Source organism: Apus apus, chromosome 1, assembly GCF_020740795.1.
Source record: "Apus apus isolate bApuApu2 chromosome 1, bApuApu2.pri.cur, whole genome shotgun sequence".
Lineage (NCBI taxonomy): Eukaryota > Metazoa > Chordata > Aves > Apodiformes > Apodidae > Apus > Apus apus.
This window is the reverse complement of record NC_067282.1, coordinates 183,205,251-183,349,429: the sequence shown is the minus strand read 5'-3', so window position 1 is coordinate 183,349,429 and position 144,179 is coordinate 183,205,251. Positions and strand designations below refer to the sequence as shown.

Below are 144,179 nucleotides of genomic sequence, written 5' to 3'. Positions count from 1 at the left end.
TCAGGCGATCCTCCTAGGGCTTGCACTTTAGACCCTTCGCCTGCTTCATTGATCTTCTCTCACTCTCTCCAGTACCTCAATGTCTTTCTAGTAATAGGTCATCCAAAACTGAACACAGTACTCAAAGTGTGACCTCACCAGTGCCAAGCACAGGGGGAAAATCACTTCCCTACTCCTTCTGGTTGCACTATTTCTGATACCAGCCAGGATGCTGTTGGTCTTCTTGGACACCTGGGCAAACTGCTGGCTCATAATCAGCCGGCTGTCAATCAACACCCCCAGGTGCTTTTCCTCTGGGCAGCACTCCAGTCACTCTTACCCAAGCCTGTAGCATTGCCTGGGGTTGTTGTGATGTCGAACCTCATACAATTGGCCTTGTCCCATCAAGCCAGCCTGTCCAGGTCCCTCTGCAGAGCCTTCCTACCCTCAGGCAGATCAGCACTCCCTCCCAATTTAGTGTAGCTTGCAAATTTCCTGAGGATGCACTCAGTCCCCTCATCCAAATCATTGATGAAGATATTAAAGAGAACTGGCCCCAATACTGAGCCCTGGGGAACACCACCTGTGACCAGCTGCTAGTTGGATTTACTTCCATTCACTACAACTTTTTGGGCCTGGCTACCCAGACAGCTTTTTACCCAGAGAAATGTACACCGGTCTAAGCCATATGTAGCCAGTTTCTCCAGGAGAATGCTCTGGGTAATGGTGCAATTGCACTGGTTTTGTTTCCTTCTTTCTTGTCCTCCCCTTCTCCTTTCTCCTAGATGATATATTAGGTGTATTTCTGCAGGTTCCATTTAATGTTTTGTTACATGCCAACCTCCAAAGCCACCTTCATTTTCTACACAGATTTTGAGAAGAGCAGCATTGAGCCCAAAGCACAATGCCCTGTCTCTACAACCCTGCACAAGGTGTGCTAAGATGCCAAAAGCTTTTAGAATTCGTTATAATAGGATAGTCTCCTGCTGCTTTACCAATATTTGGCAGGGAACAACCAAGATTGCCTGAGACGGTGGTCATGACAACCAACATATTTGCCCCAGCCCAATTTCTAAGGCTTTGGAACTAAATGCTGTTGAGCTAATATAAAATGCGAAGACTGATGTGGCCATTTGTTCTGGTTGTCAACAAATCTTTTCTTCAAATACATCACTATAGCTGACTCATGCTACTGCTTCAGTTAATTCTATAACGTGTCTTCAGAATACCTAAGAGAGTTGTAAAAAGCAACACATGTAAGAGCCCAGCAAAGGCTTCAGAGAGAATTGCAAGTGTCATGCATATAGGATGTTTATTGTAGCACAGAATAAATTAAGGCTTTGCCTCTTCACAAGTTCTGAAAGTAAGAGATATATAAAAGTGCCATGTCTCATTAGTAAGTCACAAAGCAGAGCATCCTTATCAAAACTTATTTACTGGATGTTTACTGGATGTGTCCACATTAGTGCTTTTTAGATATCTGTTTTTAAAGTGTGCTGAATTAAGCAATGGTTTCCAGTATTTGGCACATACAGATTCAGATCTAGATAATTTCTGATCCATCCAGATTTGGAAGTGAAGTGTTGATGGTATTTCCTTTGATATATTTCAGAATTATGGTGTTTGAATCCACTCTTATTGGGCGTTTACCTTTTTCTTTTTTTTTAAAAACTAATTTTAGTCCTTTGGTGGGAGAAGCATCATAAAAAGTGAATAATCACTGGGTCAGAAGGAATGCTGACCTGACTTAAGAAAATCTTTCTTATCTGCTCTGATGAAAAGTTAATCCACCATAAGTTTCACAAGCTTTTCCCCATGATTTCAGCTGGTATTGTATTATCTGCTATGTAAGGGAAGCCTTCATTCCTGAAAATATGTAAGTTCATAGTAACAAAGAGGAGCTGGGACTAAAATAAACCACTGAGTAATTTTTAATGCCATGTAAAAGTGTCTTACTTGTGTGCTCATCTTTATTGTATATCAAGAACTTCCAAGAGATTTGGGAGATAAAAATGTCAGCATGCACTGATGTAGATGAAGTCAGAATACAGTGAATGAAATATGGTCTCTTTATATCCCAATACACATCCTAGAATGAAAAGAGAGCTAATTAGTTATTGTTTCTTCCAGAAATCTCACCAATTAACACAAATATTAGATATTAAGGGGCCAATAGTTGACTCCAAGAGTCATGACAGAGAACAAACTTGGCTGTTACTCCCATAGATTTCTCTTCCCAATAATCCTTTCTACAAAAGCAATGCATAACAAACATTAAAGAGCATTTTCAAAAAAGAGGGCTTGATGACTCTTTAAGGAAAAGTTCCTAGAGGACAGTTCCATAAAAATTAATTTAATATAATTAATATGATATAAGATAAATTGTTGAGTTTTTTTACTTTCACGAACATATTTGGATTTAATTCAGAATTCTTGCAGATTTCTCTCAGCAGTTAAAATACCTGTTAAGGAACAGTTACTGATTCTGGAAGTATATTCAGCTGCTGCATGCCTTTCAAAATGCATACTTTTCCACACGCTTGGCAATGACAGCTCTCTATAGTGTTGTTTCAATGCATTCATTTGAAGAACTCAAGTGTTTTGGACAGATGAAATGGGCCTCAAACAGCTTTGACAGGATCATATGACCTCTCTGTCATATCTGGCTGGGATATCCTCTAGATCTAGGATGGATATCACAATCTTCATTATATTCAGGTAACAGACAAATGCATAAGCCTTCTGCAATGGCCACTACACATTTGAAGGTCAAGGCTCACCTTCATCTGAACAATGGGAAGAAGCTGACTTATGGTCACATTTGTATTTGCCAAACCCAAGATTAGCTGGAAGATGGGTTCTATATCCGGTGGAAGCAAGCCGGCCCCAAGACACCACCAAAGGCTATCCTGAATATATAATTTGGTGTCAGAAAATCCTGATAAACAAACAGGGCAACTATGTGCTGAAATAAGGTGGCTTCGACCCAAAACCGGGTTCGGACCATGACACAAGCGTAACACAATTTACCTCTTTTAGCATTCTATTGCTCTGTGTTATTAACTGTTGTGTCATTTGAACTTCCATTCAAAAATTACTGAAGTACATTCTGATCCTCAGGGACTCCACCTTTTAACTTCATGAAATTAGTCTCACTTAAGTGGTCTAAAAAACAAGCATGAGTGTAAGTATCTGCAGGACTGGGATCTCTAAATGTCACCTCCTCTCAGTAGGAAATGTCACCGTACATAACACAGTGTAATACAACAGCCTCTTAGGCAGAATCAGGTCTCTGGAAACTACCATAGGGAAATATATTCATCCAGGAGACAATGAAGCAGATAGTTTCACTGAAGTATAACTGGGTAATATGTTCTAAATTCCACTTATTTTCCAACAGTAAAATGTTTAGCAAACTCTTCATCACAGAGTGAGACAACATAGTGCCTTCCGTAACAACCCCGGCATTTTCAGCAGAAGACACCCAACTTAGGAAAATTCGTTTAATTTATTATAAATTATTCAGAGTAGGATAATGAGAAATAAAACCAAAACTAAAAACATCTTCCCCTCACCCATCTCTTCTTCCTGAGCTCAGCTTCACTCCTGAGTCTTTTACTTCCTTCCACCCTGAGCAGTGCAGGAAGACAGGGAATAGGGGTTGTGGTCAGTTCATAATACTTTGTCTCTGCCGCTTCTTCCTCCTTACACTCTTCTTGTGCTCCAGCGTGAAGTCCTTCACATGGAATATAGTCCTTCACGCCTTTTTTCAGTGTGGATCGCTCCCACTGCTCTGGTTCTTGAAGAACTTCACCAGTATGGGTCCCTTTTTTTTTGGGTGCAGTCCTTCAGGACTTGTGCAACCCACAGGGTCACAAAACCTGTCATCAAACCTGCTCCAGCATGGGCTCCTCTCTCCATGGGACCACAGGTGCTGTCAGCAGCCTGCTCCAGCCTGGGCTTCCCATGGGGTCACAGCCTCCTTCAGGCACCCACCTGCTCCACCGTGGACCTCCACAGGCTACAGGTGGATATCAGCTTTGACATTAATCTCTATGGGGTGCAGGGGGAATAGCTTGCCTCACCATGGTCTTCACCACAGTCTGCAGGGGATTCTTTGTTCCAGTGCTTGGAGCACCTCGTCCCCCTCCTTTTTCACTGAGCCTGGTATATGCAGAGGAGTTACTCTCACATATTCTCACTCCCACCCAGTTGCTGCTGTGCAGCATTTTTATCTTTTCTTAACTATGTTATCCCAGAGGCACTACCACCATCTCTGATGGGCTCAGCTTTGGCCAGCAATGGGACCATCTTGGAGCTGGCTGGAAATGGTTCTGTCTGACAAGGGGGCAGCTCTGGTGCCTTCTCACCCTGCAGCCTCCTTGCTACCAAGACGTTTCCACACAGACCCAATGAAACTGCACATGATGTATGGTATGACAGATTTGGTCCATTTATGTCAAATCTGTTCTCTTCTACCAAAATGCTCAAGGCCCAGCAGCCTACCTTTGTGAAATTTATTGTAATGGTTTTGTTCAGAAAGGGACTGACAGCTACATGAATTATTTTTCTTGTAAGAGAAGCCAACCTGACTGTATAAACCTTGTTTGAGGACAACTGAAAAGTTTTACCTGAATGTTTTCTCTTACACTGTGTAGTATATATACTGCCACTGAGTGACTAAATGTGTGCAAGTATGCACAGTCTTCAGATGCTCAGTGCTGTAAGGATGTAAGTAAAATATATATTATTTCTGTACTGCAGCTAACAGAACTAGTAAATAAACAAATTGGACATGGAGGCATTTACGTGACATGTTATTCTTTGAAGCAGGGCCCCGACACATTAAATGATATCAAGTCCATGTTATGCTCAGCATATATGTTATAATCCCAGTATGAGAAGTGAAATGCTAAAAGAAAAATGAGTGGGTGTGGATGAACTTGTTTCAAGTTGCAATTGTTGAAGTCTACCAGTCACATAGCAATAGGAGATGCTTCAAGACTTGGGTATAACCTTCAAATTTCCTTGAAAATTTAAGTGGCCAAAAGCTCTTAATTCTCTTTGATAATTTTTCCTCAGATTTTGTAATTAAAAAAAAGAAAAGAAAAGAAAAGAAAAGAAAATAAAAGAAAAGAAAAGAAAAGAAAAGAAAAGAAAAATAAAAGGACCCATTTTTGAATAATTATTTCTTATTTCCCACTCCTTTCACTATCTTTAAACTTCAGTGATATGGTAAAATGTGGTAAGGTATGAAATTTTGATTGCTAGGATCTGAAGCAGCTCATGATATCTTTATTAGTCTTTATTAGGTTAGCAATTGCTGAATTAAGATGATATTTCATATACATTGGCAACAAGTATTTTTTAAAATTTTTTGTGATTTGTAATTTTTCATGGATTTTCTTGAGAGTCTTTCATTCCTACAATTAAGTTGAAAAGTAAACCATTTTCAAAATTTTCATAGGTCAAAGATGGTACATTAAGTCTTTTCAGGAAATGCAGCATAGCTGCTATTGTAAACTCACATTTTTCATGTAATGAGAGAAATCTGTGCCTGTTTAGTTAGTCCATTTTGTCTCTGAAATAGAGAATTCCCCACACTGAGAAATACCAGTTCTTTTGGAGGTGGTCCATAATGATCATACCATGCCCTACATGTAAAAATTCTTCCAGTCTAACATTTAGAAATATATTATAGGTGACATTCATTTCAGGGCATGCTGTGGCACATGTGAAGGTTATTGAAACAGATGCAGATGGAGATTATAGTGCCCCAAATTGCCTTCCATTAGTATTTCTCTTTTTCTGAAAGCTATTGTGTCTTCAGAGACTGCAAGACAAAGAAAGAGAAACAGAGGGGATGCAGAGTTTATAGCAGAGGACAAAAGATGACATAATGGTTAGACACAAGAGGCTTTATAGAAGTCTGAACAATTTATATAGACTCATGCAGAGATCAAACCAAATGTCTTTGCATATCAGAATTCTTCTAGAGAGATTTCTCAGAGATTTTTGTACTATAGCTCTACAGAAAATAAAAGACTTTGTAAAGGGTTCACCTGTAGGTTTGTATTTAGTGAAGATCACTCAAAAATTCTACACACTACAGTCATTCATGCAGATACACGTGACACTTGCACCAGGCACATCAAGCAGCAAACTCTGTATTTGTATATTCAAATCAAAGAAAGAACTCCTGTAATTAATTTTTACTGACATTCAGGGCAATAACTTGTTAGTTTTGCCATTTGATCATCTGTCTGTTGGCCTTGGTATCAGGTTAAAATAACAAACCAAAACAGTATAATCAACAACAAAGCAAGAAGCTGGCTTGCCTGAATGTCAAACCCCTATGCAGTGAACTACAATGCTTCTGTTAATCAGCTTTAATGACATCATACTTGGGAGTCGGAGATGATCATGGGTTGGGTTTTTTTTCTTTCCTTCTCTGTTCTGGAGCCATAGATTGTTTTGTCAATAATAATACTGAAATCTGACACTTCTACCCTTAGAAAGCATATTTTTAAGGTAACTCAAACCCAGAACATAATCAGCAACTAATTGAAATGTTGGCCTCACTCTCTATCACAGTCTCTTTGGGTGCCCTGTATCTGATATCCTGTTGAAGCACAAGCTGCACCATGAGGAGCAGAAAAAGAAACCTCATCAATCTCAGCAAATCTAATTCAATTGTATAATGTCCTCTCCTAAATGTTTCAGTGGTAAGGTGATTACCAAAGAGAAGTTACAGTCCTTGTCACTCTCAGATTTTGCCAGGTACTGCTTCTCTGTTAAATGTATGCTTGATTGTAGTGGGTAACTCCTGTTCTGGACAATAAAGACTTATTTGGATTTCAGAATCATGATTTACAGGACTACCTAGACCCACCAGGCCTCCAGCTTTCATGGAAATAATTAATTTGGTTTGCCTGCCTCTAAGCTTCTTACTACTCTAACTTGCATTGTCTCCCCTGCCTGAAAGTGCTCTCATTCATACTTTATACTCAATTACTCTGAACCCTTGGAGATACTGTACGGTCTTCTGCTTACAGCTGTGCATTTTATACTAATTAGCCACCTCAGGCTGACACAATTAGGCTTAATTACTTGAAACATTTATTTATAAACTTCCATCTCCACGGAGACTTTATTTTGGTTTGTTAAACTACAGTAGTAGTAGCTGCATGTGCCAAATCCATCTGCAACACCACAGCAGACAAAGTAGAGTCCAAACTTTTTCATTTCAGTAAGGTTTATCTCTTGGTAGATGAACCAAGGAAGGTGAGGAGAAATTGCTGCATTCTCAAGTGACTGCCCAGTTCACCTTTTAAATGTTGGTCCCCAATGTTTGCATCATTTTTTGCCAAAGATTAGCTGCAGAAAATCTACTTACAGCTTGCTATCCATGTTCTTTATGAGCCTGTCTGGAACAGCATTCTCAACTGCTTTTAGAGGAAAATCAAGCCAACAATTCACAATGGCTTTGGTTTTGCTCTGATGTGGTGTACAGTACTTCCCCTGTAAGTCAGTCTAAGACTGAAACAACTTGAGAAAACACAATGGGAAGATGCATGCTTTACTAACTCATTAGGAAATCCTTAAAATGGAAGTGATCAAAAGCTGAATTTCAACTCAGCAAAAGCCTTATTCTATATAGCCCAAATAGGGAGAAAAAAAAATATGCTGAGAAAAAGTGAACACATGGCTGGTCAGTCTCTGCTGTCCATCCTTTGGAGGCAGATTTTGAATGCAGTCCTTTTTATCGTCCCTGTACAGACATCATCACATGTCAGCAGCACAAAGGCATTTCTTTCTCAAAGAGCCTATGATTGCAGCTTTTGCTTATAGACTGCTCTAAGACATCTGATTTTCTGTTGTTTTTTAAATCACCTCTGCAATGGCTGTCTGTACACCTCCAACCAAGAAACCCACCACTTTTGCAGTTCAATAACTGCACGTGTGACCAGCACTTTCTAGTGCCTCCTGAGCCCATTTTGACTCCTTTTCACATAAAGCTATTCCCTTGCTTAATTTCTTGATTGAACACCTGAGCTGAAACCCTGTTTAAAATTTCTTTGCCTATTTATCTGTTTAGTCTGCTTTTTGTAATGTCACCTGTACATAAGGGAAAATATGAATGGAGAAAAAATATATAATTTAGGTCTGCAAAACACAGAAATCTGTCATTTTTCAACACTATTCTTTCCATCACAGGTATGAGATCCCTTTTAGCCTTCCCAGTATAGACTCACTGCTTCTTTCTAACAAAGACCTCTCCTTTAGTTTTGATAAGCCTATTTTGCTCTGCAGCTACTTTGAAAAGGTTTCAAAGATTTGCAGAACTTTAGAACACGAGCTGTAGCCTTTACAGAACTTTGTCCTGCTGAGCTACAGAGGTTTGCTCGACAGTCACCTATGCTGGATGTTTTGAATACTTGTTTCTAATCCTGCCTTTTAAACCCAGCTGTCTTTCACAGGTATCACCAGGGAAATTCTCTCCTCATAGGATCTTCTTGGGTTTTCACTTCAATTAAGCTAATTGTCAGCAATTTAAATTCCATCCTTAATTGAAAGTGCAAAGGTTTTGTAATAAAAAAACCTGAATTTTAAAACAGACCTTCTAGTGGCAAATTTCTGAATATCAAGCACCCAAAGCAAAGATTGAAGTCTAGCACTGACAAAACATTCTTTTAAGTCAAATGTTTTATAGGTATTTATATCAACCCTACCTCTCATTTTTTTTCTACATGAGTTTATTTCAAAGGTCACATCTCCCCCTCTCAGAGGCCTATTAATAGTCCATACTTCACCCACCTGTGAGCTCATGTCTCCAGGCTCTTGCCTCTTGCTGTGTTCACCTCTATCACTCTCATTGCCACAGTTCCCTGACTTTAATGAGCTCCTGACAGTCTTGGAAGCTGCTTGGCATAAGGAGAACCACTAAATCTTTTCACATGTCACTCAGGAACTGGCTTGTTGGGGTTTGGTTTTTTTTGTTTGTGTGTTTGTTTATTTTGCAGAGGACTCTGTAAAGCCTCTCAATCTTGCACTGTCTTTGTGACCACCTTATCCTCTCTTAAATTCAGAAATACAGGGGCCTTGGATGCTTTCTGCTACCAGATCTGAATGTCATGATCTCAAGGGTTGTACAGTGCAAAGCACAGTGCATGTTCAGTAGCCTACATGGTTTAATGAGGTAGCCGGAAAGATGCTGTCGATGCCTGGTGACACGAAAAGATCAATAACAGGTCAGGAGAAATCAAGAGAAGTAGGTTAAAATGCAGAAGCCCTGTGGCTCTTGGAAGAATCATGATGGTAAATGTTTACCGCTGACCTGGAAGATCAGGTGAAAAAAAGAGGTGGAAGTGATACAGAGAAGGCAAAATTATTTAGGCTAATTTAGTGTAATGAGGCAAATCTAAATGGGAAAATGAAGAATATCAGAAGGATTCAACACAACTACAAAAATGGAAAACAATAGCAAAAGAATTTCAGTGAAGACAAATGCAAATAACATGCACAGGAGAAAAATTAACTAATACACAGAGATGGGTTTGGCCTTAAAACACTCAGGGAAGGTGCTTTCAGTTAACTCATTTGTAAGCTGCAGTAAGTATATGTATACATATGCAAGGCTGTATTAAGAATTCGTTGTAATATTCTAAAAACTGTTAACAAATATGAATATCATGCTGCAGTGTTTTATTTTTTGTCTAAAGGCTGCACCCATAATCTAGAAAACACCAAAAAAATAAAAGCAAGGAAAGAATCATAGTACAGAATAGGTACAAAGACTTAACTGCAAGAGGAGAATGGCCAGATGCTTGTGGGCAGATAAGGTTACCAACCTCACTACATAATAATAAGATTAATTGGAAGACACAGACTAATGACTGGACAGAGGGATGTTAGACTTCAGTAGTGCTGAAATAAGGAGTCAATGAGTTATAGCCTGGCCTGCCTGTACCTTCATGCCTGTTTGTTTTCTACAGTACAGTGAAGGGGACAAAAAGGAGAAAAAGAAAATTCCAAAACCTTTTTTTCCAATGTCTGTCGGGGGGCTTTTGAACAATGTGTTCTTGTAAACAAGTTAGCCCTTCTGTTTGCTCTTTGCTTGAAAATATTCCAATTTCTAGGAGCATTTGTTCTTAGCATAAAGTTTAGGTACTCTGATTGCCTATTTACTATTTTATGCTGAATAGCTTTCTTCTCTAATTAAATTTTGCAAGCATGAAGAATATGCCTATTCTACACTTGAATTCCAACTCACATGCACTAGATATATTTTTTTTAAAGGATTAGAAAGACAAACACATGAAAGACAGGAAATGGCAATCATTGTATCAACTATTCAATGTTTACATAATTAAAAAATCACTTTTTGGTAACTGGGAAACATTTAGATTCAGTGTTGAAAAGCTCCTGAGCATACTAATTGTCTCTTCACAGCAGTATGCAGTAAATTCCCAAGGGGTGATAAACTAAGTGACTAAAAATGAAAAAAAAATCAAGTACTATTTAATTAAGTAGCTACTATCTATTCTGTGCATTGAATAAGGATGAAAAAAACAGTGAAGGATAGAGCAAGACTGTCATAGTTGGAGCTGGTCAAGAGTCAGACCTGAAAAAAAATTTAAAAAACTGTTCCTTTTAAAAATATTTGAATTTTCAAAATTCCAATTAATGAGAAACTTTACAAGGCAAGGAAAGCACTTTTTCAAATAATAAAAATAAAAACAAAAACAATAATAATATTTATTATTAAATTACATTCTAATATAAATAACATACATAATATTATTAATTGCTATAATACCATGTGTGATATATAATATTATCAATAGTTATTGCTAGTAATAATTATAATATTTTATATACCATTTATTATTATTGTTATTATTATTTTAAAAGCAACTGTTATTGTATTTTTTATTATTATAATTATTATTATCATCATCATCCCTGGAAACCTCAGTACTGGGAGCTGGAGCTATTAAACTCTTCTTCACATAGCAGAGATACTCCTACACTCTCCCACTTAAACTAAAGCTTTTGTGAGTGGGGGCTCAGGGTGCACTAAAGAAGAGACACAGGACCCCTGAGCCAAGAAATGAGGAAATGACAGAGATGAGAAGACCTGGACACATAGGCACTGAGACAAGGTGCACAGATGTCCAGTTCCAGATTTTTCAGATATTTGATCCCAGGCTTCAATGAGCCCTTCTGTGAAGAGGGCAGGAAACCCTTCTGAGCACATTTTTACTTAACACCATTCAGTCTGCTGGGCTCTACAAACTATTTCAGTTTTGAGGGATCAGCAGTTTCTGACTCTACCTCATTAATTATAACCTGGAAAATTACCAACCCTCTGTAATAATTTTTGCATGTGTACTTAGGGATCAACACACAGACACCCCCAAAGGCTTTTCGTAAATTCTGAGCACTTAATCTTGATGCTTTTTACAGTGACTTCAATTTTTTTTGTGTTTTTACATGTATCTGTGTGCTTCCAGCCTGCTAAAAATAAACGAACAAAAAGACCCGACAACCACACAAAAATAAACCTCAACACCAGCCAAACCAACACAAACAAATAAACAGAACAAAACCAAAGCAAAGCAAAACAAATCAGAACAACAGTCACTAACAAGAAAACACATAAAAAAACCCACAACAACACAACATACACAAGCCACAGGAGAATTTGTGAGGCTACAAGGCCCTTTCCCGGCTCTGGAACACCACATTGTTTAGTGACCACAAGCTCTTCTGGGCCTCTTCCCAGCAGAGACCTTTTTGGCTATCCTTTCAACCTGTTCCTGCAAAGCCATCTTCCCTCTATTTCCCTCCCACCCATCGTTCCAGTGATGGTCTCTTCCCCATCCAGTCCCAGTCTGCACTCTCTGAGTGGTTCAGTTCAGCTCCTCTTCTCCCTCTAGCACTACCTTCTCCTCTGCATATGCCCACACTCTGGTCACTCCTCTCCCCATTGTTACTGTCCCCCCAGTTCCCAGCTGCTTACCCTGGCAGGTAACTGGCTTCTCTGCAATGGTAAAAGCAGTAACAGTGCTAGTTACTTAGTGAGCTAGTGTCCCGACTGAAATGCACACTTGAGAGCAAGGACTCCATATTTCTCCAGTAGTAATTTACCTGTTCTTACATTAAAGCCTTCTTAAAATTCACCACTTAAAAATATAGTAGATCACTAAAATAGCTAAAGGTTTTATCCTCAAGATAATGAGTAAATCATACAAGAAACTGCTCCGAACTTTTCAGAAAAACAATACATGAAAGAGTGTTAGATAGCTGGAATGTGGAAATGAACATTTTACTGCTATGGAATTTTTAATTAGCACTCACTCTGGGTCCCAGAGTTCAGTATTTATTCACAAAAGGTTGTTTCCAGCAGTGAAGCTTTACCTACTCCTTACTGGGGTATTATTTGTACAACAGAGACCCAGAATACACTGAATGCCAGCCACTGCTTCCTGTGGAACAACAGTTTTCTTTGGAGTTCTTCCAGTCACTTCACAAACCCAGCTATTCTTCACTTACACTACGTGCTGAGATTGCAGCTCAGGGCTGAATCATTAGTGTACCAGCAATTTTATCAACTTGAAGTTTTGTGAGCCTGAATAAACATCCAGATGAATGTCTGGATAAAGCTAATGGTAGGATCCCCTTCATAAAGTGTTCATTTTCCAAAAACCTCAAGGAGATTGCTATTTGTACCCTCACTATCTCGGTCTGCATGGAGAGATGGCTGAAACTACAATAAAATCTCCTTTAGCTAAGGAGTGATTATTTTACTTTCTCATTATTTTAAATGGTGCTTTCATCTACCACTTTGCAAACCCAAGACTGCATACCAAGCTTTTCTGAACAAGAGCATCTTGCTGCCTGGGGTAGAGGGGTTTACTTTTTTTTAATTGAATTGAGCAATTTAAGGCAGAACCTGATTTTTTTTTTTTTTAAGGGTTTGGCTAAAAATAGGAGGTTTTCCTTTTTAACCATAAAGGCCAATTTATTTGTGTTGTTCAAAATACAATTGAAAAATCCTTTCTTAATTGAATTTCAACCGTTTCTTAATTTATAATTAGTTACTCTTGCATTGGTTTCTTGTCATGTCTATGCAGGATCAAAATGTCTTCTTGCACACCAAAGTTTCATTCACTCTGACATATTACACTTTAGTACAAGCCATTAAAATCAGATAATGATTTCAACTGAGTGACAGAATTTAAGAATCTGTGAGGCACAACAGCTCCTGCAACTGTTCAATTCAATATGATAATTTCCAGTACCTCTCAGTGCAAGGTCAATTACATGGCCATTACATATCTCTAGCACATTATGGAATTTTAACTGGAGCACAGCATTGGTGCCCAGTCACGGGCTTGGCTAGGCTGGAGCTGGAGTAGAGCCAAGGCTGGGACATGACACATTGAAGAACTGGAGTAGCCAAAGAACCTTCTGGTGCAAGGTCTGGATCACAGGTGAACTTGGAAGCCAAAGAGGGAAGAAGTTGAGTCACACTGAAGAATAAGGTGGGAGCATGCTCCAAAGCCACATTGAGTACTGTGAAATTAAGGAATTTAGAGAGGTTTTGACATCCAGGGAAGAACTGTATCCTGGAAGAACACCAGGTATAGGAATGAAAAATTAGGCTTGTGCAGACAGTAAGAATTATCAGAAGACATTACTAAAACTCAGAGACTAGTCTCTGGAAGGCTATCCAGGCAGACAGCCTTTTGTCCTTGTGTTACCAGAGGCCATATAATATTTGAAGAATTTGTGTGAAAACAAACTATTGTTTTGTGCTCCTTTATTTACACACAACATGGTTGGTTACATTAACTGATCACAGTGGGGTAGTAGTTGACCTACTGGCTTAGCTAAATCTGATAAAGATATGAGACATAAGCTGTTGCATTCTAGCACAAAACCCAAGCCACATAAATGAATAACTAATTTTTTATTATCTTATTTCATCCACTTACACACAGTTTTAGTATGGAGAATTTTTCAGCATCAGAGAACAATAAATAACCTAAGTAACCATTACACCAGTGAGGAGTTAGACATGATCTATAACCCACAGATACTGACAGACACCTTCACACCAGACTTCTTTTATATAAATAGCTTCAGGTAGTATCTTTCCCTGTGCTTGTAATACTAATTTAAGTACTGAATGCTTAATTGTAGATGAGATAAATCTGAGCTGCAGACTGTTCACAGGATTAGTAACAAATGAGGACAGGTTCAGGGAGATGCCATCTCTGATATTGGCTGATGCTGTCTGGTGGTTGCTTGAGAGGATTTCTACTCCCTGAGTCCAGAGCAGAGCCCTGGTTCAATTTTTACAGTGCAGTTAGCAGTGTTTCTGTCAGCAGGTTGTCCTCTAATACACAAATCAATTTTTATTTAATGAAAATTCCTTTTTTTGCTACCTTGTAATGAAGGTAATAATCTTCTTCAATGGCTTGGCAAACACTGATATTTGTAATTATTTGTAGAATTGCAAATTTTTTGGTAAGATTTAGAACCATGTCTTTTTTTAATGTCCAGCTATCCTGTAGTCTCTTGAACTGTTCTGAAACTCATAATCTCAAAAGCTATAAGAACAATTGGATTTCTCTGTCTGGATAATGTTTGTAGGAGATTATGCAGATTCTTCTTATGTTTGTTTTATTTTCATCCCAAGACATTTTAAGGTCTTTATCACAGAGATGCTTACTACCATTTTTTTATATTAGTCTCAGATGTTTTTATGATTAGTGTTTTGCTCTAAAACTGATTAATGGAAAATGTAGATCTTCCAAAATAATAAGCCACTAAAAATGATAAATTGTCTGTTTTTCAGAATATCAAAGAGAAATTATACTACATTGATTTGCAGGAGTAATCCTCTGCTGTGCTTGGTGCTCAAACTTTTGTTAAATTCAATGGGAATTGCTAAAACTTAACATCCAGCTGAAGCTACAGAGTAGCTATACATCTTGTATAAAATAAATTAAACAATAGATAATTAGGGAAATTTCAGAGTAAGAAATAGTATAACACAGTTGTGAGAACAACAGCTTGAGTCTCCTTGAGTTTGTCCGATCTTGAGCCCCTAATAATGTTGTTTAAATAGTTGCCATGTTTTATTATTATTTCATTTTTATAATTATGTTTTTATAATTTTATATTTATTTTATTCTATAGTGCAGGTAGGTGATGCTACCCAATTAAATGTGCTGCCCAATGAAATGACTGGTACCTAATCTGGTATCAGTCTGATGCTGTCGCCAGAATCATTTTGGAAGCCAGTCGGGGCCTGCTTCCATTTCAATGCAGAACAAACATAGCTCAACACTGGACCAAACTCATGTTTTGTTTTATCTTTCCGTACAGCACAAATTCTCCCCTAGATGATGAAAGTAACATGGAGTATTAATGAGAATCATCAATATCTCAGTGCAGTACCTCAAAGGCCTCATCCTAGTGAGGAAAATTCTCAGACTGAAACATTCTAATAAAAACCTTTTTAATCCTTCAAAAATAGCAAGTACAAACCTGGAAAAAAGCACTTTTTGGTGGAAATGCTGAAACTGAGAGCAAGTATTTGTGAACATCTGTTAATAACTTTTCTTCAGCTATGTCATTACATTTTGTCTAGAAATTGCTCAGTTCCTTTGGATCCCTTCCAGTCCCTTTTAACCTACAGGGTTAGCAGTACAAAGCAGGCCATATAGAACAACAGTTGATGAAACATTTGCTGATATTGGTTGGCTGAACGCCAGAAAGAGGCAGACAGAAAGACTTTTTGAAATCAAGTCTTCAGATTTGCTTGGCATATATTGTGGGTTTCCAAGATTGTTTGTACAGTGGGACAAGGTCCAGGAGATGTATGTAAATAACAATTTGCAAAGATACTCTAATACAAGTGCTCACCTAGTAGCACTTAAGTCTAAAGACTTGAGACCACAGTAGGGCAGAGGAAGTTGGCAAAAGCATGGATGAATGCAGCCACAAATGGAAGAGAAGAGCTGAAATGCCAAGTAGCTACTGCTTGGGAGAGGCAGGAGGAACTATTACTCTGTTCCCACAAGAAATCCTAGTATTGAGTTTGGAAAAACAAACAAAATTTCTCTGAGTAGGGCAACTGCGGGCAAAGGATGAAATGTCCAATACCAGCACCCAAAGCCAGTTAAAGCTAAGGGCTCGTTACAGTGAATGAGATGAGGAAATAAATTAGTAATACTGAACATTTCAGTTGGTTATTCACATGACCATATAAGAGTCTGACATGGTACAGAGTCCAGTTACTGCTTCTATCCTTGAGTACATGATCAGTGGTCAAATTTGTCTTGGTCAAGACATATTTTTGTTCCCTCTATGTCATCAGTGCAAATGCAGTCCTTATTCAAATTAAAGCATCCATGATTGATATAGGAGAGAAATATTGCTGTTTGGTATGGATAGGTTTTGAACTTGATAACATTTTGAAAAAGTGTGCTCCAAGTGACATGAAGTTAACTCTTGTCTATACCAAAAGAAAAGGGAGGAGCTACAGCTAGAGTACTGCTAATTGAATCACAAAGGAAAAATTGCTCAGGTAGGATCAGCACTGCTGGTTACCTCCTGTGTATGAGGACAAAGCTCCAGACAACAGAATACAACAAACATCACTGCCGAAGGCTATCAGAAAGCTAGATGAATCTGTGTTTCCTTGTTTGTGCTCATCACATCAGCTGAATTTAAACTCCAAAGGAAGATCCTAAGGACAAATTAGACATACCTCTGCCAGCAATTACATAGACTTAGCTGTCCTCCTTGTATTTGAAATCTCTTCCAGACCTATTTTCGAAAGACTGATTTTTTTGGATGGTGCTAAAATTCTGAGGAAGACACACACCTAAACCCACTGAATCTCTCAATGAAGAGAAAAATGCATTGGCAGCCACAGGGATAAAGATAATGTGATGCCTCCTGCTCCAGAACAGCCATTCACAACAAGAGTCTCTCTCACAGGCAGGACCAGAGAGTGACACCCAGCCTGTGGAACTGCATGCAGAATGAACAGAGGTCCTTGTGAGGCGGACACAGTCACATTGAATGTAAAATGAGAGGATCGAGTCTTGGAGGGATGTCACAATATAATGTGTCCTGGCAGAAGATGGAATTAACAGCTCTGAAAATCTCCTGTCAGTGAGAACAATGAATTACAAAATAACAATCCTATTGCACCAAGAACCTCAAGATTCTGCAGACCAGCCAATAACCTGCACAGTCATTTTCATTTTGAAAAACAACAAAAACATGTACTTAGTTGTCATGGATATTCATGTTAGGTGGGAAGAGAGAGTACAAATGACAAACTCTTCCGATGCTCAAGGCTTGTCTGTGCACTATAAATCACAAAACACTTTTTTTTCAGTGGAAAACTATATATGGACCTCATATTATAAAATCCTAATGTTCCTACTCAGCCTTTTAATGAGACAGCTCATGAGAGAGCCTTGAATTCAGATAATCCACTTGTTTTAAATGTTTACCTTTTACAGTGCTTCAATAGTTTTCTGTTCATTTAGGAACCATTTCCTGGGAGAATTTTAATGAAGTAACTACTCATTACTTGCAGCTATGTTATCAAATATACGGTGGTAGAAATACTCTGTTAACCATAGCTGACTTTAAAAACATAATTTTGAAATTATATTTGACTGGCTGTGATCAGAACAAACACAAGAATTGAATGGAAAAAAAAAAAAAGCGCAATAGTGCAGAACTGCTGGATGCCAGAGGTAGAATGCCTTGCAAAAGGAATTTGGGTGAGAAATTACACAGAGTCAGATAGGAAACTGGTGAAATGTGCTGTCAGGAAGGCGGTGGAATGAGAAACATACCTGGAAGGAAATGTAAGATAATACATATGAAATTTCAGAAAAAACCTAAAAGCATAAAAATGAATACATTAAAAAACAGTGAAAAGAAAGATTCTTGGGAAATACAAGTAAAATTGTTTTCTCTGTTGGAAAGTTCCTTTTATTTCCTCTGTACTAGGACTTAAGGATGTTGCTGCAGGTAATAGAAACACAGCTGACCCTTTCCTAACCCTCTCAAGTTAATTTTTAACACTACAAGGTGTATTAAGCCAAACTGATAGTCTCAACAATGTTCTTTATATAATCATTAGCCATTCAAACTAACAGGGTAAGTGATGCCACATTACTACTCACATAACCCAGTTAGCAAACTCCACGATACTCAGAGGGAAGCCACAAGCAATAACTTTTGATTAACTGATCTGGTTTACACATGGGATCTGTCTTCTAAGTACAAATACCACCCACACTTATAGAAATGTTAGCAGGCTACAGACAATTCACACATATACACAAATGAGCAGGGTATATATGCTAAACAAAATCGTGTTACCCAGCTGTAGAAGTGATGAAGATGAGACCTGCAAGTCTGGACTTCTTTATTCAAGGCTGGAAGGAAGGAGAAATGTTAAGGAGGCAGGAAGGCTTCCTGTTTTGCAGGTTAACAGTCATCAATATCAATTGTCAGTGCATGAATCTATTTTTACTGATCTAATATATTTTTAATTACACCTGCAACAATTTCATGGTCCATTAGTTGCATGTCTTCCAAGCTGCCAAAACCTGACTGTGGGTCAAAAGCTAGCATTAGGAATGTGAGCAAATCATGACAGGAAGAATTTTTAAATTACAGAAGTCTTATCTCAGTAGCCTGAACATAACTTTCTGTGACTTTGAGATGTTTCCACTTTTCCTGTCCATGTCAAAGGACAAAAGACAAAGTTCCTTCTTTGCATTCTACAGACTCCCTCAGAGAAAGTCTGAATACTGGCCTCTTCATTTGAAAAAGGCTAATACAAGAGGCAGGGAAACCTCCTTGTTTTCTCTCTTGGTAGGCTGCCATCCAAGAAGATAAACAATAACAGGTTCAAACCAGATTGTCCCAGGGAGTATTGCATTTCATCCCCATATTCTTATACAGTCTCCCTAAACTGTGAAGCACAGAAGAAATTATTTCCCCTTGCATTTTCAAATTCTGAGCCACCAGAACTGCAGAAACAGGCAGTTAGTTAAGTATGGTGCTCCACATCCTTGGAACCACTCTTATTCCAGCTGTAAATTGAGGACAGACTTATACATTGATTCATTAAGCTCTTTTCCTTGCAGAATTTGAGCTGCATTGGTTCTATGGAAGAAACTCACAGTTTACACCAGCTGTTCAGCAGGGTCCTTTCAAAATTCTCCACTATAAGCTACATATATTCATGTGTGTGTGTATGTATATATTTATACACACACACACAGCATTTTCCTGCCACCCCCTCACCCACACCCCAGGAATCTGTAGTGCCTGTAAAGCAGCTTTGCAGCCTCCTGCCACTGCCACTTTGCTACAGCAGCTGACTGAACTGGCAGCATTATAGATAGAGCACAAACACGAAAGCTTGTCAGTACCAGTATTTAGTGCAAAGCCTCAGTATCAAGGGTATGAGTATATGAGCTCCTAGAGCCTCTGCAGCTGTCAACCTTCTAACACGAAAAAGCAGATTTCAGTTTTAAGGCACTAGCACCCAGCTAGGAAAAGATATTCCACTGCATAATAAAATCTGTATTTGCTACATTTAGAAAAGTCAATGACTGTTATGCATGGAGTAGAATTATTTCTAAGTCACAGCCAACATATATGCTAACTCAGATTTTGATTTTGAACATAAGCACCCAACTGGAAGATAATATTATTTATAGGCAAAATAAAATGGCTTCTATGTTTAGGATAGTTGATGGCATTGAGAACAAGTGAGCTCTTCCTTGGAGAGAAAGCATTTTTCTGTGCTTCTGAATATATGCTTTGATCACATACAAACTCATCAATGTTTTTTCTTTTTTTGGGTTCATTCTGAGTATGTTTTCATTTTCCTTTATCTTCATTGTCTTAGAGAGTGAATCCCATGCCCATAAAGCCCTGGCTCTTTCTGTTCCTTGAACATGCTCTTAGCAATCGTAGTATTAAGTTAATAAGGTTTAGCTTTGATAGTTTTTCTGACAAATCAAGTTCTGTGCTCAGTTTCCTCCCATTTAATGTTTTCTCAAAAGCTTCAGCAATATAAATTATTACCTCTGCAATAAGTCCCTCAAGCATTTAGGAATAAGCTATTCTAGCTCTTTTCCACGTAGGCCTATATTCAGGAAAGAATAGCAAGAGCAATATAATATAGTCTCTTTCCCTTGCAATGAGCATTTGCATGGATAATACTTATGAATTCTAATGTGAGTTACACACTGTGCAGAATGACGTCACTATTCAAAATCATATCTGACAGAGAGTCTGTTAAGAAGACTGATCTCTGTTTAATAAATGCAGAGAGAAATGCGGTGCAAAAAGAAAGCGCTTTAGTCTATTTTGTAGCAAAATTAAATACATTTCTGTTTTTGGTTCAGGACGTAAAATATCTAAATAATGCAGAACTATTATTATTATAAGCATTAGATAAATTCACTTCTGTTTTAAATAATGATTCCACAGAAGCTGGAAAACTGTCTTTTCCTTGAATAATATTGCATGGTTTATTGAGTTCCTATGGTTCTTCACTTGGGGACAATTTGAGGTTAAATTGGTGGTATAGTTCTTCATTTGGAAGATTTTCCTTAAAGCATAATTTCTAGTATCAGCTGTCTCTCTTTTGTTTATGCAAGCACTTTCTTAGGAGGGATGAGGCAAATAAGAATGGAATAAAAAACACCCAACAAAAAATCAAAATTAGTTCTTGCCATTAGAAGGAAGTAAACATTCCAGAAGAGACTGAAAGAGACAAGAAGCAAAGAGAAAACAATAGAAAGCTAAGCTCTTTGAAAAATCTAAAAGCTGGTCTGAGTATAAAGTTAACAAAATTCACAGCTGACAATAACACAGTTATAAAATATACCTAAACATATCTTGAAGGGTACTTGAATTCTTCTATTTCAGGGACAGCCCTATTTATAACAAAGAAGAAAAGCTAAGGAGGTGGTTTTCCAGAGTACATCCCTCTGTCACTGACTGCTGATGCGATTTGTTAAATTCCTTTGTGGCACAGAGCAGTGAGAGCCAGTACACAAGACTAGCTGGGCCACCAGCTGTCTTAGCACAATGAAAATGCCTACTTGCTATGGAGCTGAACTGAAGCAACATGGAGGGAATTAAAAGGAAGAATATAAAATACTATTTTGCAGGGAAAGGATGGAAATATTTCAAGGGCTATAGCTGCATTTTTCCTTCCAAAATCAGAAGGAAAATATTTGTAGGAAATCTAAGGCTTCCAAATCCCACTGAGCTCAACAGGACCTTTGACATGGGAGTTGATGTCTGTCTCAAAATGTCAGGATTACTGACATTTCCCAGAGAACTCCCAATTCAAAAGAAGCTATGACTTCACCCAAAGGCAAGACAGTTTTCTTGCCTTCACCAGTACATGAAAACAGCTGTATTTACAGTTCAACACCCTACCTTGGCTCCCTGCTGGCAATAGCAGATGCCAAGAGAAGAATACAGGAACACAATAAAAATACAGTAATTCTTCTTCAGAGTATTTTCCCCTTGTCCAGTGATTTGTGACTTAGGAAATTCCCAAGTAAAAATTTTAACTTTGTAATTGTTCCTGCTGTGAGTTTTCCCTTCATGAATTTGTCTAATTGCTTTATCCGCAACATCATGTGGGAAGTTGTTTCACAGTTACACAGCATGGAGCTTTATTGTCTTTTGTTTGGCTGGGGCCTGGTATCTTTGACTTTTGCACAATAAATAAGAGCCAAGAGAGTACTTTCTCATCCTCCTATAGGAGTGGGAAACCACGAGACCATACTAAGCACATGCAGGTCTCATTGCTCAAACAATCCAAAAAGGCCACCTCCCGGGCCTACTGGCTTGCCATGGCTTGGGAGGTGAAGTAGCTGAAGTAAAAAGACATATCAGCACTTCAGAAGTTCTTACACAAATACACATTCATTTTAAGGAATATATGAAGTGAATAACACAATGACACAATATACCAAGAAATAGACACAGTCAGAAGGAGTCTATGTGGACTGTTTCAAACTAATTAAAATAGAGGACAATGGAACTGATGCAGACTATTTTACAGCTATGTGTTTGGAAGCTTTTCTTTTCTCCACAGCAAACTCTTTTTCAAGAAAATTGAAGGTTCCTCCCCTCCATCAGCCATCTGTCCATGTTTGGGATCTATAGAGCAGTGAGTAACTCCTTCTGTATTTTATAATTGTCTTTTATAGCTCCCTGTTGCTCAGTGTTGTTACATGATCACTATAAAATTGCTTTTACTCCTGGGTTACATCAATCTTGTTCCAACTTTGGGTGCCCAAAGAAACTCACTGCTTTTTTCATTCTGAACTTTAACCACTATTAACAAGAAAAATAAACATAGTAGGCCATTCAGAAAGAAGTTTGCAGTTTAACAGTGATCTAGGAAGAGGCTCAAATATTTTGCAAATCGTTGCCAGTAACCATTTAGGTATTTTTTGAGCAATCTGCTGACCCCATTGTCTTTTGTATTTCAGGAGCTAGAAAAGCTGTCAGAGAAGCATTGTATAAATGCAGTTCTTACAATTTACATTTACTTAAGTAATAGAATAGTTCGGAGTTCAGTTTTAATTCTGTGTTTTTGTCATAACATAGAAAAGAAACAAGAGAGATAATTCTGAAATATAATGAAGTCTAAAAGGGAATTTGAGATGTATTGAAAATAAAAGATAATTAAACATGCTGTTATTAGGTTTATGAATTAGCCTCCTGATCTAAAGACATTAAACATCATTAATAATGTCTGGGATCAAAGACAGGAGGATGGAGAGGACTCATTCAACAGCCTGGCAAAGCACAAACTCACCTGAAAAAAACAAATAGAACCAGATTTGATAGCATGCAAAGGAAGAAAAATAAGGTGGTTTTATTGAAGATATCTTCTAAAACCTATGATTTATTTAGCTTAACAACTTCTTTGAAACCATAATACAAATGTCAGGACTATGGACATTTCTCAGAAACATTTATCCCAAAAGCCAGTGATAAATACTCATGTCACTCTAGCTTGTTGTCCTGCACTCAAATGCCATCTAAGTGCCTTTCTGTAATGTGTTTACTAGGGGAAGGCAATTTGACAAATGTAGCTCTCTCCCCCTTTCCTACTCTTGAGAATGGTCATCTTTAGGCAGTTTTCTTCTAGGTCTAGGAGCTCTTACACATTACTATTTGCAGCCAGCAGCCTTGGGAATGAACTCAATACAAATAGGGTAAGAAGGAGAAGTCTTTTGCATCCTGTCAAGGAAGTGGTGTGCATTTTTCACAGGAATGATCTAGTAGGATGAATTGGAATTCATGGGACATCAGATAGCCTTCAGGACAAATCTAGCATTTGTTGGCCAGCCACAACACAAATACATAGATGGGTTTTTGCACCCTTCCAAATTAATCTGAACTTTTAAATAGGGGAAGTAATGTTCTTGTAGGACAGCAACAACATGGCAGAGTTTGAAATTAAAGTCTGGTGGTTTGCAACTGAATAATTAAACTGACTGGTCTTCATAACAGAATTTCAGTGCTGAAACTCAGCAAAGCAAAAACTGCTCTTGGAAAGGCGGCAATATGCATATCTTGAAAACCTCCACTACTATTTTCTGTGGTTGATGGGAAAAGCAGAAGTGAATCAACTTCTAAATCTCAAATTATGTCCAAGGTAAGCAACAAATTTGGGTTATCTGTGGCTGTTTTAAAGTTAACAATAACCTGATATTGCATACAAATCAGTGACCTCTACCAAGAACAGAGGGTATATTTCCCTCATTAGGTAGTGGTAAACATGGTAAACAAAATGTGTACATAGATATAAGGGCTTATTTAAATATAACAAGCCAGTGTTAATGATAATATTCTCATCTGCAGTTTGAGAGCCAGCTATGGACTTTAAAAAATATTCCTAATATTCAGAATTATGGCTTGTCTACACTACTGAAGGCATTCACACAGCAAAAGTCGAATGAAGAATGCAGTAAAGGAGAACTGACATGCCAAATCTGTGCATAACAGCAGAGAATAAGCACTCCCAAGATAACCCTCTGCATTGAAGCCAGTTTACTATGAATTCTTATGCTCATTTTGCTGCATAAGAATTCATTTGTTGTACCACCATGTGTACACTTTTCAGTGCCAGAGCTTCTTCACAGCACTGCCTCATCTTTAATGATAACAGCAATTTTCCCATCATATTCCTAGTAGGAGGGCAGCAGTTATTAAAAATAGAAAGGGATTTTTATTATTTAATTTTAAGAATTATCAATGTGAAACTGAAATCTGAAAAGTATACTTCACACATATTTTACACCCAATGTTCCTGTAGTCTTTGAACTTCAATGCCCACCCTTAATCATTCTAGAAAAAGACTTTCAAACCCCAAATCCTCTGAAATAAACTTTGAGAAAAAGCAGTGGATCATTTACTTATTTTTACTGCACTTCCACAGTGATCTAACGTAAATAAAATATATGTTTCTTAAAGATTAAAGCAGTTTATTGACTGATGATTCTAATGTGCAATTTATTCATTTTTTTTATATTTCTAATTCATCCCAGTAGTGGAAGCAATCATTTCCACATTTCATTAGTCTACAAACCGAAATATGCATTTTTAAAGACACATTATGAGTTTGTTTCCTTCTCCAAAATTATTCTGAAGGGTTTTGAGGATGACAGTCATTATCTTGATGAAGTAATTACTCATAAATAGTCTGTTATTTATAAATAATGTAATCATTGGTTTATAATTATTATTACTTTTACAGGAGAAAGGAGATCCTAGGTGTGGTGAAATGAGAAATTCTGCAGTGTATTACTCCAAAACTGTGCATGTGCATGAAGGTTTGAAGAGAGATAAAGATACAAGATAGGATACTAATTGGAGAACCTGTAGTCCTAAGACAATGCAGGGAAGACTACTTGGGTGTGCTATAAAGTGTCAATGCCTGTAGTGGCATAAAGAAGGCCCTAAAGGAATTTGGGATAATACATATCTATGCCAACCTGTTAAAAGTTAGAGGCAGAAACTGGCTCAGGTATTAAATACTAAAATACAGTGAGTTCAGGCCACAGGTGGGGAAGGCTGGTGACACTAAACCTGTAGGAAGCTGGGGCCAAATTAAAGCATTAACTTTTCAAAATTTTCCAGAGTATAGTTTTATTGCTGCCATTTACTTTTGATGACAGGCTGGAAAGCACAAACAGCAGGGCCTCATTAGTATGTACACATTGTAATTAAAAAAATAAAGATGAAAAACACAGAGAATGTCTCATCTTCAGAGTAGGGATTTAACAGCAGAGTCTGCAGATCGAGATTCTACACAATCTACCACTGCTTCCTAAGACAAAAATGGTCTTGTTCAATTGCCAAGATAAACAACTAGGCATGCAACATTCTTGACTTTTACTGTGAGGCCATATACCTGCTAATACAGCAAATTTAATTTCTCATTTACTGTTCACAGTATTATAGCTGAGCTAGGAGGATTGTATACCAAGCACTGCTAACACCTTCAGAAAGCTCATGCATCCTGTTAGCATACCAAATAAAAGACAACCTAAAGAGGTGACGTACTGTCACCCTCTTAATTAAATATGTATTTCTATTTCCTAGTGTCAGTTTACAGTGCTTCTGCAATATCATTTTGCATGCAGAGCTAACAGAAGGAATACTCTGGGATTATGAATTTAGTAATAACTCTAACAACTGACTTCTTCTGAAAACTCCTTCTCAGTTGAATCATCACACTGAAGCCAAGGAGACTGCTCTTACAATTATATCATTTCACAATTCGTTGTAACAGTGTCATAATCTACCAAGCAAATATTGGCCATGTAGATTCTTTGTTTCTGCTTTACCATTTTTTGAGGTGTTGATTTATTCAGAAAAGTAGTCATTGTGACTCAGTACAGGTTTCCAGAAACTGGTAACTTCTCTGAAACAGGCACCTCATAGATTTCATTGACATGAGACATGTAGCCATGTATGCTAGTGTGCAAATTGTCTTTGGAGACTTCAAAGGAATGTGTGAAACTTTAAATTATAAAAATGCGAGCTCAAAATATACTCGTTTTGGTGTCAGGTCTGAAATCACAGCAGTCAATTCAATTTGGGGATGGTAACTTTTTTTTTTTTCTTTAAATACAGTTTTAAATGAGAAGATCTTAGGGAAAAAATGAACATAGATAGAGGCAGAGAGATCGCTCTTGAACTAAATGTGGCTTGTCAGGATTATAATAATGTATACACTGCTTTGGAGAAGAGTGTTAGGGGAATATCTTCACAGCTCACAAGAGAAAAAGAGAAGAGTTCAAGGTCAGTCTGAATTTCCAAAAATTGTGAAAAGACAAAGCAAATCTGCTGGTAGATCACGGTACATCAAGAGGAGGAAGAAGTACCTTTATGCACTCCTCTCTTTTGAAGGCAATTCCATCTCCGAGTTCTGCACAGAAGAAGCTTCTGGCTTTGTCTGTCTGCCTGTGATGTGGCAAAAGTCACATTTCAAAGTGCAAGAAAAAATGCCCTCAAATTCTTTGATTTCAAATAAACTTTAGGTATTTACGGGTTTTGCATGACTTCATGTTTTTTCTTTTTCTTTCCTGTATCAGATTTGTGTGGTCAGGTTTTGGTATCATGGGGGCTACGGGGTGCCTCTGTGAGAAGCAGCTAGAAGCTTTCTGGTGTCTGTTAGAGCCAATGCCAGGCAGCTCTAAGTCAGACCCACCACTGGTCACAGTCAAGCCCTTTGGCAACAGTGTTAGGGACTCTGGGATAACATGTTTAAGAATGGGGGAAAAAACTGCTGCTCAACAGCTATAGCAGCCAGAGAGAGGAGTGAGAATATGTGAGAGCAGCAATTCTGCAGACACCAAGGGCAGTGAAGAAGGGGTGGGAGGAGGTGCTCCAGGTGGTGGAGCAGTGACTCCCCTGCAGCATGTGATGAAGACCATGATGGGCCAGGCTGTCCCCCTCCAGCCCGTGGAGGTTCACAGTGGAGCAGAGGATGCCTGAAGGGGGCTAGAAGGCTGTGACTCCATGGGAAGCCTGTGCTGGAGCATGCTTCTAGGAGGACCTGTGGCCCTAAAGAGAAAGGAGCCTATGCTGGAACAGGTTTGCTGGCAAGACTTGTGACCCCGTCGGGGACCCACACTGGAGCAGTCTGATCCTGAAAGACTGCATCCCATAGGAAGGGAAAGGACCCATGCTGGTGCAGATCATCAAGAACTGAAGCCTGTGGAAGGGCTCATGTTGAAGAAGTTTAGAGGACTGTCTCCCATGGGAGGGATGCCACACTGAAGCAGGGGAAGAGTGTGAGGAATCCTCCCCCTGAAGAGGAAGGAACAGCAGAGGTAAGGTGATGAACTGACCACAGCCCCCATTCCGCATCCCCCTGTGCTGCTGTGGGGGAGGAGGTAAAGAAATCAGGAATGAAGATAAGCTTGGGAAGAAGGGAGGGGTGGAAGGAAGGATTTTTAAGATTTGTTTGTATTTCTCATTACCCTACTCTGATTTGATTGGTAATAAACTAATTTCCCCAAGTAAAGTCTGTTTCACCCATGACAGTAATTGCTGAGTGATCTCTCCTTGTTCTTATCTCAACCCAAGAGCCTTTCATTACATTTTCTCTCCCCTGTCCAGTTGAGGAGGTGAGTGATAGAGCAGCTTTGGTGGGCATGTGGCATCCAGCCAGGGTCAACCTTCCATGTTTCTGTAGTTCCACAGCAACTCAATAATTGCCATCACTTTTTATTTTATTTTTTTTCCCCTGGGCAGATAGTTAGACTGTGTAATCTTAGAAGTCTTTTCCAACTGTGATGATTCTGTGATTCTGTGATCTCTTATTTTACAAGTTAAGCAAAGACTAACTCAGGGCATACAGCTAGGCAAAGTGCCTTTGAAAGTCAGGCCCAGAGCAATGAAAAATGTTGCAAACAGCAGAGAGAACTGCTTTAATGGAGCCTGAGTTTAGTAGGCAGTACTTCAGGGGGATGTTCCAGAGCTGTATGTTGTAAATGGGATATGTGCTTTGCAGCCTTCCTTTCAAGCTGGACTGATGGACTGTTAATCCCCAAGTAAACAGGAGAAGGATAACTTCAGCAAAGCAGTTTAAAAAGCCTTTCATTATAGCCAAGACCTTTCAACTCCCTTTTCAAAAGCAACTTTCTCTGGGCTTGCATATACTATATATCCCCAAAAGGTTAGAAGATCAATGAGAGGCTTCTCTGAATGTCTGGATGTTCAAATACCACCAACTTGTCCTTCAGACCACTCTATCTATATTTGAATACAAAGCATAGCTAAAGGTTAGTTGCTGCATTCTATCAGCAAGTTACCTTTAAATTCTTGCTAAGAAAGGACTTTTTGTATAAAGCAATTGCATATTCTGTGTTTCTCCCATCAGTGGGCCACAGTGTGTTTCAGCATATTCTTTGGTCTAGGAACCTGGAGCAAGCAACTGCTTTTCTATAGTTTACCTATGACATTTCATCAGTTGAAAATGCCTCTATCAGAGCTTTTTTTTCCTTGAGAGTAATACCACATGGTGTGCCCCATGCACAGAAATCAACATTTAAAAGCCAGTTCTTCATTATTTTGCCTTATTTCATGTCCTCATTGAGCGAGAAGGGCAAAGGGCAGGGAGCCTGACGGCATGAGATTATGGGCAGACCCCAGACAGCAGCAGTGAGGAAGATGTTCAGAGAATGTTGCTGAAGAATGAATATTTATTATTTCTTATCCTGTAACCTATTTCAAAGTATAAAACCCACAGCACAATAACTCTCAGAGGTTGGCAAGACCCACAAAGCAATAAAAATCATTTATTCTGTGAAGGGCAAGGCTTGTGTGAAGGTAATTGAAGGGAGATTTTCACCATGTCTTTGATACTAACCCCGTCTTAACTCTAAATCTGAAGGCTAAACTCTGTCTGCAGCTAGCTCTCTAGGAAAGAACCAACAGATCTGGGTGGATGTAGATAAGAATAGAATCTATCCCATAATGGGAAGTTTTGAAAGTAGATTAATTTCCTGGGGAAAAAAACATACAGAAAATCACCTTTATGTTTTCATCAATGTCTTCTTGAATTTTAATTAAAAATAGTTTCGTTTAGAACAAAAATCTCCTAAAACATTAAAATACCTTTAATTTGAAATGTTTAAATTTTTTAAGTCACAAGTACTTAAATTATAAGGATATTTTGTGCAAAACGGTTCCATTTCATCCCCAGCATCACTTGTCATTGAAATGCAGCAGATCAAAATTGGTCATGCTTTTTTCCAAGCATCTCTGGTCTCAGTCTTCAAGAACACCACCAGGAATGAAATTCAAGTTCTATTCAGAAATTGTTCAGCATTGTTCACCTCTGCAGAATTAGAAGAATCTTAGTATGAGCATAGCTGGGCAGCCAAGCACCTGCTTCAGGCTGAGAAGGCAAAATCCAAATATTTTTTCCACCTGACTCCCCTCCGTGGCTTATTCTACTCCAATTTTTGAAGGATCTGCAAGCAGTCTTGGGCTCAGCAGAGAACAGAGAGTAGCTACCACCATCTTCACAGTCAAGCCAGGAGAAGAGACACATCATTTGACATAATGACTTCACAGTGCAAGAAGGAACAGGGAAAGCAGATTCTAGTGTCTTCTTCATTCCGGTGTCACCCCTGGAGCAGGTGAAGTGACCTGGGCATTAGGCAGAAATTATTCCCAGCAGTCCTTGGCAAGGGGAGGTGTCAAGAATTTCATACCCTCGTTGGTAGCCAGCTCCTTCATGAACTCACCCATTTACTTATTGCATACACAGAGGGGTTTTGGATCCCCCTCTGAAACAATGATCTAAGTTCAGGATCAAAATACCTATGGATTTTTATTTATTTATTTATTTATTTTTACTCCCTGCTTCAGTGCTTTACAATTTTCCTCTTTCCTAGTATAAAAATTATGGGATTGCTCTTTGGCAGCCCAGTGGTAGCACTGCAGCAAGGGTCAATAAATCAGTCAGGCTTTGTTCACAAACCTCACCTTTGCAGCTTTCTGTCTTCAATTTGTTAATCCACTTCAAACCCTAGACAGACTTCAACATGACTCTTGCCCTTGGGGTTGGCTACTTTGTGCTTCTGAGTGCAGCAAAACGAAAGGAATTGAGTGGAATTCTTGAAATTTAACAGAGGAGACCTGGGGGACATGGCTCCTCTAAGCACCTGTATATATTCAAGATTACACCACATACTTAAATCTTGGCAGCCTGGAGTTTTGCCCCTTCCCTTGTGCCTGTAGGATATCTTTAACTGGGCCTTCATCAAGGAGAGAGAGGGAGGAATGCAGTGACTAGCAAATTTAAAACTGGTAGCTGCTTGTTTTCTCCCTTTTTTCAGATGAATCAGCTTTTACCTCTGCAGTCTTTGTGTGTGTGAGTGTGTGATTGAAGACTGAGCTTCCAAAACAGGCGAAATGCAGAAATTCACAGAGAACAGAGCAACATGACAACAGGGCTTATAAAATCATCATAGCCGATCCAAACTGAATTTGACCTTTTGAATCTGGCAGACGGGGCATAATAACATAACCTATCCTCTCAGTCTGCCTGGACACTCACAAGATGTAAAGCCAATTTAAACAAACAAACAAACATCCTTTTACATAAATAAAAACAGGTTCCAGATTAATATTCTTTCTCTTCTTCCTTCTCTTGCCATATTGCATGACATTGCATGCTGTCTTGGCTTTGCTCCTCACCACCCAGGAACCAAGAGATTAAAATCATTGGCTTTGGTCTCCCCATGAATCTGTATGAGTTATCAGGCAGCTCCAGCTCCTCCTTCTGCATTATTTTTCACTGTAGTTTTGGTTTGCTAGAGCAACAGTAAATCTTTAGTTAATTTATTTCCACATCCCCTCATTGCTTGCCAGGGTCAGGCAGAGGGAACCTCCAGCCCCACCACGCAGAAACTGCTCTCAGAATGATAAATGCTCAAGGCATGAGCATCCCCCCAGACTCTCAGGTGTTATATTGCAGTGGTGACTACATCAGCCAGGATACCAATAAGACAGTGCACACTTCTGGTTTGTTCAGACAGGTGAAAAAAATAAAGATGGTTCTAACAAAAATCCTGCTTTATTGATCTGTGTACATTCCTCAATACTAATTAACTGTGAAAAGCCTCTAATTCCTATAATAAAGTCTGATGGTTTTTTGCAATAACAGGAAGGTACATCCCTCCCTGAATTTCAAGCACTAGCAATGCCAGAACAAAAAGGAATGATAGAATCACAGAATGTTTTGTGTTGGAAGGGAGCCTAAAGATCACATAGTGCCAACCCCATCGCATGGGCAGGGACACGTCCCACTAGATCAGGTTGCTCGAAGTCCCATCCAGCCTGGCTTTGAACACTTCCTGGGAGGGGGAATTCACAAGTTTCCTGGGCAACCTATTCCAGTGTTTCACCACCTTCACAGTGAAGAATTTCTTCCTAATGTCTAACCTAAATCTCCCCTCTTGCAGTTTAAAGCCATTATTCCTCATCCTATCACTACAAGCCCTTGTAAAAAGTCCCTCCCCAGCTTTCCCGTAGACCCCCTTCAAATACTGGAAGGCTGCTATGAAGTCTCCCTGGAGCCTTCTCTTCTCCAGGCTGAACAACCCCAACTTTTGCAGCTTGTCTTCCTAGGAGAGGTGCTCCAGCCTTCTGATAAGCTCTGTGGCCCTCCTCTGAGCTTTTCATGCATGTATAAAAAAGATCTCAATGTATTATTGCAAATGATATTTCAAACAGCAATCTGCTTTTTTCCAAAGTTAACTGAAAATTAGAATGGCTTGCTCAGATCTGCCCCAGCTCTTAAAGTGCTGAGGCCATCCCACCCAAACCAGGGCATCTCAGCTTTGTTTCATTTCTGTGCTGTCCTGAGGCATTCATAAAAATGAAATTTACTCAAAGGTATACCTCTGTAAATCAAATTTCTATGATACTTTCGTTCAATATCCTAGTCTAAAAGAAACAATCTGTGCCAGCCAGACTCACCTAAAAAATGCAGAAAGCAGTAAGAGAGAAGTAATTTTCTAGTAATGATGGCTATTTATGAAACAACAGTTACTGAGGACCTGCTGGCATCGTGTTGTTGAGGCCATATAACTTTATTGCACAAATCCCTGGTAATGCCTGCATGCCCATTTGTCGTACAGCTCTCTGTACTGTGTCAATGCAAAACAACTATGCTACTCAACAGAGTTTGTAAAGCTTCTTAGGGAATGAAAATGCTTAACCACGTCACTAAGTAAAAAGAATAGGCATTAAGTTACTCAAGCATGATTGCTGGTCATATAAGACCTTTGCAAGCTCATCATTAAAGCTAATTCCCAGCAGCAGGAGGAAAATTCTTGCACATAGGTGCCCTCATTTGTTTCCTGCAGTGGGTATGACCTTCTTTGGTGGTTGCAAAAGCTTGCTCTTCAACATGTACCTAAACAGAGACCAAATACCCCTAGTAGGATATAGCTGTGCTCCAAGGTAGCAGAACTATGGCAAGAAACAAACTACCCTAGGTGTGAAATATTTCAGTGTAAATAAAAATAGATCATGTAAGAAATAAACTTATCCTATCCTTTATATTGTAATGCCTGAATCCTGAATCTCCTTTTCCCTTTGACGCAGGAAAACTTTTCTAAACAGAACCAATCAAGAAAGAAAACCATCCCTATCTCTGGAAACATTCTTCTTCCGAGCATCTACCATGCAGAGAAAGAAAATTATAGGTTCAAGGAGAAGAGCAACCTCTTGTAGCAGCCAATAGCAGTTCCAGAAACACATCCTAAATTTGCAATGCTATATAGCAAGGCCTGAAAACAAATTTCTGCCTGCAATCTCCTTCATTGGCAAAAAAAGGACAAAAGAAAGCCTTATCTACTCCTGTCAGTTGTTCTTACTTGATTTTTTTCTTGTTGCAGAGAGTATATGTCTTGCAAAACATATTTTTTAGCAGGAAGTTATGGTCATACACCTCAGGATTTTCTGCTTTATGAACTTGCATTAAGATGCCCTAAGATGGTATGAAGATAAAAGCAACCCAGTGTGTCCTTTATAAATTGCTCAGTCATAGGGTTTTTATGAAACTGATGCTCACCAGCACCTTCATGCATCACAGATGTTACAGTATGTAAACTACCTGTGAGTTCATAATTTTGGGTGGTAGAGAACCTCCCTTCAAAGCAGCACAATCACAGTTTGGCAAGTAAAACCTTCGCAGTGCACTGTATTTGCACATGTTTATAGGTTATTAAATTGGACCTAATAGCTAAGCACAGGGCTGGAGCAAAAGTAGAGGTATCACACTTTCACCCAACTCTTTTCTAAAAAGTCATTTGGAAGACCAGATTAAGATAATCCACATCTTTTCCTGGGTGCCAGAGGAAGCTTCTGGGTATTTCAGCTGGATAAGGTCCACTCAGAATACGTGGGCACTAATGAGGCCCTAAGGTCTTACTTTAGCAGACAGTATGTGCTTGGGTTTTAGCAGGTGTGAGCAGGGGTCAACATTTTGGCACTGCTGTGAACTTAGATCAACTTAAAACTCTGGAATAGCTTCACCATAAGGAAAATCAATAGTAAAACTCGATTTCAAAGAAGACCAATTTGGTGTTAAATAAATGTCTTCAGATGACTCAGAAAATTGTTTTTTTGTTTTGATTCATCTTTAATTAGATGAGACAAATACTGCATCACATGCTGTCAGGGCTCAATACTAGGAAATCAGCAATATAAAGTTCAATATTATTTACATTTGTTTTCTCCCCCTCTCACTTCTAAATGCATTCTGGTCTTCCCACTCATTAAATACAGAATCGTTCTTGGTTTATTAAATGCAAAGAAAATTTCTGCATCTATTCTTTACACAAACACCTACTAAAATCTTAAGATTTGCCCAACTCAGAACTACAGGGTGCCCCTCCATACTCTTATTTATTGTCACCACATCGAGTCTCAAGTTGGCTTATTACTCCTGGTAACATGAGAGAAAACAGGTATCTGTCCATCAATATCTCTGAAGTGCAGGATGCATCCTCTGCCACTATACCAGCCTCTTTCAGACATGAAATAGAATCACAGAATCATAGAATCATAGAATATGCTGAGTTGGAAGGGACCCATCAGGATCATCAAGTCCAACTCCTGTCCCTGTGTAGGGCACCCCAAGAATCACATCATGTGCCTGAGAGCATCATCCAAATGTTTCTTGAACTCAGGCAGGCTTGGTGCTGTGACCACTTCCCTGGGGAGCTTGTTCCAGTGCTCAACCACCCTCTGGGTGAAAAACCTTTTCCTGATGTCTAACCTAAGCCTCCCGTGATTCAGCTTCCTGCCATTTCCCTGAATCCTGTCATTGGTCACAGGAGTGAAGAGATCAGTATCTGCCCCATCTCTTCCCATCCTGAGGAATCCATAGACTGCAAGGAGGTCACCCCTCAGCCTCCTCTTCTCCAAGCTGAATAATACAAGTGACCTGAGCTGCTCCTCATAAGTCATCCCTTCCAGACCCTTCACCATTCTCGTGGCCCTCCTTTGGACACTCTCCAATAGCTTGACGTCCTTTTTTCATTGTAGTGCCCAAAGCTGCCCAGCACTCAAGGTGAGGCCGCAACAGTGCAGAGCAGAGCAGGACAATCACCTCCCTTGACTGGCTGGTAACGCTCTGCTTGATGCACCCCAGGACACAGCTGGCCCTCCTGGCTGCCAGGACACACTGCTAGCTCATATTCAGTTTGTCATCAACCAGGACCCCAGGTCCCTCTCCACCATGCTGCTCTCCAGCCACTTGTTCCCTAGCCTGTACTTACCACAGGGGTTGTCCCATCCCAGATGCAGAGTCAAAGCTCCATACAGTGTCCCAAACCAAATAATTGATTCCACTCAGGCAAAAGTTCCTTAAGTGGGAATAAAATTATTTCACATTTTATCTCCTAAGGCGTATTTTTAACAAGGACATAAAACAAAGATGGTAAAACAAGTTGCCTGCAGTCTGGCAGAGAATCTCTCGGTATGTTTTGGATGGGAAATCTGTAATGTTATTAGAGAGAGAATTATTACCCAGAATTGTTCCACAGAGGATGTTAGTAGAAACAGCTTGGAGAGACAAAAAAAAATTCTGACTGAGATAGTTTTCAGATTTCTTCATTGTAGATTCACTGAAACAAAACAAAACAAAACAAAACAAAACAAAACAAAGCCCCAGAAAAAGTGTTTAGACTTGATTTTATTAAGAAATAAGACAGTTCAGAAGCTTGTTGTAGAAAATCATCTTGGACTGAGAAGTGATGGATTATTTTTGTTCAGGTAAAATAAAACAATAAAAACATAGGTCTATGGCTAAGAGTTTTAAATAAACAAATGTCAAAAAGTTGAAGAAACTTTATTGAAGGCACATAGAAAACTTTGGAAGTGGATTTTCTTCATATCAAATTACCTAACGTGATTTGGAGTCTGTATTCACCAATGACTGAAAACCTTGTACAAAAAGCTATCTGATCCACTGGAACATTTAGAGGAAAAGAATTCTGAGAAAACAGAAAAAAGCACAAACATCCATATGTGGGACATTAAGTCAGGCAGTTTGCTGTGGTAATGATCAAAAAAATCAAGTTGAATTCAAATTTATGTAAGAGAGGAGTGAGAAAACTTGTCCAGCCATATAAATAAATTATGATAGAACAGGGCCACAAGAATTCTAAAGAGGTAAAGAGTAAGATAAGGTTGGCGTGGTCCAAAGTTAAGTATACTCTGGCTAACTTCCAAGACTGACTGACAATGTAGAAAACTAATGCAAAAGGAAACCAGATAATGAGGATGCATATTTAAAACTAGGAATTGTCACAACTGCATAGAGAAAAAGCTTACAGAACATAGGTCAGACCATGAGATAATTTCCTCAGAACTGCTACTGAATTTGTAAATCACACAGCAAGTATTTCAGCAAGTCTTTCTGCATAACTGAAGATAGCAAATGAGGTAACTATATTTAGGAAAGTGATGTGAGCAATTTCTGGCCTCTCAGTCTAAACTCCAATGTAGCAAGCTGGAAAACTAACTTGGAAGGAAGGGATAAGTGAAAACTTATAGGTAGCTGGGATGAAATACTAAGACTTCTTGACATGTTGACCTGGAAGTGTTCTTGGATGATCTTTGGCCAAACTAAATGAAGTATATCTCATTTGTCTGGATTTCAGTAAATATTTTTATGTTCTTCTGTAAATATGTGAACACTAATTAAGCTGGCAAAGATGGAGATTGAGAAATGAACCGTAAACAGTGCATTATTTATTTAACTATTTGTTCTTCATTTATATTACAGCCTGTTAAAAGGGTGAGTAGGTAAGGTGCAACTGATGGAAAAAGCAGGGGCTTATCCTTTCTTTGGAAGCAAATAGACACGCATGAAGGTCAGCAGCTTTTGATAGATTGCCACGAGTGGCAGGTCAAGGGAGGCATAGGGCTGGGAGCTGGAGCTCAAGCAAAGAAACTCAAATGTTTCTGCAAGGATGGGAGAGGACAGGCAGGTGTCAGAGGGTATAGAAAAGGCTTCCCGTCAGCCAGGGGTGGCTGAGCAATTTGCTGCAACACAGAAGTAATTTTGCTCACTGAGGGTAAACACAGAAGAGAGCTTTCTGCAGGAGCCAGGTGGGCAGGAGGAAAACATCAATCAGCCCTTTTTTTACTACTTTATCCTGCCTAGCTACATTGTTTTTCTTCTGTTTTGGAATTATTAATATTCTAATTAAAGGTGATGTTTTGAGTTCAAAATTTTGTGACCTTGTTGATGGAGTTTGCAAGAGGAAGATCTTGACTACCTTATTTCAAAGCTGTAGCTGACTCAGGGTCCTGTCACGCCAGGGACAAGAATGGCATAAACAGTAAATGAAAATGGATAAGGCTAGAGGGAGGGTTATTTGGGGAGAAAAAGGTAGCCAGTGCAGTCTGACCAAGTCTTTAAGTCATCAGGTCTAATACCAAGTGCAATTATAAAATCCTGTAGTTTGCCCCTTATTTCATTCCCACGTTCCTGATCAGCAGAACTTGCGTTTCCATGTTCAGGGCACATTCTTCAGCTGGGTTTTAACTCCCATAGACAGTTGGTAGTATACTTAAAAAATAAACTGCTATCAAAAATCAGTGCAGATAAGGCATCCATGAGAGGATGAGGAAGAGAATTAAGGACATGAAACAGATGGTTGCCATGTTGTTTAATCAATTACTAGAATATCCCGAGATATTATGAAGCTGGAACTATAAAATAAACTATCCCAAATGGCCAAGAGTGCTATTTAATGCCTAACTAAGAGATTAGTGACTATCTAGGGCACACCTACACTTCATCACACTTTAAAACATGCCTTGTAAATTCCACTTACAGCATCATGGCTTAACAATATTTGATGAAAAATGATGTGTTATCATCTTCAGACTGTCAAACCTGAATTTGCAGCATCAAATGGTACAACGAGCTTCATCTAAATTATGAATTGCACAACAAACCATGATTGATTCCTTAATTTCCATTTTAATGGCACTACAAATGGCAATATTTACACTCTTTTTGGCACTGCATCTCATTTTGGCACCATAGAGTCTGATAAATAGTATTTTTTGTCCATTACCAAGACCATAGATTGTTTACAATTTACTTAATTTTGACAGTTTAGATTTACACAGGCTGGATAAAGAATAAACTTAGCTAAAATCTAATGTTTGTTTTCATCAATAGCTCCATCTCCAGAGTTGTATTTGGATCACAAAACTAAGTAACTAGAGGAGAAAAAGTAGATTAAATCTTTTGGTACAAATACTGCTCTTTGCTGCAGCAGAAACAGCGCCAAATTCTTAATGAGGAAATTAGCATGCAAAGTAGAAGAGCCCAACCATCTTTTACTGTTTTTGCATACTTCTGGATGTGTATTTTTACTGCATTGTGGAGAATGGGGATTCAAAATGGTTACGGGGACACAGAACAAAAGGACAATATTTCTGAATTTTTTATTCATTTTATTGACTTTTATCTAAGTTTTCAAGACAGCTCTTTCACAAAGTCAGTGAGCAAATTACATAATACCTAAGCCAAATGGTAAATAACTGAACAAAACACATTTCTTTTGAGTTTACTAATAAATATCCTTAGTTTTGAGATGCAAACTATACATCAACATGTCTTTTCATTAATCTGACGCTGCTGTGATCTATATAAAAATTGTATTAATGTTTAACACTGAATGATCACCATGTATTTAGCAGATTCAAATAATTCCTTCTGTTATATTGCAAGCAGATGATCAGTGAATAAATGTTTACTCAGAGTTATCAGGTTGGTTATCAGAACCAAGTTAAGACAAGGTTAGAGGAATGCAGGTTGCAGCCCTGGACACATGGATTCAGCTGACACCCACTGAAGACAATTCAAAGACTACTGTTTTAGAAATGCTATAAGCTCAGGTCCCTGGTCCTTGTAGAGTCTACTGAAAAGCATTATTATATGCATCCACTGTTCTGTCGCTCCTCCCTGATCATCTGTTGATAGCTATTTTCAGAGACAAAACACACTGCACGAGATGGACCTTTGCTTGGATTTATCATAGCCACTCTTCTGATATATTCATATATTAAAAGCCAAATGAAGCAACAGAGATTGTTGCTGGTGAAAAAGGGAGGATTCAATAGCAAGGACTCCTCCAAGGATGTTCCTTGTCAGATGAAGAATCACAGAATTATAGAATCATAGAATCACTAAGGTTGGAAGACACCTTCAAGATCATTGAGTCCAACTATAATCCAGCTACCACAACTACTAAACTATATCCTGAAGTGCCACATCCAAACGCTTCTTGAATACCTCCAGGGATGGTGACTCCACCACTTCCCTAGGCAGCCTGTTCCAATGCCTCACCACTCTTTCAGTAAAGAAATTTTTCCTAATATATAAACTAACCACCCACTCCGGAACAACTTAAACCCATTTCCTCTCATCCTGTCACTAGTTACCTGGGAGAAGAGACCAACACTGGCCTCTCTACAACCTCCCTTCAGGTAGTTGTAGAGAGCAATAAGATCTCCCCTGAGCCTTCTCTTCTTCAGACTAAACAACCCCAGTTCTCTCAGCCTCTCCTCATACATCATGCCCTTCAAACCCTTCACTAGTCTCACTGCTCTTCTCTGGACATGCTCCAGGACCTCAGTGTCTTTATCATACTGTGGTGCCCAGAACTGAACAGAGTACTCAAGCTGTGGCTTCACCAGTGCCAAGTATAGGGACACAAACACTTCCCTACTCCTGCTGGACAAACTGGTTTTGATACAAGCCAGGATACTGTTGGCCTTCTTGGCCACCTGGGCACACCGCTGGCTCATGTTCAGCCAGCCATCCACCAGTATTCCCAGATCCTTTTCCACTTGGCTGCTTTTCAGCCACTCTTCCCCAAGCCCATAGCATTGCTTGGGGTTACTGTGACCAAAGTGCAGGACCCGGCACCTGGTCTTGTTAAACCTCACCCTGTTGACCTCAGCCCATTGATCTAAGCTGTCCAGATCTCCCTACAGTGTCTTCCTGTCCTCAAGCAGATCAACACTCCTGCTCAATTTAGTGACATCTGCAAACTTCCTGAAGGTGTATACTCCCTCCCCTCCTCCAGATCATTTGTAAATATATTAAACAGAGCTGGTGCCAGTACTGAACCCTGAGGAACACCACTTGTGACCAGCCACCAGCTGGCTTTAACTCCATTCACCACAAGACTCTGCGGTGGACTGTCCAGCCAGTTTTTTACCCAGCAAAGAGTACACTTGTCTAAGCCATGAGCTACCAGTAGCACATAAGATTTCTTATATTGCTGCATGATCAAAACTTCAGAACACCTGGGAGGGAGATAATAACATGATAAATAAAAATAAAAACGTGCCTTGTACCTGGAACCAGTGTACTATACACAAGGCATTCAAAATGGGCAACAGTGATAATTCCTAGCAGGCTTGTATGTTGAAAGTGTTGAAAGCACTGCACAGAAATCCATTAATCTTCATAACACCTATCAGACAAGAGGGCAAATGCAGTTATTGCCAATTCACAAAGAACATAAGAAAAAACGAGTCCCAGCTTGCTGAAAGCTGTGCTCTGAACAACAGATAGAGGGGGTATATTCTAAGGACCAGAAGTTCTAGGTGCTCTCTGTGTCCCATAGCAAGCCCATAAAATAGATAATTAGAAATCAGGCTGTAATAGTACTGATGGTGAGGGGTTCTGCATATGTTATAACTGGACTTTCTCATATTACTTAGCTTCCATAGCATTCCCTGTGGAGCCTTTCAAAAGGGACCTTGCCTAGCAGAGCATTTGGAAACACCTGTAAACTGATCTGAAATCCTTTAGAAAACACACTGCATGAATCCTGCCATCAGCTAGTCCATCAAACTTGCAAAATAAACCTGTGCTTTATCAGTAAGGTTGATCAGCCCTGAGCAAGTTGCCATACAATATTCACCTGTGCAGTCAAATCATGGTATACTACTAAAGCTGAGATGACTGGGTTAGAGGGCTGCCAAACAGCACAGCCTGCCAGCTCCTGGGCAGCTGAACTCAGCTGCATGTTTTCAGTGATTTGGCTCAATGAATATTGCTTTCACTCTCCTTGCTACTAACAGGTTGTGACTTGTAGAGTTTTCTGTGGAAGAAGACGTGCTGTGCTATGCCCTGTTATCACTACCAAGGCATGGCTCTAGAGATTTACCCTAATGAATTTTATGGATGGTAAACTTATTAAAAAACAGAACAACCCAAACAAGACAGTTTATCTTCTGTAAAGGTAATCAGAGGGAAGAAATCCCACTTTTTGTGAAACTAGTGAAAATTACCAGCTCTCTCAAACTCATCAATGTAGGAAAGAAGCAAGCATGCAGATTTACACAAAGTTTTCAGAGGCCAGCTCAGTTCTCTGTAAAGAGCATTTTGGCTTCCTGGCTTGGCTGCCCTGCTTATAGTCAGGGAGACAGGGATAGCACACATTATGGTTTAGGATATCCTGACACGGTGTTGGACATCTATAGAGAGGGCCCTTAGCACCCTGACAGACTGGAAAAGGTCAGTATTCCCACCCACTGCCTGTCACAATCAGCTGGAAGCCTTTCCCGTCCTGCTTCTTTCTCCCTGTTGGCGCTGCTGCTGGTTCCTTTGATTTCCCATGTGCTCGCTCCAGAATCCAACTGCATCGGATGCTGTGAGGAGGCGTGGACCTCTCCCCTGGAGCAGCCCTGCCTTTCCCATGTCCCTGCCAGCACTGAGATATATAAATACTTACCTGTTCTTCCTCCACATTTTACCCTTTTACATTGTGTTATAGTAAATCTGTTTCTAGTTTCAATTTCCAAAGTTTCTTTCTTCCTTATTGCCCTTCTGTCTTTCCTTGGGAGGGTGGAGGGGGATAATAGCAATCCTGTCCTCTGGTTTTTGGGATTCACCTTTAATATTTAAACCAGGACAACAAGGGAGAATAAAACAATAACAATGAAAATATTCAAACTGCATATTAATTTAATAATCCTATAAAAGTTGTCATCTTTTATGTGTCTGTGGACAGATATGATTTGGTTTAGATTCTCAGCTTTATGGCTGTTTTTAAAGCCTCACTTCCATCTAGTGCAGGTTTCCCAAACACTTGTTTTTTGTTTAAATTCATTGCTACAGATGAGGTGCTGTTCTGTGTGTATTGACATAAGTGCATATAAATTTTGAAGTATCAGTATGGAGCAGTTGGCTTTATTGCTTCAGCTTTGCTCAATGTTATCTAGCTATTCTGAAGTGCTGGACCTTGGCAGGTTCACCACAATTGTTTATCACTGAAGAACACAACAGTACTTTAGAATTCTCTGCTTTCAGTGTATTCACATTTATGGCATTTATAAAATACTATAATTCAACTAAAAATGGGACTTTATGGCCCAGGACAGAATTTACCTCGTATCAAACACAAGAACTTTTACAATTCTCAGAGTGTGGGGGGTTTTTTTGTGATTCTTTTTCTTTATTTTTTTTTTTTAATGATCCAAACAATAACATCACTATTGTTAGGGTATAGAGTTAGAAACTTGTGCGCTGGGCAACATACTTTTGAGGTGATACGTTTGGAACTGTCACGTTTCTGCTTCAAAACATTATGTTAATCTACCTTTTCCTATCTTTAAAAACTAGCAGTGTGTAGTAGCATCATGGATTGGCTGGTTTTTTGTAATATATGACAGCATGTCATATGCAGAGAGAGCTATATAGACAGACCTTGATACTTGGGCAAGCTCTCAAGTATGATATGAAATCTTCAGTGACTGGTCACACTGCAGCCAATAGTTCTTACCTATGACAAATACTGTTGTCTAGTTTTGCTGTACTAAGAAATCTTCTATGATAAATCAGTATATTATATAAAGGGTATAAATATATAGGGCAGTCCAAGTCCCAAGTATTTGCTCATTTAAAACTCAGAACTGTTCTGCACTGAGTTGTGGGGGGTGCAAGAGGGCAGACCCCTGGGCAGGGAAGGCATCAATATGAGTGGCACAGCCCAGACAGCCAGGAGGGCAGCATCAGGGAGCCAGCCCAGGCTGGTTAGGGCTGTGTTCATAAGTTACTTGGGCAGGCAGCATTTGTGTAGAACAGAGGCATGACCAAGTGTTGATGGACCTGGGGCCAAGTCATGTCTGGACACTTTCCCCTTTCGATCATGAAGGATCGCATCAAAAGGAGGTCTTCCTTTGGCTGCAGAACAACTGTTTTCCTTACTTTTGTTGCATGCAAACTTTGAGCTTCTATTGCACTGGTCTGAACTGCTGAATGACTTACATACAGTCCCTTATAACCATTTGTTTTCATTTGAGATGGCAACCTGAACAATTCATTATAGCTTTGCATGAAATAGTTTATCTAAAGTAGATTTCTTTCAGGAACAATTCTGGGGAATGGAGCCCTTCACATATTTTCTTCTTTCTTGCAGCTCCATCTGAGGACAGCTGTCCTGGCACCTCAGGGCACTTTGTGCTGCAGCCTGCCTGTCCCCTGTGCTGATGGGACAGACAGATGGTTGACACCTGCAGGCCATCAGCATGGGGCATGGTGAGAAGAGGGTACCACCATTCCTTTCTGATGTCCTGTGGATCAACTAGCTGCACAGAGTAACAGAAAATAGATGCAATCCAATTATAAAAATGAGACAGCAACTTCCAGTATCTCTTACCTACCAGTTCTGAGACTGAAAAGTGTGAAGGAAGGATACATATATTTGTGGATTTAATCAGTCAGGGTCTACATGTTAAAAAGTGGTTAAAATCAGCATAAACATATTTTCCTTTTCAATTTCTTATCTTGAAGCCTGTTGCTTAAACAATGAAAACTGTCATCTTCTATAACTTGAGGAAATGCATTACAAAAATTAACCTGTCTGTGGAAGAAACTCTGCCATAAATGTGCTTTTTTTTCCTTCAACTGTTCGTGACTACAGCTCATAAAAAGATTAAAAATAACATTTTCTCATTATAACCTCAGAGAAAGCATATGAAACAGGTACCACTGTACTTCAGACAGACACAACACACACCTTGCTCATTCCATCATTGTCATTCAGTTAGTGTGATATGGAAAGTCAGTGGAAATGAGCTTTTCCCCCTTCTGGAGTAATTTCTGTCTTCCTAGCTTCATCAAAGAGCTCATGAAATAACCTGATAACTCATTTCTTATTGCACCTCAGAACATGGGGAGAGATCCCACTGGGCCAACCAAACTCCAATTTAAAATTGAAAAGCTCTCGTTTACCCATAATTTACATTGTAAAGTATATGACAAAGCTAGAGTCCCAGAGGGCAATGCTGTCTCTCCTGTCAGTTTGGATCCATTCTCACAGATCTTGTGAGTCTCCAGGATTTTACAGTTACGCTGCATACCCTAAGGCAAATTAAAAAATAATAAAAGAAGAAAAAATAAAAAGAAACAGAGGAATTTCAGTGTCTGTGACTTAAGAACAACCTTGTCTCTTGTACAGGATTTTTTTTATTTTCAGTGATGCTATGCAGACATGTCAGACTTGGGATGAGCCTTCTGCCCAGCACCAGAAAAGTCCTGTCACAAGAAAATTAGTAATGCTATGGGGGCTGCATGTGCACCAGAACAAAGAATTAAAATAGTCTCTAGTGTCTACTTCTGTACTTTGGCAGATTAACAACAATAGAACTAATTCATTAGAATAACAAGTGTATGAAGTTTTAGATCATATTCCTCCTTCCCCACATAGTTTTATGATGAATGAGACCAAAGTGACAATCATGGAGACAGAAAGGAAAAACTGTCACGGCATGGTTAACAGCAGCATAGCTTGTCTCCTGCTGCTTCATCCATATGGTTTGGAGATGAAATGCAAGAACCACTTTTCCCATATAGTTGAGTATGTTGTCTCTTTTTCCTCTGTGTTTAGTTGGCTAGCAAGCCCTGCGGATCAGGTCTTGGTGAGAAAGTTTTGTTTCATGGGAATCTGTCCTCTTGGGAGGCAGTTTTTAGGCTGCCAACAAGATTTTAAATAGCATTCTGGCACAAGAATTTAAAAGACACTGAGGTGAGAAGCTCATGGGGTTTTTTAACAGGGAAGAATATGTCTCAAGAGTTCTGCACAGGACAGTAATTGGTCCTACACCTTTCCATATTTTCATTGCTGGTCTGGAGTCATATGAAAAGAGTCACTGATACAGTGTATTGATGCTGCACAACACTGGATGGGGGGTGGTCCTTAATGATGAAGAAAGCAAGAGTCACTCCATCACATGAAGTGATGTGAATAAGATGTACCAAGGAAACTAAACATTTTTTAACAGAGAAAAAAAATTGAGATCCTGTGTGCAACTTACTGTTTCATGCTCGCTGTTAATTTTTATATGACTAACTCTGGCCTTGAAATTTTTTCTTTCAACTAGAAATTCTTCATGAACTCTGTCCAATTTCTCCAAATATTTGTTAGCAAACAAATATATTTGAGAGAATGGTGTTATTACTATTCTTTTTCATCCACTAGTTTAGGCACATTTTCACAGCATGAGAGATCAGGGATCAAGCCTCTCTGCCTGAAGGGATCTGCACTCCCATCTGCCACACACCAATAAAGCACTATTGGTCTGTGTGAGCTGCTGTGCTCAGTGTAAACTATTTAAAATTCATTGAACCATCATGTGAAGGAGTGAATTATTTCACTACCTAGCTTGATCTGCTGGGCATTCTCGTAGGATGTAGGACATTTTCATTCCACTCCCTGCTCCAGTGAGTCTTTTAATATTAATATGAAACGTCATATGACCAACAAGACAGAGGAAGGACACCTCATTGTAGGATGATGGTATTTATACCAGCATGGTATGTTTTCAGGGAAGCTTCTTGATATATATTGGTTTAAAACTGCTCAAGTGAAGCACAGACATGAATATGAGCCTTTGGCCTTCCTGAGGATTTTGCTAACCACTAGAAATTGGATAAAAGAAGATCAATGACTAAACTATCATTAATTCTAGCTCTTCGTTTCATTGCTTGTTCTAAAGTGTCTGAAAATCAAATATTCTCTTCATGTTCAATGTAACGCTTCAGTAAACACATGGCTATTTTTCACTTCTTTTCTGGTTTGGCAAAGACAAAACAAAACAAAATATAAAATTTCTTTGACCTAAATGAATTTCCATTCATTATTTTATTCAGGCAGTGATGAGAAAACAACTACTCATAGATCTTTAATTGCATGCATTTTAGGTACAAAGGATCCTTGGCACTGCATTCAATTGTCACCTAAAAACTTTATCAAACCTTAAATGTGAACTTGCTGAAGTCTGAATAATTGCATTGGTGGTGACTGAAAGCTTATTATGTGATTTTAATTACTGAGAGGGCAATCAATCTCTGTCCACTGCAGCTATTACTGTGCAAAGTTCTATTTAGTGCCCATTTCCCTCATTTTCTTTTTTGGGTAAAAGAAATTGACTGGATGAAGTTTTTCCTCTACTGGTTAAAATATATATATATTTCATATTAGGGCTTGATTCTAGTTTCCTTACATAAACAGGAAGAGCATCTAAGAGCAGTGCATTTCCCAGTATCTGTATAGGTAATAACATTTGGCATTAGTTCTGTATTTGCTTGTTGAAAGCTTTGCCTTGTGCAAGCAGGTTTGTTGGCTGGGTGGCTTGTTGCATAGTTGAGTTTTGGAATTAAATAATCTAATATGAAAAAGAAGTTGTCCAGTGTGGCCTGTTTAGAACGGGGAGATAAAATGTTTTCCAGTTTTAGATTCTGGAGAGTTTATTCCCCTTACCATTTCATCACTTGCAGCTGAGTCTATCAGGAGGAAAAGGATGGGAAGGCTGGAAGTTCTCGAAAACCTCTCTGGCAAAGTGATATGTGCTGTCCCATTCTAGGGATTTGCAGCTGTATCCTGCAAAGCAAAAAAAGTATTTGATTTTTCTTTCAGTCTGACTTCAAGTAATTCTGCTATAATTTATGCTTAAATGATATCTCAATACAACTCAACTCATTTCCTACGTTATACCCTTGTTGCCACTTTTTCTGCCATACCCCTATCCTGCAACAACTTTCACAAGTCCCTCACTGAATTCAGTGTGACCACTCTTGATTAATTTCCAAAGTCTTGTAATCTTCAACTAAACCAGGATCAAAACACCATACTCTTTGCAGTATTATCTCACTGTCTTGGATTAACATAACCAAATCTTTTGTCTAAGCTGATTTCTAGTAAGCATTTGACATACTCATTTTTCTTAAGATCATGTGGCATTTGGACCTACCAACCAAGTCATTTAATCTGAGCTAGTTTCACTCTTCCCACTGAAGTTAATGAAGGACATTGGCAGTTAAACAAAGTCTATTAACTTGAACACTTTATTTTGGCTATAATTTTAAAGAGGATGTAGACTATTTGCTTAGACCTTTAAATAACTAACATTAATTGTGCTGAATTTCATATGGCATTTAAATGAATTAAGCCTATCTCTAATCAGTATTAGGGTTTGGAAGTCATTGCTGTTTTTCAGGCTTCATGATCTGACCACTTTTATATTTCTGTATGTTCATGAAAATATTTCACTAATATCTGGCATGGCTACATTTAAATTCATTATATGCTGCACATAAAATTATATGGGGAATAACAATTTAAACAATCTTTATTCTTTATATCCAGCGGATTACTTCTGCAGTAATGAAGGAATAAATTATAGAATGAACTTGAGGATGTTTGATTTTTCTATACTGGGAAATCTCTGTTGCCAATTTTATGTCATTCACCTATCTCGGTTCTTTACAAAATAAAGAAATAAAATCTGTTGAAAAATAAAAATAGATCAAAGGTCACTTTGGCTTAGGAGTCTCAGTGACATATAATCATCTTAGCTTCATCTCACTATAGGGAATACTTGACAAGCAGGACACTGCAAACACCTATTCAAAGTTTTGTGGGGTTTTGAAGTATTATAGAAGTCAGTCCTGTCATGAACCACAACCTCTAAGATTCATTCCTCGTCAGTACTATTTTCCCTTTTCAAAGAGTGAGTATCTAAAAATCCTTCCACAGCAAAAGTTGCAGTTACTGAGGTTCCCTTCTTCTGAGCAGTAGAACAGAAAAAAAAATTATGAAGAACTGAGATAAATGTGCAGAAGACTATTCTGCAGAAGCTGATCTTTCTATATCAATGGACAATATATTTGAGGATATTACATATACTGTGCTGGCACGTATTTTTTCATTTGTACTTTTACCAGCTGTAACTTCACAGTCCCAGTTTCATCTCACTGACTGCATTCTCAACTCTTCAAGTGAGCTTATTTGAGCAAGAGAGGACAGAGAAAAGACAGCTCAGAAAGAAATCAGCTTGTGAGGAAGTGAAGAAACATAATCTGAAAATGTGATTCAAACTGTCATCATGATTAATATTTTTGGCCTGCCTCTCATCTTCTACTTATCAAGACTGCTTTTGCCTGTGGTCTTGGACCCAGCAATATCACTTACTCTTGATTCTACTTTACCTCCACATCTTTTACCCTTTTGCTTCATCCTTCAGAACTTCTGCCATGCTCTTTTTCAGTCTTGCACTCTCCACCTTTCCATATTCATCATCCATGGGCCATCTTGGTGAGTTTGTTCTTCAGCACCATTCACCTGAGATAAGTTTGGCTTTGGTTAGCTACCTGCTATCATCAAAAACTCCCTGCTCAGCCTAGTGATCATTTCCCTGCTTATGCACAAAAACCATACCGCCCTCCTCAGACCCCATTTCTGCAGAAAGCAAATACTGAAGGTTTCACCCTAGTCTGGGTAAATGTTCTCACATTGATCAAAATATACTCAAAAGTAAACACAAACCTGAACAGAGGTCTGGCAGCTTTGAATTTAATTTCCCTGATTTTTATCTAATTACTCTAATTCTACTTCTGTAAATGAGAAAGATGATGGAGAAAAAAAGGTTTTGATCAAGTATAAGTGATTTGCAGAACTGGGCTATAGATAAAACCTAAATCAGGTTTCAGAAAAAACAAAAGCAAAATTCAGGCCTACTAAGAACAGTACAAGAAGACAGAAAAGCTTGACTGAAGGAATTTTTCCTAACACAATTTTTTTATTTTGGTTGGTTGTAACATTTATATTAGAATGATATATCAGAACTTGGACATCAAGGAATCCTAGCCAATTATTGCATTCTCAGTAGAAAAATGCCATCTTAAGGATTTATTTTTTAATTTATTATTTTTCATTATCTGAAGTTATTTCAACATTTAGAGCATGAAACTCACCAATTTGCCAGTCTGTACTCCCTTTTTAAATCCATCAACTGTTGTACCCTAATGTAATTTCTGATCAAGCATGCTACAGCACAGCTAAAAATGTGAATGATAACAATTTCATCTACTTGCATCCATAGTTATCAGGTTAGGAATTAATGAAAATATTTCAACGTATAGCTAGATAGAAACATTCATCAGAATTCACAATATTTATAAGGGACTAGGAAAAAAATGGAAAAACATCCGTAAAGGATAGAAATTATCACAAACATAATTTTCTCTCAGCACTGTGTGCTTTGTACAATCACTTATTTCTTTGTCTCTAAGGGATATTCTTCTTGACAAATCTGAATTCTAGTAAGTGCTACGGTTATGTTCAACCGCTAAATTAGCTGTGGTACAAATTCATCACAACTGCACACACCTGGCAGACTGTTACATAGTTCATATACTTTATTTGTTTGCTAAAGTAGCTAAAACTCGAGTTTTTACTTGAAGGGATTATCTACAGATGTTCCTTCTCATACAAAAAGTGCATCTGCTTCCCAAGAGCTATGTCATTACTTAAACAGGGCTCTATCAAAAGCTGTGCACTGAAATCTCAGCACTAGACAGTCAAGTTATTCTGGGTGGAAAAAATGCTACCAGCTGTGCTGAATAAGGCTGCAATTGAATAATACTACCTAGTAGAAGAAAACTAGAACCGCATTTTTCCTTTTTTCTTTTTTTTTTTCTTTTTTTTTGTTATTGTTGTTGGTTTTGTTTTGCTAAAAGTCCAGCCAATAGGCTTCTTAGATCTCTCTGTATTAAAGATCTTTCCTTGACACTAGAACAACAAACAACTGGACCAGTTACAAAATATACTATTTTCCTTGTGTTCCAAGAAGATATTCTGTGAAATTATGACACAGTTCATGTGATGCACCAGTTTCTCTCCGTACTTCTGTGGCTGAGTTGGTACACCAAACTTAGCATCAGCTGCATACTCTGACAGGGTGGGAGTCAGCAGATGACCCTGTTGCCAGCAGTGCCATTTCTATCTTAGATTTTACAGTCAGAATGAGAAAATTAGTGGTAGGATCCCATTTGAATTGTTCATATCTTGACTTTAAATATGGCTTCATGTAGGCCTGGATGAGAAGAAGCACAGGAACTGTTTTCTAGTCCTCTTCAAATAACAGTCCAAATTCTTGCCCAGTTATTGGAGAAAAAAATTGAGATGCAGAAGTAATTTGTAGACTTCCTTGTAGACATGGCGTTTGGAGACATGGTTTAGTGGTGGACTTGGCAGTGTTAGGTTTAGGGTTGGACTCGCTGATCTTTAAAGTTTATTCCAACTTAAATTATTCTATGATTCTGTGAAAAGGTTCCCCCTATTCCAGTGAGTTATGTGGCTGAAGAGGACAAGTCCTTTTGCTAAGATTTGCAAACTGCTACTCTCACTGAGAGTATCTTCATCCACCCAACATCCTACTTGAAGGTCTCTCTTTCAAAGCTAGCTGGAAAAGAGCAAATTAGAGGCCTTGAGAGACACATTACTTGAAGTCTCCCCGGGAAAGAGTCTCTTTAGGCAGTCTGAGAATTGTGCCCACAGGTCTCCCATTCCACATGAGTACCTTGACCTTCAAGGCATAGGATATGCAGTGTGGGAGCAATCTCTCCCTGCATCCTTGAAGAGGCTTCACTAGGTGGGGAGGATCATGCATCATGATGGTTACAGGAACATTCATAATTGCTTTTAGAAAAAATGAAAAAAAATTTGAACAGTAGGAATAAGCTTGTGTAAAGGGAGGAATATCCCTTCCCTTCCCTTTCCAACTGAGTATTAAACTAGCATTGATTTACCTGTTAGCTGACCTCCCTTTTGCCCTGACATTGCCATGTTTTTGGGCATACATAAAAATATGAGGAAAAGATGTTAGGTGTAGGAGAAATAAATTTCACCCAGTAAAGCCTGCTTGGAAGAAAACAGCTCTGAGAGAATCTGCAGAAAGTTGAAGAGCACCTGTGGTAACTCAGGACTAGGGCGGAGGAGAGAAGGTGTTAATGCTTTGTTTCACAGTAGTGCTGGTACCTCCAGCCAAAATAGATCTGAAGGAGCTCTCTTCTTCTCTTAGCAGGTTTCCCATCTTTTCACTTTGACTATGCAGCTGCATGCATTTTGGTTCTAAATAGACACCTGTGTTTTGACTCCTTTGCATTTTCCATTCTAGGCTTCTTGACTAGTTATTTGAGACCAATATGTTTATGGTTGTTGTAAATCTTGGCAGCAAAATTTGCTTTACTACCTAAAATCTTACAGAACATAAGAGAGAGGGAAATTATAGCACTTCACACTTTCTGCATAAACTACAATTCATTAACAGTTAAAGTAATAACCTTGTAGAAATGTGCAAGTGTTTAGTGCCCACAATACAGAAGTGAAAACTCTTTCCATTACACAGGTATTCAGTTTTCTCTCTCATTTAGGTAGCTGAAATGACCACCCACTCAGCTTTCCTGTTCAGATAAATAATAATCCTGATATCTGCCACAGCTGTTCACCACTGCAGAGTTCAGGGAGACGTGCAAGGAAATGAAAACTCCAGAAAAACTATCTTCGTATGCCAAAATAATAATCATATTTTTTTTAAAAAAGAGGCCAAATGGCCTTCAAGAAAGCTAAAAAGTATTTCTTATATAAGAAGCTTTTGAACTGTTTCTATTCAGCACGAAAGGACAGTATTGTAACTTCCAGCTGCCCTGGAATTACAGACCTTGACTCTGCTGTCATGTAAGATGAGGTTGCAACAGGTAGTGTTACTGCAGTAGGGTTAAAAACTTTGATTCAGTCCCTAGTGCCTGAATGACTTCTGATGTATTATCTCTAGGCCTAAAATGGGCCAGTGCTGCACGTTTCTCCCTCTGCCTCTCCTCTGCTTTCTCATCAAAGTGCAGTTACTTGGCGGGGGAGGAAATTATGCAGATATGCTGAAAAGCTGACAAGAAGTAAACTTGAGGGTTAGGAAAATGAATCACAGTGGTGTTGTGCCAACATACCCTTTGGCTTACTAACAGAACTCCACATGATATGTAAGTAGTAAAGTGAAGCTGTTGAATTAAAATTGGACAAAATATGTTAATATTCCAGCCTGAAGACAGCAAAGGCAAATGTGAATGCGTACCATCTGCAGGTTAAATGACACAGAAAATCAAGTTACAAGGATATCTCAAGAGCTTCAAAGTTTGAATGCTCATCCAAACTTTCCCAAACTCTTCAGTCCCATGCACATTCATTTCTTGGATGTTGTGGAAAATTGCCCCTTAGGTGAAGTGTTTTTAATGAGAAAACTGCTTTTCATTCCACATTCATATGGTGGAAATACTGGTCATTCCTATCCTGACAAACCAAATCAAGCAGAGTGCCATCACCCTCTGTTGCTTCTTTAACATGATGTTGAAAGTTCCTCATAAAGGTTTCTTCTACCACTGAGATTATAGCTTTACTACTGTACCCCAAATTCAAAAAAAGAAGAATTTCTTATTTCCATTCAATTAGAATTGAAGTAATCTCTTTCTCTTCTCTGTTTAACAGCAAAATCCATATAGACAAGTAGTCTCGAAGGAGAGTAGACCTTTAATGCAACAGGATGAAAAAAATATTCCAGAGACATCAGAAACACTGGTCAGGCACTCCAGTGGAGTCCAGTACAAGCATATTTGGAGGAACATAGTCTGTGAGAATTTGAAGAAGCCATATGTGACATAAAATTGAGCTGAGGTGTATGTGAACTCCTCAGATAGTCTGAGCAAGGCCAGAACCACCTTTAATTCTTCAGCTTTATCTGACAATTGAGCACCATGACTACGTGTATCGATGTACATATATAAAGTTCAGTGAAGTCATGAGCTGCTCTCCTCTAGCTGAAGTGGGCATTGGATCAGGATTCACGTGGGTCAGCATAAAATGGCCAAGGAATCCTTTACTTATATGCAGACTCCTACCTCATGATCTGCCAACAGAAGTGAAGAATAGCACTTACGAGGTAAAGCTCTCCCTGCAAAGGAAATTAAAGACTTCTATTTATAGTTGATGGGGAGGCTACATATCATCAATTATAAATGCCATGGAGCAAACATCCTTACAACACACTTAGTTGGCAATATTTCCCTTCTGTTTCAAAGGTTTCTTGAGTGTCCCTATACTAAAGTGAAGCTGGAAAATCACTGAAGTTCTTAATGTTGCCAGAAAGGAAGCTCTGGACTTGACTCTAGGGCTGTCACCAGTAGCTGTGCATAAAACACAACATCTTGCCATAAGCTGACAGCTATAGGAATGGCATCTGCTAAGCTCTAAGTGTTTTTCTACTCTTTCTTGTTTTCAAATCATTCCTTATTCTCAAGACAGTTATAAGCTTTTGCTTCTGAGAGTGTATGTTGCTCTCTGTCTACTCTAAAATTGGTCAGAACAGCTGCCCTAAAAGAACTGGTAATCTAAACCAAAAAATAGAAAGGCAAAGTGCCTGGCCAGAAGTCACCCAGAAGGCTGGTCACAGGATTGCTTAGATCCTACACCACTGCCCAATATATTATACTGTTCGTCATTAGTGCTGTCAAATCCTCATCTGTTTAAAAGGAAAAGCTATTCATCTAACAGGATTCTGTGATTCTGTGATAAATTACCAAAGTGCAGGCTGCATGGTCCTTAGTGTCTTTATATACACTTCCCTCTAGTGTTAAAAGGGAGCAACTCAATGTGCTCCCTGGAGCAATTAGCTTGCCTTTGATTTTTACACTTCGCGTGAATGCCAAATTTCTCTCTGCAATGGAATAACACCAAAATAAACAGTGTCTCAGGTATCACAGAAAAAAAAAAGGGTAAGATTCTACCATTTACTCTCTTTCCAGAGATCCTGCAAGTCATGAGGAGAAACACAAAGTCAAGGTAAAAGATTCAGAGCCATAACATATTCATTAAATTTTGTCAGGCATTTGTGCATTACAGCTTTGTGTTAATATTCGACCTGACTTTCAATCATCATCTCAGACAGCACTGCTGAGATACTGGGAGTATTCCTAAAGTAGAATATGTTCGCATTTGAAGAACAAGTAAGGATGCACTGACAACTAACAGCCTCCAGCATAATAGCATTGGCAAGCCAAATTTAGAGGACATATTTTGCTAGTCTCTTATTCTAGCTGTGGTCAAAGAGGTCACTGAGTTTGTTAAGCCATATGCTGGCTTAACATTTGAAATACTGTAGGAAAGCCGTGCAAACCTATAAACATGAAGTGAAAAATTCTTGCTAACCACTTTTAAAGAAATCTGAACACTGCAAATAAAGCACTTGAGCTAAAAGTGCATCTATATGAAAACAGTCAGATTTTCTGGTGGGCTGGCAAAATTCCTTTAACAAGACCAAATGTTTCTCAATATAAATATATATAGTATATATATAATAATATTATATTATATTATATAAAAATCTATCTTTGTGCCAGTGTGTGCATTATTTGATTGGTTACTGTCTACTTGGGAAACACATTTCAATTAACTAACACGACAAAGGTATCATCTTAGTTCCTCTAAACACTATATGCAATTTGTTCTATCTTTTCATGTGTTACTAAAACAAACCCAACAAAACAAAACAAAACAAAACAAAACCCAATACAACCAAGCAACTCTAGTTAAACTATTTTAAAAGTGTCCATAGATGCATTTTAAGCATAATGAAAGCTCTTGCAATTCACGGTAAGGTCAGTCAATATTCTAATATTCTCCAGCTTCTTTTGTATTAAATTTCTTCAGCTCCTATTTGTGTTCTTTATTGTCTTGCATCCCTGCAGACAAACATGCTAAAGTAAATTAATGTGAACTATTACTATTCTGCTAGTACTGCTAGTACTATAAGTTAGTGCTAGCTCCATCCACCTCATATAGCTGTAAAAATCCAAGGACGACCAAAGGCACAAGAGATTTAGATTCGCTATTCACAGGACTCTGTTATGATATGTGCAGGAGCCTGAGCACAACAGTTGAGTAACAGAATCACAGAAGAAGTCTCCAGGGATTTATTTAATTTATAAGGCTATAGACCTGCAGTCCTCTCTGCATGGATGCACTTGTTGCAGCTTTAAGTCTTTCTGAAGTCGCATACATACCATTTGGTACACAGTTCAAACTGGGCAATAAAACTTAGAGGATCAGGCCCTAAGTTCAGGTGATTTACCTCATGTGAAAAGGCAAAATGGATAAAAACTAAATCTGGATCTCCTGAACTTTTCTTGGACTGGTAGTTTGTTGGGGAAAAAAAAATATCAAAGAAATTGGAGCAATGGATTAGCATTGAATTCATAAATAGTTTTTGATCATAAAAAACAAACAAAAAAAAACCCAAAAAAAACAAGAGAAGGGAGTTGAAACATTTCAATAATTCCTGAGTTAAACATGTTGACATGAGCATGTGTCGTGGTTGTATTTCTTTAAGAAAACACATAAAAATGAAACCTTCTTGTATTTCTGCCACTTTCCTGGGGTTCTGTTTTGATCACAAAGCCAAATAGCAATCCAGGGATGTAACCACACAACTCCTTCTGTTTCTGAGTTCCTTACCCTTATGTGGCCCTCTAGACTTTCTCAGTAATTGGTACCTCCAAACAGATAAGTCTGCAGTTTTTGTTAAAATAAAAAATTAACTTGAATTCTGCAATTGCCAAAAGCTGTTTAGATAAAGAAGACAGAGGTAGAAAGAAATATAAGATATATTTATACTTTTATATACATATTTACACAAGAAAGTTGAAAGGGACTAGTTGACTAAGGGATATAGTGGTATCAGCTAGAGGGAAATGGAGATGTTTCCTTCTTAGCCACTTTTATGAATGCTGCCTAAAAATGTGCTATAGTTTCATAGTTTTCTTTATTTTTGAAAACTGTGTGGCATTTTACTCTTTGAGCAATTATCTTCAGTCAGGCATAACTTCAAAGAAAGCACTCAGCAATACAACCCAAACCAGAATTTTGTGACCTACTGCACATACACATTAACAGCCTGACAAGAAAACTCCCATTAATAATTCTCCTTCAGAGCTACAGTATCTAATTTTAAGAAGTTTAGTAGTTAAGTAGGAAAGGGGTTGGATTCATCTGTCCGAACTGAATTACTCCAGCAGTTGCATGTCCAAGCCTTGCTAATCACCCTTGGCTCTGGGTAGTAAATAGAGTGAAAGACTTTTCTGTAGATGAGTCACATGTCCTGTCTTCCTTATGAGGGTTAGATAGAATTACTTTCTAGATGATAATTTTTCTCTACACTGAATTTAAAAGGACTCATGGATAACTAACTCAAATATACAGTCTAATGGTTAGATGACTGAAAAAAGGGTAGATGTGGCACTTTGGGAGATGGTTTAGTGGTCATGGGGACATAGGGTTGATTATCTTGAAGGTCTTTCCAACCTTAAAAATAAAAAAAAATAAAAATGAATAAAATAATAAAAACAAAGACCAATTCAGGGAAGATGAATCCTACCATTAGCTCAGCAGCAATAGTGGCTGTTCTAGCCAGATGAGAGACTACTCAGAAAGGTAGTATCTGAGTAGATACTACTCAGAAAAAGTAGAATCCTTGTGATTCTCCAGTGAGTTTGTGCTACTGTGATCAGTCTAGCTGGGGAGCTAAGTCAGAACATACCTCATCAATCCAAAGTAAATTAATATATAGTTAACACATTCAACAGACAAGGTGTTTTTTGATGGATAGGATTAACTTCTGGACAAAACCTTGATTATTTTTACAGGTGGGTTTTGGGGCATTGAGTTTATAACAATCTAAAAAAACAGTTTGAATAGAAACAAAGACAGTAAAGATGGGAGTCAGAAAGTTTATAATACAGTTTCTTTTCTGATCATCCAAATTGAGGGCCAGAGAGTATTACCCAGTTAATACATTTATTATTCCTATTCATTGCAGATCTTCTTTTCCAGTTAATCATAAAAGTTTTGGCCTTCACTGTGACTGCCCGAGTTCTATGAGATGTACTCTGAATTTATAATTTGTGAACTACTGCACATATTTGGGATAATCAAAACTGCAAAAGATGTTCAATGCATCTCATAAAAGCTGATTTTTAACCTTTTTTTTTTTTTAATTCCATTCAGGAGAGGTTCAGGGAAGCTAGATGTCAGTCTTTTTTAATCGAACTTGCTCATGTCCACAGCTGTGTTTTGCTTAAGACACTAGTATGCTAAAAGTAAGGGATGCTTCTGGGCAACAGAGTATAAAAGTAGGTCAATATACAAAGACATCATCTCAGTGACAGTTTTATGACTTAAAGCAATAGAGCATCCCAGGCTATTTGTTTTTTGAATTATAATACTGAAATTTCAAGTAAAGATATGAAATTAATAGAAGATCCTTCAGCATTTGGAAGCTGTAAATTCTCTTCATTTAAATATATATATGGAAATTGCAATTCTAGGTAAATTCACTCCTAGAAGTACAAAGTTAGTGGAATCACTAAATTGTCTTACTCCTTCTTTGCTCTTACGGGAAGTTCTTGCACCTCTGCATTGTATTGAATGGTTCAAAATGACAAAGTTTAACTATCACTGCAAAAATACCTCCAGGGATGGTGACTCAACCACTTCTGTGGTCCAATGGAGAAACAAATGGTTAAATTACTTGCTTATTAAAAAATGTTGAGTTTTATTTGATCTTTTATTATATATTTGTTAAAAATTTTCAATGTCATCTCTTCTCATCACCTATAGCTTATTTGGAAGCATTGCTAAGGGAATCAGTTTTGAATTTCTTGACTGAAATTATTCATTTTAATTAAACATTATGCTAAACAATCCTGTTGGTATTGTTTTTTGCTTTCTCTCTGAGACCAAACTTTTTTTCATGTTGAATGATGAATAATGAATGACAGGCACAAGTCCAATATTTTAATCACTAGCAGAAAAATAACACTGAAATGTTCAAGGAATTCACAGACTTTTGCATACAACAGACTCCAGTCACAGTGATACTTATGTACAATGGACCACATGATTCCACAAAAAGCCACAAACTTAGGGCAGCACCAGGTATTACAGGAAATCTGCAGTCTCAGTTACTTCTAAAGGGAAATATATTTCCTTACCTTTCTAAAGAGTGTTATTCTGCTTGATCACACATGTTTTGGGTCTTTTCAGATCAGTGAATGAATTAGAACTATGAATTAAAATATCAGGAATAGATTTCAATCCTTCTTCCTTCAAAACTCTCACTAATAAGAGGTTTTCTTGCTCAGTAGGAGAAAACTAAGATCTCAAAAAAGAGCTGTTGTCATTTCCATGGTTATTTTCTATGTTGCATCTGGGTCTGTTTTCATTCATTATCTGTAGTACAGTAAGTTCTCAAAGCTTGAAATAGAGTGTAATCCCACTGTGCTAGGCATAGCACAGACACAGAAGACAATTGTTTCACTGCAGGGCTTGCAATATAAAGAGGAATGTAATTACAAAAAAAAACCCTCACCAAAGTATGATGCAGTTGGGCTGGGTAAAATGAAGTAACAAAGACTCTTAGGAGTTCAGGGAACATAAAGTCACAGAGACATCAGGTTTTTTGTAATTTTGTGATCTATCGAACTTTAGAATAAAATGCCAATAGTCAGATATTCCTCCATTAAAAACCTTAAAATCTGGATGCCTAAAAATTTACTTTTTTTTGGGAAAAAAAATAATTAATAAACCATACTACAATACATAATGTGGTTCTTTTTTAAAAAATAAAGATACATCAGCTATGGCCTCATCTGAAGCATTCTGTCCAGTGTGGGCTGCACCACTCCTGGGCACAAGAGAGCCACTTACCACTTAGAGATAGTCACTGATGAACAGTCAGAGTGAAAAAATATCTAGAAAACTTTTTTTGGCAAAAGCTGGTTGATTTAAATTAGCACTGATGATCATTTCTACTCTCAAGACATGAGAAATTCCTTTGCAAACTACACACCAGCTAACAGCATTGCCTATCACAATGACCTCCCCAGACTGAGAAAGTGCAACAATGTGAATACACAGAAAAGGAGGCAAGGAAGGCAGGAAGGTAGCAATCTGTTTCTTTCAAGAAGAGAAGAAATAGACAAAATATTATGTTGTGAAATCCTAGTGGCTCCACTTGCCTACTTGAGGAATGAATGAACAGGCACTGAAGACAGCAAGCCAGAACAAACACTCATGATCAGAGGGCTGGAGCACCTTTCTTATGAAGACAGACTGGGAGATCTGGGGTTGCTTAGACTGGAGAACAGAAGACTCCAAAGGGACCTCATAGTGGCCTTCTGGTACCTGAAGGGGGCCTATAGGAAAGCTGGGGAGGGACTTTAAGGGCTTGCAGTGATAGGACAAGGGGTAATGGATCAAAACTGAAAGAGGGGAGATTTAGGTTAGATATTAGGAGGAGGTACTTCAGTGTGGTGGTAGTTGGACACTGGAACAGGTTGCCTAGGGAAATTGTGGAAGCTCCATCCCTGGAAGTGGTCAAAGACAGATGGGACTGGGAGGGAGCAACCTGGTCCAGTGGGAGGTTTCCCTGCCCACACAGGGAGGTTGGAATCAGCTGATCTTAAAGGTCCCTTCAAATTCAAACCATTCTATCATTCTATGATTCATAAAAAAAAATAAATGCACTGAACTGTGATACAACAAGAGCTGAAACTAGAAAAAGATTAAAATGCAAAGGCTAAAAGAAAAGTGGTTTTCTTGCCTGCTGTCCATTGATGAGAACATACTCTGGTGAACTGAAAGTTTGTGAACTCCAAACGTTTTTTCCCTGTGGAATTGTGTATATCTAATGCTGAACTGAACAGCAATAACTGATAAATAATATAAATGTAGCAAATACAGTAACTAGGTTGTTAGCAAAGGTAAATTTCTTTTGAAAATAGAAGAAAATATGAGCAGAATCTGAACAGCTTAGCATTTGAGCAGTACCATATGAGGCTGGAAGACTTCTTGCCTGAAGCTTTTGCTGAGCATGCTCTCGGGTGAAGAATTACAGAAAACAATGCTAGAAGGTACCCTGGGCAGTCATTTTATTTTCCCTCTGACATGCCCAAGAGCAGGGACCATATTATCGCATTCCTCAGAGAGATTGGTTTAATTTGTTCTTTAAAGCCCTCAATAAACAACTATTTCATAGCCTCTTTATACAGTCTATTGAGTTCTTAACTCTCCTGCCTGTTAGATTTTGTGCTGTATCTATCCTAAATTTTCTTTGCTCCAGTTTAAGATTCCCAGACCTTGCCCTATCACCAGCATGTATGAAAATAGTTTATTTGCTCCCCCTTTGCAAAAAAACTTTAAATATTTTCAGACATTAATTATTCCTCCAGAATTAATCCCTTCTCCATATGAAACAAATCTACCTCCTCCATTCTTTGCCAGCGGGTTTTTTATTTTATTTTCCTGATTATTTCCTCTGAAATTTTACCTACCTTTTCCATGTTTGTCTTGATTGCCATACCCCACATCAACACAATGCTGCAACTGAGGTGTTATTTACTGCTGACTAGAATAAGAAAAATATTAAATGGGCTCTTAATTACTTCTCATTTAAATAGCCTGCTAACATTTATTTATTTATTTATTTGTTTATTTATTTTCCTGAAGGGCTGTGATTCTTTCCCTATCTTGATTTTGTGCCATTGATTATTCCTACACATACCTAATATTTTCTGCTTTTCCCTGTTGAATAGCCTCCTACCTTTTAAGAATATTTTTCAGATTTGTTGAGATAATTTTGAATTCTGGACCTCTCCTCCAGAGTGCCTCTGGTCCCTCCCAGCCTGAAATCATCTGCAGATTTAATAAGCAAACTCTCAGTTCCTCCATCCAAGACTTTAATGAAATTATTGAATGGACTCAGAACAGAGCTCCATGGAACTCTACTCAATATGAAAACTTTCCAGTCTGACAGTTAACTATTGACAGCTGCTCTCTGATGACCTAAATAATTTCATTTTAGACAAATTATCAGACTCTGAACACTGTAGGAAGAATTATTAGGCAGATGCTGTGAGGACGATGCTAGTCTAAAATTGTAGAGATATGGGAAGAAAGTTTTAACATGGAACACAAGTTATTATTTATAATCTTCTGTTATTCTCGTTTTACACCTCTAACGTGTCCTATTTGAGTTACAGTTAATAAATAGCACTCTGAAATACAATATGTGAAATGCCGTTGAACAACCTTAATTTTTATGCATTTGTACACAGTGTATATGATAGCCAGACTCTTTGGATTGATGAGTCTTTTGTGGGTGCAGCTCTGCTGAGAAAGGAGCCGCTGGCTCTCCTGTTACTTTTCATTCTACCACATCTATCTCCCATGCCACAGGGCGCAACTCTCACATGTCATTTAGAAGGTGACACTAAGATTATGCACTAGGAATTGCACTTTTTGAGAGAGTGGTCTCTATGTAGACACAGTCCTTACCTGACCCTCTAACTCATAACGGAATGTCTCTGCCTTGTTCTAGTTTGACAAACTGGAGAACACATAGTGGAAGAACACACAAAAAAAGAAGAACACAAAATCAATGGACACAATGAATCCTGACTGAAAGTCATTCAGTAACAGCAGAGGGTACTCAGCCCCAGAAGGCAGTGCTTCCCGAAAGTCCCAAAAATGGGTGCTGCCAGGTACCCTTGTCCCCCAAGTCCAACAGCCTACACAGAGTGGCAGAACTTTGAACTTCAAAACTTTTACCAAGATGCACAGAAAAGGCCCACAGAAAAATGCAACTCAGACAACTGATTTTTTCTGAGCATGTATTACTTCTCTATGAGTGTTTTGTTCCCCCTAGGAGATAATATGGATGAACAAGGTTGATCGGGATTCAGGCTAATCAAATCACAAGTCCAACTCAGTTGCTCCTCTTTTTCTTCATATGGCTTTCTTCACTACATCTGACAACGAGATATTTTTTTTTTACCCTTCTGACACTACTCTACTAAGATAAGACAGTGCTGCTGTTCCCACTAACAGGTGGGAACTGAGATAACTCTCTGGAAATGGGGCTAGCTGTTGCAGTGCTGAAAGCCACAGGCCTCTTGCAATATTCCTAGATCCTTGACAGGAATTTGGTGCTCAGAAGTGTCTGAGAAGTGTGTGGGGAAAGTCAAGCATCTTCAAATAGAGTTGACAAGACCCATTATACTGAATAAGGGAGTCACCTAAGATAGTCATTAGGAAATGCTAAAGAGAAAGGTTTATCTGAACTCCATTTCTGGAGTTCTGATGCCTAACTCCAGGCTCAGGGCAAGGACTCAAAGTCCCTCCAAACTAAAGTATTTATGTTAGTACAGCATTTAAGATCTGGAACTCTCTTTGAAGGGACAATCCCATCCTGCAGATGAAAAAGGGATGACATGGATTTGATGCCCTCCTTGATCAACAGACCCCAGTGGTTTGGAATGAGCACCTGCCAAAGCAGGACTAGGAGCCTGGGAAAATTTCATAACTGAAATCTGCATTTCTGAGGGTTCACCTAAATGTTTTCTGGCTCACATTCTTAGACTATTGAGGCTTAAAGAGCCTTATATTAGTGCCAGTGGCACGGATGTAACTTGGTCTTTCTATGTGACTAGTCCAAAGCCAGACAACACAATCTAAAAAGGACTGAAGTGAGTGTTGTAAGACCAGCAACAGTGCCCCATCCTGCCTGAGAGTAGTTAATGCCAAAATGCTCTTGGGTCCATTTTAAGAGCCATCACACATGCAGCATCTCTCAGGTCATCAGTGTAGATGCCAGGGACTGCCTGCAGCCAAGCAGGTCCCGCTCCACACAGCATCAAGCTTTCCTCCAGAGATGGAGGCAACTGGAAGAAATCCACAGGCCTTGCTTAGTACAATTGCTCTACGTTAATAGGGTTGGTTTGCTTCCAGATGTGTTCCACCATTAGCCTTATTGACTAACTAGCAAAATGTACATACATGCAACATAAGGGTGAGTAACATCAGTACAGCTCATTCAGCACGATATAATGTGAACATAGCATCCACAACACATGCTTTAATGTTGGCTGCAGATAGGCATGCCTTTGGAAGCTTGTATTGCTGATTTATCTTCAGGTAATTCCCCTCCTTAATTACCAATAAAAAGTACAGTAAGGCATATGAAATTACTTCTTACGTCCAAAAAGATTCCTGGTGGCTACATGAAGGTTAAAACTCCTGTTGGCTAATTGCCTCAATTTAATACTGTTAGCAGATGCATTTATAGTTTTAAAACCCTTTTTATGATGTCTAAGTAATTGCATCAATTTGGCAACCATCCACTTAATTTTAAACAGCTTTAACAGAATGCCTACAGTTGAAAACAATTCTTGTCAATGCTACATAAATTGGCTCGTTTTCACTGCTTTTTTTTTGGTGAAAAGGGGCAATTTGAACAATTACTCTGCATTGAAAACAGTTTTTGTCACTATTCAATAGAGTCACTTGAAGTGTTACTTATATATGCTATAAAATTTTATTTACTGTCAAAAGATTTTTCTGGCAATTGAATTTTCATTATAACTCTTAGATTTTGTTTAGAGTGAAATGGTTAATTTATTGCCTTTAATTATGCATTCCTAATTAACTGCAAAATAATTAGAAACAGACTTTCTTAAATAAAATTAATCTCCACCCAACCCCACTCAGGTAAAAATCACTACCATTATTCACTCTCAGAAATAAAAGGATATTTTTGAAAGGTGCGAGAGTTTCTGGTTGAGTTTTCAACATCTTCCATCTCAAAGACCAACTTCCCCCAGCACTTTGTAGTCATTTCATTAGATAGCCCTCATATTTACTGGTTTTGACAGGTTTTAGTTATTGACAGAACTGCCAAGGTAGCTGTAAATGCAGCAATTAATCCCAGACAAGATGCAAAATACCCATTGCTCATCAGCAACTAGTTAGTCCACAAGACACCCCTATCAGTACTAACATCAGTTGCATCACTGCTATCTTACATCTTCACAACTGAAAACAAGTGGTTGTCAGAAGTGCCAGTTTGCCAGCTTTAGTAAAGTCTTATTTGACCAGAAGAAGTGACACAGGCTGTTGTCCCTGCATTTCTTTCACCCTGCATAATGCATCAGTGGAGAGCTCACCAAAGATGAATGGTTTGTCTTCTGACCATTTGCAAGGTCCTCTGACAGAAGGAATCAGCTTATGTCTGTCACTGTGGGGCCATGCATGTGGCCTTGTCCATGTTAGGAATGGACATCTATCTGATGAGTAGTTATTTTGTCTGACCTTGGGGCCAGAGTTGCATTGGTAATTCACAAAGTGAAAGGTCTTAATAAAGAGAGGAACTGCAGTAGCTGTCTGACATTTTTAAATACCAACTAATCTCCACAGTAATACAAAACTATCATACTTGTTTCAGTGAAGAAGTTGGGATTTCATGTGGATCTCAGCCTTCTTGTACCCACTACAATGTGGATGTATTGCTTGCTCTGAAACATAATGGGATGAAAGCTTGATTGTGCCTTGAAGTAGTGAGTGGAGTTAGTGACCTCTCTAGATGTCCTTCAATCTGATTTTCTCTGCTAATTCTTCAGATTATTCTACCTCCATCCTCTGTCTCTTGCAGCTTTTCCTCAGTCCTAGGAATACTTTACCTCCTTTACCCTGATTGTGCTGTGAACCCATCCACTGCACTTGTGCTCTGTCTTCTCTGCTTCTGGTTCACAGTTTCTTCGTTTGTTTCTAGCAGATCTGCACACCATTTCATTGATTTTCTGATCACACACATTCTTTTCTCTCATATTATAGGTGCAGCTTGTGGAGGGTATTGTCAAGGTCCTTTGAACTCATCTCCTTGAGGCTGCTGTCTCAGGGTTTCACTGCAAATTAAGTACAGATCCCTGTTTGTTTTCTTCAATGCTGTGGTATGAATGATTCTCTTGTGCTAATGGCAGAACTGTCAAGGGCAGAAGAATCTGTTGTGTTTACTCAACAGCAGTGGTAGCAAATTGCTATTATTCCAGACAGTTTTACACTTCTTTAATGTCATTATCTGTTTTGCTACCAGAATTCCAAATGTTTTCCATCTTGGTTCCAGGGACTTCTTTGACCTTCTTTGACTTTTTTTTTCTGTGTTTTTGCAACTGTGGCAGCAGAAGCACCAGATGCCATCTCTTCCTTTCAGTTCAAAGGACTACAGCTTTTTCCTCTGTGCCTGCCTAGGCACTGTGTAGGCATTCTGAGACAGATATGCTTAGTTTTCACAAAATAATGATTTACTCTACACATTTGAGAATATTCCAGTGAGTCAGGCTGATATAAGGTGGGTTGTCTGTTTTTTAAAAAAATCTTTGTTCACTACCAGATCAGAAGTCAGCCTTAAGCTGTATGATACACTAAAAAATTGTCCTCTTCCGAGCCACGCACTGAAGCCACCCTACACCAAGCAGCGAAGCTACTTGTCATGGTAAGCCACTTCATTAATTAGTCCTTAAAACATTTTTCAGTTCTAGGCTTCTTCCTAATTTGCTGAAAATCTGGTGCACATTTGGGAAATCTTCCTATACATCACAGATTTGTTGTCTGTTACAGGGTACCACATAGCCCATCTGCATTTCTGGAGTACACAGACTCACAGTACACACTCTTCAAAACATACTGGTCTCAGCCGGAGGGTGATTAACCTCACATCTGGTGTTAGACAGAAGGCCCTCAGCAGAGGTCTCTGAGGGATGATAATCCAGTTTTTAGCTTCCCAAATGTGAAAGGTGGTTTTATTTAATATGAGAATGAAAGAAAACCTTTAAAATATTTTGCTAAAAATGACATTATATTGAACCATCTCTTGAGATGGAATATGCCAGGCATAGTCACATAGCCAAAATATTGCTTCAAACTAATTCTTCTTTTACTGCCCTGATCACTTTCAACCAGGGAGGCTAGCAAATTAAAAGACTTATGCCATCTCTTCCCCAAATGCCCAAATCACCAGGCACAAAGTCTCTGAGGAAAATTTTAAATGCACTTCCACACTTCCATGCAGCATTTTAGCTTAAGTGAAACGTACTTTGGAGACATTTTATCTAGCAAAAATGTTCTGAACTGCTCTGCTCACCTGGTACCCCCATAACTAGAGCCCATTCAAGTAGGAAAGTTTGCCTTCCTCTCAGATAAGCAGTATTTTCTCCCTAGTCACCCTGGTACTAGCCCTCAGCTGCTCTGTGTCATGCACTCTGTTCCTAACCAAGCACTTAGAAAAGCAAGCAAGCAATGCTTATCTATTCAAATCTAATAACCTGTGTTAATGTCTGGCCCTATCTGGATGCAGGCAGAACAAGACACTCAAACAGCTTTGGTAGCATGGGAGGATAATCTGCAGCCGTCTGCAGATATTGTGCAGATATCCCTTTCCATCCTCCTGGCCTTCTGCACCATCAATACTATCAGTGTGAGGATACCTCTGCCTGGCATGAGAAGGATTAGTAGGTCCAGGCATCACAGGTCCTTCCCAGTGCAGGGCTCATAAACGCTCTCTAAAAAATAGTATGTGCTCCTCTAAGCAGAGTCTGAACCACGATATCCCTGAACCACTAAGAGTGTGTGGGTATCCTTGACATTAGCCACTTCAGAGTGCTTAGTTTTGAAGCCTAACACTATTAAAGTATCGCTTTGTCTTGTCTGATTAGATCTAATTTGGATTACACCCTTGAGGGGCTTTTTTGTGAGACACAGTGGTTATTTAAATGTCTTTAAATCTTTATTGAAGTGGTAGTTTAGTTTTTGCAGCAGGTGCATCAATTTCAATCTTGGCAATTAAGCATGGAGCCCTTGTCAGATTCATGAGGCTGCATTTCAAAATCAGCAGATAGATGAAAGACTTTGATTATTGAATGTTTTCTCTGTAGGCATTTCCATTTGTAGCATCTATATTTGAAAGCCACTTAAGTCAAACAGGTAATCTGAGAATACCCTGGAAAATTCAGATAGGGATTGAAAAGCCCAAAAGCAAAAGCCAAAGAAGTTACAGGAATAGAAGTCCTCTCTACGTCCTTGTCATAGCCTCCTTAAATGGTGAATGCTCTTACATCTGCATGAATGGATTTTAATTAAATGTATTCATAAATAGAATACTGAGATGACACATCTTGTTGCAAATACAATCTGTCAGCAAACGGCATCTGGAAGAGATGATGCTCTGTCAGCTAAAGGAGACAGAGGAAGCCTGAGCCCATCCCTCTGTGAAGATGAGAGGAGTGCTACCTCTGCTAACTGAAGATGATCCACATGATCCCTTATTTCTTCAAGTAACATAGAAGGATGGAATCTCTGATCTTAGAGATAGGCTGACTGGATTTCAGCAACAGGTATCTGGTACCCCTTGTTTGAAAACTACTCCAAGAGCCTGTCCATCTACCAGCACCCATATGCTGAGGTAGGAAGCCCATCCTCCCTTCATCATTTCCTGGAAATGTCTTCATGGCAAATAAAACATGCAGATATATGCCAACAAAACAATAATATGGACATCTGTTGTGGGCCTACTTGTGTTTTAACATCATGGACACCTGTTAAAGAATAATTGAAAAATAAATTTGAACAAACAAAGCATGGCACACAAAAAAGATGGGCTGTGTGCCAGTACCACCACTGACTGCCACATTGTGCACACAAAGCCACCTGCTATGTATGATGGGGGTGTTTTAAGCCATGCCAGAAGCATGTCTATTTACAATTATTTATTTATTTATTTATTTACATTTGTTCATGCCATAACGCTTGGACTGACTACTTTAAATCATCTCCAAAATGCAATACCAACCACTGCAGGTCGTTCACTCTTATGCACAAATATTCCATGGAGACTTTCCCTCAGTTTACATATCTGAGACAGTTAACATGTTAGCAGGCTGTAGGTGTTCACCTTGCTACCTAGTGTTGTCTATAGTGCACATTATCACAGCAGCACTTGCAGACTGAGGAGGCCTCTGAGCTCTACTGTCCTGTAAGAACAGCACTCACCAGGCCTCCATGGGAGAAGGGAAGGAAGGCATAAAGCTGGGCCCAGCAGGGATCTGGCAGGTTTTTTTGTAAGATACAAGGCAATTAACACAAGGGTTTTGAAGATTACTTTGGTAATAAAACAACCGCAGCTTTTGGTAGGTATATTTAATTAGCATGAAGTGACACAGGCTGTAGGTACACATTTTCCAGTAGAGAGCTATTTCCTAGGCACACCAACTGGTTCCTGTTACACTAAATCTAAGGGGAAGCTGTCTAGACTCAGCATTGCATTCCTCCATTCATTAAGACAAAGCAAGGTCCATCTTGAAGTCTGACTACCTTTCAGCAGTTTCTTTCTTACTAAGACGGTGAGTGTACTTAAAATCAGTGCTTTCACCTCTTCTTAAAAATAGTTATTCTCTCCTAAATCCTTTTGGACTTAAATGCCTACCTGCTTTGGAATGACTTCCTAACAAAACAAAATAACAAATATGTTTTGTAAACTTGAATATACCATACATTCAGATCTTGAAAAGATTGCCAAATGTTTTTGAAAGCATACACAGACTCATAAAAGCCAAAGCCAAATACTTAGGGAAGGGATGGGAGATCATACTCTGTCATCAGTGTCGGGAGAGAGATAAAATACAGTCCCAGAGACTCTGATACATTTTAATGAAAAGCATTTCTTAATAGTTAGTGTTTGACCCTCAGCCTTTATTAGTCTTCTGTTATCCATCTGGAGTGCCAATTACCTTGAGTTTTGAATAATTCCAGTTGATTTGACTCTGTCTCAGAGGATATTCAGAACAAAAAGCAAAACCAGGAACCCTGAGCATTATTACATGAGTGTGGTTATGTGTGGTTATGTTGTGTCCATCCTTGCAGTGTGGCACAGCACAACTGAGTGCTAGAGTAAAATGCAAGAGTATGTGCTGTAACTTTGATATACATTACTGCTTGGGCTCTGCATTGCAGGGCTATTGACCACATGAAACTTGAATTCAGCTACAAATTCAGTATTTATGAAAACTGAGCCACAAAATGTATATTCTTATTCCTGGATATTTAGGCATATCCTTGGGGAACTGGCATACTTTTATCCTTTGTTCACCTGGCAAACTGCCAATTAGGCTTCTGGGTCCTGTTAACAATTGCTAAGTGACATATGTGATGCTTCTTACTGAAAAGATTGCAGCAAATACAGCCTGGAAAGAGCAGTTCCATTTCACAAATTTTACATTTCACCAGTAGCCATAGATTTGCAATCATATTCCTGTTAATGTTTCTTTAAAGGCACAGGAAAGGTGTAGCTGCCAAAACTGCTTTGGGCACTAACAGAAAGATACAGCCCAGACGATCTGGGGCTGTGAAGGGGTTCAGGCTCTCAACTGTAGACATCAGCATCACCAGCAGTCTCTTAATATATACAACACGACACAACTTCCATGCGGATTGTTGTCATTGCCATTTCACAGGTGGAAAACATAGGTACAGTAAACCTTACCTGGATTGCACCCCACCCCAAGTTTGTGTCCAAACTAAGTTATTCTTAAAAATCAGGCAACTGCCCTTTTAAATGTTATGCAAGCTGTGAAGAAAACATGAACAACTGCTTTGAATGCATAACAGACAGAACAAGACAGCTCTGGACACCTCCAGAGAGCAATTGAGAGAGCCTAAATTAGGATTTTCCATCTCTCAACTTCTCAGTGTACTTAAAGACTCGAAGTGCCACTTGTCCCCGCACGGCTGAGCAGGCAGCCAGCTAGAGCCGATCAATAGCAATCACTAAGCACAGGCCCTCAGCACTTCTCTTGCCACGTGAGATGTAGCAGTGCTTCTGCCTGTCTTCCTGCACAGCAGACTCCTGTCCAAGGGCCCTTGCCAAGAAAAGGCAAGCCCTGAACCCAGGCCAACCACAGGCTGGAAGAATTTTTGCCTGAGATCCCTGGTAGGGAGGGGAAATCACAGAATCACAGAATCATAGAATCACTAGAGTTGGAAGAGACCTCTAGAGATCATCTAGTCCAGCTCTCCCACTCAAGTAGGATCACCTAGAGCACATCATACAGGAATGCATCCAGGCGGGTTTTGAATATCTCCAGAGATGGAGACTCCACAGCCTCCCTGGGCAGCCTATTCCAGTGCTCTGTCACCTTCACTGTAAAGAAGTTTTTCCTCATATTTAAGTGGAACTTCCTGTGTTACACCAGATGAGGCATCCTTGGTGGGGACACTCCTCCACACCCCTCCTCAGTCCAGATCACAGTCAAGCTGGCAGCTTGAGAGATTCTATTTTTTCCTAGAGGATTACACATTTGTTAGAAGATGGCAAAGCCATGTGATGTCTTGCATTCTTTGGGTGATTTCTGTTTTTATCTTAGAGATGTCAGACAAATTGACACTCCTCTGGGTGGGTGTGACTGACTTGCAAGAATATGCTTGAAGTAACCTCACACATCCAATTGCTTCTGCCACATCACTTTCCTCGACATACTTCAACCAACATTGGTTGTATATTTGCAGTATCTGGATCTGTGTGTCTAAAAAAGATATTTTTTTTCCCTGTTGTAGTGCATATAGAACAAGGGGTCATGACTTCAAACTGGAAGAGGGTACATTTAATACACAGATATTAAGAAGAAATTCTTCACAGTGAGAATGATGACACACTGGAAAAGGTTGCCCAGGGAAGGTGTGGATGCCCCCTCCCTGAAAATGTTCAAGGCCAGACTGGATTGGAACTAGATTATCTTTAAGGTCACTTCCAACCCAAACCATTCTATGATTCCATGATAAAGATCTGATGATGATGCTGCAGAAACGTTGACTTGTCAAGCAACAGTAGATGAGGTAAAGGTCCTCTCTTGCATTACTTTTTTACATTAGAAATTTTACTGTATTAGCAGCTATTATAAAACTAGTGGGTAGTCACTGTTTTCCCTCTTCTAAATGTTGAGGTTCTCCTGCTGAAGGGATTACCATGATAAATGGACACATAAAGGAAACCAGCACTTTGTTCCTTTTTTCCATACTACTGTAGCATTTTCTTCCCCTTAGCGTACAGTGGAGAGCAAATAACCTCTTTCAGAGACTATATTGGGTTTGTTTTCCTTTTTACACACTGTATTACCACAGACAGACTCCAGTTTTAGTGGAGGATACTCTCTGTTTAAGCTGTAGCTGCAATGCCTCTCTGGAAGTATTTCCATCAAGCAACAGAGTGTTTGACTTGGCTTTTTAGAAGCTCCACTGAAGATGGAGAAGAAAAGAAAACCACTTTGATAGAGCAGTTACTTACTCGTGATCACTGTCATTAAACAGAGAAAAAAACCCAGCTGTGATTCTTGCAGAGAAGCACAGATGGATAACCAGCCATTGCTTAAAAAATGAAGATGCAAAGTAAAACCAGGGTAAATCATTAACATGAGAGGAAGAGGAATCTGGCTGCATTGCACAGCAATGTCAGCATGTTTTAACTTTGGTGTTACTATATATATTTAGAAGTCTACAGAACGGCAAAAAACTTACAAGAAAGCCTGCCTGATTTCTTTATTGACATAAACTTATATTGATATCTTAACAACTACTTGATTAATATAACAAGACTGGAGAACTTCACTCATCCTTGTAGTTCTTTGATGATACTAGCATACATAACTAGTGGCAAAACTGTGATCTTCAGTGCATATCTTTTTGAAATGAGATTTGTCCCCGCTTGTACAATTAACTCAGTGTCACAGACTTTTCAGAGAAGGCAAAAAAGTTAATTCCTCACTCACAGGACTTCAAAATACCATATTCTGTCTGTACTTCACTGCTAGTTCATCTGTGCCAAAAATAACAATAGTATATACTGTATTTTCTAGATTAGAGCTTGAAGTATTTGAAACCTAGGAAGACTGAAGTCCTATCTGCTAACCTGAATTATTCTAGAAAATATTTTGCCATAATATTAGATTATATTAATTAATTCTAAAAAGCAGTTTAGGTTTCACTTCAATGCACACAGCCTAATGTACAGAACTAATGAAAAAAGGGGACATGATGATACTTCAATGCAAGTCAAAATGTCAGCAGTGTTTCTGGCACTGCTAGACTAGTTGATTTTATCTCATAGGCTGATCACTGGATATACCCACCAGGAGAAATTTTTTTTTTCAGTTAATTAGCTGTAGAAAACAGGAAACATATTTTTAATATATATGAAAGACTAACTGAAGATGTTTTCCAGATGGAAGCTTCTCAAATTCTCTGATGTCTCTTAGTTATTGGCAACTTGTCCATTTTCCATTTTTGAACAATTTCTCGTCTTCCCACCTACAGCAAAGAATTGATCTCATTTTGACACAGATTATTAAAGATATTGTGGATGAAGTCCTAGCCTTATTGAAGTCAGCAGGCATTTTGCCAGTAATTTAAACAGAGTCAGGTTATTACCTGGCTGTCTATAGTGCCTGGAGCTTTATAGGAAAACTGAAGTTGCTCATTTCTTCCATCAGAGATGAACTTGCTCCCCTACTCAACAGTCCAGGTTTTTGAATCATGAAGTAGCTTTTGAGATAAAGCTCCCCATGACAGGAGAGGAATGTACAGGTTTTTAAGGACCCTCCCTCAACACATCATTAGTTTGTGGAACTTAACCTTACAAGACTTTGGTGAACTTAAGGAAACTATTGAACAGTTACAAAGTTTATATGAATGCCCATATTAATTTTAGTTAAATAAGAAAAGTTTGGAAGAATCTAAGCTTTCAGGCTGTGGATTACAAAGAGTACTGGCAAGAGTTATTTTATAGCAGTATAATTCTGACTTTTGTTGCACCTTTTTGAGAACACAAGCAACTGGGAGGATTGTTAAGTAACTGGAAAAATTATTAGAATTTATATCTGCAACAATTACTCGCCTGTATCCCTATTGTTCTTCCTTTCTGTTTTGAGGTTGAAAACTCTTACGTCGTTTCTTGAAACGATACATTGGAAACATACAGGTTTGAAATATGTATTGTTCTCCTGAAACATGATAATGACATGGTTGCCATTATTATTCCTAATAATATATTTTTTACTTCTATTCTGATAAAAAACATAAGGAGGTGCATAAGATCGTGGCCTGTAGAAGAGATTGCCAAGTACAGGTAGTTGGAAAATGTTTTTCTAAAGCAACAAAAGAAATATTCCTAGAACAGTATATATACAGATAACAGAGTGCTAATATACAGATAACAGAGTGCTAATGTTATCCCTCAGTCTAAGGCTGAATGCTTGCTTGGAATGGTCACCAGGACGCATTAATCAGGACTGGAAGGGCTGTGCATCCCAGCTAGAATCTTACATGTAACTCCATGGCCATGCTGGCTGTGGTGCATCTCAGAAGCGGCTGTTGCACACGAACAGATAAATCACTCCATTCGCTCCATCTGTGCAGGCAGGCAGTTGTTGCTGTGCCATATGTTCAAAGACTCTGACTGGATTTTACTATGCGTGTCATATAACCATCCTGTGCTCATAGAGGGTACCTGTCTGGGGTGATGCAGACCCTTCCAGAAGTATTATGACCATGGCCTCCAAAATCCTCAGTGCAGTCCTGATAGCTATTCAGAGAATTTACAGCTCTCCTTGGGTATTAAAAAAAATCACAACCAAAACAAATAGATGAGATGCTCGGTAGGAAGCTGATATTTAAAAAAAGCAATGGAATTTAACAGAAAAATCAGTCTTTGTCCAAATAAGGGATGTCAATTTTATCTTGATAGAACAGGTGGTGGGAAGGTTTCTAGCTTAAATACATCAGTGACGACAGTCTGTGTAATGGCAATAAAGATGATACCAAATAGTTCCAATTTGTGTTTGTCCAAAATGTGCCAGAGATATTCTAAATAAATTATTTACTGCTTTGTCTGAAATGGCATGAGCAGAGACAGTATTGATCCATCCCAAACCTGTGGGCTCTTTCATCCCATTATGCCTGAAGTGCCAGCAGGATCTGCCTGGCACCTGCTCTACGAAGTCTGCCTCACAACCAGTTACATCCTGCATCGTGTGTGTCACTGCCACACTGCAAAAAAAGTCAGCTCTGCTGAAAGCTATTCTCTTTCCCTTTCTTTGAGTATTGTATGGCCCTAGTGTTGCAAGAAGGGACAACTTGCATTTGATAAAAGTATTTGCTAAAAGCCACCTCTCTAGAGTAATTTATAAAAAAAAAAAAAATTATCTAGTATTTTCAAGCAATTGTGAAGAACTAACAAAGTCCCTGTTTTCACTGCTTTTATCCAATTCAGTTAAGAGAGGAATAGACTTTCACAGACTCATAGAACCATAGAATCACAGAAACTTTATGGTTGGAAAAGACCTCTGAGATCACAGAGTCCAACCATCCACCCAGGAGAAAAAAACAGCAAACTACCAAACAAACAACACAACAGCACCCACCATGCCCACTAGAGCATGTCCCGAAGTGCCACATCTACACATTTTTTAATGCCTTTAGGGTTGGTGACTCCACCACTTCACTGTGCAGCCTGTTCCAGTGCCTGACTACTCTTTCAGTAAAGAAATTCTTCCTAACATCTAGGCTAAACATCCTGTGGTGAACCTCACACGGTTGGCCTCAGCCCATTAATCCAGCCTGCCCAGATCTCTCTGCTGAGCCTCCTTCCTGGAGAAGATCAACACTCCTGCCCAACATAGTATCATCTCCAAACTCACTGAAGTAGCACTCAACCCTCTCATCTAGATCATTGACAGATACTGAACAAGAGTGGCCCCTGTACTGAGCCCTGGGCAACACCACTGGTGACCGATTGCCAACTGGATTTAACTCCGTTCACTACAGCTCTCTGGGCTCAGCCATTCATCCAGTTTTTGACCCAGTAGAGTACAAAGAATTCATCTTTTTCTCTATTTCTCCCAAACTTTAAACATAGGACTACAGAGTGCTGGTTCCTGCTCTTTTCACTGAAGATGCAGAATTTCAGCAAACTTACTGGTCTGTCCAGTAACGGATACAGCCCATACATTAACAAACTCCCAAGCAGAATCCAGGAAAGCCTACAGGAAAAAAAAAAAAAAAGAAGAAGAAAAAAAAAGTAGCCCCAAGCCTTACCAGAGATTTATGTTGTTTTAAATGGATTTATCTTGCTGCAATACCTGAGATTCACCTCGGGGTTTTTCACAAACACAACAGCAATGGCAAATCTCACTATTAGTCTCAGGGGAGAATGATGAAGGTACATCAGCTGGCGGCAAACAGAACAAGTGAACGATTCTGGATAACTAATTTATCTTTCTGCCACTCAGTCCTCCTAGCTTGCAAATATATAGCTGTAGTATCCATCCTCAATGCTGACTGCATTATCAAGAGCAGGATGAAGCTTGTTTTGTACCTACACATATATCTCAAAACACCGTAGTTTATTTTTCTCCTCCTGAAAATAGAACAGGGCACACATTGCATTGTTTACTGGTTTTGGTATAGTGCATTTATGAGGAGAATTTCTGCAGACGAAGTTCTGCGTTGCATTTTTCAAGCATTCAGCTTCTAATAGAAGGTAGAAAAGAAAAACAAGCAATAAAAATAGCAGTCCGTTGACTTACAAAGCAATTTTCATTTCTCTGTGACTGTAAAATAATATCTACTAAATCTTCTTTGATCTGCTGTTTCTATGTGTAACCTCAGCTAGAGCAAGTGAGTGGTAAAAAATAACTTTGGTACACATTCCCTTGTTACCCCCAAGCTTTCTATTTCACAATATCTAGGCCAGCAGTTTAATAAACACAGCAAGACACAAATGTCTCTAGGTGCCAATGAAAAGAAGTTTCTCCAACAGACAGAAAAGAGGCTCTATCAACTCTATGTCATATGTATGCTAAAAAGATCATCACTTGTTGCAAAATAAACCTGAATCAAATCAGTAATACTCATAGGTCTATCATGTAACAACCCAAAAGGTATAAATAACAGCTTATGCTGGATTGCTGAAACTTCCAAAATATTTGTTTGTAAACTGCTTGTAATTTATGCACATTTTTGTTTTGTAATCTGCAGGTTCTGAAGTCTTTTTTCTTGAGGTAGACCTGTAAAGGACCCAGGTAAATGTTATTCCACACATGTAGATTGTTAACATTTCCATTGCTAGGACAAAAAAAAACCAACAACCAGTGGATTTGGTGAGATTAACATATAATGTGTCTTTTCTGTCAACTGATAGTCTTTGCAAAGAGAGTATATACAAGTCTGTGAAAGGGGTTGCAACTCTTTACTGTAGCCCATGGTGACATTTACTTACAGTATTTTTCACATTCCCAAATCTTTTGCTAACATGGACAAACCCTTGAAGTTTATTCCATAGCCTTCTCAAACATCAAATAGTGTGATTGCCACAATACCTTGAAAACTCTTGCACTCTACACACATCTCACACCCTACCACAGGTTGGTCAGCTTCCCTGTGCTCTGCCCATCACAGGAAGACACATCTACCTCTCAGACTCCTACACCAGTAATTTTCAAACCAATCTGTGCAGCTAATATGAAGATATGTCCATCACTCTTAAACACTCCCCAGCCTGGAGCAAGGCTCTGTGGAGTAAAGGAATTTTTAGGTTTTCCAGTCTTCTACTTCAAAAGGTGGTAACTTGTGGTTTGGGCCCAACATGACAGGAAAGGAACAGCTCCATGGCCGCTCACTCAACTGACCCCCAACATACACACACACACTCTGGGATGAGAAGGACAAAGCTGATGGGTCAAGACAAAGGACAAGGAGGGTTCTTCATCGATTAAGGTCATGAGCAAAACAGACTCACTTGGGGAAGATATAATAATTTAATTTCACACTAAACAAACACACACAGGACACAGACAACACAAAGAGCAGTGCCTGCATATGTTACCCCCCCCTCCCTTCTTCCCAGGCCCAAATCACTTTGTTCCCGGTTTCTCTCCCTCTTTCCCCCCAGCGGCACAGGGGGACAGGGGATGGGGTTTAGAGTCAGTTCACGAGCTGGTGGTTCTTGCTGCTCCTTCCTCCTCTGGAAGAAGGATTCCTTACAGTCCTTCCCTGCTTCCCCATGGGGTCCCTTCCACGGGAGAGAGTCCTCCACAAACCTCTCCTTCATTATTTCTTCCCACGAGGTCCGGAGCTGCTCCAGCATGGGCTTCTCATAGAGTCACGGGCTCCTTTGGGAACAAACTCCCCTGGCGCCAGGGTCTTCCAAAGCTGTGTAATCAGAGTCCACTGGCCACAGAATCCAAGTCCACTGGCGAAGTTCACCCCTCCTGGCACCTTCAGGGAATGTTCCACCACATTCCTCCACGAGTGCAGGGGAACAGCTGGCATCTCGCCATGGGTTGCAGGGAAACTTCTGCTTGGGCACCTTCTTCCCCTTCTTCCTCACTAACCACCAGCACTGCTCCCCTTCCCCAGCACTGCTCTTCTTCTCCAAGTCCTTCTCTGCTCAGGTGTTATAGCAGTTCTTTTGTATGTTAATCGCTGAGACTCTAATGGCTCCTTGGCCAGGTTTGGAGCAGGGGAGGCTTCTCAGCTTCTTAGGTAGCCTCTCCTGGGGCCCTTCCCCCACTACCAAAACCCCCATCAAACCAAACCAGTACAGTAACAGATGCAGGGAAGGGATGGTTTGACATTTGAAAGTGACTTTAAAAATAACTATCTCACAGCAGGCTAAAGTGAAAGCAAATGAAAGTGCTTATTTGCTAAACACAAAGCAGAAGACACCTTTTGCAAAATATAAAGCCACAAATCATAGAATCATTAAGGTTTGAAAAGACATCTAAGATCAAGTCCAGTTGTCATCCCAACACCACTATGCCCACTAAACCACTGTCTGCAGTGCCACATTTACTCTTTTTTTAGCACCTCCAGGGATGGTGACTCCACCACTGACCTGGGCAGCCTGCTCCAATGCTTGTTCCACTCATTCAGTACAGAAATTGTTCCTTAAATGTGCAGAAACAAAAAAAAATAATACTCATTTGTAAGTTATCCTATACCTGAGCAAGGAATTTAGCAAGTTGCCTAATGCTGATGTTTTTCACCACAAGAGCTCTTCCCACTGTGCTTTGAGAAGCTTACACTTCAGGCTGAAGCTCATTAATACATTGTATCCTGTATTTCAACAGAGATTTCATCAAATATATACATACACATGTACACGTGTGAGTGCGTACCTGCACGTGCATTTTTTGCATATGTTCTGCTGCTTTAGATTGAAAGCAGATAGGACAGTAACCAACCACTTTGGAACAACATTTGGAGTGAGCTGTCCTTGAACCCTGTCTTTACGGAACAAGGGAACAATGGCCTGGTTTTCCTCACCTCCCTTTTCCTTCATTCTTTTCTCAAACAGACACAGCTCACTATCATTATCTTCAAAGAAATCCACCATCCGTCACACTTCCTCAAGTAGGCTGCCTGTTGCCAACTGACTCTTATCCTCAGCAAGTAGCTGATAGTACCATTCCCCAGAAGGAGGGAAAAAGCTCTAGGATTAATTACTCTCCAGTTAAGTGCAGAAAAACACATCTTCTGTGACATACTATCTTGTGACATTCAAATAGGCTAACATCTTGCACTCTAAATGGAAAGCCAGGGACTCTATTCTAAGAAGGTTCTCATTTCAAATGCAGTAGAGAGAGAAGAGGGAAGGACTGTAAGAAGGAAGATGGAAGTAGAGAAAGGTAACTGCACTGTTTCTCAGCAGATTTGTGTATAATGTGGCAGGACAGAAATAAGGGCTTGATTCATGTTTTGCTCAAGATGATGATCTCTTTATTCTTTGTAATTATCACAGCAGAATTGCATCTTGGAGATATTCCAAAGCCTATGTCCTGTTTTCACTGAAAGCAATAGGAATCTTCCCACTGATCTCCATAGTCTTGGGCTGAAACCTCATCAGCCCCGCTCTGCCTCACGGCTTCTGTAGGGTCTAAGCCTGGCAGGCAGAGGCAAGCCAAGGAGGCAGCAAAACAGCTCACCTGTGGCTCAGACACATCACAGCCCAAGACTGTCACCCATTTCTCTTGAACAGAGTATTGAGACGATGATCGGCAGTGGCTGTAGTGCAGGGCTGCTTCCCATCCTGGCACCTGTGCTGCCAGGACATCAACGCTGGCAGGGAGGTGGAATGAAGAGATGGGCAAAAGAGCTTCCTCAGCTGCAACAGCTCGACTGCCATTAAAAAAAAAAAAAAAAAAAAAAAAAAAAAAATCAGCAGGGAAGAAGAAGAAGCCAGGAAGGTGCAACCCCATGTGAGCCCGGCAGCACAGACAAATGAGCATCATTAGGGGACTGCACAAAAAAAGGAAGCCAGATGAAACGTATGAAGGAAACAGTCACATAAATCTTCACCCCCTTTGTGTATCATATTAATTTGCATGGTTGTTATTTTTGTGAGGAGACATTTTTTTCCTGAGGAGTAATCTGTCAGTTTTCATTAGGCCCTGGACCAGCAAACCTCAACTAGCAATAATGACCTCCAGTTCTCTTCCCCAAAAGGTGCCATTCCCACACATGAGGTTTTACACAGCATGTGTCACTGTTTACACTTTCTAATGGATTGGCTGCACTTAATGCAAAATAAGGGACTTGATCCTCAAATAGTCTATCTATGGCTCCACTGACTTCAGTGGAGTTTCACTGACATACAACAGCTCAGCATCAAGCATTGAACTGCATTAAAAACTAAAGGCAAAGATTTTACAGTGCCCATTAAAAATCCTCTGTTAAAGGCTCAAAGTATAACAATTAAATGTAATTAGAACTATCCACTATATCAATGCATTTTGTTCTGTACAGTGTGAAAATATCTATGCTGTTCCCTTGTCTTTCACCTCTTGTTTTAAAGACATTGATTTATTAGTTTACAGCTTCAGTAAACTGGGAAAGCCTGATGCTCAGACTTCTTACTTGTGACTTTTGTCTGATTTCTCAAACGTACTGCATGGTTATTTTGACAGTTCTGATAGATTTAATTAGGACTCAGTTTTCCAACAGATCAAATACTGCAACATTATTTTGTTAGTGTTTCCCTCTTTTATGCTAAGTTCAACATAGACTGAACAACAACTTCAAACTTTGTTTTGGTACATGTAACATGGTTTGACAGCTTTTACTTTATTCTCATTAAAAACAATAGACGCCAGTAAGGAAATTCTCAGAAAAACAAAGTCCTTTTGAATTATAATCCTTTCCCTCAATAAAGCCTTCCTTGCTCCCAAAATCCTCTAAGTTTCCTTTTTGACAGAGACCTATAAAGCCACTTGTAAAATGTTTCACTATGACCATACAAACAAAAGGCAAAATGACCTTTAATGACCTTACTATAATTTGACTTCAAACAAATTACTCAAAAGGAAGATTTTAGGCAACAGAATTGCAAATGTATGTAGGATTGTTAATCTCTTTAGCAGTATCTTTAACATGTAAATCATAAATTTATTTCATGCTCTTTGTACATCCCTGTATTTCCAAAACAAAATGTTTTCAGAAAGATTGGTTGGTTCTAGAACTAGAGATCTTTTTCAGTAGTCTTTGTTAAATCTTGCATTCTCAAAGCACTAAAGATACAGTTTTACCTGCACTCACAGGCCATTCAGCTGTTTTTTGTGTAATTGATGCAATTGAAGCATGTAATAGTGTTCTGTCAAATAGATGAAAAATGGCTTTAGGACTTTTTAGTTACAGGAGATAGGAGAATGAAAAGAATGTGAGAAGTTAAAGAAGGTTCATTCTTCCAATGCACAAAAATACTTACACCTTGTCTACCTCCAAGCCTGAATGGATATGCTAATCTTAACTTTTTGCAGATACTTTTGTTTCCTGGATTACCCAACAAATAGACCTAGTATATCAGCAGCTATATGGTTGATATCTAGAACAGATCATGATTGTGGGAAAAATACAAAGCACTTCTAGGTGTTAAGCACATATTTAAGCATCACTATATTAACTAAAAAGTAACCCCAAACATGAGATTTTAGGTTATATTCATTTCTTTTTCATTTAGCACTTTTATAAAAGATGAAGCTGCTAAACCCTGCAGTTGAAACTCAAAATTCACAGGGTTCACAGAAGTTCAGTCTAGGTTCAGCCATAAATGCTGAGTGCAATGAGCACCGTGTAGAGTCAAAGAGGTAGAACCTGAGGTAATAAAAAGATTAAAAGTCCCACTTCCTGGAATATCTGGCTTCTTTACAAGCAAAACTAACAAAATCAAGGCAGCCCTCCAGAGTAGTTCATAAAAAAAAAAATACATTTTCTTCTATTTCATTTCATGGCAGACTTGCTTTACAGTGCCAGTAATTCAACTTTCTCGTGGATGATGCAGTTTTGCATGGCAAGTAAAACCTGCTTTTTGACCAAGCCATTTCTCCACTCCTCAGGAGGTCCTCCAGCAAACTGGTGGAGTTTTCTGTATAACACAAGGCAATAAAATGGCTGATAAACAGGTGCATAATAAAACAGTTTTCCTTCATTCAGCATGGAAGCTGAGGTTGTAGAAACATGAAAGGTGTCTTAATGTGGCAGTCTTCAGATAAACACTCAGATCCAGGATGCTCAAGACATCTTCCTTCTGCACCTAGGAAATGGCCAAAGTGATGGTTTGGGAGCTGAGCTTTGTATTGTGTAGTATCACAGGCTCTTAATTAAACTGATCTGGAAGCTGAATTTTGTGGCACAGTGGATAGTTAAGTATTAAAATGTAACTGGACCATCTTCTTAGGTTCTTTGTGAAGCTCTTACAAACTTCCATACAGTGTGAGTACTGCAAAAATATTTACAGTTAATCTGCATGAATCACTGTAGAAAACAGGACGTGTTGGGCTAGCTCTTCCTTGTGGCTGAAGACATAACCTTCAACAAAAACTGATTAATTTTGACCTCACTCAAATAGGCAGGCAGCCAACTAGCCATCTGCATGTACAACAGTATGTAAAGTACATTGATGTACAGTTGTACATCCAATCAAAGTAGCCATACGTGTGTTTGGGATTGTGCATGGATCAAGACTTAATGTGCAGATTTGGGTTAAAGTTTTTAAAAGAAAGGTAAAATATGAGCCTTCAAAACCCAATTTGCTTCTCTCTTGAGACTGAAACTGAATTATTGCTTTCATAAAGTTCTCCTTTTTTGCTGTATTTTGAAGAATACACTTGCATATCACAGAATCACAGAATCACCAAATGTCCCTGGCTGGAAGAGACCTCCAAGATCATCCAGTTCAGCCCTAGACCTAACACCACAAGCTCACCACTAGACCATGTCCCTAAGCACCAGGTCCATATGCCACTTAAATGCATCCAGAGACGATGACTCCACCACTTCCCTGCGCAATCTATTCCAATGCCTGCCAACCTTTTTGGTGAAAAAATGCTTCCTAATATCTAACCTAACCCCACCGGTGCAGCTTGCAGCTTCCCTCTAGTCCTCTCACACATTGACCAAGAGATGTTACATCACGCCCTAATACATACCATTCTGTTCTGTCTTGTGAACTGAAGAGGCATCAGATCACCTCTGTTAGCCAGAAAATTGTGTCTCTGGGTACAGAAGCAGCTCTCTACCTTATGTGAAATCTACTCACCCCTAGAATTTCTGTGTATGTACATGAATAAAAGAGGAAGAAAAGCAAATACACAGTATCTCTCCACTAGGTTTCACCACACCTGTAAAAAACAAAATACAGTTATCTGAGTGTTTTAAAACATTTGAGTCCTACTGCCACAAAGTTGGGGGAGAAGATGACAGCTGAAAGAAGGAACAAGATGATGGTCTCGGCTGTCTTGTGTTCTACTCCAGTCTCTTTTTCAGATTGGAGGATAACCTCTCCATATCAGGTAAGGGAGAGAATCTTGCTTAGGCATTATTTGTAATTATACCAGATAGGGGGGGAAGTCTGATTCAAAACATGGAAGCTCTTTTATCCTTGAAACTTTGTAAAAAGGCTCTTGGTCCAATACAGTGATATCGTGCAGCCTCCAAATCAAGTGACATGCTGCGACCTTGTATTCCGTGCCCTTTAATTGATAAATAACCATGTATCAATCTGTTTTACTTCAGTGAAAACATGATCCACACAATCTGTAGATAACAATGAGCAAAGAGTCAGGTAATGCTGCTTAACAAACCCACTTGCTTTAAGTGCGCCTATCTGTAAATGCCTTATTCCTGAAAAAGCATACTGCCTACATAGTTTTATCACAGTGCTTCAATTTTCAAAACTGGAAAGCAGATGAGCTACCCTCTTCGGGGACCATTTTGTAAAATTATGTGCACTAGGTGCAATCTGATCCATTCAGTCAAAAAACAAAAACATTTTATAAAGGCCTGCCTATGAGCCCCAGGGATGAGTTGTCTCTGGCAGCAAGGATTAGGTATTCAGAGATGACAGAGAAAGCGTCTCTCTCTTTCTTCAATTTGTGAGTGCAGAGCTTTGACTCTATCAAAGTATGTGCTGGACACAGCAGTCCAGCCCATTGTCCTGGTTTGAGCCAGGATGAAGCAGATTATCTTTTTACTGATTTTTTATTTATCTTTTTTTTTCCTTCAGTGAGCTCCCTTTAAATTAGCAGCAAGTTTTCCAGCTAGTGGAGTGAGAATGCTGGAATGTTCATGTGACTGCTGAGATGCCAAGGTCACTTTGCTCTACTTGTTGAATCTGCAATGTCAGATGCTACAGAGCAGAAGAGACTTATCTGTAACCCTCCCATAGGGAGGAGTGGACTAGACAGACAGCAAAATTGACCAAAGTATCCAATTCCATATATCTATGTAAGCTTGGTGTAAGGTCAGAGATCATGGAAGTCAAGCCCCTTCCTGCTTTTTCTTCCCTTCTCTTCCATTCATGGCCAGCATCCAGGAGGACTCCATTTATCTATCACCATTGATCCCTAGGCCTATGTGTTCCTGACCCTCACAACTCTCCCCTCAGCTCCTGTCTGCTCTGCCACTCTCTCCGGCAGCTCCGGGACATTTTGGGACTGCTCACAGCTCAGGAGATGCTGTGGGAGTTGCTGGGGGTGGGGGTAGCAATAGGGGTTTGCTCATTCCTGCACATACTTGTATATATTTGCACATATTTTCTTTTATCATTAGTATTTAATTAAAGCTGTCTAGTTTAGTTTTCAGTTCAGAAAGTCTCTCTCTTTATTCTCTCTCCTTCCCTACCTGGGCGGGAGGGGACTGAGAGCATTGTTGTCGTTGGTTTAATTGCTGATCTGAGTCAAACTGTGACATCCATTTAAGGCAGAATCCTACAGAGCAGCAGTTCTCAAATAAGAACTTTGGGCTTTAGTGCCAAAGAAATTTGAATTGCTACTAGGCCCCATACCTTGTCCACACTATAGTGGCCTTGGAGAACCACTGGGAAAATCTATGCAGAGGTAGCTAACACTTCTGCATGTTCTTCTCAATGCAAATTCAAATACTTATACTGACACAGCCCCCTCCAGAAGGACCAAGGCCAGTCCACACCTGACAGCAGCAGGGCATAACCTGTATCATTGGATGCTACAGGACTGCCTGCCCACCCTCTTAAAAGCTGTGCTTCTGCAAAATCTCTCAGACACAAGCAGTGATCTCAGCCCCTTCCTTCAGCAGCCTGAGCATGCTCCCATGCCAGACATTTGTCTGTAAGGAGAATTATCAAGCCATGCCATGAAGAACCAGCTGTCAATACCCGAGCAGGGTAACCCAGGGAGATTCAGATCAGACCCCCTTACTTTCTAAACTCCTTCTCAGAGAGGAGCCCAGGTGCAGCTGGATCCAACCACGTCTCAGACCTGGCCTGTCCAGGGAGAGTGATTAAAATGTCACAGTGTGAGGAAATACTCAACCACCTGATAACCCTTGATCAGATTAAGGTGAAACAACACTCAAGGTCTGTATTTGAATATTAGGTTTACTTAAAGCTATAGAAGGAACATGGATACTTCAACTATCTTAGGCTGCACGATCATAAAGGCTGACAGATCACAAGAGTACAATACATGTATGTTTAAGCTGCACAACCTGAGAAAGAATCATGGTTAGGCTTTGGGTTACTAAGTGATGATAAGAAGGAAGAGAGAGACAGAGAGTATGAGAAGAAAAGTTTAGCGAGATAGATACTAGAAAATCACCAGTCCTGGCTCCAGCATTGGGCCAGCCAACGGGGGAGAGTTGGTGTCAGTGAGGCTCCCCAAGCCCACCATTGCAGCCCCCTGTTTTATAAGCAGTTTCCTTGTTTCGCAAGGATGAGCAAGCGTGTTTGACTCATAAGTCTGAGCAGCTGGAGTGGACCTCCACACTCTCCACCCCTCCATCCTTATCTCAATCGCTGTACCTGCAGCCCATCAGTGCAGTCTCCATCCTCTCAGGCAGGCCTTTTGGGCTGCAAACAAGACTTTGTTTAGGGGTCACAATGGGGTTTTGACACCAATTCCAGGAAGTATAGGTCCTGAGGGCTGGTCCCTCACACCAGCTCACCATGGGGGACACCACAGAGCAGGCTAATAATCTTCCTCATCCCATACCCTCTCTGCCTCCCAAGTGAAGAGCACAGACCTATAGATGGTTGCCACCAGCTGCACATCTCCTACCCTTTTGCCTTTTCCAGCCAGCAGGGCTGCAAGGCTCGGCAAGCATTGAGCCTTGAAGAGCCAGCTGGCCCCAGTCCTCTTAGGTGCCAGATGTTCGTGGTGGCATCAGCTTTCTTCCCCTTCCCACTGACAAGCAGAGACTTGGCAGCAGCCACAGCTGGAAAGGCAAGAGAGGCAGCATTTGCCAGAGCCAGTCAGCATAGAACACACAGGTAGAGAAAAGGCTAAGGGAAGTGAGGGGTTTGGACACTGCATGCAGCACACAGGCCCTGCCATTGCCCATTGCTTGGCATTGCTCTGGCTCTCAATCTGCTTTTCCCACCTTGTTCCCACTGTTACCAAGTTGCTGACATGCTGGGCACTGGCTGTAGAGACCATATAACCAGAACAGCCTCCACAGAAGTGCTCCATTTTCATTCCAAGTGCTAACTACTTCAGACCACATCAGACAAAATGGGCAGAACAGTCTGGGTCATCAGGGAATGGCTTTATGACCCTTTTAGAGGAGCTCAGGGGGTGCCAGCATAAGGCACCTCTTCACCTCAGTCTGCCTGCTGCCTCACACCTGGCTTATCCACATCCCCAGGCTGATTTATGAGGGTCCTTCTCCACAGAAAGTCCACTTTCTGGTAAACATTTGGCTATTCAGCTTGCAAATGCTCACATTGCGTGGATAGTTCTCGGAATGTACCTTGTTGCTCAACCAACCATGCTGTACAGAGCAAAGAAGACAAAGAAGTGCTCTATATTCAGGCTGAGAACACCCATAATCAGTTCATGCCATGGGTCAGCTGTGTTGCTCTTATTAATTAATCTTGAGATTGCTGTGACAGAACAGGGATACTAAAACAGGATCTGTTGCTTGCCCAATCTACACTCTTCCATGGTAGATGTATCTGCAAAATGCTCATGTAACAACTTTTCCAGCATAATGCTCACATTCTGGGAGAGAGCAAAAATGCTGCAGGACATGCAATGAGACACATCAATAGTCCTGGCACAACTGGGGCTTGTGAAGGGACTGTCTCTGATCGTATACCATGAGCTAATTTTTTCTCACATACTCATACCACTTGGACAGCATTTCCTCATCAACATTCCTTGTTAGCCCAGATCCAAACTGCCTTTTTTCCCTGGGATATGTATTTGATGCTGCAGTGAAGACAGAATGCACTCAAGAAATGGGACATGATGTTTTTTTTCTAGGTGACTTTAGCACAGAGAAGACTCTGTGGACTGTGGCCATTGTTTCAGGAAACAGTTAAGTAGAAAGAATGGAAACATTAGAACAGATTGTTAATCATTGTGCAAAAACTACATAAAAACCACTCCTAAGACTTTCCCAGATCTACCCTGGAATTGACAAAGTCTGAATCTGCCTCTCACACAAGCCAAGCCATGTTAAATGTACTGGATCCTGCTAGTGATGCAAACAGCTCCTGAACAAGGGTTAAAGCCATGATGGACGAGTATGATGTCACTTGCCTGTGTTGCAAGAAAAGATGGCTCTCTTGGCAGGGGGCCAACTGAGAAAGGCAGAACTCAGTATTTTGAGGTCAACACCATTGCTAGTACATTACAAGTGATCTGGAAAGGCTACTGTTGAAAGCTGAAAAAAAGACAGTATCCAGTCTGACCAAACTTGACAGACTGCAGTCTGTCATGGAGACCATGGAGACTCCATCTCTCATGGAGACCTTGTATCTGTGCTGAGGGAGCACTGTGTGACTTCTCACGGATGTCTCATTTCAGAGTCTTCTGCAGTAGCAGAAAAAAGTTGATCAGCCCTGTTGCATGCCCTGGTGGCTTTCAGATGACCATAACTTCTGAAAATCTGGAATACTGTTTTCTGTTTGCTCACTGGTGATGGTCAGTCTATGCCTCTAGCCTGACTGCATGATGACATTAATTATTTGATTCAGATCATAATGCAACATTGCCTCTTGCCAGGGATAAAATTGGATCATATTGCATTTGATGACACATGTTCTTCTCATTCATCACCCCACAGATCTTAAAATCATCCTCCCCCATAAGTGAGTAGAATGTAAGGACATCTCTCCTTACATGTCTTTGCTGTAAATAGCCTGTCCTGTATCACTTCATGCTGATGACCTCTGGCTTTAGATCAGGTTTGCAGGCACTCCCCATAGAGAGGGCACCAATGTGCTAGGTTCCAAGCACAAAAATATAATGGAAAGATACCGCTGTCCTGCTCTTTAAAGGCATTTGTGCAAGACAAACTCATAGGAAGAACTGCTGCACAGACATACTGTGCAGATTGCCATGCATTGACTGCAAGGCATGGACTAGCCCAGAAACCCTGGTGCAGAAAAGTAACAGCCAGAAGCCAGCCCTTCCCCCATATCCCACTTCTCTTACATACTTCTAAACCATAATGTTATGGCATCTTGCTATGCAGGCTCTGCAGGATCACAGTGTGCATGCTACACAGCAGACTGGGTCCTAGCAAGTGGCATAAGAGCCTTGCTGGAAATGCAAGCCAGAGGTACAGTCTGCTCTGTTTCACATGCTTGAAAATTTGGGGGTCTCTATACACAATTCTTGTGCTTGTTCCAATGCCCTGCTCAAAAGTCTCCTGACAACGGGTAAGTACACCCTGTCCTAAATCACAGAACAGAAGCATTCAACTTAGTATGCTGCTCAGGTGACTGAAGTACCAGTGTTTTACAAAATAGCTTATTCAGGAACAAATTATTTATGTGTCACTGCTCTCTGCAATAAATGTAGAAAGTTTCATAGCGCATTTGATAAAACACTTGACTTTGATTTGGTTTTTTTAATATCATTTAACTAAAATTTTATGTTCGTCTTTGCTTTCTACAATACACAATGCAAATGGAAAAGAAATATGGGGAAATTACATTGCTTGCAGGAAAAAAAAAAAAAAAAAGTGCTGGAAGTAAAACAGATGGTTGGCACCTGGTGGTTCTGTATAGCCCTGGGTGACAGTTAAGCTGTTCCTCCATTTGGGAGAAGGAAAAAAGCGAAGGGAAATATGTCTGAATCACTGTTGCACTGATGCGCTTTTAGGGCCCTTCATGCTGTGGGGTCTGGGGTTACAAGTTGTGCCTAAACTGAAGGTTAGTCCTAGTTCCTCAACTGTCCACATCCCCCAACACTTCTCTTCCCACAGCCTGAAGGATGTTGTGCATGTAGGTCAGATTACCACCATCATGCATGCCTAGGGATCAGGACTGCTGAGGCAGGCTGACACCATGGCCAGCAAAGCCTTGCCACCTCCCAGCAAAGACAGAGCGCAACAGCAGCCTTTGCTGCTCTGCCTTGCAGTCAAATTCACTGGAGTGCTAATAAGTGGAGAGCAATCACAACATGGTCACTCCACGTATCTCCATGTCCTCCCTGCTTCTGAAACTCATCTAACATGGAGCCATGCAAGGCACTGCATTATATATATTGCTGAGCAAGGGGGCCCTCCCTGCACAGAGGGTCCTCTGCAGAGAAAGTCTGTGACCTCTCCAAATAACATAGCTGCAGTACTGTCTCCAGTGATCTAGACCTCTATAACACTTTATGGCCATATGCAGTCTCAGAAATAGGATGTCAGAGCTGTCAGTCAGCTACAATTAATCTTTTCCACAAAGCTACTGAGTGTGACAGTAAACACCCATCTTGAGCTAAGCCTGTTTTGAAAAATTACTTGAAGGCAAGTTGTTGAAAACCAGGCTGTTTCAAATGTTAACAGTAAGGCCAGCACTTGTGCTTATTTGCCTTAGGTTCAGATACAAGGTCACACAGTAGGAGAAAAGAAATAAATAAAAGCATATGCCATATAATGGGATGACTTTAATCACAGAATTGCTGATTCTCATCTCTTATTCAGAGAGATTCACTCAGTCAACTTGGAACCTAACTTCCCTACTCCACAGGCTGTCTTTAGCTTGAGTTGATACTTGGTGATGTGTCTACTGCATATGGGAAGTTAACTACTTTGGCCATCTCACAAGGAACAGCTACGTTAAGCAAAGTAAGGGAAGGGCAGGAGCCAGCACTGCTTTTCTCACCAGTGCTGTCTTAGAAGACAGGCTGGTTCCAACCAGCCTCCAATGAGGTTGCATCCACTCCTGCGAACCACCTGCAGTAAAGGGGCAAGAGAAGTCCAGATAAAGGAGTGATGCAGGAAGATCTGATCTGGAGCTGCTATGCCAGAAGCATGACTTGGCATGTCATGGTAGTAGGTTGGAAGGATGAGGCGCTACTGTCACAAAGCACCACTACAGGACAGATACTGAGACCACTGGTACAGAAGTGGCTCTTGTGCTGTATGCATAATGACTGCAGCTCCAATGCCTTTTACTGTGGTTCTACTACTTCAAAAGTCTGAAGCAACAATGCTCAAAATTCCTTGCCTTAGCCATCAAATGTTGGGTTTTCAACACACAAAATGTCACTAGATGTATTGCATGTCAGATTTTGGAAGGTCACTTCCAACATCTCATTTCAAGGATATCCATTGTTTACTTGATTACCAAGCACTTAGCACTTAACACAGTCAAGTTATTTTCATGTAACCATAGAAACATTAGCCCTCTAGTCAGACTTCAGCAGATAATGCTACCAACATTTATGAACAAGTGCTATAACCTGACTATCATGCTTGTAGTCACATTCCTGTGACACTTGAGAAAGATTTTATCAAGTCTGTCCAGAATGTTTTAAACAGCTTATCAGAGCCACTAGCTGAAAAGCATCCCCAAACAGACTTGACAAAAAATGTTGCTATTTTTGTAGTTCACAAACCCAATTGCAAGAACCGCATAAAGTACTTGCAACCTTTTTAATACTATAGAAATCAGTTAATTTCCCACAGTTTTAGACCAATATCCCAGAACAGGACACCTCCTAGACATCTGTGTCCTTGAAGTTTTAAGTCTACCTACTATTTCTTGACATGAATTTTCCATATTTAATAGAATTTCCAAACTCACAGAATAATTCCAATCAGATTACTTCTAACTGAGGCACTTGGAACAAGATATATCTGTAAGATGTTAGCAATGCATCAAAATTCAAAAAGTGAATTACTCCTTTAATATCTTTTAAAAGAACTAATTCTGCTCCAGAGCTCAGCTATATTAGGCTGCATAATTCTGAAGGTTCAGGAATGGAAGGAGTGGTCCAGAAGCACGTTGAAAATTGTGTCATTCAAAATACAAATTCTTAGAAAAAATCTACTAATTTGGAGGGTAATGCTGTCACCTGTTCTCTATTTTCTCTGTTTAAGAGAGAAAAACATCCACTGCAATTCCAGACTCTTTCACCCCCCAACAGAGAATACAGGATTGTCTAGAATTTGGTTTATTTTTTAATTCCCAAAGACTATTCCTATGAATTATTTACATTAGTGACTGGAAAAACTAGATAATTAGATGTGTCTTGGAAATAACTTCTCACCAATCATAACAGTTTAAAGTTTTGTGATTAACAACATTTTGTTCAAGTAAGATGCTTTTTATGATGGTTTTAATTGATTCATGACAATTAACTACAGGTGTTCACAGGGAAAACAATCTGTATGAAAAATTGTATGGTAAGTTAAAAAAAACAGTCATATCTGTTTCCACTGTGCAGTTTATTACGTTTCAAATTAGAAAAAAAAAATCACTACGTATTTGACAATTCACATGCATAAACTTAAAACATTTTAGCCCAAAAAAGTATTGATTTCTTTCAGTCTTGGATTAAGGCGTTCAGGATTTTCATGTAGGCAGACAAGTATCTGGATTTTTTTAAAAAGAACCAAGATAGACAAGCTGTAACTCAGTTTTACTTCTGTTAACAAATAGAAACAAAGTGAGTCCTGGTAGTATGCAGTTGCATTCTTTATCTTTTCACGCTTATAGCTGATAGGAGTCAAAGTGATTGGGAGTTTTCTTCAGCAAGAGTTTTCTTCAACAGTGTCTTGATTTGGAGTGCTGAATAAGCCACTGTAATGTTATGTCTGCCAGGACAGATAAAACAAAATGAAAAACTCAACAGGCTGTTTGCTAAGTGTAAAGGGGCAACAGAACACCAGTAAGTTAATACAAATTAAAGAAAACTCAAACAAACAAAGCCCAGAAACCACAGGTTCTCATTCACACCTAATTAAAAATCTAGTACTTCAGTCTTCAAGTGGCCTTTTTCCTGTTGTTTTAAGTTTTGTTCATTTTGTATTCTTGAATTATAATGACTGATATCAAACTCTCTAAGCCACAGATGAAGAACTGATTTAAGATAACTGTAAAATTAACTGTAAAATCCAGGCTGGAATGAAATGCAGTGTGAGAACAAAGGCAGAATACTCAACCAGAAAGAAAGAGAAGGGCAAACATCTGACAAAGCATTAAGAAGCCATTTACGTAGGTTGTAGGAGTCCAAGGTCTCTGAAAGACATGCAACACTAGACTTAAATTTGATAGCTGAAATGGTGCCACTCCTGACACAATCTAGTGCACTGGGCAGAAAACTGCAGCAGTTCACAAACTGATTCATGAGCAGATTAGATGATTTTGCCTCAAGGCAGTAACATCTGTTAGGGAGGTAGGAAGGCTGTCAGGGGGCAGCAGCAACTCTAGCCCTCAAATTTAAATTTGTTGCCACATCTGTCCTAAGTTCAAGACAGAACTCCATGAATATCCTGGCAGAGCAGACTGGGCACTGAGATGGCAGACAAAAGCATCCCATGGCATCTAAACCAAAGCTAGTAACAATATACTAATAATCTTCCACAGTCTCTCAGGACACAGAAACTGGCAGCCTTACACCTACTCCTCCTGATGAGACCTGTTAGCTAGGTTGCAGTTTCACTGAAAAATTACTATCATCTCATTGAACTGCACTGACATCAATCAAAAATGCAGAGGAAGGAGACAGCTCCCGGTCTTACTCCTTAACAGCCTACTAGTTTCATCACTTTAATAAGCTAAATATATTTTCATTATAGTTTTTCATTATAAATCATATTTTCCGGTCCTTTGATCTCCCTAGGCTCTTGCTCAACTTTTTCAGTTTCTCAAGGTCTTCCTCAAAATGTGGCACACAGTGCTCCAGGAATGTCTGCACAGTCCATACACATGCAATGTACAGAGTCTGCTCCCATTTGTTATTTTGTTGGTCAAATATTCAGGAACCAGGTTACCCCTTCAAGGCACAATGTTACACTGGAAAATACTTGACTGCTTCTTAGTTAAGATGTTGAGTCTTTTTCATCACTGCTCCCAGGACCTTCGTAAATAAGTGATCATCCTTTTCATTATTTGCCCATTTGCAAATTCTAGTATACTTTTTCTGCATGCATTTTTTTTTCTCCAGGCCACTCATATAAGTGAAACAGGATCAAAACTTATTTTCTCCAGGACCCTTTCAGAAATTAGGCTGCTTTTACTAGTTTCTAGTCACTAGTTTCTACTAGTCACAATACTAACTTTTGAGATCCTCCACTGCAGCCTTGCCAATTCCATGAGGATCAAGCATTGCATTTCTAAAACATGAACCACCTTCACTGCCCTTCATCTATCCAGATAACCCTGACTGTGCTGTCCTTCTCAGTCCTTATATGCCAAACTCTAACCTAGCCCTGTGTGACAGCACATTCTGTGTATTTCCCTCACTCAGAGATAACTCTTCCTGACTAAGCTGCAGCAAACCTAGGTCTGGCCTCCTTCAAACTGATGTATCCAAATGTTGTGTACCATTTCCAAGAGACGTCCTAACTGCCTAACACATTCCGGCACACAGCTGACATCACCCCTAGCCTCCTGAAGTCCAGGTGTCATGGTATAGTCTTCTCACCACCACCACCACCACCTGCTGAGGACAGACACTGCTGCTGCTGCTGCTGGAAGAAAGTGACTTTCCTCCCATTCCCACTCCCACCATCTCTCATTCAGCTGAGCCCAACAGAGCTGCCGAGCTCTTAAGAAGAGTCTGGCTTCCTTCAGAAACAGATATAAATAACTACCCAAGCTGTTTCCCCCCCCATCCAGCAACACTTGTCTTAGCAGCATGCAGGGAAGAAGGGTGGGACAGAGGCCACATACCCCAAGGCAACTTCAGCTGCTGGCTCAGCCTAAGGAAAGGGACAGGAAAGTGGAAGAAAGGGGGGATAAGGACAAAAGGGCAAAAAGCAAAGGCAGATAGGAGACAATTTCATGAGGCTTTTACAGATCCTCAGTGACTTCAGGAGTCAGTGCCTCTCCAGTAGGACAAAAGCACTAGTTCCTTTGGTTTGAGTAATGCTGCCATAACACCATATAGAAGCACAGAATAGCATAATGGCTTGGGTTGGAAGGGACATTAAAGATTATCTAGTTCCAACCCCCCTGCATGGGCAGGGACACCTCCCACTAGACAAGGCTGCTCAGAGCCCCAACCAACGTGGCCTTGAACACTTCAATGTAACATCTGCTTACAAAGCACAATTTACTAACATTTTTAAAGTATTTCCTAATAACTAGAAGGTTTTCTTATTCAGTTACTATTTTTTCTGAATTAGCAGTTATTGCAAGGGATGCAAATAATTTGTGTTTAAAAGCATGCATTTCCAAGGCCCCTGTCAAATTAAGTTCTTAGTATCTCATGGAACTAAATAATTCTACAAGTGACTTTTAAATGACACATGATTATACATTAAAACAAATACAACTGCATGCAATACTTGCAACAAAATCTTTCAAGGTATATTTATATTTTCAGTTATAAATTAGAGTTAGATACTAAAATCTCATTAACATGTTTAACATCCAATCCAAAGTACAAAGTATACATTGATGATGCTGTAGTAAGAGCTTACCAATGTTATCCTTCTCTTTACAGGAAATAGAATAGCAACAGATTTCTCTGTCTTGAATAGATGAAAGGTTTCTACAGAAAAAAAAATAAATAAAACAAGTAGTGTTATAACTCCACAAAAACTGACAACAGAAATTTTCATTAAATTACATGTTTTCTGCTTTTTACACAGTGGGTTCAATTCTGCCCTCAGATATTAAACTTTTGAAATATGCTACTGCACACAAAAACCCCACGTTTCTTAAACTATAAAGATTAAAATGCTATAAAGTCATTTCACAAAAATTCAAATTCCTCATTAAGTCAGTGTAATAGTCAATAATAAAACCACAGAAATCCATAAGCTGGAAATAACATCTTGTACTGCCAATCATGTAACATTACCAAGTCTTAGCATTCACTTTTTATTTTTTTCACTTAGAATTCAGAGTTTTTCTCTCTAATAGCTCTTATGGTCAAATAACAGTACTCAAATCATCACACTATTCATTTTCAGGATTTTTATTACATCACACTTAAATATATCGTATCTGATTCCTACTGCAAGTACATCTCTACATTTAGGAATAAACTGATTATTTATTAACTTCTGCTGCCTTCTGGGAATTACCCTATTCCCCTCACGGTTTCTGAGTACTTTGCTGTTTTTTCATTTATTTATCCTCACACAAGTGACACAGACATGCAGGAAACAGATTATGCTCCTGGAGCAGATGGAAAGTGGAGGCACAAAGAGTCTTGAGATAACACAAGAGACTCTTCTTTATAAAAGGATTAAATAGTGACTTCCTTGGACTTCAGGAGAGCAGACTTGGTCTCTTCAGGGATCTGCCTGTAGAACTCCCATGGGATAAGGTCCTGCACTGAAGAAGGGCTCAAGAAAGCTGGTTAATATCCAAGGATCATCTCCAAGCTCAGGAGCAGTCCATCCTAATGAGTTTGGAAAAGAAGCCAGGAGGCGTAAGTGGATGAATAACAAGCTCCCAGCAAAACCCAGTCACAAAAAGGAAGCACACAGAAGGTGAGGATAGGGACAGGTAACCTGGGAGGAATACAAAAATGTTGTCCAAGCATGCAGAGACACAGTTAGAACAGCCAGAGCCCAACTGAAATTGGATCTTTGAAGAATGTCAAAGGCAACCAGGGCTTTTATATGTACATGAATGCTGCCTTTACCTCCATCTTTACTAGCAAGCCCAGCCTTCAGGAACTCCAGGTGTCAGAGATCAGGGGGAAAGTCTGGAGCATGGAAGTTGTACCCTTGATGGAAGAGGATCAGATCAGGGAAACTGATCTGATAAGCAAACTGTACATAGAGATTTTAATGGGCCCTGATGGGATGCACCTACAAGTGATAAAGAGAGCTGACTGATGTCATTGTGAGGCCACTCTTCAATGGTCTTTGAGTCTTGGAACCATCATGGACACTGAGAGGAGTGTCTGAAGAGAGGATGAAAGCAAATGTCACTCTCATCTTCAGAAAGTGCAGGAATGAGGACTCAGGGAACTATATGATGGCCAGCCTCACCTTGATCCCTGGGAAACAGACAGAGCAGCTAATCCTGGAAACCAATGCCATGCACATGAGAGATGAGAAGGTGATCAGTAGTCAGCATGAATTCACAAAGGGGATATCATGCTTGACCAACTCAGAGCAGCTGATACTGTGTACCTTGACTTCAGTAAGGTTTCTGACACTGTCTCCTATAATAACTTCATAGACAAGTTGAGGAAGTATAGGGTGGTGATGTGGACTAAAACCGTTGGGTTTTAGTTTAACACATGAAAGTGTGAAGTCCTGCCCTTGGGGAGGAACACCATTACATGCTGGGAGCTGACTGTCTGGGAAAAGCAGCTTTGGAGAAAAGGTCCTGGGGGTCCTCATGGACACCAAGTTGAACATGATGTAGCAATGTGGTAAAATAGGCTAACAGCATTCTGAGCTATGTTAGAAGTGTTGCCAGCCAGTCTTGCCAGCCAGTCAAGGCAAGTGATCTTTCCCTTCTACTCAGCCCTGGTGAGGCCATCCCTGGAGTGCTCTGTCCAGCTCTGGGCTCCCAAGTCCAAGAGGGACATAGAGCTACTGGAGAGAGTCCAGTGAAAGGCCAATAAAATGTTTAAGGGACTGGAGCATCTCAGATATTATAAAAGGCTGAGAGAGCTGGGACTATTTAGGCTAGAGAAAAAAAGGCTGAGGAAGAGATCTCATTAATATCTATACAATACCTGTACAGTTTGTGTACAAATATTTGAAGGCATGCTGTAAAGAAGATGGAGAACAGTGACATGACAAGTGGCTATGGGCAAACTGAAACACCTTTTTACTTCTGAGTGTGAGCTTTTTAAAGCTGTCTGGACACGGTTCAAGGCAATCAGCTCTAGGTGGTTCTGCCTGAGCAGATGGGCGGACAAGATGACCTCCAGAGGGTCCCTTCCAGTGTCAGACATTCTGTGATTCTGTTTCCTAAGTCCCAGTTTAGTAGCTTAGCATTTGGACAATCCTTCTATACTGAAACCTTAATTCACTTCATCACTTGCACTTCACTTGCACTTCCTACTGATTAAAATTGAGTGATCTGACACACAGAATCCCATTTTTCAAAATTATTGCTATACCGGTCATTTTTCTAAAATTGTGTATTTCCTTTGCAATTACCCTTACAATGCATCAATTTTAAGTTAGTTTCAGTAATCCATAAGTACATGCTTTGGATACATGCCAAAATATCAAAATTGCTTAAATTTACAGAGAGTAGTTTGAAATGGTCCTGTTCCAAGGCCATTTGAGCATTAAACTGCCACTACAGTATACTCTGAAAAGTGCAAGTGAGCCTATTACTAGCTATAGCAGTTGGATCTTCAGTGATGGGAAAACAGGATTATCTGAAACAACTTTATACAACCGAAATAATAATCAAGAGACGCTCAAATCTATCACAGTCAGTTATCAGTATAGATTGCTATTTTGACTGCCAGCAGAGCTCCAAGTGGAGTACCTGAGAACGTAAAACGGAATCTGTTAGAGCTGGTTACTGCCACAGACTTCCAATTATTTTTGCCTACGTATGGAATTTCACAGTGTTTCAGCTTTTTACACAGGCCAGCTACTTACAATTTCTCAATTAACTGCTTTTCATCCAGTGCACCTGGGAGGTCTCTTTTATTTCCAAGGACCAACACCTGCAAGAAACAGTTCATATTCATATCAAATCCAGGAGCAATATTTATTTTTGTCTTTAACCATTTGCTGGCACTATTTTGAAACATGCAGCCAATTATTTACAACACGATAGCAGACATATTCAAACTGGCCAAAGACTGTGGGAGCATCATTAAAATCCTGCTCCTAGCCATGGTCAGATGCTGGATGCACATCCTCTGAAAATGGGATCAAATTATTTCTGGGTGTATCAGTACCAGAAGTCTCCTCTGCTCCTCTAGAAGTGAATCTCTCCATTTCAGATGGCAGTATAGGATGGTGTCAGGCTGCACTAAATGGATTGCTTTTGCATGCACCTAAACCTGGAGGACACCACGCAACAGGTAGACTCAAGACACCAAGAGATGTTCAATCCACAGAACCAGACAAATGTCAATCAAAAGTAGGAGCCCAGAAGTAGAGATTGGGTCCTCAAGACCCAGACCTGATTGATTCTCTCTACAGTTTTGCTCCCTTGATTCTTAATGTTGACAGACAAAATAGCCAGACACGCATCACCCAAGCACAAGCCAAATGTTGATTCCTCTCCTTCCCCTTTGAGCACCCATGGTAGAAATCAGAAGGGCAGCCATTACCAATTAAGTCTGAGAAATGCAGAAAATGTACTGAACAGATGCTGGAACTTAAAGCTTCCTACACAATATTTAAGGCTTCAAGTACAATTTAAGGTCAGATGAATGTGCTGAGTGCCTTTTAAGAGAAAGTAAACAGTGGAAGGTTTTTCTAATTATGACTGCATTATCGTTTTCCACATGCGCTACAATTCTGAATCAAGATTGTCCCCTAATTTCCCATGAATCTGGAACATGTTAGAACTCATTACTTGCAGTCTCAGATTAATAAAGCTACCCTAAAATCTATAATGCCAAAGCCAGAGTACAAAATTGAAGGGAGTTCAATACTACTTACTACCTATGAAATAAAAATAAGTTAAAAATACATTACTGCACCTTGAAAGTTACTCTGCTGTTCAGGCTGGGCAACTGGAATGTGGTATTATAACATATAAAAGGAACTTAATTAAATACTTCTGAAGAAATAAGAGATCTATCATTTCAGGAAGGAAAAGTTCCAAGTAAAACAGGATGTGAGACAGTACAAATGACAATATTCCTTGCTGAGAATAGCGTGACTGTAGCTTTCTGTGGGTTTTGTTCAATATGAATGTAATATACAAATATGTGACAGTAATAGCAAGCCTTGTAAAAAAGATGAAGAGTCACTTGAAAAACCTGCCTTCGAGAACAGACGTGTGAGAACTTTATTCACACAATGATTTCATGTTGGCTGCTTGTCCACTCATCTTCAGATGGCTTCAATCCCCTGCATCAGCCAAGCCTCCCAATATTTGCTTACAAAAAAGGGGCCAAGCAAGAGCCATCAAGTTTTGAGTAACTTCTTCCTGATTTGTATAGAACATTGTTTACCTTCTTATGATCAAAGGTATAAGCTCTTGCCTGGTGATGTCAGCATTAAAGATTAATGCTAACCTGATTGATTCCTACTAACTCTAAGTTGGCAGGCTACATTTAATTAAACAACATTAATTCTCATAATTCCTCACTAGAATTTCAGCGGAATATACTATTCTTTGACACCTTCTACTGGAGAACAGATGCATATTTGCATTTTTTCCATACAGTTTAGTTTGAAAAACTTGAAAGTCAAGGAAAATAAAAAGTCAACTCACAGAAAAAGCTCCTTAACAATCTCTGGAAGCCAAGGACACTATATGATGTTAGTGTCTGCCAACCTTCAGAAAGACAAATCTCACATACCTTAACATACTGCCAGATATCTATCTTGGTCACTGGTTCAAGCTCAGCCAACAAGGGGACTGACTGGAAGCAATTATTGTCTGATAGTGTCACATGCGAAAATGTTTTTTTTACAAATCTATTCTGACCTTTAGATTATAAAACATACAGACACACTGCAGCACTGGTAAGATGCTGAGTCCCCTGAAAAAACGTCAGAATAATTTTTCTAAGAGCCCCCAACGTATTGAGGCTGCAACACATAGAAGCTACTATTTTCAAGAGTCTAGAGGGGTCAATTAATGGAGATTTAGGCTACATTGTCTACATTCAGGTAATAATAATAATCAAAATACTTACTGGAATTCCATGCAATTGTGGCTTATCTATCAAACTGTGTAGCTCATTCTTTGAAGCTTCTACTTTTTCTAAGTCTGCTGCATCCACCATGTAACTGCAATAGGAATAAAATTATTTATGGTATTGTCCATTACTTGCAGAAAGTTGCATTAAAACATCTGAAACGTGACAATTGTGTTCACACTGACAACAGCATTAGAAGTCCTGAGTTGTATAAGCCCTGCATTTACTAATATGGGAAGATACAGTATCAAATATGGGCTGTGGGGAAAATAAGGCCTGAAACATGCAATTACTTATATATACGGGTTGCTGGATGTGTAGAACACACTGCTTTTATTGCATTGGGTCTCCTTATGTGATGGTGGACAGGAAAAAAAGCCTATCTATATTAATTATATACTTTAAAATATATTTCCTGTGGGCATACATAAGAAAACTTACACAACTGCATTGACTCCTCTGCAATAACGCTCCCACATGCTTCGAAACCTTGGCTGCCCTCCAATGTCCCACACCTGGAAAAGGTAAGAACACCCCAACCCTAAAACTTTTTTGAACTACACAGTACTGACAGAACTGAAGAACTCTTTACATGCAGCATGCAGGCTATATTGACAATGCCTAGATGTAGGCAGTTTTTTAAGTGACCTTCCTCAAGAGACTGATCTTCTCAGCCCCTTCCAGTCACTGGACGGAGACAAGCACAACACATTCACAGGGCAAGTCAGTCCTGTGACCTGAGCAGCTCCAAAATTCCATTTGGAGTACTCTGCCCTTGCCCACTCACTGCAATTAGTTTTACTCAGATATCAAAGTGAATTCATCAAAGCAAATACACAGTCTAAAACCCAGAAAGAAGAGCATCATTGTATGAAAACACTTATGAAGTTGCATTTTTAGGGAGCTAGGGAGACCTGAGTTAAGTATGCATCAGACCTTCATAAGGATAAAGACAGATATTAAATAAATAAGGGTTAGTCTGAGAGCAGATGGAGCACATGTAAAGGATGATACACTGTAGGGAGATCCAATACCTCTACAGCTCTCCCATTTGTTCATCAAATGTGCTTTAAAAGACACATGGATTAACTGATCAGAACCAGAAAGGAAATAGTGTAGTGATTAATCAGTGAATCTTAAGGAAAGGAAGTTCAAATTCTGCTTGGGATTTTATAAATCTCCAATCCTGCAAGTACTTATGTATGCTATTAGTGTCCAACAATCCCACTGAATTCCTTACCATGAAAAGACTAACAACATTATTGTTTTCTGTACAGGAGTTACATATTCTGCTTTGCTTGCAAAAATTCAGTATTTTCGGTGGATGACAATAATCTTGTTCCAAACCTGCTTCCAAAATACCACAGAAAATATCTAAATCATGTAGACAAGGGCTGCATGATGATATATAGCTGTTGCAACTACATCAAAAGACAGTTGTGTCACAAGAGACACATATTAAAATAGTGATAAACACTGACAGATAGAAATAATGGACTTGTTCCTATGTCAAAGATCAAGAGAAGTAATTATTTCTTATTTTAATCAGATCTAGCTACCAAAATAATAGGTACTGTACACCAGACAGAGGAGGTATATCCATTACAGCACAAACTAAATCTGTAAGTAACAAACACAGAAGCAAATTTAAGAGTTGTTACATATTTATACTTTATAAATCCAAATACATTAAATCTGCTGTGGCAACAAAGACTTGCACTTCAGAGCAAGACTTAATAGATAAGGCCTTTTTCAACTCATATGGACTACATTTTTAATTCCACAATCCATAAGTCATATTTATGTATCAATTTCTCGACCATTTTCAACACCTTATGTTCATATATTAGAAATAAATATTTCCCAATTCACCATTAAAAACATTCCCTGATTGATATCTTACATACCCTCTGCCATAAAATTAGTATATCACGTGCATGTAGATTGCCTTTGATCCCCTTTATAATATGAAGAATTTTACACATCAGAGTTGAGTGAGCTTTGGAGCATGAACCAGGTATCAATTATTACATGCACTGACATTTGAAGTGAGGTTTCCAAAGTCTTAATAAAACAAACCTCTTTTTTTGAAAGCTTGAAAGAGATGAGTACATAGTTCAGTATTACAGTTAGAACACAAACCTCACACCAACACTAATTATTCCAGTAACTCATAAGGACCTTGAAATTATCAGTAACCATCTGGTGCACATCTGTGTATCTGGAAAAAGGAACTGAATTATTTTCTTGGTATATCAGAGAAAAAGAAGGCGAAAGAGGACAGGGAAGGCTAGTAGTAAGATTATATTTTTGGAGACTGACAGCAATTATTCCTGGTAGTCAGAAAAATCTACAAGATTAGATAGCTTGGATTAAAAAAATAATACAATGTAAAGAAATACTGGGTTTGTCCTCACTTGATGATATACTGTATCTATATACTACATTAAATTGCACTGTAGAACAAGTATTGTTCTCATCAGGAGAAAGAGTGACCTTGAAACAATGGAAAGATAAGTAATTTCCAGTCAGTTTCCCTAATAAGGCTTACAAGTATTCATAAAAGTACAACATGAAGGACAGAAGATAGACTAGATGTTTTTAATAAGTGTGTATGAACCCAGTTTACATAAATATATTCAGTTATAATTATCTGAAAAAGAGCAAGAAAATAAATGTATGAAATAAATTTTAAAAATCCTTACATCTTTGCCTATGAAATTAAAATGGTGCCAATAGTAACTTTCTAATACTCTTTTTTATACTGAATAGCAAATAACAGCATTAACTACTTTATTCAAAACAAAAATAATTTTCATTGCACGTGACTGGACAGAACTGTGAGAATACAAGAGGCACCCAGGAAGGAAAGGGGAGAGGTCCTAAAGTTTTCTTGCATGTTTTGTACATCGCCTATTTTTGTACCCCAATATTTAAGACATAGGTAAAAAGTGTGAACTGTGAGAGGCAGGAGACTACACCTTAATAGCAGAATATACACATATCTATAAAAGGAAGTTCATTTTGTCTGGGTACTTTTAAAAAGAGACTAGACATCAAATTGCTCCCATGGCTTTCGCTGGTCCCTCAGGAATAAAATGTTTATAATATTTAAGGGGTAATTTTATCCCAAGAAGACCAGTTGATTTTAAGAATCAGAAAATGCCAACCGAATTGCCAAATCAAACAGGGAAAAAGCTTGATACCCAGTACCATTGCCTCACAGGAAATTAAAATCTCAAGGAGTTGTTTAGGCTCAAACTGAAAGGCATACACCTTACTTCTACTGCATTTCATAAATTATTATTATATTTGTTCCTGTCAGCTCCTATAGTCTAATTCTTATTGTGCTTGCAAGTCTGCACTCTCATAAAATAATGCAATGTTTTAATTAGTAAACTAGATTAATCATCATATTTTGGAATAATAATTTACATTGTGCTTATACTTACCTATTAAATCAAATTCTTCTAAAACAGGAATCTCTCTGGATATGACTTGTTCAATTTCTTCATGTGAATCTAAGGCTCCTCCTTAACACTGCAGCTACCAGCTATGTTTAATGAGCAAATCCTTTTCTTTTGCACAGAGGTATATCGTGACGACTGAGCAAATAAACAGCTGAGGAACAGGTTAAAAAACTTTTGAAAGTTTTCAGTTACAACAAGGTTCTTTAACACTTTAGTTGTGTTTCTTCTCATTAGCTTATATTGTGGAAAGGCTCGATAGTATTTTCTAGATGTCAGTTTTACATGAGGTTTTTCCAGACATGCTGGGTAGGATATTTCTTGTGGACAAAAATGTGTAAAATGACATATTTGTATGTCAATGCATGGGTTCAGTACCTACAGCCTCGCAGCAGTCACTGAAACCTAGACAGCTATCGAGATAACCAGACAGAGCATCTTCTTTGGAATGACAGAATTACAGTCTAGGCTTCACAGAACTGACTAGAGCTCCTCTGACTATTAATAAAGGGGCTTAACCCTGATTGCAGACATACAGCTGCTTATATTCAGGCATCTTCACTTGCAAGCTGAACACACATTACAAATACTTGACCTCAGAAATAAATCTTTCTCCATGTAAGTACTCAGGAAACATGAGCCCTAAAACCTACGCCGAACAAACAGGTGAGGAAATTCTAAATAGAGAGGAGCATGTGGTCAGAACAAACTAGCACCAGCAGCATCCAACACCATGTTGCACACAGACAAGCCCATATATACTGAATGTGACTAACGAGCTCACGCATACACATCAAGCAGTCATAGAATTCATAGTCAACTCAATGTGTAATGACAGGGAGTAACTGGAAAGCATGGGATTCATTTTCCTTGACTTCAGCCACCTAAAATGTAGGCATATAATCCAAGTGACTAAAATCTCTCTGTGGATACTAAGGAGCTCAGAGGGCACTCACAGCAGAAAACAATTCAGCCTGTCTCACCTACCTTGCCTACCAGATGAACCATTCTTGCAAAGCACTCACTGCCCCCCACCAAGTTCAGACAACTGGCTCAGGCTGGCTTCTTCCTTTTCACCTGGCTAAGCTCACGGGAGACAAATCCTAAATAATCATCTGTTCTAGACTGGAATTTTCAACCAGTAATGTTCAGCTTCCCTGTTGAATAAACAAGAAGAATAAAAAGAGCTAACTCATTTAACTATAGAGCCTTACTTGCAGGACCAGCCATGCGACCTACTATGGAAGGCAGAATACCTTACTGCCTTAGAATACTTACTACTCATCTATTATGCTATATTTTTGAAATGCCTTTACACTTGTTCTTAGAGCTGAGAAAAAATTAAGCCACATGGCTACATTTCTGCAGGCAGTATTCCCAGAACACTGTGTTCTTTGAAATCTGTCTTGGTCCATTAAAGAACGTTATTATCACTCCTCACTGGTGATGAAGGCCAACTTTTAAACATTTTTTGCAAGTAGGTATTTTATTTTTGTCACATCATACAGAAAAAATGCTATACTCACTCTTCACAGTTTAGAATTATTTAATTTAATCAATAGCACCTTCACTGAAGAACAGGACTTGGATTTGCAACACAAACCAGCTGAGTATCTTCAACTCCTGAAAACTGACACACAGGCGTCTTAATGGGAGGAGTTATTTCTCAATGACCAGGGTGTGTTTGCCATTTTATCAGAGACACAAGATACAATGATGGAAGGACCAACAGGTAGATTTTAAACAAGACACAAAAGCAAAGTCTCTTCTCTGAAAACCGTTTTCTGAACCTCATGCTGCTTACCTCCATGTTGTGTTCTAAGACAGGAGAGTACTAGGGAATGCAGGTAAGATGAGGTGAGACTGCAATCCTCTCAGTTAAGATGTAACACACCTCCAAAAAGAAGAAGCCAATCTATACTAGCCTCAATATTGTGTCCTCCCTGAAGCAGAAAGCTCCAATGCTGAGTAACCAAATGCCATCATTTTTACCCTCTTTTCACATGACCATGAATCAGTCTCAACTTTCAAATCTGAGAGGTTCTTGTGAAAATTCGCATATACAACCTATAGCTGTAGACAGGACTTGCATTTGGAGGACTCAGGACAAGGAGACCAGAGGCAAAGACATCAATAGCTCAGAACAGCTAATCAGTATCTATCGTAGTGATTATTAATCTTGCCTGTCCTTGAAGAACATATAACCATGAAAGCAAAAAATGAGTATTTGCTCCACAGTACAGAAAAGCCAGGAGCGTGTGCAATAGTGTGTGCACTGGGGAAAGGTTAATCTAATACTGGTAGATTAGACAAGGAAAGGACATTCTCCCATGACAGATTCAACCCCACAGTGGCTCCCTGGCCACTCTCCTTCTGTGCCCCCCTTGCCCTCTGTCTCTCAAGCCTGAGCAATCCTAACAGATTCCCAGCATTTTTCAATGAAGCAAAGCTGCTAAGGACAGACCTAAACAGGGGCAGCATTTATGGTTTCCAGGTGTCTCAACAGGATGTTGGAATAGAACATGTTTAAATAAGCTGCAGATAACTTGCAAGCCAAGAGTCGACAAAAAGAAAATACCAAAATCCTGAAGTATCCAGACCAATGAGAGGTATGAACTGAAATTTAATACACACAAGTTCAGAATGCTCCATTTGTTACAGTCATAGTCATGGAGTCGTCAGGTTTGGAAGGGACTTCTGGAGACAATCCAGTCCAACCCCCTGTCAGAGTAGGGTCACCTACACTAGATCCCACAAGAATACGTTCAGATGGGTTTGGAATGTCTGAGAGAAGAACACTCTACAACCTCTCTGGGCAGCCTGTCCCAGGGCTCTGCCATCCTCACAGCAATGAAGTTTTCCCTTGGTTGACCCTCCTGTGCTCCAGTTTGTGCCAATTGCTCCTTGTCCTGCCACTGCACACCAGTGAGAAGAATCTGGCCCCATCCTCCTGACACCCTCTGTAGATATTTATAAGCACTGATGAGATCCCCCCTCAAGGAACCAAATGCACTAGCACAAAATGGATAACCAGGCAGAAGTGCAGGACAAAAAGCTTGAACACTTCACAAACTAAATGTTTCAGCAGTGTTGCAGATATTAAATCAGCATGTACTAGCACAAGCAGCTTTTGTACCATTTTGGAAGTATTCTCACTGTCAGGGAGGTTCCTATGCTGGTTTTAAGCATCAGTCTACAGAACAAGCACAGACAAATTTGAAAAAGTCCAGATGAGAAAAAAAAAAGGGTGAGATTTTGAAAATATTACTATAAAGAAGAAAGGACAAAGCAAAATCATAATGTTCCTCAGGAAATGCCTGACAGATGTAGAAAAAAAAAAGCAGGTCAATTTGGGAGAACAACAACTCAAGTCAGATATCAGGAAGAAAGCCTTCTAAGACTTGTGAGTGAAAGAACATTGTACAAAACAAGGGATATCATAGAACTTTCTTTATGGAAGAAAACATTTTAACAATTACTTAAGATACTTGGATAAATAACTGATTAACCTCAGAGCACATGTTTGGTTTTGATGATTCCTTGAGATCAACTTTTGGTCCTTATTTTTAGGAGTCCTCCTAACAGTTACTCTGAATGCCTGGTGAGACACTCAACATTGCCTGTTCTGGCTCAGGACACCCCCTTCTCGTTCCACATGTTTGTCCTGACCCCTGTAGAGGCTCTTATCTAATGCATGATGCTCTCTCACACCCTGCAGCACACACTTCCCAGCACAGATACAGTGTCCAAGGCTTCTTTTCCCAAATTATCAGATGGTAGAGAGTTTTCATACTCTTCCTTTCTACTTGGTGGAGTAATTCTGAGTATGCTCCACACTTATTCTCCGAGTGTCTCTCTAACCCTCATTTAACTCCTTTTAACAGAATCATAGAATCATTGAGGCTAGTGAGGGCCTTTGGAGATTGTATAGTTCAGCTCACCCTGGTCAAAGCAGGGTCAGCTGGAGGACTGCTCCAATGACAAGAGACTCCAGAATCTGCCTGGTCAATCTATTTCATGCTTTAGGCCAATCTATTTAATGTTTTAATGCTTAAACACCCTCACAATAAAAATGCTATTTCTCATGGTTTAAATGAAATTCCCCATACTTCTGTTTGTGCCCATTGCCTCGTTTGGCTACATCTTCTGGCTACATTGATGAGATCTCCCTGAGCCTCCTCTTCTCTAGGCTAAACAGTCTCATGTATCTCAGCATCTCCTCCTCTGGGAGATGCTCCAGTCCCTTAATCCTCTTCATGGCCCTTTGCTGGACTCTCTCCAGTAACTCCACATCTCACTTGCACTGGGGAACCAAGAATTGGACATGGTACTCCAGGTATGGCCTTACCAAAGCTGAGTAAAAGGGAGGGATCACCTCCATTGACCTGCTATTTGTCTTCTTTCTAATATAGCCCAAGATGTTGCTGCAAAGGTAGGCTGCTTGTTGATGGCCACCTTGGTGTTCACCACGACCCCCAGGTCCCTTTCTGCAAAGCTGCCTTCCAGCAGTCAGCCTGGAGTGGTGCCTGGGGTGGATCCCTCTCAGATGCAAGACTCTGTATTTTCCATTCTTTAACTTCATGAGGGTCCTGTCAGCCCACTTCTCCTGCCATGCCTCCAGAAGGCAGCATAACCCTCTGTTGTATCAGCCACTCCTCCCAGTTCTGTATTATCAGCAAACAATTGTTGAGGTTGCACCCTGTCCCATCATCCAAGTCACTAATGAATATGCTGAACAATCCCTGGGGTTTATCCCTAGTAACAGGACTACCTGCTGTGGCTCACAGCCGTTTTGAATCCAGCAGTACAGCACTTCCTTACACGCAACTATTATAAATCAGTGAGACATCCCTGAAAAATTCTTAGTTATTAACACTTTGAGCTGAAATCAGCCCAGATCCAGCATGGCCTCTTCAGAGTGATGCAAGCTGTACCTACTAGCCAGGACTTACTGAAACACTGCTGCAGCTACACAGGCAGTACACACAGACTTGTATTACTGCATGACACGTGAGATAGTGACATGACAGGTTAGATGTTTTTTAACTGCTGCTGAATAGCAGGACCAAGCACTACAAAGCAGGAAGATTCTGTGAGGATGTTTGGAGACTTGGAAACTACTATCCATAGGAGGGAGGAGTGCAGCAACTAAGGAAGCTGGAAGAGGAATGCAAAGAGCCAGGATACTCTTCCTCCACCTCCCTCTCTGCCACTCAGAGCAAGGAGCAAGAGGCTTGGCTTGGCCCTGCAGCAGCCTGGCCTGCACCGGGCCGTGCTGCAGCTCCCGTGGAAGGACGCTGGCCTCTAGTGGTGGCAGCTGGGGTGGCCGCAGACCAATCTCAGCAGCTCCAGTCCCTGAGCAGCTCCTCACTGCTCCCTCCGGACTGCAAAACCCGGGGGGTGCAAAAACTGGCTGGCAGTGCTATTTTAAGAGTAAGCTTAAACGAAGTGCAAGATCAAGGAAAATGAAGCCGATGCATCGTCCGTGCGTATGCATGTCTTGTGTTGCTCTGTTTCTTGTTTGTATCTGCGACCATTCTAAGACTATCACTATAAGAACCAAAGGTTGATGAGCTTCACAATCATTTAAACAAGCTTCCAATGCATGTCTTTTAATGCTCTAGAAATTTGGTTTGTTAAAATAAATTTTTAGCAACTATCTAGTCTATTGAACAATAAATCTCACCAAACCAAAATATTACTAATATTGAACTAATCCAAAAATAGACATTCTATCAAAACCAAATCACTCAGCAAACAACAAAACTTGCATGGAATTAAACTCCCAAATTAATGTATAGATTTTTTTGTCAGAAAAAAAGGCATGGCCATCAGTTTTGTTATGAATTTCATCAAAAAAGTTTTGACATGTCCCTAAATTGTATTACATTAGGAATTTTGATGCTGGAAATCATCCTGTAAATTAATACTTGAACTGCAACCTCAATATCCATAAAGCTTCCTGCCTAGATTTCAAATCCTGCCTGGTAATATCTTTCTTCTTTGACTCCTTTTTTGAAAATAATAGGTGGCAATTTTTATTAAATACAGTAACAAACCAAAATTTGACAATTCATGGTTAAAGCTGACAGCTTTGCACTTCTGATCACTCTCAATTTCAATTAAAGAGCACATGAAATTGGCATCTTCCTACATAAATCAGCTTGCATAAATCAGTGCTTTTCTTTCAGTACAGTTCAGATATTCATAAAGAGGGGCATGTCAGTGACTACACTTTCATACTCTAGAATTAGGGACTAAATACAAGCATAAATCTGCTGGCCTCTAGAAATGGCTGCCAAAACCAGAAGAATGCAAAGAAGACTGTGGGCTCCTTAGTCCTTGCTGCCTTCTGGAACTGTATGTAGTCTAGAGATAGAACTATAGTCAAGAAAACAGGTGGTGATGCTGCAGAAGCATCCTTCTTAGTGGCCTACCCCAACAGACTGCAAAAACTACAGAAGAGATTAGCATCACCTACTAATTGGTGTTGCAACTTTCTCTGCCTATGGTGATTAGTTTTAGTCTTCTGGAATGCCATTTTTCATTTGATGACTTTTCTACCCAGATGGTTTCTCAGCCTTACTCTTACGGTAAAGTTAATGATTCTGTTTTGCAGTGTGCCCTGAGACCATTGAAAAAGTTCAGCTTTAACATCTCCCAGTCAACAGAAGTCAACCATGCCTTTTACCACCCTTTAACTGCTCATACTTTAGAGCAAGTGGGTAGACAACGAACAACTGCTTATATTCACATTACAGGTCATTTCAGAAAATCCTTCCTAGGTTAGGATTCATACCAAACCAGAGGAAAAAACTGTTTCTTTGGAACTGAGGAAGTAAGGAAAGGAAATGAAGAAGGAGGGAAAAGCAAAGGCAAAAACCCTATATCGCCTCACCTAAATTTAGATGAAAATTATGAATTTGATCTAGACTAATCAACCAGTCTCCCTCCACAATCAAACCATGGAGTGTGCCTAAATTATACTGGAGTGATTTACTTCTGTTTTGAAACCTATGGTATGAATCACAACAAAACTAGGATAATTCGTGTTTCTCTATAGGCCTAAGAGATGGCTCCCTGACAACTCACACTACATGTTCTGTTTCCATAGAGCTCAATGTTATATGAGATAAACTACACTCTGCTGAGATGCTAAGTTGGGAATGAAGCCGCTTCTGATTTCACTTTACCGTGAGAGGAAGAGAGAGAAAAGAGAGGCATCTTGAGGAGTCAACCCTTACTATCTCAGAATTGTATTACCTTTCTAACTCAAAAGAGTATAACAAAGCTTCTGCCTATCATGGATATAATGAAATCAAATATTAATGTAACAGACAAATACATAACTATATGCTTTTAAAAAGTTATTTTTGAGCTAGAAAAACAGCTGAATGATCCTAACATCTTAAAAGAAATTTCCTAAGGTTTGATATTCCAAGTTTAAATCGGTTTTTCTATCACTTATTCACTCTGTAGCAATTCAAACATGCACACCTACCTTTATGGTAACATTTCCTTTTGTTATTTTCCTCATATTGAAGCCTACTGTAGGAATCATATCTTCTGTGAACTGCCCTGACTAGAATACAAACATACAAAAAAATAAATTTATTATTAACATGTTGATACACAGCAGATTACTTTCCCATTTGTAATCTACAGTTTTTATTTGAAAACACTAAAAATATCACATTAGTTTTCTACAAGAGCCCTGGCTAGCACTTGAATTAATGCATTGTCATGCCAAGGAAGACTGTTCATTTCACTCCCTTTAAACGATCTTTTATTTTCCTCAGAGACAAAGACTTGCCCAGAAACCACGAGACTTCCAATAATACTTCATCTGACCCCTAAGCACACCAGAAAGCAGCACCATTGAAATATATAATTACAGAATCATAGAATGATTTGGGTTGGAAGGGACCTTTAAAGGTCACCTAGTCCAACCTCCAAAATGATAAATTATGGTAAAATTGTCTACACCAGGATTTTCCCCTGTAGTTTCTCACTACTGTTACAAACGGTTTAACTCCAAATGTAATAAATGGTGAAGTATTCCTCATGGAGAGAATACTATGTGCACCTTCAGAGCAGGTAACAGCACAGGAGCACTGCTGTGGAAGCTAAGAGAACACCATTAAGACAGAAAAATACAAGGTACTAACTCAGCACACCATAAACCTAAACCATATAAACCCAAGTGCTGCCTTCTTCCCCAGTTCAAAGAAGTATTTTTACAAAACAGAAGCTTGCCATCATGCCAACAGGAACCTTCCACACATCTACCCACTAAAGAAGACAGCTTTTAAGGAGAAAGGTGAAACTCGGATCCAAGTAGGTAACTCATTATTCATTTTCCCTTTTCAAAATATATCAATATGGTATTGTGTCTCCTAGGAATGGTGCATTATATAGGTAAATAGTTAATTAAAAGTTATGTCTACACGGAGGGCCAGGCACTCTCTGCAATATGCACAGTAGTCCTGGTTTTCCAGTCACCCAGAAAGTAGAACAGGACCTTCTGGGCTTGCCATTGCCTTTCCATATCTATCTGCCCATATTCCATTCATCTATCTCATAATCCTAAGTGCCCTGGGTTGTTTTTTATTAAGAAAATACAGATATGTAGACAAGGAGGGAAACAGGCATACTCCAACGGTACCTCCCATTTGAGAAGTGGATGCTCAGAGCTTCAGGTTACACCAAAGCAGCTCCGTGCCTCACAGTGCACCCACTGCCACCAGCTACCCCTAATGCCACTGCTGGTCTCTGCATGCTTTCTGCAACTCTTCTCTTTGCTGCTTGTGGCAGCATGAGAATACACTATGCCACCAGTTTGTGTTCACAAACTGCAATTAACTACTTTTAATCTAGGACTTTAAAAGCTGTATAAGCTTTGGCAGTTACTTGATCCTCTTACAAGATTTTGGCATTTGGATTTAGATCCTTCAGGCAAGAAACAACTTCCATCAACTACCTGTTCAACCTTACCTATGGGAACCTTCTTGCTAAATTCCATACTATATATCTTGCTTATCTTTTGTCTCTAGAAGTTTCTTTTTTATCTCTTCATTCCTTGCTTCTATGACTTGTCAACAGCAGTTGGAAAAAAAAATGAAGACAAATGCACCTGCAGTTTCATACAGATATATGTACCCAGCAGTGACAGAAGTTTTTAATTACATGGAGTAAGACAAAGCCCATTAGTAACCATCTCCTGAAGCAGGTACTGGCCTAATTTGTTAAAATATATAGTACATTTATTTGTGGAGGACATATACACATATGGATACATAAAACCTTGAGAATGTAGCATCACTGCTCATCATTCCCCTGGTACTGCGGATGGGAATGCAAAGAATTAAGTGTCCCCGTTACTGGTCTTCAGTCTTTTCCTCTAACAATATTCCATTCTGGTTTAAGGGAACTCGCTACAATGAAACTATTATGGTTACAGTTCTTTATTTTCCCAAACAATGAAGAAAAGAAAGTAATACGTTGAATCTTTTGCCAACATTACTCCAAAAACTCTGATTACTGTGTTGTTTCAAGTGCTGTAAGCACCATAAAGTAAAAAATCTGTTCTGTTTGCTAAGGAAGTTTTACATGACAAATTACCTATTCTGGGGAATATTCAAGATACACAAACAAGTTTATTCTTGTATCTCAGTAAAAAAAAAAAAGATTACACCCTGACATAAACGAAAACAACCGATGCGAAGAAATTTGTAATGTCCTCTTTAAATGTTGCTGAATATTGAACTGGTAACGAATACAGCCATAAACCCTTACCATAGTGACCATGGGCCACATTCCACTCCACTGCATCAATGCACATCCATTGTAAAGTTATCCAAGCTTCACACTGGTAACAGAAGACTAAGCATGGCTCAAGGTCTACAGGGAGGAGACTGTCTCAAAGGACTTAATCAGTGGTAGCATGACAGGATCTGAATACTATTGCAAAGTGAAAAAAATAGTAATTTCCTCCCATTTGTTTTTATGATCCACTGCAGTTTGCATTTTAAGTAGCCACTGTTTTGTCATGACTACTTTCATCTTGTCACACTCTAGCCACATACATACAAATGCACACAGATACCTAAAATACCTAATCTACTTCCCATCCCCATTTAAACTATATTCAAGAGTAAACTATTTTTCATTGTTTTACTCCCGAATTCTTCAGGCACCCTTCTTCAGTGATCATCATGGTGTGTCATCTCCTGACTGAAAGATCCAAAAGCCACAAAACTTGCAATCTGTGATACAGCCCAAGTCAGAACATATGGATGTCTTGTAGAATATTCTTAAGCAATACATTTGCTGGCAAAATCAGACCTACAGGAACAGCAGTGCTCTGGTATTCAAGACATTAGCACAAGAGAGGCAAATACGTGCTATGCCATTCCACAAGTGGTGTGGTATGATGAGTAGAAAAACACCCATGCAAAGCCTGATACCACACACAACTGTTAGGGGTCTCTGAACTGCTGTGTTCCTCTTCACTCTGCTTATGAAATCAATCCAAGAAGGGATATAGTCTGTCGTGCCTTTTCCCCTTCCCTCAGGTAAGCCCACCCTTGGGAGATGAATCCTTCCTATGTGCATGAAGAGTGCTGAGGCCCACGTTACCATGACAGTAAGTGTCTAACATTAACTAAAATACCAGTACCAGGTATTTTATGGTTTTGACTGCTTTTGGCTGCAATTGGTTACTGAATGCTGATGTCCCCCAACACACACTTTCATTGCTTTCTGTATTTTCTTACCTTGTTCCTTTTTCTTCTCTCTCTACACTTTTTCATTCAAACTAATCTCCTGTTTTTCCCTTAATCCATAATCACATATGAAATAAATGTCATATACTCATGTTCATAATCATAATCATGTTCATCTTCGGGATGGACCCAAACGCAGAAGGGCAAAGGGCACAGCAAAGACGAGGAACACATTTCAGCACGGCAACAGGATGGACAACGTCGTGGCAGGTGTCAGCGCCAGAGCGGAACGAGACTGCAAGGCCACTGTCACAGTGAGCAGGGAGTGCCAAAATCAGACATGAATGCTGGGAAAAAGCTATCAAGGAATTGTGGGAGGCATTAATATTGATGTAACTAACGGGATGGGAAAATTCAGTGACAGAGCTGTGGCCTTGGAGCGTGTATAATACATAGTCCATTACTGTGAGATACACTGAAACCCAACTCTGAATCCCAGGCAAGAGCCCATGCCGAGGTACCTGCTTTAAGACGGGCATGCTTTGCCCTCGGACACAGGAGACATTTTCTTTCTCCATCTTAAACCAGTGCCACACCCACCTGAGCCTGCTGTAGAATTCTCGAGGTTGCAGAGGATTCAAGAGCTGCCTCCGGCCGCCCGCCCGCCGCCCCCTCGCTGCGCCAGGCCGCGGGACCTCCCGAGCGGCGGCGGCCCCGCCGCAGGCCGTGCGGCCACAGCCCACACTTGTTGCCGGGGGAGCGACGCGGAGCGGCGGGCTCGGGGCGGGCGGTCCCTTTCCGCCAGGCCGGGCTGCCGGGCCACCGCCCCCCGCCTCGCCGCCCGCGAAACCCAGGGACCCCCGGCCCCGCCGGCCGCCGCCCAGCGCACCCCCCGCCCCGCCCCGCCCTGCCCTGCCCGTACCGCCAGCACGGTGAGCAGCGTGGTCTTGCCCGAGTACTGCAGCCCCACCAGGGTCAGCTCCATCTCCTCCTTCCAGAACAGCGAGCGCAGCCACTCCAGCACCCGCGCCACCAGCGCCAGCATCCCGCTCAGCGCCCCCGAGCTGCGGCAGGCGCCCAGCCCCAGCGGCACCGCCTCGCTGCTGGGCATGGAAGAGCCGGGCGAGGCGAGTCTCGGGCCGGGGCGGCGGGCGGCGAGGCTGCGCGGGGAGCCGAGCGCCGGGCAGGGCCCTCACGTGATGGCGCCGCTGCCGCAGACGGGGAGGGGTTTGCCCGGCGCTGCTTCGGTTTAGCCCGGCCGGGGCGGGGGAGCGGCGGGGACGCGCCGCGGGGGGCCCGGGCGGTCGGGGCGCTGTGCGGCGGTGGGCGGGAAGCGGCGCCGGGCGAGGTGACGGAGCCGCATCCGCATCGGGGGCGGGCGGGGCGGCTCCCGCACGACGTGGCGGGCGGGGCCGGGCCCGGGCGCGGGGCGGCAGGTGGAGGAGCGTCCCTCGAGGCCCGAGGGGCTGAGGCGGTAGCGGAGGCACCGGCAGCCCCGGGAGCGGCAGGGTTGCTCCGGGCACCGCGATGGGCAGGTGCGGCACCGCGGGGGTTGCGTGGGAACAGCCGGTCCCTGCTGGGAGCGGAGCGGGGCGGCCTGGCGCAGGTGCCGCCGTGGTCTCCATGTCCAGCACCCAGCAGGCAGCTAGGGACGGCCGAGGGCGGCATTCGCGGCGCTGGTTTATGAGGGTTGGTGGACTTGGTTTCCTTGACCGCATCGATTTCGTGGGTCCTTCACCTCTAGTGATGCCGGTTCTCGTGCCCTTAGAACCTTCACTCATCCCATGAAACTTCCTGAACCGTTCGTCGTGTAGGGACGGGCCTTCAGATCCAGGGCTCACCATGGCTTTATCTGGGTTCTCTGCCAGGTTTGGAGGGTCTCCGTTAGCCTGCTTCCTTGCCTCACCGATGAGGCGCTTGTGATGGCGGGTTTTGTAGTGGACATTGACAGCACATGCCACTTCACCAGCAACCTTCTGTCGGCGCTCGGAACGCGACATTCAGTGTCCGTTCTTGCCACACAGGCTGAGAGAAGGGCTTATTTTCCCCATAAGTAGCTAACACTGAGCTTGTATCCATCTGCCACTCTCTGAAATTGAAATTATATGTGATGCTCTCTGTTACAATGCTAATGGTGTTGATTGATGAATGACTTTTGTACACAGCGAATTCATAAAAATATTTTGAAATTTGGTTTTCTGTGTTCTTTTTAGAGAGCACTTAGAGAATGCAATTTCTGACAAACCTCATTGGTTACATCAGTCAGACCACAAAAACTGGAAGCTCTTGTGACATTGCTGTCAAGAGCAGTTAATTCCAGGTTAGCTTTAAAAGTAAAAAACATCATGCTTTTTCATGCCCTGGTTGTAGATAGTCAAAATTACTCACACTGTAATTATATTTTTTTTACAGCTACTTATTTGCCTTTGTAAATTTAATTGGGCATTTCCAGAAGGAAAATGGATGCAGAAGGTGCTCATGGCATCCACTGGTAATGTTAGGGAATTCTTTTTCATTGTTTCTCTTAATAAAAATTCTGGCAGAAAGTATGCAGATTTAAGTCATGAGCCCCAAGCAAACAAAAAGAGCCTTTTTTTTTTTTTTTTTTTTCCCTCAGTAGCATAAAATGTGGCTTCTTGATACAGCTACTCCCTTTGTCCCTAGCTTTTGTAGTTTGGGTTAGAGTCAGAATTTTGGATGCTACTCTTAACATTGATGCATTGATTTTGTCTTCAGCAGGAGGACAGAGGAATTGAGAGGAATCTGATCAGGTCCTGCATTAAGGGAAACTGTAGCAGACCTCTGCTGTTTCACTTTCCATTTGTTAGCAGCTGGGTGGCTGTTCAGTACATACGTACATCCTTGCCTCAGACAGCAGCCACAGATGTACTGGCTGATTAACGTTTACTCTAAACATAACTGGGAGGATCACTGGAGACATGGATAAAAATGCTGACATTGAGAAAATGGTTATTCTGTTGCGTGGGTGAAAGGAGGTCAGGAAATAATTCACAGCCAAAACATTATTCTTTAATTTTTCTGCTGTGTGTCTTGTTATTTTTAAAACCTTGTTTTAGCCAAAGCAATTATGACATTTTGAGTGAATAGTTGAGATGTTTCTGGCTGCCTCAAAACTGAAAAATACAGTAATTTCTTCCATCTCCATATATCACCCAGCTGGTGATGTGTGTAATAAAGACACTCCATTTCTGAGAGTGGTTTCTGTGAATGAAGTAGTTCCAATTACTGCAGAGAGGAAAACTCATATAAAAGAGCAGTCTCTATTTTTTCAAGAATTTTTGCAGAATTTTTTTAATTCTGCAATAGTACTTAAGGCTCATAGGGATGGGAGCTTAAAGAAACAATATATTGCAGATACAGTAACATATTCTGAAAAAAATACCTTTCGGTCATATCCTTACAAAAGGCCAGCAGAGGATGGGCAGGTAAATTCTAAAACATTAGTTCAGCTGTACAGACTGAAGTCTTACAGTCTCAAGGGCATCAAAATGTGATAAATGAAAAAGTCTTGGAGGATTTGTCCAAGTTCAAAGAGCTCTTATGCTGGTTTAAAATATATCTTTTGGGGAACTGTATGACTATGGAAGGCAAGTCTTTATTTTGCAGACTGTTTGGTAGTAGAATATTATATGTAAAAATATTGCTACCATGCTACAATTAGCAGCTCAGAGGGCATTTGTTCTTGCAGCAAAAAGCCTGAGCTGGGGCACAGAACGCCACAATTCATTATCCTGAATGACAAGCCACTTCATCTTTCTGGGAAACATTTGTCCACTGATAAAATACTTCGCTTTTCTGTCTTGTCTATTGAGATTTACACACTTCAGGATCAGTTTAGCAGTGTTATGGGCCCATGTAGCACCTAGCATATTGAGTCTTTCAAGTGCTGTCTCTGAAGTGATAGTAAAGCAGCTTACTCCATTGCATAGACTTATTTGTGCTATAAAAGTTGGTAACAATGCATCTTGCATTTCAGGTGACAGCAATGGTAATGCTATAAATACGTAGTCAGCAAAGCTTGACCTGAACCAACACTGTCAATCCAGGTATTTCCATATTTGGGTGGAGACAATATGTTTGGGACCCACATCTCTAGTTTGGTGTACTACCAAAGAGATCAGATCACATTATCTGTAGTTTAAGCATGTATTTTAGTGACAGCTGAAGATGTTAATGAGAAGAAACCTTTGGCTGAATGAAATCTCCAGGGAGGAGAGCATGAGAAGAGGTGATGTCTCACTCGGATATTTTCAAGTTTGTCCTGATATACCAGATGTTTGGGAAGACAACCCTGTAGAGTAAGTTGTGTATCTTTTCTGTTAATGAGGCACTGTGTTAGGGAGAGACTAGTCTTCTGTTTGTAGGCCAAAGTAAAGGAGCTGCTTTGCTAAAGAGAGCAGGAGGGCTGTGTTGAACTTCTCAGTGAAAGTGTAATGTATCTGCCAGTGTGTGTGTGTGCATCATCCATGTCCTCTGCTGGCTGGAGCCTCAGATACTCTTTAGTATGTATCTTCTTTTTTCTCGTATTCCAGCAAAGGAAGGAGCAGAAAAGGGTTTCTGTAAGGATTGTTACACTGACAGAGTGGAGCAGATTAAGTTTTATAACTCAAAGCCTCTGCATTTTGCATACCTAAGTTTGGTATATGCAGCATGAAAACTGAAACAGAGCATAGGACTTACAGCCAGCCTAAGTCTGTGTATTATTAGTCCCAGCAGTGAGGTACTTCATGCTTTTTTTGTGACATTAGCAATATCACCATTATGGGACTGCAGGGTGCCCTTAGCATCCCTTTAAAAGGGTGGTTGTTGGGTCCCTGCCTGAGGAAATCATCACTTGACACTGGCAAACCATCATCTTGTTGCAACCTGCTGGTAGCCTGCAGGAGCAGTGTGCTCCAGGAGGAGACTGCCAACATATGGTACATTTCTTCTGCACAATCTTGGAGTTCTGTTGAATAAATATATTTTCTGAGATGAAAACAAAGGCAGAGAAGGGTGACTGCATGTTTTCTGATGTCTGCATAAATATGCAGCTGAACACCATGCTCTGGAATTGTGTGCATAGAAACAAAATCTTGGCTGAATATATAAAGTAGTGATTCACATTAATTTTCACACTGTCTTTTTGTGTCTGATTACTAATCAATAAATACCTTATCAGTTATAAACTGAGGGGTTCACAAGCATACACTGAAAAATGTCATCTAATTACTACTGGCCAAGGGGAGCTATGATCAATATACCATGATGGTGGTAACTCATTAGTGAACATAATGAAATCCAAAGTTATTCCCTTAAGGATGCTCATATTGATAGGTGCCCTTTTCCTCCTTGCCCTTTACTTTTTCATAACAACAAATGCAGGAAGGTTTTTCAGTCCCAAGTACTGCTGACAGTGAAGAGAAAAGTAGCTGTGAAAAGTTCAGAACATCTGTAATGAAGGTACTGTTCTCTAAAGACCCAGATCCTTGACTGGTATACACAAAAGCTTAGGATTGATCTCAGATACTGTATATTTACACGACTATCATAATTAAGAAAAATACCATGGTGCTAGGTTAAATTTCAGTGGAGTCTTTCCAGAAGAATAGAAGCAGTTGGGGTAGCCACACACTGGGAAACATTTAGTAGTGTTAAGGGATGAAGTTGGACCAATAAGCTCTTTGAATCTGTTTCCAGGCACCTACACGTTTGTTTTCAATAGGACAGGAAAAAAAAATGGCAAAAAGGAACAAAAAAGAAACATCTTTAAGAAAGATGAAGTTACTGTTTGGCAAAGCAGTATTTTTTAATTATTTTTTTTAACACAAAGCAATAAACATTGCTTTGTATCAGTGTTATTCTTTGGAAAGAAACTTATTACCCTATCTTGAGATCTCAGATCCTAATTTTGTAGGCTGTTTGCTTAGCCATAATTAATATCTGCCAGTGCAAAAGGGCCTGGACAAGCACACTCTGAAAACCTTTCAAGTAAGTTTTAAGTGTGCATGCTTGAAGGATGGAATTCAGTTGTCTTCTTAAAAAGGTCATCAATGCTTCATGGTGGAGTATGTTTTTAAAGTATGTTACTGTCATTATTGTCTTGTTGTTTGTATTGAAAAGTGATGGATAGGCACATGTACAAATCTAATCTCTGTCTGGGAGTTGTCTAGTGCATATTGCACCGGTCTGAAATCTTCCACATAATTATTTGCTGATACATAAACAGCAGTTTCCTAGTGAGTTGCAAGGGATTAAAGCAATTTTTGCTGGACTCCTTGGGATGCTAGTCACATCCTAGGCTGCCTGCAATGTGGTCTCATTGGCCTGTCTCTCAAAATCTCTCTCCATGTTGTTATTTTTAATACAAAGAAGCAAGAAACCGTAAGGCCAGGACTAGACTGTGATTTCAGTTTTTTTCAGGTTCTGTAAGTACCAACGGCCATCTCTCTTAGAAGTGCCAATGTCTTTGGATGTCCCAGGATAAGCAACACAATAAACCAGATCCAGATTCTTCAGATAGAGAAGTAGAATTTCAGTTGAAATGTTAGTAAAATTTCTAGACATTGAAGGAGGGCACTGGAGGTAGTGCTTTCAAATTACTGTCACTTACACCACTTCATCAAACCCATTTTAGCATTTCTAGTCCCTTAATATTGTCAGCCTGAATTCTGCCTAAAAGGGAGAAGTACAAAATAATGAAAGGCAATCAAAGGGAAATGAACTTTCCTCTAGTATTTAATCTTTTGAAAAATACAGAAACATAAGAAATTTAAACTATAAATCTACAGAGACAGCTAATGATTACAGGAAATGAAGTGAATGGAAAGTGGAATTTATTTTTTTTTTTTTGAGTTTGCTTTAGGAGAGTACAAGTTTGGCTTTGAACATGAAATATTCATCAGCAATGCAAGGCATGGCACCCGTTTTCCATCTTCCCTCCTTCTTTACTGACCGACTCCATAGTAACTCTTCAGCAAAGAATATGGGCAAGACAAACATAATACAGAGCAAAATAGTATCTTTGGAAAATACTGTAATTTTACACAGCATGTAGCCAGCCTGAATCTGCACCATGACAATGTAGGATTTAATGCATGAATTGCAGACACATGTAGGTAACATAAATATCCCAAATCATATTTATGAATGGAGCTTAGGAAGGCTCAGTTCTGTGGACAGTGTATTGCAATAGTCTGCTTTCTTATCACCTCCCTTTTACTCTTCTGTCCTGGCTGGTCTCCAGAACAATAAGAGATGGGATCAGAGGATAGGTCTAATCTAACATATCAGATACTGTGTTCGTTTATCTTTACAGTGGGCCTCAGGGAAGGGTTGGCTGTATTAAATACCAGGTAGATAAAAACTGTTGAATGGGAAGAGACTGGTCTGTCCACATTCCCCACTGCTCCACTCTTTCACTGCAGTTTGCTTCCTCTGCATCCTCTGGGAGGTCCTGCTCTGTTGAAGCTCTTCTGTGGTTTTAATTTCTCATCCCTCCTCTTCTGGTGGTTTCACAGTTCCCTCATCACAAATGCTCTGCCTGCTGTTGCTTGGCTGATAGTCAGAAATATTTACGGGAAGACTTGTAGATTTTGTGAACCTGCAAACTCTCTTATGACAAAGTGCTGCAGATCCGGCATCTCTCAGAGTACTAGATACAAACAAGCTTAACCTTTGCCAATTTGTGATTAAACAAAGCACTGCAGTGTTTGAACTAGAATGTTGTCTCAGCATAAAACTTTAACCATGTTAAATCATTGTGCTGAAAAAAAAAAAACCACAAACAACAAAAAGGCAAAAAACTCTAAATGTAATTCATACAAAATACACTAAGACATTATCATTATTTTCAGAGTTCAGAAACTCTTTGATGGTTCTTACAAGTCCAGTGTGAAAAGGGAGGGACTTCAAATACAGGAACTATGCAGAAGATATACCATGGCTTTTATTTACCCAAGATCAATAGCCAAAACTGCAGTTTTTACAGATGTGATCAAAACCAGCTGGCTTCTTTTGTGATGGACAGTCCACTACATACATATTTTTTATTCTTTATTCTACTTGGAATATTGATGGCAGAAATAGCTTTGACTTGTGGACTGAACACCATAACTGTGATGGGAAAATTGTCACTTCCTCTTGATAACTTGTTGTCCAAAAGCCATAAAACATTATTTCTCCATGTTAAATGTAAAGCCTTTACCTGTTTTTCTGCATGTCTATTATGACTGACAACCAGTAAATTCAAAGGGAGGGGATATATGTGTGTTCTGATAAATCTGGGCTTTAGCTTTTCATAAATAAAGGGCTACTGTATTGAAATCCTAGGTATTGCCATCACTGAGGCAAGTTGCATCTGTGGGGGGGTGGTGATTTATTTATGCAGATCATGCCTAGCTTTAGGGAGACCTTTTTAATTTATCCATGCCAGCAGCCACTCTTCACCCATAAGTTCAGCTGTCTGTTAAGCATCTGACATAATAATCTGGAAAGGACATTTTAACAAATGAACTAGTTAAATGCTTCTAAGTGCTTAAAATGACTATACATAAGTAATAACTAGACTTGATAGGAAACTGGGAGTGGTTCTCTTCTGAGGTACCTCTGCTTCTTTAACATTGCTTTTGGCAATGAATAATATTAAGACTGTGTTCCATCAGCTGGATGAAAAATGTCATCTTGAGGCTGGGGATCACAGGCACTGGAAGTGAAGAAAGGGAACTCCAGGTTCCCAGCACCACTATGTCTTGCAGCCTCCACTGCTCAGTCTTCCTAAGTAGCAAACTGGTTTCCACCAAGAAGGCTGCTCAGGAAGTAGAGAAGGTCCCACACTCTCAGCCTTTTGTCCAAATGATGTTGAGCAGCCCTATCCAGTTGCTAGGGCTGGCTGGCTAGAGAAACAAGAACTGATAACCAGTGCTGGTAGCAGAGGCAGGTAAGTTGGGAGTTTTGGCCAGACAAAACAACTGAAAGCCAAAGAGGGGACATCTGAAATAAGGAGAAAGGCTTGAGAGAAGAAAGAAAGCAGAATAAACTGCTACTGCTCAAATTTTAAATTACAAAGCTGTAACATTTGGAGTCAACATTTACATTAAAGGTAGAACCCCTTGAAAAGTTAGGAGTATAATTAATTAAAAAAAAAAAATCACAAGTGTTCCTGTAAGTACTGTGAAAAGTAGAGAAACATTACATTAATCAGATAAATTTTATGCTGCAAAATCCCACAGATCTGAAGTTAAACCAAACGCTGTTAAGAGATAATTTTTCATATGGAATGAAATTAATTCCTGCATAGATCATCAAACCTGTTGGCTGCTGAAACTCAGTTACATCCCAGTTGAGATGTGTTTAACTTGAAGTATACAAAACCAAATTACCAGCTTTTTTTTTTTTCCCCAAATATAACTATTAAAAATGTAAACTGTAAAAAAATATTCCTTATTTTGGATTATCCTTTCATATGATAAAATCAACATATACATACCAGTATATCTTTGGCACAAGTTAGTAGTTTATAGAACTAAACCGAAGAAATACATTCAAGCTGAAATGTCACAGAAAAAGTTACCTGATACAGATAAGACAGAGTTGCTGCTGTTTTATGCCTTTGAAGAATGATTTTTCTGATTAAATAAAACCTTTAAAACTTCAAACACAGCTAGGGGAAAGAATATTCTCACTCTGATGGGTTATTTATATTAAGGTTCTAAAAATTATAATTAAACAACACAGATGAATCATCCTTATTTTACAGGATGAAGAACTGCTGCAAGTACGAGTATGATTTGCTTCTAAATCATATCCTGTAGCAGCTGTGAGAGTGTTATATTCTGCAATTGTTCTGAAGGTAGACTGAAAGCCTTCTGTTTCAGGATGCGTAGATAACGTTGCCTTACTCTGAGAGGTAAGTGAAAATACAGTTCTGTTAGACAGGATCTTTTCTTCAGAGGCTTCTATATTAGAAAGTGAATTTGAGGATATGTGAATGCAAATATCTTTTGAAATGCAAACATGGAGGTAATCGATGTCATTTATATCAACTCTAGGTTCACAACTGTGCCCTGCATAACAGTGACAATCAAATTTTTCTATGAACATTTGCAGATCCTGAAACGTTGGTTGCCCTTGCAGAGTGTATTTTCCATCCTTTGTCATTTGAATGACAATATTCTCAGGGTTCAAGTGAAGATAGTCACTGGAGTTCCATTTTTTCCGTACACAAGCACCAGAGTCTTGGCATAGGACTTGGCTACAGATTCTAGCTGCCATCGTGACATTGATGAGGTACGGGGTCAAAGTCCTCTTCAGGTAGTTGTCCAGAGTCCTACAGGTGTTCTGTGAAAAGAGCAACATGTCTGCAGTATTTAGTATGGAAAGCATTAAAATGCTGTCTTTCTACTAATAGTTCTGTAGTGGATATCTATGAGTTTTGCTCCTGCAGTTTGGATAACAGTTACAACTAGTTGTTGGAAGCACATTTATCTGAGCAATTGCTATATAGCTCAGGGATCACAGCAGATTTATGTGGGGTGGTTGTTGGAGATGTTATAAAAAGTACTTATGTCAGAAAGTAGAAGACTGAGCTTTGATTTTAACTGGATGTTTTATGTAGCATTTTGAATCAGATGCATTTAAAGTTTCTTTTTATGTGTCCTGAATGGCTTGAAGGGATCTTGAAAAAAAAATCTCTTCTTCAGCCTGAGAAAATAAAATTTTGATCAAATATCTCTGTAAGACTTCAGTTTTCCCCTGACCTGAATAGCTAGGTTGCAGGAGTAGGAAGCTTTGACAACATTTTTGAATGGAAAGCATTTTGGGAGGATGATCAAATGGAAAGTATTCTAAGAGAATTGATCATTCTAATTGATAATGAAGTTGGCATATTCTGTGTGTGCTTGGCACAGTTTAATAACCAGAAGTTTTGCAAACTCTTTGTTTCTGATACTATGTTTCCTTAGGGCATTTGCCTCATATCAGAAGTAGATAGAGCTGGTATTTTCACCTATGGAGATTGCTGCAGTGAATCTGAGGTATGAGTAGATTTTGAGGGTGTTTTTTTTAGGGATATATATAAAAATTCTGCCTGAAAATACTGATTGACGCAATTCTTGCAGCAGTGAGGCTCATGGTAATATTTCGTTGCAGAAAGGCAATGAAAAGACTCTGATAACTGTAAAAAAAAAAGTGTCATTAGTTCACTAATTGATAATCTGGCTGGACTGTGGAAAATGGTATTTCTTTATACAAACCTCAAAATTCAACCCATGAAAGTTTTTGCTCCTCTGTGTTCTGGTTTTTGGGTAATGAGCAAAAAAACTTCAGATGCAACTGGTATGCTCTCTCAAAGGCAGGGAAAAAAAAAAAAAGAGTCAAACTGGGATGCTTTTGGGAATTTCATACGTCCAGAGCTGCAGAGGTTTATTTGGCTACATGTTCTGTGGCTGGAGGCCCAGCAGTGCTGAAGAGTTTCATATCTTTGCTCTAAGAAGACTTCAGAAGAGTTTTCCCAAACAGTAGTTTATTGTATCTAGCTTGCCTGGGTATAATGGGCTAGTTTGAAATATTTATTTGAACATCTTTATAACAATTTTTCTCAAACTATATATTTGACTTTTTAAAAAAATATATTTTTCCTCTTCTGACTCAGATCACTGACATTAATCAAGGTACCACTTACAACACAGAGAACAGGCCAGAGCTGACTCCTCATGCTTCAAATATTATTGCTAAGTGTACCACTTTAACAAGCAGAAGTGTCTTAAAAATTGTTCTGGGCAAGCACAAGGAATTTTTTTCTGTACCTCGTGACTGGAATGTAATGAAGATACAGGAATTATTTCCTTAAATTAAGTAAACAAGTGCTAACTTGCCTACAATTATCGTGGTAGCTTGTCCAGTTGCTCAGAGCTAACTCTGATATTTAAAGACTGAAATCTTATTCTGTGTAATCAGTGACAATATTCATAAGCCTCAAATGTGCTTGTTTTTAACTAGAGAAGACTGCTGACAATATGGAATAATAATTTTTAAAGTAAAATATAAGAAGTAATCATAATGCTTTATATCCTTTTCACTTTATTGCTCTTTTAAAATGTTATATAATTAATCTGCATACCTTATTTTGTGTTAAATTCATATCACCCCAGATCACAATTCCAGAAGCACCCAGTGCAGCAGATTCTCCAATGGTGTTTACCAGATCATCCTGAAAGGAACCATGCAAAGAATCATGCTAAAGAAAGAAAGCTACAACATAAGAGCAAAAGGTATAATGCATGTAGTAAATTACATATCCAAAATAACTACTTTGAAGACAGCAAGCAATTACACATGGTGCAGACATTCTGCTCTCAATTACACTATTTTATTCTGGGACTGAGTTGCACAGGTGATGACAGAAAATGCTGCCAACTATATCCAATTTATATATCTCATTTGGTTAGAAAAATAAGGCTATAAACTGAGCCAATGGTTAGCCATATGATGTATGGTTCTCCAACCATTTTAAGTTTTATTTTGCTGCATTGCCTCCTGGCAATGAGTTGGTAGTAGCTGGTTTCTGTAATGCTGCCTGAAGCAGAGGCTGGAAAGCAGGTTTTGTTTGTTTGTTTTTTTAATTTTAATTTCAGTTACCAGAAAGTGTTACAGCAGAAAAGTAGCAAGTGAAGGAGCTTTCATCAACAAGAATCCCTTTTTTCCAGAGAATGGCTCTGGCCTTTTACAGAGGTTGATTTGGGAAATTTATTTCTATCAGTTCTCCTTTTAGGGTCGGCTAATAGCCCAGCCCTGAAAAAATCTTAAAGCCCATCTGGGATTGGAGAGGACTGTGGGGAGAAGAAGTTAAAACCAAGTTGCTGCAGTGCACAACACGTGAAAATTAAAAATCTTAAGGGTTACAGGGTTTAAATGATGAAGTAGGAGCCCAGCAGGGACCCCGGCAGCACCCCTGGCTCCCTGAAGGTATCCACAGAGCTGGTGATGCTTTGTCCAGGATGTCAGAGGACACCAGATACAATGCAGTCACCAGGACCACAGCCTCTTAACTCACTATTCCTCATGGTCTGGATGACTAGGAAAAGATTCCCCTGATTGGTGGCATCTCTGATAGGGTGGCTGTACATACAAATGTGAGAGGAACAGCGTAGCCAGAACTGCAGTAAGATGATTAGACCTTAATCAAAGTCTAACCTTGACTAACCCATGAGATGCTGAAATATCATTTAGAAAGCTACTCAAGCACAAGTAAGGCCAGAATTTTCTCACTAGCTTTTAAATCCTTGTTTAAGAAAGATTCCCATCTATTGTGTTGTCATATAACCTACAAAACAGACATTAGGCTAGCTCAGTTGTACTAAGTCTCTTTGGAAGAAGTTACTCAGATTTCTTCCCTCTGATTCAATGTACTAAATATGCTTTCTAGTTCTGCAGTATTATGCTAAATGTGAGAACTACTCAGAGAATAAAACACTTATTTGATAAACATAATGTGAAAGGTTTGAAAATAGACCTTTTAGTGTTCTGTTTGATCAAATTTATTTGACAAAATAATTTTTATACAAAATCTACATGCTTTTTTTTTTTCATATTTAGCATATTTGCTAAATAAGTGTCACCTGGTAACTTCTTTCCTCTTAAATTTGAAATATTTAAGGTCTAGCTCCACTCACCTGAGAGAGGTATTCCTCAGGGACATCTGTGAATACTGGACGTGTATATACAAAAACTGGAAGGGGATGAGTAGAATTAGATACATGTGAAATTCTGATGGCTTCTTGAACTCTGTTGCGAACAAAGAATCGGGCATTTCTGGAAGATCTTAAGGCTGTCTCTAGGTAGACAGATGGATAAAGTGCTGTGCTCTCCTCCCACAACCAGTTAAGCTCATTATTTCTTTCTATTTCAATATCTAAACAGGTTCCTGTATAATTCTGTGGGTTTTGTTTGTAATCATAGTTATAACAGTCTGGATAAAGGTAATATCCCCACAGACGATTTGGCCTCATTTCTACACCCAGCTTTAAAGTTTCCAACATAACTAATTTTGCTGCAGCTTCAAATTCCATTTTAGCTATAGTCCTGGCCTCGGCTTCTGATAGACTGAGGTCTCTCTGCTGAACCAGTTCAATGGATTCCTGTCTATAAATATCCTTCATTCCCCAGTTTCTTATCCACATAGGTCTCCAGTTTTCCCAGTCAATGATAGCCAATCCAAACTCTTCATCTGAAGGAATATAGAACTGGATGTCCTCTTTGGCTTTGTTTAAATGATTGTCCAGCAGTGACAGTTGGGGGAGTCCTCCGTTGAACGCCTCTCCTGTGATTTCATTTTTGTAAGGATAGTAGCCGAGCCTGTCTGGGTAGAAGAGAGTAATGTTTTGCCCAATGGATGTCTTCAGTGTGCTTCCAATGAGAGAAAAAAAATTCATGTCCAGCTGCACTCCTGTCCTTTCAGTACAAAGCTCTGTAGGAGCGTTCCAGATAGAAAGGAAAGGTGAATTAGAAAGAAGTGGACGAGCTCTTATGTTCAGAGATGAGCAGCAAGAAACTAGAAGCGTGGTGAACAACATACAGGATGTTATACGATATGTAGAGGTAACACAAATGCCAAAACTTTGTCTTAGAGTTTCCATTTTACTATGTACAGTGACATTAGGTGCTTCTGATCAGATGAAAATTAAATGCTCTCTGGGTGTTCAGAAGGTTGGTAACCTGTCAAAAGCTTTACCATACAATATATTTCTTCAGATTAATACCTATTGAGCAATATTTCTTGGGTGTATGTAGGGGCTTTTTTATATGAGGCTTTCTGTCGTTTCCAACTGCAGTAAACTGTTCAACAGCTTCTGAGACCTAATGCAGAGAAAGAAAGAAATTAAGATAAGAATGATAAACATTTCATTTCTAACCATGAAAGAAACACCATTTGTGGTTTTGAATACATTGTAATCCTTGAATAAAATTCTACTTTGAAGGAAAAGGGCAATGTGCAGTTACAGAGAAAATAAACTATATATATATCTTAGATATAAAACTGACAGTGAAATGGTATCCAGTGAGTCATGGATCAGAATGAGCATGCTCTGTAGCAGTCCTGATTGTGCCAGTGAATTATGTCCGTAAATGTGAGCAATCTCGCAATGTCTTCCCTTAACCAACAGTAATCTAGATGTAATATTTCTCACCCTTCTCAAAATAAAGTTCTAGGTCTTCATGTGCTAATTTTACAGAGCACTAAAGGGAAGAAGATACAAGATCATGCAAGACTGGAACCTGGACTGTTGTACACATGCAAGAAAATCCACGTACAGTCATTTTAACTCAGCAAGGTATCTGAAATCTTACAGGCAATCTATCTTCTGTTCTGAGCTCTTTTAAAGAGGCTCAAAAAGGTATGTATCATCTTGGTATATGGCCAGGTATTATGTTGCTTGAGGCCGTTTGAGATCTACAGATGAACTGATGCCAAGTCCAGGTCTGCCCAGGAATGCAATTCATTAGGAAAGCTGAGGTGATCCGTACACCCACAGTGAACAGTCACACTTTTAGTCAAGAACATAATGGTAGTGGTAGTAGTCACGATGTGGTCAGCAGCTTTTACTTAGACAAGTAGCTAAAGCATTCCTGTTTGTGGTAACTCATCCATATCCACTTTCCTCCTGATTTTTAAATGGTTCAAACCTGAATCTGTCACTTTCCGTAGAGACCTCAGGGTGAGGCCATACAGTAATTAAGGAGTATGAGTGTGCACAACAATATAGGAGTCACCGTGAAGTGGGCCACAGAGTGGCTGGAAATTTTAAGTCTCTGAGGACAGAATAAAAAAAGCAAGTAAGATTTTTGTTTACATTTATTGCATTTAGGTAAGAGTGGAAACTGCAAATCTCTGGTCCCTACATCTTGAATTACTTCTCTTCCTCTTGTCTTTATGTGACTATGTAGTGTAAAACTAATAAGCATTATTGGCACGGAATCATAGATCTGTCTTGCCTCAGCAGTGCATACAGACACCAGGTTGCAGTTATTACCAGTTTTCCTTTTCCCTCTCATCCCTTCAGCTGCATGATTTTTCTTTCATTTGTTTCGCTAAAATGGCAGAATGCCTCCATCCATCAAATCATTGCATACCCAAAAAAGCTTGAAACTGTAACTACAGGTTTGTGGAGACCTGAACCTTCCTAATCCAGCCTCAAACCAGGTTCACAGCAGAAATTGTTGTAGTAGTAGTACAATGACATTCTCTGTGTCTTCAGTGAGTTTGATCACATCTGAATCTACCGAAAACTCCAGATTTGCTTTGATTGTGGGAGAAAAGCATGTGTGAAATGAACTATTGCGGGAGGGGATCAGAGCAGTGTGACTCAGCATAGCAGTATAGCTTCTGCCAGATTGATGAAATCCAGAACTTTGGGGAACCAAAACGATGAAAGAACCTATGTCAACAAATGGACTAGATCCTGCCTCTGGTCACAGATGTAACACCATTTAGAGATGACTCTAGGGTTCTTCATTTGAGAGTGGTTTGCGTCTTCTGAGGACGAGGAGGAAATCGAGGACAAACAGAAAAGTTGTACTGAAGGAGATCTCTAGGAGTTGAGTTTCCCAGAGGGAAGGTTTTACATTACAGGGCTCTTCAAAAAATGCCAGAACCCAGACACTTAGCTTCCCAGACTAGGCAACTAGCAGAGCCCACTTTGCTTCTTCCTCATCCATCACTTCAGTTGCCAACAGGCGTAGGGATACTATAGAATCATAGAATCACAGAAGGTTAGAGATTGGAAAAGACCTCTAGAGGTCATCTAATCCAGCCCCCCTGCCAAAGCAGAATCACATAGGGCAGCCACACAGGTATGCATCCAGGCAGGTTTTTAAAGTCTCCAGAGAGGGAGACTCCACAACTGCTCTGGGAAGCCTGTTCCAGTGCACTGTCACCCTTACAGTAAAGATGTTTCTCTTGTTGAGGTGGAACTTCCTATGTTCTAGCTTATACCCATTGTTCCTTGTCCTATCAGTGGGCACCACCAAAAAGAGACTGGCCCCTTCCTCTTGACACTCACCCCTCTGATACTTATAGGCGTTAATAAGATCCCATCTTAACCTTCCCTTCTCAAGACTAAACAACCCAGTTCTCTCAGCCTTTCTTCATAGGAGAGAGGTTCAAGTCCTTTAATCATCCTCATAGCTCTCCATTGGACTTTCCTTTGGTAACTTTTACATATGAGCTTGTTCATACAGTATCCAAAGTGACATTTCCCAAGCTGGTACAGACTGAGACTTATGGCACAAAATAGAATCATTCCATACAGAAATTCTGGGGTAAAATATTTTCCACTTAAGCAAACATAGCTTATTAAAATGAAATGATCATCACACATAGTGAGCTGAGCTACACTGACATTTGCCAAGACAGTGACCCTTTATGTATTTGTCATAACAAAATGGGATCACCTCAGAAAGAAGTTACAGGAGTAGGTCAGCTTTTACTATGCCTCTGGCTCTGGTTATGAAAGATTTCTTGCCTCCATCCAAGTCAGAAAACTACATGACACAAATTTTATTCTTTGTAAGCTTTTTGTGTAAGTGGATTTCAGTAATAGGCTGATTTGATGTAGAAGGAAAGAGGAAAGCATTGTTTTGAATACTACATTTACTGGTTTAGCTCAAACTCATTGGCTAATCCTGAAAAGTTTGGTTTAACTGATTGTTGGGAAATGGTTCTCCTCCACATCTTGCTGTAATGTTCTCTGCTGGGTATAACTTAATAGATTCTTTTACCCAATAATTTCCAGTTAAAAGGATTGCCTTGGGCCCAGCCTAACAATGACAGCTCTGATAAATGTTACTCTTCTCAGTCTCCTTGAATGTCAGTTTAAGTGAGCTGAGTCATAAAGCTGCCCTTGTCATTGTCAAAAAGTCAATATCTTTACAATATATTAACACTAATTTCTTTGGGGCTACCTGACTAGAAGTACATACTGATGAATCTAAATGCCCTTAGTCTAGGGAAATAGTTTCTGCTTTACATTTTCCCCAATTTGACATTTGTAAAGGTTACATATTAGAGGAAATCTTATTAATTTTCTTGGTTTAATTATTTCATCATTTATTACAACATAAACACATGACTGAAAATGCAAGTCTGCTTCTGTATTTTGGTAGCTACACAGTCAGAGAACTGGGCCATGCCACTTGACCCTGAAAAAAAATGCCCCACTTGGTGGAAGACAAAAGATAAAAGGGAGAGGAGTACTATGCATGTGCTTGAACTTCACTCAGACATTATGCATCACAACCAGATGATGTGTGCCATCAGAAATCATTGATTATGCTGCTTGGCTTATATTCGAAACGTTAGAATAATTAAGCTTTGGAGGTTTTACTACAGTCCATGTTTAGCCTTGATCTAATTTAGACATTGCTTAGTTAAGTCAGATGCATGAGCATTGAAAATACATTTAAGCCAAAAAGCGCAGCCAGTACCTGACATTCTTATATTAATAGTCTTAACCCTCAAATTTCAAGCAGAAGTCCGTAAAATCTTACACTTCCCTTGTTTTAGTTTGAGCACTGAGAAAGCAGGGATGCTTGTCATGACTTCCAAGGGAGAAGATTAACATTACTGAGCCATGGTCTAGGTTTGAACCATAGCATATAATAGCATTTCCAAACCAGGGATCGTCAATATAATTAACATTTTAGATTACAGACAAAGTAATTTTCTTGCACTTCAAACAACCTGTGTGTTACTGCCCATTAATTAATGACAAAATAATTACAGAAAATACTGATGGGAAATTTGGTTGGTCTTTTCCCTTGTGCTGAGGAAAATAGAGACACAGAAGTTTCATGTGGATCTGCTTTTTTTGATGGGGCAGAAGAACCTAGCTCTTCAGCTCTTCAAATGCCTGTCGAACTGTGGTGTAAGATATGTAGTCAAATATGCAGATTTGACAGGAATATTGAGAATTTAGTACCTATTATTTAGTTTTCATATAAGCAGTAGCTACAAGAGCAAAACTATCATTTTTAGACAAACTACTAACATTGCAGGCAAAAGACGGTTCTAGACAGTGTCACTTGATGATTTTTTGAGACAAGTTTCTTCGTATATTCCTTTTTATGAAGGCTATGAAAATAGAAAGCTGTTAAAGATTTCTGAAGATTCAAGCCCAGCTTTCAGTAAAGAGATTAGAAATAAAATAGACTCTAAGGAGCAGAGGACCAGACTAAGTATATGTTTAATTAAGTGTTAACATATTTAAGCTTGAAACCTGAAGCAAAATCCCAAGAGTTCTGTTTCATTTTTTTTTCTTAAAAAAAAGGTACCAGGAATACTGATACAGTCTATAGATTGGAGGCTGTTTATTGCAAACAGGTGTCAGAGTGATGAAACAGCCACAGAGGAAATGGAAGAATAACCTTTGAGTTACAATGCATTGCCCACTTGGGTCATTTTGGCATTTCTAAAAGACAAGACGATACTCAGTTAACACAAACACACACAGATGTTGTGAAGATAACATTAAGACTTGCCAGGAATAGGAAGCTCAGAAAGAAGTCTGCCTCTGGAAGTAGGAACCATCTGTGCTGCACAGCTGATGGCAAGTTTAACCTGATCAAACATTAACTGTGAAGAATGGTCTTTGTATAGTAGGACTTAGCCTTGTTACGAATCCATTAAGCTGCACTTGTCTGAAATGTTATAATTTGGTAAGCACTTATTGCGACAGTGGTTTCTAAAACTCCACTTCAGTATAATCTTCTCCATTGGGCTAGGCCAACTGTTTATGAGATCACGTAATGAATTGTTCAGGTTAAAAATACCTCAGCCAAAAGAGATTATAAGAAGGAGTGTTTTTATGACTAAGTACATGAACCAGGAAAACTGGCTAGTTTAGGCAGCATGCTTGTCAAACTACACCCCAGTGTTGTGGCTGTCCTTATCATCAAGAACTGCCTAACCATCACTTTCATCATTGCTTGCTCCCATTCTCGAGTTCTGTTTCCGAGTACAGGGCAATGAGTACGTGAGGACCTGAAGCCTGGGAAAGCCCCCAAACAAATTTCTGTGCTGGCATTCCTGGCCACTGCCAGCGGAGGAAATGAAAATATGCCAGTGATGTAAAGCTCAGGAGCTGAGTATCCAGGTTGTACACAGCCCCCCTTAAAAATGTATATGCAAAAGATTTAGTCAAGCTACTGTTCAGTTATTTAAACAAGAGTCTACTCTATGTTTGTACTGGTATGTCCCAATTATTTTTATAGTCTTAATGATGACTACTGCAGTGTTCATGACTAATTTCAAATCTCAGGAAATTAGATCTTCTTCATTCTTTTAATTAACAAATAAATAAATAAATTATTATCCTAACAGCTTGTTTATTGATGTCCTAATTTGTTTTTAGTGAGTTAGCCAAATAAACTGTCTGAACACATTTCCAAGAGTATTTGGAAATTTTCCTTTGCTGTATTGTGTGTAATTAGGCTTGGCAGAACTCAGATTCTGTCATGACCACAAGGGACAAGATAAAGAGTCCATCAGGTGTCATTTTGCAGAGTATTCCATCTTGCTAAGGTTATTCTGCAAAATGTTCACTGTCTGCTGAATCTTTAGGTCTTTATGGCAAAATAAGTGTGGACGTTCCACAGCAAGATTTGAAATAAATAAAAGTATGCATTATTAGTCAGTATAAGAAATACAATCACATATCTGTCACTAACAGCAATTGGTATAGAGCTAATTAAAGCACAGATCAACCTGGGAATGTATTTGGATCACATTTCTGTACTGTACTACTACTACCTTCATGCAAAATACTAGGCAAATCACAGTCCAGTTTTTAATAGCAAGTAGTTGTTTTCTTTGATTTGTTTTTAGTCAGATATTTTTCAGTGTATCACACTGAACCATCTTGAGTAATTCTGATAATTCTAATCAGGAGCCTTAAAAAAAACCCCCACACCAAACCACAAAAAAACCAAAACAAAACAACACCCCAGCCTATTCTCTCTGGTTTACTTAGTGTATTCAACGTGTTCTTTGTTCCCACTACCTGACAAAGTTGCAGGAAAAAATTTCATTGATTCCCCTGTTCTATGTGGACAACAACTGAGTAAATAATCTTTGAATCACTTCATCAAGATAATGCTTTGAAATTTCACCTAAGATGCCCTGTGTAGTTTTTTGTTTGTTTTAGGTGGGTTTTTTGCATCAGTATCTTGTATTCCAGTACCATTTTAAACTCCTGTGGACAGCAGTTTGTACAAAGAGCTGTAGTGCAGGTAGACCAGTGTGCACTTGGAGTTACAGTACAAAACCAGGCTTCCTAATCAGTTTACTAAGTCTTCTCAGTGAGCTCCTCCACAAAATGTTTTACCTACAAGTGTGTAGACAGCACCAAAGGGACTTCAATAAATGGAGGATTATAATATTCTATTAATGAGCACGTATGTTGAGCATGTATCCCCCACAAGAGGGGTTTTTTTAATATCCAAAGTCTGAAGTGAACATAAATATATATATTATTTCCTTCTAAACCTTCTCACAGCACAGAAATGACTGCAATAGATTTTTGGTCAAAACATGACATTTCACATCTGTGTTAAAAATTGGGGGGGTTTCCCCCCCCAAAAAAAAATTATCACCGTGTTCTAGGGATCGATATGAAAAAGTGATCTACACTACAGAAAGGTAGCTGTGCCTTTGAAAGAAGTGAGACTGTTCTCGAGGACATTTGTGGAAGAGGCAGAACTGGTTCCTGCTTAATCTTTGGAAGTAATCCAGTTTTAAAATGAATGCAGCAGCTAATTCCAAATGTGAAACTGTTTCAGTCACAAAATTATGCCCTCTTATTTTGGAAAAAAAAAAATATATATTTCAAGGAAGATGATAGTGATGTTCCCTTTTAAAAGTAAGAGAGCATTGTAGGCTCGGAGTAAACCCAGCCTGCACAGATTATTCCTGGATTTTCAGTAGCCACGCTTCATAGCTGGTGCAACAGAAAGCAGAGGTAGGGGGGATCCTCTAAGGGAATTATCCTTGGAAATAAATATGTATTATTAACCTCAGTACTAGTTTATATATTAACATCTGTCTTCACAGTATGCGGTTTTGTGTTATCTTGTGCTATACCTGAATGCTCTCTCTTTTTAAACTTCCTCTCCTGAGACTGAAATTCATTCCATATTCCTTTCTTCCACATGACTGTATATAAATAAATGCAATCTGAGGAAAATACGAACCTGCAGTAAAGATATGAACCTTCCCTCAAGTATATTTTCTCTTTCCTATTGAGTCCCTTTTCACCTGCTGTTTCTTCACAATCCTCATAGTCTTTTGTTATTTTGATAAGCCTACTAATAGCGAGGAGCCAGTGTAATTGCCACCCATCCCTGGAGATAAGGGAAAGAGATGAGAAAGCAGATGTCAAAGTCTCAAAACAAAGGTGAGTACAAAGCTATACAGAACACTGGTGATTTATAAAGGAAAGAGCATTATCGAGCGCTGTTTTGGGAAATGGTTATGCAAAGAATGAACAGTTTCAAGTAAAAAGAAGAAAGGAGCTGATTTGGACCTGCCTGAGTAAGCACATTAGCATAACCCCTGGAGAAAGCCTAAGAAAAAGGATTTCCAGTGAGGGAGCTGGAAAACGGGGCTTGTGGCTCTGAGAAAACAGCAGTTTCTGTTTCTTTGGACCTGCCACTGCTCCGAAGCCAAAGCTGGTGCGGTCCTTATGAGCAAACAGCCAGGACACAGCCTCACCACCCTGCCTGCTTATTACTGAAATAACCTGCAAACCCTCACAAATTTTGGCAAAGCAGTGAAGTTGAGAGATACCTAATATTTTTCAGGATAAAAAGGCCTTAATATCTTGCATGCTGAGAGAGTGAGTTTGGACCACTTGCTGTGGAAGCTGGGACTTGGACAGCGTGTGCCATTCAGGCCTAGTTCTCACCTTCATAGGTGAGACTCATAGATCTTCACCTACGTCCTCACTTTCTCCGATACTAACACCTTGGAGGCATTAGCAGGGACCCACACCAACCCACACCTGTGCAGGAACTGCCCAGCATGTGCTCAATGGTTATAAGCAACTCTTGACTCAAATCTCTTGCCTCAGATATTTTGTGGATTGCCTTGCCCATCTGTAGCTTCATATAAAAAATAACTATTATACCACAACATGTAATTTACCTGAGTTGAAAGGCTGTAAACACTCAGGTGTCTTTTCTTTCTCCCCTGACTAGAGGCATTCACAGGAGACAAATAACTTTGTATTAAACTTCCCCAGGTGCAAGTTTATTCCAGTAGACTCCTAAATTAACAGAAATCTACTGCTCTTCCCTATTCCCACCCTGACACAAAAGTTGCCTAGACCAACAGCTCAACCTAAAAGGCTTGGAAAAAGTGTAATTTAAAGTAAGACTGGTTTAGCAGTTTTGTTGATACAGAGACACAGATTTTACTCATTACCTATGACAGCAACATAATTTCAGTTTATAACTAATCTTTTGTATGTGTAATAGTTCAATAAATCACATGGAATGAAAAAATGTTAAAACCTGCTGAGAGAGAAGTAAGTGATAGTATCACACATTGTTCATAACACTGGTTGTTACACCTCATGATTCCTGACAATCTTTCTGGAAACTCCTAGCAAAATTTACCTTCCTTCTCTGAACTTTAAATTTCAAAGTAGTAAAAATTTTAGCAACATAAAAACAAGCAGTAAATACTCACCTACATGATTCCACAGATCAGGGCTTACTGGAGGAAATGAACAGATGAGTGGACAAAATAATTACCCTTGTCTGGAAAGGCAGGGCTCTGGCCCAGCCAATTGGGATTTGTCATTTGGTGAAAACCTTAGCATAATTACAGGGTAGTTGGTTAAAGGTGTCTCCTGTCACAGCTGATTGCAGTAAGTAGTATAACTACACATTACCTGTCAGAGATCCTACACCATGTTTTATAGTCTGCTGAACAAATGCCAAACACATGCTTTGAAAGAAATCTCTTTCTTCTAAAGTAAGAAATATTTTATAGTTGGACTTAATTTTGTTTTATCATGCAGCAGTGATTTTGTCCAATGCAGGTAAAAGGTTTTTTTCATGGCTATGCAGGATAGGGGAAGCACAACTGCATTCTGCATTACCAAAGCATAGAGTACCCCCAGGTGGAGCATCCACGTGTGTCAGGAAAAGAGTCACAGGAGGAGATTCTCCACGGGAATGGATACTGAGGTTGCTAAGCTTGCAGACTGCTGAACTGAGCATCCCATTTGGCTCTCTGTTTACTTGCATAGAGATTCAGGCAAGATCACTGGAGCGTTCCTAGCAGATGCTGGTGTTGCGTTTTTTAACACCCACAAGGGAAGGAAAGGGAACATTGTCAGTTGAAAGGGACCTACATTTATCATCTAGTCTGACTACCTGGCCAATTCAGGGCTGACCAAAAGTTAAAGCATGTCATTAAGGGTATTGTCGAAAAGCCTCTTAAATACTGGCAGGCTTGGGGCATCGACCACCTCTCTAGGAAGCCTGTTCTGGTGTTTGACCACCCTCTCCATAAATAAATGCTTCCTAATGTCCAGTGTAAACTTTCCCTGGCACAGCTTTGAACCATTCCCACATGTCCTGTCACTGGATCCTAGGGAGAAGAACTCAGTACTTCCCTCTTCCCTTCCCCTTCTCCAGAAGCTGCAGAGAGCTACAAGGTCACCCCTCAGCCTCCTCTTCTTTGAACTAGACAAGCCCAAAATCCTTAGCCAGTCCTCACAGGACTTTCCTTCCAGCAGTTTCACCAGCTTTGTTGCTCTCCTCTTGATGCATTCGAGAAATAAAGGTAATTAAACAGTATTCCACTATCTCTCATTAAACTCCTGTTCTGCTGGCACTCACACAGCACTTTGAGTTGAGGGCTTCCGGCAGTGGAGGGCAGGCGGTGCCACCACCTAGAGAGCCTTTTTGAGCCGTGGATCCACCCTCTGTTACACTTGCAATATGGCAATGTAAAAACTGGGTTTTTTTCTCCCTCAGCACAAACTTATTTTTTCTTTGGGACCTATTTCAGTACCAAGACTTTCATTTTGGTTTTGTCATTTTTATGACATTTTAATGACAGTTTTAATTAACACATTTTAATTTTAATTAATACATTATGTTTTCTTAGTGTAGTATTTTTACTAAGTTTTTGGTACTCCATGACATATCCTTCCCGAAACCAGTATAATTTCCAAAAATATCAGTGGTCTTATTTAAGGTCAGCTGTAGAACGATTTAAAATAATTATTTACAATTAAAAAAAAAAAAAAAGAAAAAATTGTTTAAAAATAGTTCTTAAAACTATTCTAAAATTATGAGAAAAAATACTCTAAAGCATTTGCTATGATGAAGAAAGAAGGTGGAATAGGGTTTTTCAAAAGACATTTTTTCACATTATTATTAATTAGTAATACACTACTGTATGTTACTTTTATTTTATGTAAGAATTTTTTAACGATATTGATTGGTAAAAGTCTAGAAAAAAAAAAAAGCTTTAGAATTTTAAATGTTAATGCTAACATTTGTTTTGGTCTGGGTTGAATTCTTCCACCCGCTATTTTTGTAAAAGAAAATACAATTCTTCGTGGAAAATATGGAGCCAGCTTAATGTGTCAGAAGAACAAGGAAAATAAGATAGAATAAAGAGACTATGTATGTCAAATTACTTTTCAGTAACTTGTGGTAGTTAACAAAAGCCTTTGCTCCTTCAGCCCAAGCTAAAGATTACAAGGCTCTTCCACTTGACCTGTAGCAGCTGTTTTTTCTTCTGTAAATTGCATCTTTATGGTACAGGATCCACTCTCTATTCAAATAGGAATTTCCTCCCAGAATAAGCCAACTCTTGCTGGCTATAGTATTGAATCAGAGAAATAGTTCCCTACATGTGAAGGGACCATTGCTGTGCTTTTTGGAAGTAATAGTGTGGAATAAAGTCGGGAGCCTGAGGAGATATCAGAATGAATCTGCAGAGGTATGGGAAAAAAAATGAAGAGGTGCAGATAACTATGACAAAATGCTTCTTCACCTCATTAACCTACTTGTTTGTTTCAGACATCCAGCAAAATCCCATCTGGCTTCTATCATCAAACTATTTTTTTCAAAACAAGACTTGCAATCTCTGGTACAGAAGTTTCCCATTCCCAGAACAAGGCCAAGAGGGGGGTGACCTGCAAATTATTCACTCCAGTACTCTTGGGCTTTTCTGTGGGCATTGCCTAGTGCTAAGAACAGCCTCACTGCCTGCTGAGTGTGGCCCCTGAAGCTGCCAGCAAAATTGTTAATTTTGCTTGTGTTTCTATGATGTGGACATCTGTCTATTAGCAACTGGAGAAAAGCCACCAGTGTCGCGCCCCTCAGCTGCCAGCCTGTCCACAGACACTAACAATTTCCAGTTGCTACTCAGTGAGATTGATTCAACCAAATAACCTGGTGCTACATGTTTCTGTGCTCTTCCAAATCTTAAGAGTACGGCAGTTGAACGGCTCCTGATCTCACTTGGATATATAATGCAAATTGGAAGGTGTTCCTGCTGGCAGCAGAAGATGGAAAAGTAGAAAAGCCACAGCTGGCAGCTAATAAGAGAGATGTCTGAAGCCAGATGGGGAGAGAAGCTGGTAAAGATAGTCAAATACCACTCAGCTTATATCACTGAACACTGAAATAAAAAAAAAGGAAGATGTGTAATGTGCAAAGGAAGAGGTGGCCCAAAGCTTCTAATCAGTGTAGGCAAAAATTCAATTCTTGCTGCTCCAAGAATGAAGCATAGGGGAATTGCTCCCATCATTACTCAGTGGCAAAATTAAACATTGTCGTTTTAGCAGAACGAGTTGCAAGGCTAAGGGCAGTGGTTGGAATGAAGAGAGGCAGGAGGCTGAGCAGAGGGTGTGTGTCTCCCTTCCCTTCTCTCCACACTTGCCCTGCTCTCCAGCTGGTCCAGTTCCACGGAGACGAATCCCACCTCCCTGGCATATCATCTCTTAGCCAAGCAAGGCATTAAGACACCTGTAACCTGTTTCTCAGCAGTTATCCTCTGAGCCTCAGTCACACATCAGATCCTACCCTCCATATACTATATTCCCTTCTCCTAAACCCACTCTTCACTGAGGTCGCCTTGTCTTTCTCTGTTCCAGCAGTCTGGAACTCCCCACCTCCAGTCTTAGTTTGTCTGGACTGCTTGTAGGACTGGAGCTGGTCTCTTGATTGGATAGTTCTGCACTGCACCTTCTAAGCCTAAAAGCCTATGTGGATCAGGATGGCAGGTTCCAGTCCCACGCTCGGTTCTGCAGAGCAGCTATGCTGTTGCTGTCCCTGCAGAACTTTAAGTTTGGACACAGCGCCACACTCCTGCAGTTATTTTTTTTTTCCTGTTCTGGCATGTTTGCATATTCAAGGCTACCTTTGACTTGTGCTCCTTTGCACAGACTAAAGAAATCCTATGATGGGTAGCACAGCTCTCCCCTGGGAGACCTCCTACAGTGTGGCTTGCAGTCAGGACTCCAATCTAAGCCTTTAAAGGCACCATGGAAGCCTCTTTTGCCTTTTATTTTCTTCCCCCCTCCCCCTCCCCAATTTGGAATAACTAACTCATTTTAGTTTTGAGAATGACATATCTAATTTACATGTAAATCTTTCTAATCCCTTGCCAAGCTGCCATGGCAATAGGCACTGTAAAAATTAGTAAATAAGAATGTTCTTATTTACCTGATTGCCTTTCATGTCTCATTGTCTTTTATGTCAATCCATGCCAAGGCACTTTCAAGTTGTATCTTCAAATGTGAAAGCTAAAAGCAATCTGAATTAAATAGTTTTATGTCAAGAAAGATACATTCCTTTGTGTCATATGTCCATATTGAAAGCAGCAGCTTTAATAAAGGAGCAAAGAAGGAAACTCCCTTCCCTCACCAAACCCAAGTACGAAAAGGTTTAGGAAAATAAACTCCAGCTTAAACCAACAGCAACTGCACAGGATGCTTCTGAGGCTTATCTAGTCCCAAATTCTCATTGATGAAAATCCATGCAGTGCAGGTAGCTCTGGTGCATCTATCTGCATTTATAACAATCAGCTCACATTCATAAATACAGTGGACATTTGGGATCTTGCCTTAAGCAAGAGGAAACCCACTGGCCTATTCATGTGCACTGATGTGGATGGCTAGAAAATGATCCTTTCCACATCGACAGGTTCCAAGCACACATGGGGAGAAGAGAGAGAAGCACCCCTCCTTGCCTCAACAGCATAGAAAAGGAACTAAGCCACTCTGCATCCTCGCCATTGCAGATTACAAGAAACACTTTCCCGTCTTCCCTGTATGCCTAAATTTTTGCCACTTAAGATATCAGGACCACTGGATCCCAGGAATCCTGCTTCTTGCTCTCAGCCTCTAGACTTCACCTTTTGTGTGTGTGTGTGCCAGAACATGTCTTCTAGGCCAGAATCTTTCTCCTGTTACAGAAATATAACACACCTGGAAGTCATTCATGTGGAAGACTTGCAATTCCATGCTAGTGTTCTCCACTCACGTTTTTCGAAGTACTAGTGTTTCTATTAACCATGCCATAATCGGAGAGAGTTAGATAGGGGGTAGAAAATATGACCTACAATACTGACCAGGATTAAACTATCTTTGGTAAACAATATTGACCTTCATTCCACACATAGAGACAGATCACTGCCCCAAGGAAAGACACATGCAAGGTTGGAAAAGGCCCTTGGGATCACCAAGTCCAACCATCATCCCTACTCTACAAAGTTCTCCCCTAAACCACATCCACCAACAACCACATCCAAACGACCCTTAAACACATCCAGGGATGGTGACTCAACCACCTCCCTGGGCAGCCTACTCCAGTGTCTAACCCCTCTTTCTGTGAAAAAAAATGTTCCTAATGTCCAGTCATGAGGAAGGAGGCTTTGTTTCCTGGCCATTGTTTTGCAAATTGTTGAGTATTTGTGTAAACCGAGGCTGATAAGAGAACAGGAGAGGAGGAAGGCAAGTACCTGAAAACGAGCTCACAGCTCTGGCTGGGACAACTGAAGGTGTTGCGGTCCCCAGCTGACCTCCCTCTCTGGAAGCTCTCTACTGTGCAGCAGAGCCAGGTAGCACACCTGTAGGCAGGATGTCTCAGCCAAAACCCCTTCGGCTCTGTCTCAACCAACACAGCAGGTCCTGGGCTGCAGCAGCAGCAGCCGGGAGCAGACACACCAGTGCCTCTTGTGCGGCCACTGAACAGGTTTTCTAGACAGTATGTGACTTCCTGGTGGGACTTACATTACTTTATTTGGGAAGCCTAGATTCCCTACTTGTTTCTGCTTGGTCCTCTGCCTGGTTTTTGGTTTTAATTATTTTTTTAACAGTTTGGCATTTTTCTGTTCAAAATACATGTTTAATCAAACAGTTCTGTTCCAGCAGTACTTTAGTGTGTAAAACTGTAAAACTGAGAACTTTTTATTCTCTTCACCTTTGCATGTATTGAACTCGATTCTTCTGAGACCTTATTGCAGTTAAATTAGCTCTTTTTTTGTGAACATTCTAAACTTCTCTGCCGAGCCTGTTTCCCCACCCTCTACCACCTCACCCTTCCCTCTTTGTGAAGTCAAGGAGAATAAAAACTCATGACAGCTTTGCCATTACTATTTGTGCACTGGAAGGAAGTTCTGAAATGTAGGTTCCAAAAGGTTACGATCAAGCTTTCTCCTGATTTACAAGAAGTTCAAGAGCTCCACAGACCTCTATTTTAACTTTTTTGTTTTATTTACCAGTTGCTGGTTTACGTATCACATCTGAAGAAATCAGAAATAGATTAGTATCCATTTCTAACTAGATCTATCTAGAAATGGTCTGTCCATCTTGCACAAACTACCAGAAGGTATTCATTCTTTGTTTCTGCCAGAACAATAGAGGAAACAGACCCAGGGAATTTTCCATATTACGAACAATAATACAAGTAATTGTAGATCCAGTCTGACAAAGTCTTTATACACCCATAAATGAACTTTGAAAAAAAATTGTTATTTAAATAAATAGGAATCTCAGTTTACTAAAATGTTTGAAGAAACAAATCCACTGTCTGTTCCTTCAAAAAACCAAGAGCCAAACTTACTAAGCCTGCTGAGAAAAGTGCTAATTAAAGTAGGTCATAAACTTTCTGTGTGAAGATGACTATCTGAATTTCAATTACAAACAAAAAAGTCAAGGGTTTTCAAAGGGGCAGGGATAGAAGGTTGCTTACCAGCTAGCTCTTGTACCAGTACATTTCCACACCTAACACAGCTGGAATGTGGCCTTAAGG

The 144,179-nt window shown here is 39.7% G+C and overlaps 2 protein-coding genes and 1 long non-coding RNA gene across 3 annotated transcripts; 1 reads left to right on the top strand and 2 right to left on the bottom strand.

Annotated features, from left to right (window-relative positions):
• Positions 1 to 90,989: 90,989 nt before the first annotated feature.
• Positions 90,990 to 115,014, bottom strand: LOC127395207 (ADP-ribosylation factor-like protein 8B). Its single transcript, XM_051641833.1, has 7 exons — positions 114,769 to 115,014; positions 110,624 to 110,704; positions 100,097 to 100,170; positions 99,653 to 99,746; positions 97,428 to 97,495; positions 94,317 to 94,387; positions 90,990 to 91,484 (listed from the first exon to the last, which is right to left on the bottom strand). Exons 1-7 carry the CDS (start codon positions 114,955 to 114,957, stop codon positions 91,435 to 91,437), a joined length of 627 nt encoding a protein of 208 aa, XP_051497793.1. The 5' UTR covers positions 114,958 to 115,014; the 3' UTR covers positions 90,990 to 91,434.
• An 8,499-nt stretch (positions 115,015 to 123,513) lies between these two features.
• On the bottom strand, positions 123,514 to 128,600 carry SPAM1 (sperm adhesion molecule 1). The gene is made up of 3 exons (XM_051608309.1): positions 127,517 to 128,600; positions 125,965 to 126,054; positions 123,514 to 124,184 (listed from the first exon to the last, which is right to left on the bottom strand). Exons 1-3 carry the CDS (start codon positions 128,477 to 128,479, stop codon positions 123,543 to 123,545), a joined length of 1,695 nt encoding a protein of 564 aa, XP_051464269.1. The 5' UTR covers positions 128,480 to 128,600; the 3' UTR covers positions 123,514 to 123,542.
• LOC127379975 (uncharacterized) lies at positions 124,099 to 126,029 on the top strand. Its single transcript, XR_007888398.1, has 3 exons — positions 124,099 to 124,133; positions 124,808 to 124,879; positions 125,996 to 126,029. It is a non-coding gene; the product is annotated as an uncharacterized LOC127379975 (long non-coding RNA).
• Positions 128,601 to 144,179: the final 15,579 nt, after the last annotated feature.

What these genes read in the sequence shown, in the direction of transcription:
- LOC127395207 (XM_051641833.1), bottom strand. Translation starts at nt 114,957, where the DNA reads ATGCCCAGCAGCGAGGCGGTGCCGCTGGGGCTGGGCGCCTGCCGCAGC. An exon ending in AGAGGAGTCAATGCAGTTGT is followed by an intron (nt 99,747 to 100,096) that starts GTAAGTTTTCTT and finishes TTCCTATTGCAG; the next exon opens with TTACATGGTGGATGCAGCAG. An exon ending in AAGCAGTTAATTGAGAAATT is followed by an intron (nt 94,388 to 97,427) that starts GTAAGTAGCTGG and finishes TTTTTTCTGTAG; the next exon opens with AAACCTTTCATCTATTCAAG.
- SPAM1 (XM_051608309.1), bottom strand. Translation starts at nt 128,479, where the DNA reads ATGGAAACTCTAAGACAAAGTTTTGGCATTTGTGTTACCTCTACATAT. An exon ending in CTGAGGAATACCTCTCTCAG is followed by an intron (nt 126,055 to 127,516) that starts GTGAGTGGAGCT and finishes GGTTCCTTTCAG; the next exon opens with GATGATCTGGTAAACACCAT. An exon ending in TGAATTTAACACAAAATAAG is followed by an intron (nt 124,185 to 125,964) that starts GTATGCAGATTA and finishes CTCTTTTCACAG; the next exon opens with AACACCTGTAGGACTCTGGA.